Source organism: Felis catus, chromosome B3, assembly GCF_018350175.1.
Source record: "Felis catus isolate Fca126 chromosome B3, F.catus_Fca126_mat1.0, whole genome shotgun sequence".
NCBI classification, from domain to species: Eukaryota; Metazoa; Chordata; class Mammalia; order Carnivora; family Felidae; genus Felis; species Felis catus.
The window spans coordinates 101,258,421-101,402,599 of NC_058373.1; the positions used below are offsets into that span (position 1 = coordinate 101,258,421).

General features: G+C 41.9%; 1 protein-coding gene and 1 non-coding gene across 4 annotated transcripts; one reads left to right on the forward strand and one right to left on the reverse strand.

Moving 5' to 3' along the window:
• Positions 1-25,353: 25,353 nt before the first annotated feature.
• Positions 25,354-99,129, reverse strand: BMP4 (bone morphogenetic protein 4). Of its 3 annotated transcripts, XM_045059931.1 has the most exons (5): positions 99,058-99,129; positions 86,031-86,165; positions 28,954-29,078; positions 27,485-27,864; positions 25,354-26,473 (listed from the first exon to the last, which is right to left on the reverse strand). In XM_045059931.1, exons 4-5 carry the CDS (start codon positions 27,855-27,857, stop codon positions 25,617-25,619), a joined length of 1,230 nt encoding a protein of 409 aa, XP_044915866.1. In that variant the 5' UTR covers positions 27,858-27,864; positions 28,954-29,078; positions 86,031-86,165; positions 99,058-99,129; the 3' UTR covers positions 25,354-25,616. The 3 variants fall into 3 exon arrangements, with proteins under 3 accessions (XP_044915866.1, XP_019688586.1, XP_006932926.1); XM_019833027.2 differs by lacking the exons at positions 86,031-86,165; positions 99,058-99,129 and adding an exon at positions 32,401-32,493 and having other exon boundaries at positions 27,485-27,811; XM_006932864.4 differs by lacking the exons at positions 86,031-86,165; positions 99,058-99,129 and adding an exon at positions 32,191-32,467.
• LOC111561147 lies at positions 69,168-69,300 on the forward strand. Its single transcript, XR_002743508.2, has one exon. It is a non-coding gene; the product is annotated as a small nucleolar RNA SNORA70 (small nucleolar RNA).
• Positions 99,130-144,179: the final 45,050 nt, after the last annotated feature.

Consider the following 144,179-nt stretch of genomic DNA (forward strand, 5'->3'; position numbering starts at 1 on the left):
AGTACAGGTCTAGAGGGAAAATGCATACCCTCTCACATACAAGGCAAAATAACCCTTAGAATCTTACTTTCCTCCTTCAATCATTTTTTAGTCTTGAAAAGTATACGCAAGAAAAAGATGACAAAGGTGCCCCTTATCAGAGTCTCTTCCTGGGCATGAATAAGCTTTTTCTGAGGTATGTGAGAAAAATCTAGAGCGTCTCCATAAAGAAAAGGAAACGGATTCCATGCAGCCATGTGATAAAAAAAAGTTTTACTCATGCCCTTCTCTATATAGATTTATGAGGGTTTCTGCTGACATGAAGTATGTTCTTTACTGAATTCCTCAAGTGAAGCAAAACCACACATATCTGGTTCTAAAGTAACATACTGAGTCACTCGTTTACACAGTAAATGTGAAATAGTCATTTGCAAGCCTCCCACATACCTATAAAGTAGATTGAACCATAACCACTTTCTGGGGGAAAAAAGGGGATTTTTTAAATGCCAAAGAAAATGAAAATTAAAAAATATATAGTTAGTAAAATATTTATTAAAATATATATAGATTAAAACATATGTTTTAATAGCCCGTCTAGAAATCAGCTTACAAACCACCTCAGCAACTACTCGTGAGTAGGAATGTGTCCGCAGAGCGGACACTGGATAGAAATCCTGGTGAATGTATGTGTCTAATGCATGATTCTTGCAGTTTTTGTGGAATGGACACGATGCAGTCATCAGATCCCCCCTTACATCCTAACTAGTGCTCCTCTGAAATTGTTGGCCTCCCTTCTAGTGTTTGGGCCAGTTCTCCTTCTGTTGCCATTGCCTGGAACCAGCCCTCGAAGCCCTAGCAATGCCACCTCTGGCACCCTAGCCTCAGGGTTGTCTTTCCTTTCATTCCTGCTGCGACAAACTGAGTTCTGGCTCTCATTGTCTCTCACAAAGTTTACTGCAATCTTCCCAACTGGTTTTGGGTTCTCAAAGCATCCCCTGCACACAAAAGCCAGATCAATTCTCCCGGAACACTGCTGGGACTGTGGCTGAAAATGACAAATTTAAACTCCTTGGGCTCTCCACCATTTGTTCTCCTCTCCCATCTTGGGTCCCAGGCTTATCACCTACTAGGTCCCCAGGACCTACGCTAGCCTAAGGTCAATTGGGTCCTTGCTATTTCTTAAGCTTACTCTGTCTTTCTCCACTATTATGCCTTTGCTCCTGTTTTTCCCTCCACGTATGATGTCATTCTTTATCCCTGAAAAACCTCACTACCTGCAAAGGGCCAAGACCAGTATCACCTTCTGTGTGATAAATCCTCCACGAAAACCCCAGAACAATCTGTCTTTCTTTTCCATCCCCCATGGTGCTTAATCTATGTCTCTACTCTAACACCTCTACAATACTTTCTGGTATCTGTTTTCTACATGTGTGTCTTAATTCCCATCTCATTCATGTATTCAATGCATACACATCAGGAATTTACCAAATTTAAGGCACCCTGTTAAAAGTTGATGCTGCTGCAGAAAATGAGACGAATATAGTCCTGCCTTCATGAAGTGTTTGTCCAGCAGAAGGAAACTTTTTGGATAAATAATTGCTCAACAATTCACGGAATGAATGGCAATGATGATATGCACTATAACTGAGAGTTTGGGGATACATACTAGGGGCCCTTAACCTCGTGGCGATTATCAGGCAAACCTTCCAGCACAAGTGAGATAGGACAAATTTATAGGAGCTACCCAAACAAGATAATTAGTGAAAAGCATACCAGGCCAAGAAAAGTACCATGTGCCAAGTCCCTACACCATAAGGTACCTAAAGAAGTCCAACAAGTTGTGATCAGAGAAGGAAGTGGAAAGAAAACAGTTGCTTAGAATAAGGTGCAGATGAACAAGGGACCAGATTATAGAAGGGTTTCCAAGCCATTTAAGACTTTTAAACCTATTTCAAAGTACACTGACAACTTATTTAAAGTGAAGGCATGATGTAATCAGATCTGCATTTAAAAAAAAATAAAAGGAAGTTAACTCTGGAGACAGTATAAATAATGAAAGAAGGGACAAGGACAGATGCAGAGAGGCGAGTAAGAGAGGTATTTCAGCCATCTGAAGAACGAGCACTTGGACCAAGATGTTGTCACTGAAATCGAGAAAAATGAACATAGTTAATAAGTATTGGATTAAATCATTTGCAATTGCCTTTTTGTTGCAGTAAAAATGGTTGTTTCTCAGAAAATGTGTATTCAGGAAGCAAGTTAGGCAAGCCTAGGTGCTTCATTGAGATGAAGGAGAAGGAGTCAAGGAGAATGTCTGGTTTTCTGGATTGTACAAATGACACTTACTGAAAGGGAAAAACAGGAGGAGGAGCACATTTGGAGAAATAAGTCATGATTTCCATTTAGGACAATTTTATGAGATGCCCCTGAGTTACCCAAGAATATGCTTGTATGCAGTGATCCGGAATCAAAGGCAAGCTCTGAGATGAAAATTTAGATTTGGAAGTTATCAGCATGGAAGCCAAGAGAGGATAAGTTCACCTAGAGAGAAGGAGAGAGAAACACAGAGATGGAAAGGGGCAGGGGGAGAGAGAGATAGAGAGAGGGAGAGAAATAGAGCCAAGGTTCTACAAGAGTTGTTATGAAGAATCACCTGTGGAATTTCTTTTCTTGAAACACACACACACACACACACACACACACACACACACACACACACACCAAAGGCCCAACAAATCAGAATTTCTGGGGCCTGTGTACGCCTAGCTTAAAATAACTCCACAAGGTCTTCTAATGTACATCCATGATGGAAATAACCAGAAAAGTGATATGAGAAAAGAGAATCTAAGAGGGAGGTCTACAAAAAGCTACCTGTGGACTTGAGAAGAGAAAGGAGAACTGGCAAGAGAGCCTGAAGGGGAACATCCAGAAAATAGAAATCCTGGAGCAGAGAGTGGAAATGAACAGATGGCCACATGTGGAAATGTTCCTGCAGGTGAAATTAAGGTGGGGAGGGCTAAAAAGTGACTATTGAGTTTGTGACACAATGATCTCAGCACAAGCAGATTCCAGGAGCTGGGGGTACAGAATGCAAGGAGGAGAGACAAATGGGAAGTATGAGGTGGGGAAAGAGTGCCAAGAGGCTGGACAGGGAGAAGAGAACTGGGGCAGGAGTCAGAGCGAAGCATAGGTTCAAGGCAGGCACGGGACTTCCATTTGACTATAGGTGCTTCATTGGAACCAGGAATCAATTCCATCTAAGATTTGTCCGCATCCCCACAGTACTCGGCATACTGCTCTTATACAGCAAAAAAAACATCTGAATTCAGAAGCTTGGTAGTGTTCATCTTCTGCAAAATAGAGGGTTTCCTCAAAACACATATACTTCAGATCAACTTGGTTCAATTACTTTCATGTATTTCAAAGACTAAATGTGGCCTTATTACGTGCCGGACACTCTGCTCATCAATGAGGACACACGGAAGATGTGGTCCCTTGTCACACGTTTATAAATGGGCTTGTGCCCAACGAGGCTATACAGGTGCAGAGGAATGGGAAGACAGGGGACTGATTCCTCAAGGGTCTGCACCGTAGAGCCTAAGTTGAGGGTCATTTGATTTTACAGCAAGTACCCAAATCATATGTAACTGTACAGTATGACCAAGTACAAGGTAACTGCACAGACTATATTTTTGTGCTGCCTAAACTCTCCTATAAGAAAGTCTAGGGGAAATCTGGACCTCCACCTCTCCTAAGTTCTGCAGACAGGGTAAGACACTTAAAATGAGGAAGCTACCTCAGGGAACCCCAGCTCACAGCTCTCAGAGCATTAGTGAGTTGTGCAGTCTGCAATGACAGTAGAACTATCTCTTACCACTTTAAAGAGCTAGTTAAAATACTTCTTCTGAGTTGAAGAAGCAGCTGTCCTCTCCCTTCCTTGGGAAGCCTATAGGGGTAAGGGCCAGCACTCCCTGAGAAGTTTTGAAACCAGGTAATTGGGCTACTCTAGGGACCTAATGGTGTCTCTAGGAATCAGTCCCCTGTCTCCCCATTCCTCTGCACCTGTATAGCCTCGCTGGGCACAAGCCCATTTATAAATGTGTGACAAGGGACCACGTCTTCTGTGTGTCCTCAGTGATGAGCAGAGTGTCCGGCATGTAATAAGGCCACATTTAATCTTTGAAATAAATGAAAGTAGTTGAACCAAGGTGATCTGAAGCATACGTGTTCTTAAGGAAACCCTCTAGTTTGCAGAAGATGAACACTACCAAGCTTCTGAATTCAGATGGTTTTCACTATGTGTGAGCAGTATGCTGAGTACTATGGGGATGCGGACAAGTCTTAGATGGAATAGTTCACAGACATCTGGAGAGAGGAAGAGTTAGCTCCTCTCCCCCAAAGAGGGGACATACAGCATCTGATTGGAGTCACCTGGCCACTAGGGCCATTGGAAGACACACACTGGAAGACAAAAATGATTAAGGTCATTGGCACCTTACCTGTTCCTGAGAATATATTCGTATTTCTCCACCAAATCAGTCCCCATTTTTAAAAAATATTTTATTTATTTTTGGGGGGAGAGTGCAAGCAGGGGAGGGGCAGAGAGAGGGGGACAGAGGATCTGAAGCAGGCTCTGGGCTGACAGGCTGACAGCAGTGAGCCCAATGTGGGGCTCAAACTCACGAACCACAAGATTATGACCTGAGCGGAAGTTGATGTTCAACTGACTGAGCCACCCAGGTGCCCCTCAGCCCCCCATTCTTAAAGGCCTCATAATGCCACTAAAAGATGCCGGCCAAAACCCAGTATCAAAGTGAGCACAGAGTTTTCAAGCAGTGCTATAATAAATGATTTATGATTGGCAACTTCTCTAAGAGAGTAAAAAAAAGTAAAATCACAGACTATCCATGAATAAAATTGGAGCATTGGAGGGACAACTTTCATTCACTCTTGCATCCATTCACTACTTTTCCAGAAAGAAAACACAAAGGTACAAGGGACTTAGGAAGTTTGATGGTAAAGAGAAATTGAATGGAAAATGTTGTGGTCATCCCTCTGGGGAATTCACTACTTCAGGGCACAGTTTGATTTCAGAGACACTGGAAGTTAAGACCCTTGCTTTATAAATGAGATCCAGGCAAATCTAAGTGCTTACTTTAAAAACATCCTTTTTTAGTTGTTCAAAAGAGTACAAACTTGGGCTGTCATAAAACGTGCCTGGAAACTATTAATGTATCAATGGTCTTAAATGGAAACATTTCCTGTAAATACACAAGATCCAACATATGTTAACTAAAAGTAGCTTTTTTTCCAGAGGATTTCATACTTTGTAACCATTAAGCAGCTACCATACCTTTGGTAAACTCAAACCCTTCATTTACAAATATCCCTTTACATTAAGAAAAGAACTTAAAAACTCTATCTAAAATCTTTAGATAACGCTAAATAAAAACCACTATTTGGACTTAATTTGTCACAAGTTTTAAAAGCCCCAGCAGGGGCGCCTGGGTGGCTCAGTCGGTTAAGCGTCTGACTTCAGCACAGGTCATGATCTCATGGTTTGTGAGTTTGAGCCCCGCATCAGCTCAGAGCCTGATGTCTGCTTCGGATTCCTTGTCTCCCTCTCGCTCTGTCCCTACCATGCTCACGCTCTCTCTCTCTCTCTCAAAAAAAAAAACAAAAAAAAACTGAATAAACGGTAAACAAAAGCCCCAGCGATTTAGAATATTTTAAGTGAAATGGTTTACCTTCCTCCCATTTTTTAAATTCTCTGTATTGTAAGGTTTTCCTTTCCCAATGAAAATTCTATGAAAACCATATACACAAAAACAATAAATGGGATAAAACAGTAGGTTCTTCAATTTTACAAGGTATAGCCTTGATTAAAATCATATTTCTGTTCCATATACTTTTATCTAATTGAAATCACAGAACTCCACACCTATGTATATAGATTTCTTTGCCAAATCCAACCTTACCTATGGCTGGTATAATTTCATTTCTTTGGTGTTATATTTATGTTTATTCGTTAGATAATTTTTTTCAGGTGTAAGATTTTGAAGTTGGTGTTTACTTTTTGTTTGTCTGCTTGTTTACTAATTTGGGTAGTTTAAATAAAATTTATTTAAGATCATTCATTTCAAATATGTTTTAGTGTCTTAGAAATATTACAAAACAAAAATAAGGCTTTCAATAAGGATTACAGATGAGGTAGGTTTACTTGTTGCATTAGTTTTCTAGGTCTGCAGTTAAAAAGGGCCACCACAGGGATGCCTGGGTGCCTCAGTGGGTTAAGCTCTGACTTCAGCTCAGGTCATGATCTCGTGGTTCATGAGTTCAAGCCCTGTGTCGGGCTCTGTGCTGACAGCTCAAAGCCTGGAGCCTGCTTTGGATTCCATGTCTCCATCTCTCTCTATCCCTCCCCAGCTTGTGTTCTCTCTCTTTCTCTCCCTCTCTCTCTCTCTCTCTTTCTCTCTCTCTCTCTCTCTCAAAAATAAACAGAAAAAAAATTTTTTAAGTAAAACATTAAAAAAGGGCCACCATAGACTGAATGGTTTAAACACAGAAATTTATTTTCTCAGGAATCTGGAGGCTAGAATTTGGAGATTAAGGCTTCGGCAGAACTGTTTACTTCCGAGGCCTCTTTCATGGGTTGTACGTGGCATTCTCTCTGGGTCTCCACATGACCTCTCCTCTATACATAACTCTGCCCAGATTTCCTGTTCTTATAAGGACATCTGTCATATTGGGTTGGCCCATCCTAATGACTTTATTTTAATTTAATTATGTCTTTAAAATTTTCTTGTTTTTGAACGTTTATTTTTGGGACAGAGAGAGACAGAGCATGAACGGGGGAGGGGCAGAGAGAGAGGGAGACACAGAATTGGAAACAGGCTCCAGGCTCTGAGCCATCAGCCCAGAGCCTGACGCGGGGCTCGAACTCACGGACCGCGAGATCATGACCTGGCTGAAGTCGGACGCTTAACTGACTGCGCCACCCAGGCGCCCCTTAATTATGTCTTTAAAGATCCTATCTCCAAATACAGTCTTCTACTTCAACACATACATTTGGAGAGACACAATTCAGCCCATAACACTGGTCTTCAGTGAACATGTACATATCCCTAATTTATTTGGCCACTGTTGGAATAACTCATATTTATTAAAAGGGAAGTTCAAGGTATACTGCAATAATATTCTGCATGCAAGAATTATGCCTATAAATAAAAGGAAGATATTTGAGCAAGCCAACAGTTTACCGAGTCAGATATTGAAATCGAACTGTTTGGTAAATATCTTGGCCCTAAGAAGTATATTTTTGTACAAATATTTTATTTACTTTTTTCTAATTATAAAGATAATACAAAGAAAATGTTTAGTCTTTATGAAAGAGCCAAGATAATAAAAGTCCCCTAAATCAGTAAAAACCACCCAAATTTCATTTCCCAGAGGTTGTCCTTATAACTATATTGCTGAACCCCTGCCATCTCTCCATGCACACACTCACAAAAAGATACATATACTTAAGTTAATATTGGTGGAATTGTCCTACATAGTTGTTTTCAAGATTGTTTTTCTTTTTTATTAAATAATATGCTATTGAAATATCTGTCTATGCCAGTGAATTATAGCTATGACTCATTCTTTTTAATGGCAACATAGAGTTCCACATAGAGTTCCATTATATGAATGGACAACAATGATTCTGACCCATCCTTTATTAATGGATTCTCATGTCTCTAGTTATTTTTTTACCAATTATTTCCAATGTTGTGATAATTTGTGTGCTTGTGTGTGTGTTTATATTTGGTGCACTTGAGATAAATTCCTAGAAGTGGAATTTTATATTTTGATATCTAGTATCAAGCTGCTTTCCAGAGACTGTACAAGTTTATACCCCATGAATAATGTAGAAGTGCTCATCTTCACACATTCTTGCAAATATAGGGCATCATCAATATTTAAATCTTTGCCAAACTGAGAAGTTCAAATGTTATAATTCATATTTGCATCATTTGCATTTCTTTGATGACTACTGAAACTCTCCACCTTTTTTACATTTTACATAAAATATTTTAATTTTTATCATATTGCTTTTTTTAATGTTATTTCTAAACCAGCACAGAAAAATAGGCAATACCAAGATCATACAGTACTTTTGGCATCCGGATATATCCTGCCCACTTATCTATCCTCCCTTTATAGTGAAACTCAACAATTTCATCCACATTATAAATGGTGGTAACCTACCACCTGATACAAGGAAATGAATCAACCCACTGGATTCTCTCTCCTTGCTCTTTTAACCAGGATACCCCCCCCCCCCCGAAATTGCCAGTTGGCAGTGGAGCTGAATGTTAAAGGATCATTTGAGTTGGGTCCTAGTTATCATCAGCGACGACCACATGTAATTTTAAATTAGAAGAGAATGGAGAAGATTCAGTTTTGTAGTACCAACGGAAAGTCTTTAAGAAATTAACAGGAGGACGCCTGGGTGGCTTAGTCGGTTGAGCGGCTGACTCTTGATTTCAGCTCAGATTATGATCTGAAGGTTGTGAGATCGATCCCCGTGTTGGACTCCTGTGCTAAGCATGGAGCCTGTTTGGGATTCTTTCCCTCTGCCCCTCTCCCCCACTTTCACATGCACTCTCTCTCTTTTTCAAAAATTAAAAAAAAATAAGAAATAAAAAATAAAAAGAAATTAACAGCAAATTAAGTAGTAGTTTCAATTTTTTTTTAAATCTTCAAGTAACCAAAAAAGCAGTTGTGAAGAGGTATGTGACTCAATAAAGAGTCCATCTCTGAGTCTTGGTTGGATGGGGGAAGACTAAATAAAAATGGGTAGAGAGAGGAACGGATAAAGTAAATTAACAGCAGGTGTATAATAATGTAGTTTACTTGATGTGGACTAGAGGGCCTTGCAAATTATGGGGTGGGTACAAAAATGTTTCTCTTCTTCCTTATCAATGTAACCAAGGATTGAAAACTTGAATACCTCTAAGGGCTAAATAAACATTGTAAATGTGGGGAAGAGGCAAGTGTCTGTCCCACCTTAAAGACATTGAGATTTAGAATATTCTATACATGATGCTAGTCAAATGATCATGACCATAAACCTAATTCCACCTGTGAATTACTACAGTGACACCTGCTCAAGGCTCTAGTAATACTGAGAGTTAATGTCATCCTGGTCCCAAGATACCATCTGAGCTCACATAAAACTTTCCATATCTTTTGATACTTATCTCACTATTGTGTTCACCCAAAATTCATTTTTACAACCCTAACCCCCAGTATCTCGGAATATGACTGTATTTGGAAATAAGACCTTTAAAGAAGTGGTTGAATGAAAATGAGGACTTTAGGGTAAAGCCTTAACCCAATCTGACTGGCATCCTCATAAGAAGATGATATCTGGACATACAAAGAGACACCAAGGATGTGTGAACACAAAAGAGAGACCATGTGTGGACACGGGAAAAAAGTGGTTATCTACAAACCAAGAAGAGAGGTCCCAGGAGAAACTAAGCCTGCTGATACCTTGATCTTGGACTTCCTGCCTCCAGAACTGAGAGAAAATATGTTACTTTTGTTTAATCCCAAAGAAAATGTGGTATTTGAATCCCAAAGAAAATGTGGTATTTTCTTACGGCAGCCCTCGTAAACTAATACAGGCATTATGTATACACATGTCAGTGCCATCAAATAGATGGAACGTCCTCCAAAGCAAAAGCTCAATCTTATTCAGTATGCCTCCTGCTAAAGACAATGGTGACACATGATAGTTGTTATTCAACAATTATATATTTGAGTGAATGAAGGAGTGAATTTTCTACAAATTGTATCAACTTTCCAACTTGGAAGCTATGTAAGTTTTTTAGTGCATTCCCTATTACAACTAAGAGAGGGATTGTGGAGGTGCCTGGGTGGCTCAGTTGGTTAAGCCTCCAACTTCAGCTCAGGTCATGATCTCACAGTTCATGGGTTCCAGCCCCATGTCAGTCTCTGTGCTGAGAGCTCAGAGCCTGGAGCCTGCTTTGGATTCTGTGTCTCCCTCTCTCTCTGCAGAGACAAAAAGCCCAGGCCACTTCAGGAAGATTTCAACTCAAGTTGATAGCAACCAGCAGCCAAATGGTGCAAGGAGGCAAGTTGGGTTCCTCTTCCCATTCGGAGAGACCAGCTGCTAGGGAAAATGTAACAATAACATTCAGGCCTCCTCTTGTCAGTCCTGACCCCCGACACACCTGGAACAGTGTTTCCTCCCTAATGGGGCAGGAGGCCATGTCCCTTCCCTCCCACTATTGTAGGCAACAAAAGGTCAGCATCCTCCTGGGGCCCATGGGAGGGAATGGTCTGGAGTTTAAGCGCCCCACCATTCCCTACAGATGATGAAGCTGTTTGCATACATCAAGCATGCGGCAGGCCTTGGCCATTGATCTGCACTTGTGCAATTACCTAGACTCTAGGCCATATTTTCCCAATTTGTTGAGAACTATATCATGTGGGAAAGAATTAAAAGGTTTACTAAGGTCAATACAAACATAATTTATTGCTTCCCCTCAGTCAACCAAGCTCATCTACTTAGGTCTGTGACTAGTTAGCTAAGTTGGTTATAGCATTGTCTGCTCAGGGGCAAGGTCAAGGTATCAGTTTACAAAATCGGTTACTTTTCCTCTGTGGCACAGTCACAGAAGACTGCCATAATAATTCAGCATGATTTCGTCCCATGAGGAACCTAGAGACAAAAATCTATGTGGAAAAGCAGTGCAAGTCAAGGACACTGGTGGAAAACTGCCTCAAAGTCCATGAGGGATACAGCAGGTCAGGAACTTCTGAAGGGAACCATTCTCAAGCTTTACGGTCTAGTTCAAATTTCACTTGCTCTATGAAAGCTTATAGTTAAGAAAATTTGTGATAAACTTGAGGAATTCCACATATTGAAGTTATAGTGGTGAGTTGATTAGTCTTCTTTTTAAAAATACAAGTATTAGGGGCGCCTGGGTGGCGCAGTCGGTTAAGCGTCCGACTTCAGCCAGGTCATGATCTCGCGGTCCGTGAGTTCGAGCCCCGCGTCAGGCTCTGGGCTGATGGCTCGGAGCCTGGAGCCTGTTTCCGATTCTGTGTCTCCCTCTCTCTCTGCCCCTCCCCCGTTCATGCTCTGTCTCTCTCTGTCCCAAAAATAAATAAACGTTGAAAAAAAAAATTAAAAAAAAAAATACAAGTATTATTTTATTTAGGCATTCTGTCAGTTAGCTCTGAAGTCTTCAGAATGTTAACTTCACACTTTGTGGTGACTTCACCCAACTCTCCTTTGACCCTAGGGTGTCAGTCGTCAATGCCTGTGGATCTGAATACTGCCAGATCAATGACCTAAGCTTTCACGTGTTGGCCATGCCAGTTTGTTTTTCTGCCCTCAAATACATTCTCTTCTGGTTGCCAGCTCACACTCGACCGATTGTAAAATTCTAAGGTTAAAAACAACTTGTTTTCTACCACAAATTGACTTTCTTCGTCAAATCAAATCCCATCACAGTCTTTTCCTTCCTTGGGCTGATTTCACCCCTAACGCATCCTACCCCATCTTCACAGGCTTCCTAGGTGACCTGGCCTAATTCCCGTTTTGAGACATTCCAGTCATAACGCTCCAAAGCATCCTTTCACTTTGAAAATGATAAATATTAGAGATTAATGCTTCACTCAATATGAAATTGTGCCGCAAGAGGAGTTTCTAGATTCGTGACTTTATAATTGGATGACACAAGACTCTCTGTAACATCTTCATATTTCCCTGGGTTAATGAACAACAACAGTTTTCTATTGAAAATGCAATTTAAAGAAGGGAATAATTTGTACACCTGAGAAAAGTATGAAGAGTTATCAAGTAATTCAAACCACATGTAAGCAGAATTCAAAGTCAGCACAAAATGTTTAATATCTGTGGTCTCCAGCACCTGAGTAACTTTCCTTATTTTGTAGCTTTGCTACTAAATGCGTTTAGCCTAATGAAACACTTCAGAATGAATAAACTGGTACTGCTGAGTTAAGCATCTGTTGCAGGAAAATTACAGTGTAATATTAAGGATATTCTAAGCATCTCCTTTAATTATAAAGAAGGATCATTCTAAAATATTAAAAAAACAATTATTCTAAATTAAATACGATGAATGCACCTTGTCTGCCGAATCATTTTCATTAGAGCACCAGACATGCTGCTCAACAGCCAAGAATTATGCAAAATTTATGTTCCATATACACCCAGGACACAGGTTGATAAGCTATGGAGCTACACATCAGTTAGCAATTTATTCTCATGTTACGTTGTATTTAAATTTACAGTTAATTGATTAAGTAAAAAGTGTTTCTATATCTTATGCCATGTGGGTGAGCCAGTGACATTATAAATATCGTGTGCAATTTATTTTAACTGTGCAACTTTACATTAACCCTGTTTCTTTTCTGCCTCCAGTGTTTAAATACTCTTCATAAAAGAAAGCACAGAAACAATTATCTAGCAAACTAGCTACACTGAAATGATAAATTTCAATTGATAGCACTTGAAACATATTTTTTGTATCATCTTTTCATTGTTTGAAGCCAAGATGAAAATTATGTGAGCAATTCAAATATACATTGCTAGCCACTGTGTTTCTGTAAACTTTGGTAAAAAATTATTCTTGGATTGTAAAGTGCAGTATTTTGCAGAGACTACATTTGCTTACTCTGCACACAATAGAGAAGTGGCATAATGACATGTATGAACTGAAAAATTGGTTCTATTTATTCATCGAGAATGATGGTATTTTACATACAGCAAGCCAGGTCAAATCTCAGTTCTTCAAGTTTGTATGCTGGCAAAATATTCACCGTATTCCAAATAAACCTGACTTGTATGACGAGAAAAGAATTTGCCCAAAACCTTCAAATGAATTAAAATGAGTGTTTAGAATGACAACATTTCTACCCAATCAGCTCTTTAAAAAACAAAACAAAACAAAAAAAAAGGCATCATTTTCCCCAACATATTAACACACTGCCTCTTACACAGTGCTTTTCTCCCATGAATCTGGACAAGTCGTCATAAACATTAATTAATTCTCACTATCCTAATGATGCCCACTCCCAGTGCAAACTAGGAGGCTCAGCTGGGTGGCGTGTCGGACGCTATGGATGCTATAATTACATAACAGTGCTCTGACCAGTGCTCATCCACGGAGCTCACGTACACACCGGGGGATCTTTGTGCCTCAGATCAAATAGCCTTGCAAAACACTCCGGTGGGCACGTTGGCATTCATTCCTCACTGGACTAGGACCCTGTAAATAGGGAACCAGGCTTTTACCCCTTAGCTAATCCTAGCATAGGAAAGTCTTTGCTTTTGAAAGGTTTAAACACGTGTTTGTTAACCATTTAAACCAACAGAACAAAGCTCATAAATCCAAGGTGTAGGAACTAGTGTCTTCCATGTAATTTATGCAAAAGTACCCTGTGTAATGCAAATACTTCATAGTGCACAGTCACCTTCTGCCTCTCAAAGGACTCAGAGCACAGCCAAGTGAGTTCACTGAGAAATGACTTTGGGACCACAGGCTCAGACTTACCTTACAAGGCCGAAGGGATAAGTTTGCCACATTTACTTCAGGATTTTGAAGTCTTGTCTCTTTGACCTGAAATAAAGCATGTACAGAACCGGTTTGCTCTCCTCAGTACAGACAAGCTCCAACCTCTCTCTCTCTCTCTCTCTCTCTCTCTCTCTCTCTCTCTCTCGTTGACTTTTTAACTTTACAGAGAAGAGACTGTGGCAAACATGAAATTTACTATGCTTTACTGTAGGTTCCTGTCTGGCTATGTTTACTGGGTGTGTGCACGTTTTACATCAGTGTAATCAGAGGGCGTATATGTTGCTCCTCTCATTTACTGTTGCTTAATAAACAAGTCCAAGTAGTAACGTAATTTACACTATTGTCATTTTTCACAATCATAGAAAGATCATTTCCAATCTTTGTAGTGTTGATATCAATTTATGGAAAACAATACCGTTTTCCTCTACAGATTATTTCTATGAAGTGTGTTCCCCAAAGTGTCAAAGAATCAGTATAGGGGCTCCTGGGTGGCTCAGTTGGTTAAGCGTCTGACTTTGGCTCAGGTCATGATCTCAAGGTTTGTGAGTTCAAGTCCTGCATTGGGCTCTGTGCTGACAGCTCAGAGCCTGGAGCCTGCTTCGGATTCTATGTCTCCCTCTCTCTCTGCCCCTCCACTGCTCACGCTCTGTCTCTCTCTTGTCTCTCAAAAATAAATAAACATTTAAAAAGAAGAATAAATACAAACAATTTTATAGTTCTGATTGCAAGTTCTTTGGATGCCCCAGATAAATACATACATACATACATACATACATACATACATAAATTCATTTAGAGAAACCTAGGCAATTGATGGGTGTGATTACATAAGCTGTTTAGAATAAATTTGAATTGGAATGTAAACTTTATGTGTATTAATTTGCAATGTAACTCCTAGTGACATTGTGCATTTTTTTTAAGTTTATTTATTTATTTTGAGAAAGAGAGAGGGAGCACGGGGAAGGGCAGAGAGAGGAAGAGAGAGAATCTCAAGCAGGCTGCACGCTCAGCGAGGAGCTTGACACAGGGCTCCATCCCACAACCCTGAGATCATGACCTGAGCTGAAATCATGAATCAGTTCCTGGGGCACATGGGTGGCTCAGTCGGTTGAGCAGCCATCATGGGCTCAGGCCACGATCTCGTGGTTCCTGGGTTCGAGCCCCGCATTGGGCTCTGTGCTGACAGCTCAGAGCCTGGATCCTTCTTCAGATTCTGTGTCTCCCTCTCTCTCTGCCCTGCCCCTACTTGCACTCTGTCTCTCTCTAAAAGAAATAAACATTTTAAAAAATTAAAAAAAAAAATCAGTTGCTTAACTGACCTAGCCACCCAGGCACCCCTGACATCGTGTGCTTTTTCAAGCGATAATTTAGCATTTGTATTTTCTTTTGCACAAAATAGTATATCCAAAAACGTGAAATGTGATTTGTGAAATACTTCCTCTCCCCCTCCTCCCCTCCCCCATCTCTATATTTCTATATCTATATCTCAATTTCTCTGGATAAAATTATATTGCAGTATTTAATATGGCAGATGCTTCATCTCAAGACAGGATGATCTAAGGAAGACAAGAGGGGCCAGGTTCTCAGTCTCGTGGAGATTTCATTGCAGTGAGAAGATGACACATCCACATCCACAGAGAGAGAGAAAATTTCTTATTCAGTGAAGAACACAGCCTGATTCCTGCAGCTGAGCACACTGGAAGGAGAGAGCCGTTCTAGCGCAGGACATCAGAGACAGCCTCACTGAGGAGACACTCGGGCTGGGAACTGAACAACAAGAAGCCCAGCCTTGTGAAGATCTTGCAGCAGAAACTCTTCAACACAGGGAACAGCGGATAGAAAAACACCCAAGGCAGGAATGAAGATATTTGGTGGTTAAACAACAGAAAGAAAACCTGTGTAGCTGGCATCCTGTTAACAAGAAGAAAAGAGGCCTGAAGTGTCCTCAGAGAGATGGGGAAGGGCCCAATTGTGCAAAAGCCTTGTAGCGTTAAGATCTGTGAGACAAAAGGGGGCATTATGGTTAAATAATTTGAAGAAGCGTCACTGGGTTGACCAAAGTTAAGCAGGTTTCTCCCTGTGAGACTTTCAAGGGTTTTACAATGTGAATATTCATTGTAAATTTCAAAGAGGGTAACATAGTTCACAGGGTTTCCCAAATATATTTGGTCACAACATTCTTTTTTCATAAAAAATCTCTTGAGACTGTTGTTTCAAGGAAAATGCTTTGGGGAACACTGGCCAAAAGCAGGAGTTGACTTTCAGGCCAAATCTAGCCTGCTGCCTTATTGCTCTACAGGCCCTGAACTAAGAATAGTTTTTATATTTTTAGTTTTTGTATTTTTAGACTTTTATATTTTTAGCCTGGGTGGCTCAGTCAGTTAAGCCTCTCTCTCTCTGACTCTTGGTTTTGGCTCAGTTCATGATCTCATGGTTTGTGAGTTCAAGCCCCACATCAGGCTCCGCGTTGATAGCATGGAGCCTGCTTGCGATTCTCTCTCTCCCTCTCCCTCTGCTCCTCCCCTGCTCATGCTCTCTCTCAAAATAAACAAACTTAAAAAAAATAATTAAAAATCAAAAGACAAATACTATTTTATAACATGTGAAAATAATACGAAATTCAAATTTGTGTGTTCATGAATAAAGTTTTATTGGCACACAGCCTCATGCATTTGTTTACTATTCTCTGTGGCTGCTTTTGTGCCACACTTGCAGAGCCGAGGAGCTGTGACAGAAACCTGTGGTCAACAAAGCTGAAACACTTACTATCTGGCCCTTTACAGAAAAAGCTTGCCAACCTCTGGTCTAAAGCTCTGAGCTTTGACTATAAATCTTCATTTGGACTTTGGATGATAGCCACAATTTTATATTTTAGAGTAAATATTTATCAAGAAATGTCCTATTCATACTCTGTTGCTTTGCCTTTTATGTTTATTACATTTTGTCATGATTTTTTTTTAAACCTCTACATACCAGGGCATCTGGGTGGCTCAGTTGGTTAAGCGTCTGACTCTTGGTTTCAGCTCAGCTCATGATCTCGTGGTTTTGTGAGTTGGTGCCCCACATTGGGCTCTGCATTGACTCTTCAGAGCCTGCTTGGGATTCTCTCTCTACCTCTCTATCTCTCTGCCCCTCTCCAGCTCACACTGTCTCTCAAAATAAATAAGCTTAAAAATTTTTTTAAATAAAAGAAACCCTCTACATATCAAACCTAGTTTCTTTACCTTTAATGAAGGTCAATTTCTTAAGTAGTCTGAACGTGTGTTTCTTCAATAGGTTGGATAACAGGCAATTCAATTTTCCTATACTTAAAAACATGGTTAACTCTTCATTTTTTTTTTATGTTTATCTTTGAGAGAAAGAGAGACAGTGCATGCACGTGAGTGGGAGAGGGGCAGAGAGAGGGAGAGAAAGTACCGCCAAGCAGGCTTTGCACTGTCAGCCCAGAGCCCCACAAACAGTGAGATCATGACCTGAGCCGATCAAGGGTCAGACACTTAACCAACTGAGCCACCCAGGCGCCCCAACATGGTTAACTCTTTACTATGTTTAGATATTCTAAAGATTGGTGTGACTTACACATCTCTATTAAATCATTTTTGCATGATATGCATTTAACCAAGTAGCATTTCCTAGTAATTCCTGTACCTACACTTACTGCTTCTAATTTGTCAGGTGTTGAGCACTAACAGTATCTTAAACCTATTTCTCAGCTATCTGCTTATTTCATTGATCCCTTTTTCTGTTGATAACCTTAGAAAGGAGCTTCTTATGATCATCATTTTGTAACATATTTTTGTATCTGCTAAGGCCAGTCTACTATTATTACCCTCAAACTTGAGGGAATATCCTTCCCCACTCATTGACCCGTCTGAAGATCTTTCAAGTGCCATAAAAAACGTTCAAGGAGATTTTCGTGTTGCATCAAGTTAACCTCAAGGGCATTTTCCTGTTCATCATAATTTTCCCACTGATGGCCAGGCTTCTACTTATTTGCATAGCTATGCCTTTAAAAACAAACAAACAAACAAACAAACAAAAACAACAACATCCCAGCATTACAATACTGGAATGCAAGCAATTCTATGTAAATGCATGTTTGTCTTCTGAGCAGCTTACTTTTCTGCTTAAATTCTGGGTATTTATATTTAATTATGTATGCACAACCAGAATACATTTTTACATATCTTATTCTAGGGAAAATAGACGCCCCTTCCTAATTCACCCCCATCTGGTTATACTCCCCTCCCTAAAGCCATGCTTCTCTTAAAGAAGCCTGTAAACTCTGTCAATGGGTAGAACCGTGCAGAAAAGACCACAGATAATTTTGTCCTGCTTGCCATTGTCCTTCCTCTAGTATTTCTCTAAATTGGTTGTTCTTAAAGTCACCATGGCTTCTCATACAACATCACTGATCTTAGGGAGATAGGACAAGATTTAGATTCTTCCACAAATGCTCAAACTGCAATAGTTTCGACTCAAAATCACAATTCGGCTTCTAGCGGCAAATGTTTTATATTTTTCCAATCGGCCCTTGTGACTGACAGAGCTTATTAAAAGCCTGGTTTCTTCCCTCAGATCCCTGTGACTAACCTCCCAATTTGGAAATAATAAGCACATTAAAAGAAGCACTGGTAGATCTCATGCTAATTTGAACCTCAGAGGGTCCAATCTTCCAGAACGCTGAAAAGTCCCCTGTATTTATAATGGTGGGTCTCTAAGGTAGAGCATATTTGGTTAAAATAAATTATGAGCTGGTTCTGGAGAATCGTTAAGTGACAATCAAATAAACAATAACCTACACAAAGTGGAGGCCCTCGGAGACTGTGATTTAACTGCCTGTGTGACTTTGAGTAGAACAAGCAGGAGAGCCAAGTGACAAACTTAATACCAAGATAAATTTGTAGCATGCCCAATCAGGCTGTCATCGATATATGGAAAACCTCCTCTTTGCCTTATCTGGTTTTTTTTTTTTTTTCTAATTGAAACTAAAATTTGATGTCTGTAAAAAAGAGGAGGAGGCATGTGAGTGGGGTTGGTTTGTTTGTTTTCCTGGGGTTTCACCTGCAAGTCCACACTAAACTGGCCAAACTAAGCAACGATGCTAAGCAGACCTGTCTTCTCAACAACTATTTGCTAAATCCAACAACTCTTCCATCCGGAAAAACTGCTCAATCTCAAGATAGATAGTGAGCAAAAGAGTCTGAACTTTTGGAGTTTAGGGGAGGGGAAAGGTTGATCAACCCCACTTAGCACACTCCTGAGTTGTGAAAGACTGTGGGAAAACTGACTCTCCCTGTTAACGGTCCCCACCTCCTCCTTTCCAGCGAAATGGAATGCTTTGCTATGCAAATTATGAGTCTGATCCCAGAGGAAGTGAAGGACCCAGGATAGTAAAGGAACTCACCTTTTGGAGTTAAATTAACTCTTTTAAGGAACCATTGAACAAATTACTTCTCCATGCTCTAAAAGTTCTCTTAGTGCCCTAAAACCTCAAAATCACCTGAGATTAGTTTGCTCCTTCAAGGGTCAGGCCTCCTAAAGAATGAGTCCCATTGGAAAAACATCTTTTGTCTGCCCTGGTGAAGGTACACAAAAGAAGCATGTGGAAATCACTCAGCAACTCGACATTTGTGTTTGACCCCAACCAACTGGAATCTGGAGGTTGCAAGTGTCAAGGTCGGTTCTGAGCCCAGTAACCTAACTGAGTAGGTTTCAATTTGGTAATTACTGTATTTCCATCATTCTATGTCCCTTTCCCATCAGCCTCAGCTCCCAATAAAACCAGTGCACTAAGTCAGGGCCAGAAAATGAGGGGCGCACGTTGAGTCCCGTAGGGAATTGCTCAACCAATGACTTCTGAGTATATGAGACAGAGCTCTTTAGTATGTCTTTCATTGTCTGGGTCACAACTGACTTTCTCCAGAGAAGGAACGTATTCCCAAGACGATTAAATCGGAGAGGTACAAGTCCTCTAGTATAAAATTGTCTCAGCCCTAGATGTCATTTTTTTAGGATACTTAAAGCACACAAGGAGCATTCTGTTTAGTACTGGGACCACAATAGTTGAGACTTAATGAAATCAGGAAGAATCTTAATGAAATTTGGAAATGATGCCCATACCTCTGCTATTATAGCCAGGCTGCTTAAAATTACCTGAGGTAACTATGTAAGCTTTATACCCAACCTACTTTCACAAAGGAGGGAAGGTGATCCACATTAACATATATATATATATATATATATATATATATATATATATATATATAATATGTTTGAAATCCTAAATATGTCACGGTTATTAAATTTTCTTTAAGAAAAACAAGACAAAATAAAAGCTATGTGACATGTAAATATATGAACAAAGGCTGAAAAACAACATAGAAAAACATAAATAGTTGTTTTAGGATGATGAGGCTACAAGTCAATTTGCTTTCTTATAAATTTCTTTAAAATATTTAAATACAGACTAGAAACACTAGAAGGAGGAAAGACATCGTTGCCTTTAAGCAACTAGAATGAGATATTACAACTGCACATTAAATACCTGAGTCTGAACTTTCTGGTGGGAAGTTCATGCTTTGGGTTATATAGTGCTCACTGAACCACTTGAAAAGGGTTTATAAGTCAGTTCTCGAAAGATACACCTTTTTCTACTTTGGAATCCTAGATGAATTTAAAGAATATTGGTATATCCATAACCATACCTGTTATTAGCCTTGAAAAACAACACTACATTTTCAAAATAATCAATAGACATCTAAGCCTAACTGAATTCAATAAGAAATTCTTTCCTCTCTCTCCCTCTCTCTCTCTCTCTCTATCTCTCTATCTCAGAACGTGCATATCTCTGGACTCTTCACCTGGGTCCTACCTTGTTTTTTTTTTAATGTTTATTTATTTTTGAGAGAGAGAGACACACAGAGTGTGAGCGGGGGAGGGGCAGAGAGAGAGGTAGACACAGAATCCCAAGCAGGCTCCAGTCTCTGAGCTGTCAGCACAGAGCCCGATGCAGGGCTCAAACTGTGAACCTCGAGATCATGACCTGAGCCAAAGTCAGAGGCTTCACCAACTGAGCCATCCAGGTGCCCCTCACCTGGGTTCTATCTTAATAACAAACTGCTTTGATGACAAGGATTCAAAATTAAATCAGCATAAAGCTTAAGATGAACACAGTTATACATTTTCTCAACTGAATCCTGGCAACTATGTGCAGGATGGGGTCAATGGCTGGTACCAGAAGGACAGAGAAACAATTTCAAGAGTAAAGAATAGAATCCGGTATTTTAAACTTTCGATCAGTATGCTTTGGATCCTCAGGAAAATTATCTGCTGGCCATGGCTTTAGTTAGTAAAACTGAAAAAAAAAAAATACTGCTAAAGTAATAACAATGAAACTATGCAAAAACAGAATCTATTTGCATCCTGGTGAGGGGCTCAAGGACTTGGGGGGGGGATTGTCTTATTTTAAATATTGCTGTTGGAAAACAAGTCATAAGCCGTCAAGAGAGATCCATATCTTTTCTTCAGAAACTGGCAAAAGCGACTGAAAGCCAGGCTTAAGAAATTCTCATTAGTAACATAACTCAGCAAATTATGGTTCCATCTTGTCCTCTTTTCCTCAAATTTCACACAGTAAACATTTCTATAGAAATGAATCCTATAGTGTTATATTTTCTGAATAGTTTGTTCTGAAGAACAAACAACATTTATATTTTCACTCAGGGTTTTCAGAGAAGATTTTGAAGAGACAGAGAAAAAGCGGAGACAATTGGAACTTGCTTCAGTTAATACCTTAAGTGAAGTGACTTATTAACGCTAATTTCAAATGGCTTCCTCAGTGAACAATTATTGTAATTTCTTTTTCTAGAATTGACTAAATGTTGCATACCTTGAGTTTTTTATTTTTCAAATTTTCCAGTATTTTTTTTTTTTAAATATTAGAGCAATTGACAATTTTTCCTAAAACCAGCCACTTTGCCTCACTGGTAACCGCTGCAGTTTTGAATCGTTTATTTATTCTGCCACTAAGTGTTGAAAACATGGGGAAATGGGGCCACTGGGGCCACATTTCTAACCATTCTGAATTGATTTCCAGTTTTCAGGATTGTGCTAGTCTATCTCAGATAATATGCCTGAATAATTCTGCATGAATTCTACTTTGGCAGTCCACCAGCTAGCCTTAAATTCCTCCAGGGAATACTAATAACTTTCTGGTTCTCAGGTAATGTAAGGTCACCAACGTGGCTTTTGTATTATTCTTTTCATTTAAAAATGAGAATGCACGTACATTTTACACAACCTGCTGTGTGTTGAAGACAAAGTACCATTGAGCACAAACAGCTTGGAGACTTGGGCCTCCAGCTTATTTTCCTTGATTCAGCTTTGGGATCACCATTATGAGCCCTGGCCTTTGGGTGGTGGGTGAGGGTTGGGGCACTGTGGGTCCCTGGGAGACCCACAGGCCGAGAGGAGACCCGGCAAGCATTACGGCTTTGGCATCTCGTTTCTCAACGAAATCAGTCAACCCATTCTTGAATACCATAGGCCTTTTCTGTTTTCCTTCCTTGCACTGGGGAGGTAGGGAATAGAGGCAAATCAGCCGGACCCCAGGGTTCTGTACACCCCAAGGAAGCTGAGAGGGCATCTTGGGGGACACACATGCGGGTCCAACCCTGTCAAGTGGGTCGTTCTCACTCACCCACGCCGCCAGTCTGTCACTCCAAGATGCGGACCCACTCTGCGCAAAGCAGAGCGTTGCTTCCTAATTTCTGCTTTCGGCTGCCCACGGAAAATGCCTAAAGATCTCGACCCTTCTTAGGCGCCTCCACCCGGGTGAATTTCTCCCCAGACTCCACCGCTCCGCATGGCCGCTTGACCCCATTTCACATTAAATGTGCCGAGCACACGCCCTTAGGACCTGGGTGCACTAATCAGATCCATCTGTCTTTGCAGGGCTTCACCTGAGCGCCCGGGGCCCCGAGCGCGGCTGAGCCGGACGGGTGGTCGGGTCGGGTGGGGGGACCTGAAACCCACAATCTGGCTAGGAGGCTGAGGGGACGCAGCCCGCGGCGCTTCTCCGGCGCAGCCGCCGAGTGCACCGTCCAGTCTTCGGCGGGGAGGACGCCCCCTGGCGCCCCCGCCGCCGCGGACCGGGGGAGCTCCGGGAGCAGGCGCGGGGCGGAGCCTGTCGGGCGGGATCTTGACGTCCGTCCAAGGCCGGGTGATTATTGGGGGCTGCCAGCGCCGCGGCCGCCCCGAGCCCTCTCAGTGTGGTGCTGCCCGGCGGCAAGGGGGTGGTGGAATGAAGCATGGTCAAGACAGAAAACAAAGTCAGCAGGTCACCTGGCAGGTTCTGAGCGAATTATGCAACGGAGCCGGGGGAATGTGTGATGCGTTCCGGGCCCCTACCCCCTTCCCCCCCCCCTTTTTTTTTTCCTTAAGCTCCTCGGAAGCCCGTTCCAGTTTAAAGGTTGGGCCGGGATCGACGGAGGATCTCTTCTGATGTGGTTACGACTTTGCTGAACTCCTCAAGAGCGATCCTCCCACCCCATCTTTCTTCAAGTAAAGGGAACATTTCTTTGGGAAAAAGAGATGGGGGGGCGGGGTGGCAGGCTTGATCCAAAAGCGAGGCCGAAAATCAGTCTACAACTTCCCTAAAGTACTGGGTCGAGCATTAGGCCAAGATAGAACACTGTACCCTAAATTAAATCATCTCCACACACATTCAATTCCTTATCTCCCTGGGCCTCAGGACTATGACTTCAAAATTCTGCCTTTAAACAGAATTTAAAGAGTTAAAGCTGGCCATAGCTCGTTGTTCTTCATGCTAACATTTGTGGCATTAGGACTATTTTGTTAACTAGGTATATGCAATTCACAGAATTTCACGGTAAATTCCCCAGACCAAATATTTGGCTGAACAAATAAACAACATTATCCATTCCTGAAAATAAGCCAGTAGAAGGGGGGGGCGGGGGTTGGGGGGCAGGGGGGTTGCTAGAAAGTGACCTGAGCCTGGCTGCCACCAGGCTCAGGATTCGCCCTCTGATAATTTGTCCAAGTGCTAGAGATCTGCGGGTTCCTTTCCAATGACACGGACATTTCAGAAAGTTGCTGGAAATCTGGTGAAACAAAACGAGGCCGCCTGAGGGGAACCCATAATGGGCTTCCCCTAAATGATTTATTCGACCTCTATACCATTAATCAAAGGGGCAGCGACCTGGGGGGCTGGAGGAGGGAGGCACATATCCCTCTTTGCAGGGAGTTTTGGAGGAACCTTGGAGTCTTGCTGCCTTTGCCTGGGGCTCTGATCTCCTCTCTCCACCTGCGCTCTCCGGGGAGCTGGGGCTTTGGCAGCCGCTCCACTTCTATTTTTATTGGTTTCCACTAAGCTGCTCCTTTTGGAGGATTGTAGGGCTTCGGTAATTAAAAACAAAAATGAATCCTGCTTCACCCACCCCACCTCCAAGAGCACTGGGAAGAGTTGTGTACATGAATGCAGGGGTGCCCCCCCGCCCCCACCACCACCACGGCCACTGGTGTCTACACCTTCACAAGGGAGAAACGCACTCCTATCAGCCCACCTTACACAGACTATAAAGACAAAGCTTTTGCCCCAAACCTTCCCAGGGAAAAGTACACACATAAGAAATGAACCTACGCAGGCTAAAATTCCAGGGCTTAATTTAGTTGCTGGTGGCAAGTAAGAAAAAGCCAGGGTCTCTTCCTCCGATCCTCTTAGCTTCTATATCCATGTAGTTCTACGCATCCCTTAACTGAGGGGGACTCACACACATTAGCGTTTTCCTTTTTCCCTTTGGCCAAAAATTGAGCTTTCTCCTTGAAGATGCATTACTAGATGCATTACTCTCTGCCCAGCTCTAGAAGGGCGAGCAGACAGCACCGAGAGGTAAGGGAGCTGGAACTGGACTTCATGTTGCATATGGGAGAATGTGTTCACAATGCCTACTTAGCAGTTTTGACCCCTCAGTATCTGATCCCTTTGCCACCCAAGCCCAATCTGTTAGAATTTTAGGCCTTCGTGTGGGGAATAGAAGGACAGGGGGCAAAAGCCAAGAGACATTGGAGGATTCCACCATTGTGGTATATTAAAATACTGGTCACCAAACTTTTCAAAGGTAAGGCACATTTTTTGTTCTATTCAATAAAACACACTTCACCGCCCCCCCACCCCCCCCCAAAGCCTGTCAAAACAAACGCGCACACACACATACACATTAATGTGTGAATGTACAAATTAGTTTTGGTTTGAAAATACATCATCGGTGCCTATAATAAATGGAAACACCCTAGCTATCATAAAACTGCAGTGGGAATCATTCCTTAGAGTTGAGACTCTATCCATCACACTCAGCTGGGACGCACCTCTCACAGGTGAGCAAAAACAGAAGATGTACAAGGAGCCCAAATCTGAGTCTTTAATCTGGCCTACTCCTTTCATCCCACTGTTTCTCCAAGGCATGTGTCATCCAGATGGGAGAGGATGCTGCGTCCTTGTTAACATTAAATAGAAATGGAAAACAATTCATCCTGGCAATTACCATCTCTCTACCATCAGTTTACTTCCTGTCCCTCCAACTTCGCCACCTCTAGTTACCACCCTCTGACTTCCATCCTGCCCCCAGCCCCTCCTTAACAGGGGGGTTGGAGGGGGGCGGGGGTGGCACATAAATCTCTTCCAAAAGAGATGGGGCAGAAGGAAAAGAGAACGGATTAAAGAGAAAAGGAACAGTTTACCTTTAAAATAATGACTCATTTTATTTTTTCTTTTAATATGTAGTTATAAATATATTTTGTCAAAATATATGATCAATATGGTCAAAACATTTGCACGTAAAGTCATAAATAAGGTCAAGGTGAATGTTTAGGTTTTTTTTTTTTTCTTTTTTTTTTTTTTTTTCTTTTTAAAGATAAAAGTCCAGCTATAAGGAAGCAGTCTGTGTAGTGTGTGGGTGAGTGGATGGGAACTTGTGTGTCCCCGAAGACTGCCTGACGTCAGCGGCACCCACATCCCTCTACTACCATCTCTTGATAATTTTTCAGTACCACCTTGTCATACTCATCCAGGTACAGCATGGAGATGGCGCTCAATTCAGTGGGAACACAACAGGCTTTGGGGATACTGGAGTTGACAGAGTTGACCAGGGTCTGCACAATGGCATGGTTGGTGGAATTGAGGTGGTCGGCCAGTGGAAAGGGGCAGTCCCCGTGGCAGTAGAAGGCCTGGTAGCCTGGTGGGGCCACAATCCAATCGTTCCAGCCCACATCGCTGAAGTCCACGTAGAGCGAGTGGCGACGACAGTTCTTATTCTTCTTCCGGGCCCGCTGTGGGTGATGCTTGGGGCTACGTTTGGCCCTCTGGCGTCGGGTCAAGGCGTGTCCTCGGCCATCATGGCCAAAAGTGACCAGGAGGGGCCGGAGCTGGGCCCAATCCCCACTCCCTTGAGGTAACGATCGGCTAATCCTGACATGCTGGCCCTGGTGGGTCCGTGTCTGATGGAGGTGAGTCACCTCAATGGCCAGCCCATAGTTCGGCTGTTTCTCCCGGGTCCAGCGAAGGACCGCAGGGCTCACATCAAAAGTTTCCCACCGTGTCACATTGTGGTGGACCAGTCTCGTGTCCAGTAGTCGTGTGATGAGGTGCCCAGGCACCACTTCTGCCGGAGGCTTCATAACCTCATAAATGTTTATTCGGTGAAAGCCCTGCTCCCAATCGGGGCCCTGGTTCACCTGCTCCCGGAAGAGTCGAAGCTCTGCGGAAGAGACCACCTCGTTCTCTGGGATGCTGCTGAGGTTAAAGAGGAAACGAAAAGCAGAGTTTTCGCTGGTCCCTGGGATGTTCTCCAAATGTTCTAGGCACCGTTGAGGAGGAAAAGAAAAAGGGGAAAGGAAAAAAAAAAAAAAAAAAGCACATTAACTTTTTTGAGATTTAAAAAAGTCAAGAAATAGCTTCAGTCAAGAAGCACTGGGTGATGAGTGGTGAATTCTGCTTCCATAGTGGAAGCCTATTTGGGCAAAGAAGCATACCTTTTCATTTGAAGGAGCAGATACACGGGCAGCTAGCAAACCAGCAAAACTTAGCTAGCATGCAGCGAGCACCAAAGACAGAAAGGATCTCCCAACCTCCTTTATATGTCTAATAATTTCCATGTGTCAACTCTTTACTCCACCACCATCAGACTCCCCTTTTAAAGCTCTCTTGGCTTTGTGTACACAGTTTTCTTTACAAGTGGTTATAAAGAAAAAGGGGGGCCAACAGAGCAGAGGCGGGAGGAAACAGGCACACAACTACCCTCTCTCCCTCTTCTTCCACTTTCGAGTATGTTACTAAACATTTCCCCAGCGATCTTGGAAACACAGAGCATGCCTTGTTGATCATGTTACAGAGGGGAAAATAAATTCCAACACAGTAATGATGCTGGTGGATTAATAACTCAGATTTACTTTGGAAAAGAAACATCCGCTAGGAAACATTCAGATCGGATTACAAGGCCCCTATTGAATAAACCTGACAAACACACAGCTGTAATATTAAATTCAGTAGGTGCTTTGAAAAAAACGGGCAGAAAACCTGGCAGAAAAGACTTTGATATAGCAAAAACACACCGCGGGGGCTAGCCCACGTCTGAGTGGTGTCATTCCCTTGCCCCCGAAACCCCTCCCCTCTGTCTCTAAAAAATAAATTCAGCCACAGCTCTTGGAGGTAAGCAGCTCTGTTCCCGGCCTCCAGGATTTGGGGCTTTGATGTAACCTGAACTCTTGTCCCCAGGGCTTCCACTGTCCCACTAACCAGCCCTACTAGCGCCCCCCCCCCAACCCCCCACCCCCACCCCGCCACCGCCAGACTCTCCTCAGGGACTGACCTTCGTGGTGGAAGCTTCTCACGGTGTTGGCCCTACTGGCGGGGCGCTCAGGGTACTCCAGCCCGACGCTGTGGGTCTGCTCTTCCTCCTCCTCCTCCCCAGACTGGAGCCGGTAAAGATCCCGCATGTAATCTGGGATGACGGCGCTCTTGCTAGGCTGCGGCCGGCGGCGCAGCCCGAACATCTGCAGAAGTGTAGCCTCGAAGTCCCGCAGGAGCTCATGGCTCTGCCCTGAGCGGCGTCCTCCCGCGTGGCCCTGAATCTCGGCGACTTTTTTCTTCCCCGTCTCAGGTATCAAACTAGCATGGCTCGAGCCTCCTAGCAGGACTTGGCATAATAAAACGACCATCAGCATTCGGTTACCAGGAATCATGGTGTCTCTGGGGAGGGGGAGGAGGTGGAAGGTTAAAGAATAAATAAACACCGATAACTGGAGAAATAGAGATGTCTCTGCATATGCATATAAGGCTAGCGATGGAGGGTCAAATGTAAAACAGGTCAGAAAGATCAAGTTTGTGTCTTCTCCCTCACACACCCCCACCATCAGCAGCTGCAGCCATGCACGGCCTGAAAGTAGGAATTGCCCTGTAATTACTTGGTCTAACTTGTTTACAGTCAAATAACCCCAAATCAGATAGCCTCCATCCTGTTAATCTTTTTTTGTCCCAACTGCTATCTGAGCCATGATCTCAGCTTGGTTTCTTCAAGGATAAACAGTTAACATTGAGGGGGTAAGAAAGGGTGGGGGAGGGAGAACTATAATGCCACTGCTCTCCACTTCAGACCTTCAGCCTCTCTCCCTCTTCCTCCACACCCCCCCCCTTCTTCCTCCGCCTTCCTTCCACAACTTCCAGCTGGTTCAGAGCGGGAGGGTGGGCGAAGACACTGGGCGGCAGGGTCCAGAGGCTGAGGCCGAGGTCGTGGTCTGGGAGCTGACCCAGTGACTTGACGGTTTATTTTACTGTGGCTGATGAGTTTGAAATGCCCAGCAAAAAGCATCTGATCGCGCCCGCTACTCACTCCCAGGAAAGCAGGGGGGCGGGGGAGTGGGATGATTCCGAGAGAGACCTCTGTGACTTTTGACAAGCAGCTGGGAACATGCACGGGGGCACTAGGTGCTCCCCAGTTAAGTGTGCGTGCGTGTGTGTCTGTGTGTGTGTGTGTGTGTGTGTGGTTGCCCAGAAGGTACAACCCGGGGCTGAGGACCTTTCATCTCTTTAGCCCCCTCTTGCTCCCCTTTCTTGCAACGCACCCGATCTGAGAGCGCGAGTGGGAGCAAGCAGCACTTTAAACAAAACCGGTACGCTCAGAGCCCCGCGGCTGCCCGGCCAAGAAGAAAGCGACAGCGCTGCCAGAAAGCGGAGTGTGAACTCTGGAAAAAAGGTCCGACGGGAGGGACACAAGGCGAGCAGGGGTGGGGAGGGCAGAGTGAAATCCCAGGAGGGGGGAAGGAAGAGGTGTCTACTCACTGACAGAAAACAAGGCATATAATAACAGTCCATGATTCTTGACAGCCAATCTTGAACAAACTTGCTGGAAAGGCTCAGAGGAGCTGCGGCAGTGCGTTGCTCTGGATGGCACTACGGAATGGCTCCTAAAATGAATATTTGAATATAATGAGACTCTGGCGCAGACAGACTCTGTTTTTCTTCCAGCCCCTCTGAGTCACGTGAACGCAGAGGGCCCGCCCCGCGCACGGAGGAGCCCGCCCTTCCCGCAGCGGGCGGCGAAAGGGCCCGCGCGCCCTCCCCCCGCGGCCCCGCCCCCTCGAGGAGAGGCCAACCCCCGCGCCGGCCGCCAGAGCCGCCTGCGGTCCGGGAGGAGCTCCGGGCGGCGCTCGGAGCAGCCCCCGGCCGGTCCCCGGGAGCAGTACGCGGCGGAGCGAGGTTCTCGCTTCTACCTGCGGCGTTCGGTGCAGCGGGCCGGGCCCTCGCCCCCGACCTGAAGCCGGAGGATCTGGGGCTTACTGTACGGGCTGCGCCTCTTGGCGCGAACTCGGTTCAAGTGGGGCCGGGAGCGGGGGCGGCGTCCCGGCAGCTCAAAGCCTCACCAACCGAGGGGCACTTAAAAAGGAAAGCGCTTCGGGACACACAAACGGGCGCGCGCGCACGCACCCCGCCACTTCCTCCCCGGGGTCTCCGCGAGGCCAGATATTTCTTCCAGCGACAGCCGGTCACCCCCAGGCGAACGCCTGCGAGTGCTCAGAGGAGCCAGGCTGGTGCTGGAGCTCCTAGCCCAAAGCTGCCACCCCTGTCACGCACCGGGCCGGAGGGGGAGGTGTTGGGCGGAGATCGGTGTGGGAAAGTGGGGAGGGAGCGGCCGTGGGGCTATTTTCTGCGCTCCCATTTCGGAGAATCTCCGCACCGCGTCGGCCGGGGGGTCCTCTCCGAGCAAAGCAAATCCCCAAAGAAAGCGGTCGGCGGGCCATTCAAGGCGGAGGGGAGGACTCAAAAGGAGACGTCGCCGCGGAAAGAGCGCATCACAAGTTTCAGGTCTTAATGTCGCTGAGGTTTTACAACTCCCGACCCAGCGCAGAAACGAAATCCCGCTGCGTTCCAAGGAGTCGAGAAAACCGTGAACGGATTTCGGCCTGCGCTCGACCTCTGTGTCTGCGTCTCTCCCTCTCTCTCTCTCTCCAGATTGTCTTATTTTTGAAACCACCACTCCTCCCCCCCCCGCCACTTCCTTCCCCCACCCCCTTCCTCCTTTGCACCAGCTGCAGAGTCGCAGCAAATATTTCTTCAAGAATTCTACCAACCCACAGCTCGAGGAACTACCAGGATGTCCTGCCTAACGGGAGATGCTGCAGGCGTGGGTCGTTCTGCACTGGGGCCTTTTCGAAAATCTGTCCCGGGCGACTCTGCGTCGGCCCCGGCCCGCGCCGGGTCCCGAGCCCCGGACTCCCGCTCCCGTGGCCACTGCACCCGGCCTCCCTTCCCTGCGGCTCTTCCCAGTTCCAGCCTCCAGTCGTTTCAAGAGACGGGAAGCTCAACTTGCCCGCCTCTCTCCCTCAAACTTGGTTTCCTTCTCGGGGGCACTCGCGGGAAGCCTTTGAGGAAGAGTAAGGAATCAAGCTCTTAGCCCTCCCTCCGAGCCCGGGCTGCCCGGCGCCACCCGGCACCGCCGGCCAGGGTGTGGAGGCCGCGGGCGCCGCTGCGCGACGGTCGGCGCCCCAGGAGCGCCGCGCCGCTTCTTGAGCGGCTCTCCGGTTTTCCTGCTCCCGTGCCACCGCAGGGTCTGACTGCGAAAGGGCTGGGAGAGCAAACGGGTTATTTGAGACGCCGGGAACCCTAAAAAAAAAAAAAAAAAAAAGCCCCGTGGGAGGAGCTGTAGAAATGGGAAAAGCAGACGGGGAAGAGCAAGTCCCCGCGGGGCGAAGGGCCGGTGGAAGGGGCGGGCGCCCGGGATCCCCGGACAATCCTCTGCCCCAAGGAATCTCCCAGGGCGGCGGCGGGAGCGCGCGGCGCTAAAACCCGGAGGCTGGACCAAGAGCGGGTTGCGTTTCAATTTCAGATTCCGTAGGATTCGTCGCTAATCACGTTTTCCTCCCCCAATCCGCCCCCCTCATTTTTTGAAATAAAAAGATAAACGTCGAAAAGGATATTCGTCTCCAGAACTTTTTCTTGGGAGTGGGGGGAGGCAGGGATGCAACTCGTGACGATTGTCCTTTACTTCCCCGCGCGAGTCTTCTTCCGACGCCGAAGTTGGCCCAGAGGTGGCCTCAGTTTACTAAGTCTACGTTTGCGGAGGGGGTGGGGGAGCTTAACGTCTCACAAAGCTTTCAGCCCACAAACTGCGATCTTCACAGTCCATCCACCTAAGCGGTGCCCAGGAAGCGTCGGAAGCGTCGGGCCCGACTCCCGCAGGGAGGGGTCCACAAGGACCCAGGAATCCCAGGGCTCTTGCCAGTCGGCTCTGGGCAAGGAGGACCAGCAAGAGCCTGGGTCCGTAGCGCGTCTCGCCAGCGACTCCCCATGGGCCACGACACCGCAGGAAGACGCGTGCCCGGAGCGCGAGGCATCCTGACCATGGTCCCTACAGACCCTACACCAGGAAACGATAGGGGAGAGGCTCCTTGGAGGCTGCAAGTTCATGAAAATAGCTTGTGCAGCAGGCCCGTCGTGCAGCGGCATATCGCGTGCTCTCAAGGGCTCCCGCCGGCTGGGGGCCGGGTCGGGTGACACTCCCCTCGACGCAGCCCCTCTGGCGGCGCGCAAGATCCGGAGGCTGCAGGACCGCGCTCCCCGCGAGAGAACCAGCCCTGGTTAGGTGTTCTTTCTCCACCTCGCGGTCCCCCGGCCCTCTCACACTCTCAGGACCTCGGAGCCGACACTCCTTTCTCTCCCGGCCCTTCCCGTCCGGGGATCGCAAACGCCAGTGCCCTCGCAACGCGTTCGTCTCAGGACCCCTCAGTCTTTCCCAGCGACCCGCAACTAGAGGCTCCTCTTTTTCCCTTCTCTTCTGCTCCGAACCTATCAAAGGTGGAAACGGCCCGGGGCCGCCGGACGGAGAAAGTGGCCTGGGTAGAGACAGCAGAAGACGAGGAAGTGCCTTTCAGCGCCAGCATCCCTACCTCTAGCACCACGGTTGGAGAAAAAATAGGCCACCTTTAGCGGTGGCCACAGGCTGAGCCCCCCCGCCGTTCCCCCCAAGGATGCTCCCCGGCCCCCTCTGCCCGGCTCCCCTCGCCAGGTAGCCTTGCTCACCATAGGTCCCTTCAGTAGCGGGCTTGCCAGCAGCAGCTCCCGGGGACCTCTGAACGGCTGCAGTGAACCTGGGCAAGGACCGAGGACTGGGGCGCTGCAGGCTCGAGACGGCGCGGACGGGAATCCCATCAGGGAGAGAGGCGAGCTACTCAGCCCCGAGCGGCCGCAGCGTCTCAGGCTCTCGTCCCTCGGCTCGGGTGCCACACTCACCTAGCTTCGGGACAGGGCTCCGCTCTCCTTCCCTCCCTCCCTCCTCCTCTGCCCTCGTGCATCTTCTCCTTCCCCCTCTTTCCCTCGCTCCCTTTCTTTCTTTCCTTCCTCCTCCTCTTCCCCGGCAGCCCCTCCCTTCTTCCCTCCGCCCTCGCTCGCCTCCCTTTCTGAGATGGGAGCCCCGCCCACATCCTCCCATCCAGCCGCCGGGCCTCGCCTCGCAGGCCCGGGTCCCGGAAGCCCGGGCTGCGCCGGAGTCCACAGCTGCTGCCCCGGCCCGGACGGTGCTGCCTCCAGCCCGGGGAAGCGGCCGGGGCTCACCTGGGGACCACGTGCAGAGGTACTAGAAAGCATGCACCGACTAGTCGCCGTTCCTTCCAAAAATACCCATGGGAGTCTGGGCTTCCCCGAGTTTAGAGTAACTGCAGCCCAAACTGATGATTAAAACACTGAGTAATCACCATTTACCCCGAGTAATTAGAGATAATGAAACACCTCTAAAATCAGGTTATGGAAAAAGGAGCTGTTGGATTGGCTTAAAGAGTGGCCTTCCATAAACTGTTAAAGGATTTCCAAACTGAGAAACAGGCTGTGCGCAGAACTGTGCGCGCTAAGAGGTACTTCTTTGGCTATTGAAAGGTCACCTTACTTCCAAAACATTTTTTTAAATGCTTCTTGTGGAAAGCCTTGGCGATGACCAAAACAAGATGGCCCCAATAAACAGTCTGGTTTCCCCTCTGCGACCCCAGGCCTAGCACTTTTGAGGACAGAGGTGGTGTGGAGACAGGCTGGGGCCATGTTTTTACAGTTAGAAAAGTCTGCTTATTGTAACATAAGAACCACCACAGCAGTAATTTTTGTTGTTATTGTTGTTTATTTGTGGTGTGCCTAGGAATACTGTTAACCTCAGCAAACTGACCTTCTGAGGAGGTAACAACCACTAAAGCCTTTTTGGCCACAGGGAGACAAGAAAAGATACCCTTTGTTCTGTTTTTAAAGGAAGAAAAAGGGTGAAGAGTTGGCCCTGTCCTTCGAGAAAGTGTTAGTAATTGTATTAGCAGGGAGGTGGAATGTGTGCTCTAAAACCTTCCCAAACAGGAGCTACTTTCACACAGTGTCTCTGATGAAGCAGTGCGGGAGACAGCAGCAGCATCCCTCTGGTGTACAAACGCAGAAGGGGAAGGACAGCCAGGTTCCAGGAACTTGCCCACAGCCCTGCAGTAAATCACAGCCTCTGCTCTGGAGTCCTGAGCTAATACTGCAGGGCGGGGCTGAGGGTCACAGCCCAGAGCTCCAGGTAGCCAGGCAGTGCTGGAGGACTGAGCATTTCCTGTCCTGGATTTTTTTTTACCCTGGGATCCATACTAACTTCGCTGTCTCAGCAAAATATTTAGATCTTTACTTAAACAGGTATTGGTCCTGCGTACCTCACTATAAAAACTTTACATTTACACTGTACCTTCAATATTCAGAAAACAGGCACGACTTCCTATGTGGAACACAGATGACCAAGTGGAATTGCACGAAATCAGGGGAACAGCGATGAGGGCAGGGCCAAGATGTCCTGCCATCTTTTCCAAGTTAGGCCTGTGAGGTCTGTTAGCCCCATAATGCCCCAAACAACAAAACAATCTGTATGACTTTGAGCACTTCCTTTAATTCCCGTGGGTCTCAGTTTCCATACCCCCTCTCAATTTAAAAATGATTGAACTTTTTTATTGAAATTCATTAAACATCCATCTTCTTTCATTTTAAATCACTCCTGAGCCCACTTCTTCTAAGAAGCTCTGATTAAACAGGGCAGGGCAATACTACCACCCTGAAAGATGGCCGACAATATCCCTCCAGCTTCCAGCGTAATCAGAATCACACCCATAAACAATAACAAAATTCAAATTCCATTGAAGAGTTACCTAGTGTCCATGCGGGGGCATTAGGTTCCTTTAGCACACTGCCTAAAGGAAGGACAGAGCAAATGTTCACCATGCCCCCTCAAATAATTAGTATTGTTTAGTATTGTTTTAAATTATTTTTAAAAAATTTTTAACATTTATTCATTTTTGAGAGACAGAGTGTGAGTGACAGAGGGGCAGAGAGAGAGGGAGACACAGAATCCGAAGCAGGCTCCAGGCTCTGAGCTGTCAGCACAGAGCCCGACGTGGGGCTCGAACTCACAGAGTGTGAGATCATGACCTGAGCCGAAGTCAGACGCTTAACTGACTGAGCCACCCAGATGCCCCTTAAATTATGTTTTAACTTTATTTATTTTGAGAGACAGAACACAAGCAAGGGGTGGGCAGAAAGAGAGAGAGAGATTCCCAAGCAGGTTCTGCACTGTCAGCACAGAGTCCTAAGTGGGGTTCGAACTCAAGAACCATAAGATCATGACCTGAGCCAAAACCAAGAGTCAGATGCTTAACCAACTAAACCACCCAGGCGCCCCTGTTTAGCATTGTTTTAATCATCAACGAAATGTGTTCCTTAATATTTAAACTCAAAAACAACATGATATGCTGTGTTTAATAGCAGGGCTTTCGGGTGCCTCTGTGGCTCAGTAGGTTAAGCATCGACTTCAGCTCAGGTCATGATCTCATAGTTAGTGAGCTCAAACCCCACAATAGGTTTCTCGCTGGCAGTGTGCAGCCTGCTTAGATTTCTCTCTCCCTCTCTCTCTCTCTAAGTAAATAAATAAACTTAAAAAAAAAAAACTCTAAAAAAATGCAAGGCTTTATTTTAAGGCATGAGAAAGTGTGTGTGTGTGTGTGTGTGTGTGTGTGTGTGTGTGTGTGTTCACTCAAATGCTTTTGGATAACTGCTATTATCTCATGTGACCAAAGCCTAAATACTAAAATGGCCATTGGCCCACCCATGAGTGTGTGAAACTCACAGTCCAGGAGTTTCTAATTAAGCCAACTGACATACGTTTAGACTCCTATAGGAACCTTTAGATGTGTGATGGAAGAACTCAGCTTCCGTTCTCTCTGGACAACTTTATACCCAGCCCACATTGTATGCAGTGCAAACCATCTATTACCACCTCCCTTTATTCACTCCTCTTTTCCTTTTTACTTCCAATCTCTCGTGCCAAAGAAGAAATCACTCGTTGCTTAGAGAACTAAATCCATCACAGCCTAGTGGTCAGAGTTGGTGAGGGAAATCAGTCCCTATCTGGAGCTTACTTGTGAATCTTGGTGTTTTTATAGAACATAATATAGCTGGGCCAAATGAAACTGTATCTCTTTGAGTCATTTAGATTAGGAGGAGAAATCTATTGTAATTCAAGAGTTGACTATTCCTCTTCTGCTGCTCCTGTTGAATGAAGGGCATTTGTTTGGGTTTTTCCTGGAAAGCATCAAGAAAGAGTAGCTCCACTGCAAGCCCTTAGGACAGTCTTTCTCAAGGTGTGTTCCGAGGACCTTAAACTTCAGAACGAGGCTGGAGGTGCTGATAAAATGCATATCTCCCAGCCTTGCCTGGCTCAGATGTACATCTTTCACAAGGTTTCCTGATAATTCTGAGCACACTAAAGCTTGAGAACTACTGTTGTAAAAGTTATTTCATGTAGGGGTGCCTGGGTGGCTGAGTCAGTTAAGCGTTTGACTTCGGCTCAGGTCACGATCTCACAGTTCATGGGTTCGAGCCCCGCATCGGGCTCTGTGCCAACAGCTGGGAGCCTGGAGCCTGCTTCGGATTCTGTGCCTCCCTCTCTCTCTGCCCCTCCCCCACTCGAGCTCTGTGTCTCTCTCTCTCTCAAAAATAAACAGTAAAAAAAGTTAATGAGAAAAGTTATTTCATGTATATTTTCAAGGCTGATAGATACCATTAAAAGGCTGATACCTGGACATTATTTAACAGGCAAGGAAGATGCTTGGCTTGTGCTTTATAAGCTATTAAATATGGTAATTATGGTTTTCCTATGTCCAGAATACACCAAATAGGTCTTCGTAAGTGAAAAGATTTCTAACCCTGTCGGTGTAGTGGTCCTTACTTCAAGGTCCTTGATTAAGAACCACATCAAGTCATCAAATCTTTGCCAATTAAGTGTCTGCTGAAGCTATGGAGGGATATTTTGAAGGACTCCCCAGTCTTGGTGACTTAAGAAGCAGTAAGATAGATGAATTAGAATTGGAATTGCAAGGGATCTCTGAAACTTTTCTCTTATTAATTCATTCTTTTTTCTCTTATTAATATTTGCCATTTGTTACGTATTTGCTGTCTAGTCCTCACAACAACCCTCATAAAATCCTTGTTACACAGAGGAGAATCTGAAATTTAGACAGGTCTTATAAGTCTCTCAAGGTCACAGAGCTAGTAGGTCGGGGACCCAAAATGCAGACCCTGTCAGTTGGTCTCCACCTCCACATGCAGTTAGCTGGGCTTGCGGAGGGATGGATCCCCATGGCCCAGCTTCTGAGTAAATAAGTCTTGCCCTGGAGGCTTTCCCAAGGCCTAGGCATCAGCAGATGCTGTATCCTTACAGCATGCTGTTACAGAGAATTTCTGGGTATCTTCCCAGTTCTTAGAAGACAGAACAAAATCAAGACCCAGAAGCTTATCTCCTCCTGATCTTATTACATAGCCCACCTTAGGGCAAGACTTTATGTGACCTGCCCTGGGAGGAACAAGTTGTGATCTTGAGAAAGAAATGCTTACCTCTGCTGGGTCTCAATTTCCTCACTGTAAAATGTGAGGACTGACCAAGTTCTTTCTCAGGTCCCAGAATAGAGAAATCATATATCTACTAGTTAAAATCATGGTCAAATGGCTTCACCTCCAGAGTCTTGGGTTTTCTCATTTATAATCTGAGAATAACAATTTCTATTTCTTAATAGTCTTACTATAAGCATTAAATGAGTTCATGTAATAAACTGGCAGGCATAAAGTCTCAGCAAATATTAGCTATTATTTTTCTTCACAAAGGTAATGATTACAGGAGCAAAGTAGGTGAAGAGTCACTCTGGTGCTGAGTTTTATTTACTGTTAGTGATGCACTTTTTAAAGGAAGGGGTTATATCTCACATTTATTTTATAATCATTAAGGGTGGACACATCTCAGGTATTGATTGTATAAATCCTGTTAATGTGAATCAGCACTGCGCTGAGTTAACACTCATTATGGTTTGAATATATAGATCTGACCCATGAACAAATCTCTGCAAAGATGACTAGTGGCTGTCAAAGTGGACAGGCGTTAACTACTGAGAGCAGAGAAATAATAGGCTAGATGACATAGCTGAAACATTTTCCATCTCTAATTTTTCTGATCTCTAACGTCTCTGACTTTTAACAATTTTTCTCTCTACTTCTTGTTGAAATGTAAACCCATTTCCTTTACCCTGGTGTGAAGAAGAAATATAAGCCTCATTGCCAAGTCTTCCTTCTCTGGTTATTTGAGACCGTGGTCAACCCTTGATACACTTCACTCAAAGCTAAATAATACTGGATTCTAATATTTTCTCATGAATAAAACAAACTGTAATACTATTTCAGTTGCCTGTGCCTTAAATTATTGTCTTGCTACTTTCTGGAATACAGTTCTTTTTTAAAATTCCTTCAAAACAGACCATCAAATATGGACAGAGAATTCTAATCAAGACCGCAGAGAGATCAGACAGATGAAAAGACTGCTTTTATGTCTTAACATATTTAACATGTGGATGGCAGACAGGGCAAGGATATTGAAATTTCTCTCTTTCCAAAGAGGATGGCATGGCAAACAATGAAGGATATTTGGCTTGCTGTTTTAAGCTTCCCCTGCTAAAAAGTCATCAACTATACCCACTTCTTCTATAGCAGAGATGCTCTTTAGAAATAAATTATTATGCAATGTATCGAGAAGGTTAAAACTTTGGAAATTTTCTATCTCAGCATGTACATACTCTCTTTCTCTCCCTGTTGTACCTTAACAGCGTGACCTGGATGAAAATGCAGTGTCACTATGGCATGAGTTTTGGAAGCAGGGACATCACACTGTACCAAATGAGTTGTTATGGTTCCCCAACCAGATGTCAATTGGGCAATACCATCTAACATTCTCTCCTCAATTCAAGCTAATAGCTTTCTACCCTTTTGCAAGGAAAGTTTTGTCCAAAGGAATATGTGATTCCAGTATTTTTTCTTGTACAAATAAAACTTGGGTGTGTTTACAAATAGTCTAAATATTGCATGAGGGGGGAATCCTTTTCACCAATATCCCCCTCAAGAATAAATGTATATCATTTGTAACCCTTCAGGGATTATGTATAGATAGAACAAATATTCAAAAATGCTTGTTAATGTTCACTTTGTGAACATTCATCAAGTTGTACCATGAGATTTGTGCACTTTTCTATTCGTGTTATATATCAATAAACGTTTACTGAAAATATCCTTTTGAAATCATTCCTTAACGTCACTTTCTTTGACCATCGTCTGAAGCCCAGAAGAAAGAGACAACGTTTCTTGTCACCTCAGGTAACCAGGGGGTCAGGAAGGGCAAAGCTAAGAGAAGCACCATCTATAGTTCCATGGTGGCCACAGCGCCAAGGAAATGGACTTGTGGCTTCAGGGAATCCACTCTGGGGCCTCCCAAAGAAGAGCAGTTGAAGCAACCAGGGCCTGGCCTCTGGGGAACAGTGCTGCCCAAGATAAGAGGGCAAGATACCTGATGTGCCCCTGCACTCTTCTGAAGCCCAGGGAGGGCCAGAACGGCTGGGCCAGAAAAGAAGCTCCTGAAGGCCTGTGCACTTTGGACTTAGCTCTTCCCCTCCCTGGCTTCTCTGGCTAAGAGGCTCCGACAGGGCATTACAATGCGTCAGTCTTGGGGGGAAGGGGGGAGGGAGGCAGGGACAGAAGTGCACTAAGCCCAAAGAAAAAATAACAGCTCTGAAGAAAGAAATGGGCTCCATCTCCAGATTCTGGGAGTCCTAGGCTTGGGGACTAGGCTGCAGAGACGGGCTGGGGACCGGATAGTAATGCAGAAGACGGGGCTCCGAAGGAGCGCCTCTCGTGATGCCCAGCTCGGATGCAGACATGGCTATTAGGTGCATGTGGCCTTGCGTCCCCAGGGCCAGGCACCGAGATCACGAGACCGCGCAGGCTCCGGTTAAGAAAGCCTGCGGTGAGAGGCTGCGGGAAAGGGACCGGCCTGCGTCTGCGGAGAGCGGAGACGCACCCGGCTCTCACCCGCGGCAGGCAGACGGAGAAGGAGGCGCCGACACCCGGAAATTCCGAGGCACGCTGTCCCTTCGCCGGCTGCAGGTGCGTAGCAGGCCGGGGACGCGAGCCTCGCCAGCCCCGGTGCGTCCTCCCGGGTCAGAAGCAGGCGTGGGCTTCCCCGCGGGCCCTCCAACGAACGTCCGCCGGCGTCCCCGAGGCCCGAGGGCCACGGAGGAGGCGGAGGCTCGGGAGGTTGCGGCCCCTCTCCTCCAGCACTCCCTGCGCGTCGCGGCCCGGGGTGAGCGGCCCAAGGTGCCGGCGCCGGCTGTTGGACGCCAGCCGGCTCGCCTCCCAGGGTCCCTCCGCCGCAGCCTCCTGCCGCGCGGCGGCCTCTGGCTCTGGCCTTGGCCCCTCTGGCTCGGCGGCTGCACCTTCCTACCTGCGAGAGCTCGCCCCGCTCTCAGACTCGTTTTGCAAGATTTGTGCCCCAGGTGCCTAACCTGACCTCCACTTAAATAAACAGCGAGCGCCCCCCGCCACCTGGGCTAGCCACCCGCACAGAATTTCCGTGCACCCGCGAGAGTGACTCCACAGAGCTCCCACTTCTTTCTCCCTCTACCTCGACCTGGAAACTCTGGACTATTCCTGCAGAAGGAGGGGGGCGGGGGGGGGGGAGAATAGAAGGAAGACGGAGAGGGAGGGAGAGGAGGAGGACCGTCCTAACGTGGTTCCCGCGACAAGTTTGCTCCAGCTCTCTGCAGCACCCTCCACCCCCACCCCTTAGATATGTTGGGGCACAGGGTACTAGAGTCCTGCTTCCACTCGCTGAACATTAAATTTGGATAGTATTTGTTAACCTTGCCCCTTGCTCCCCACCCCATGCCCTCCCCTACCGGCTCCGTCTTTAGATAGGTTGTCCAGACCGCAGACTCTGGTTTTTCCCATCAGGTAAGGAAAAGTGAGCTTCCTCAGGGGCCTAGGCTTCTGGGACCTGCCATTTCTACTTGCCAAGCCCAGCAGTGATACCTGCCAGTTTATGCAACACCAGGGAGGGGAGATTAATAAGGCTAGGAAGAGGAGGAGCAGGGATCTGGCATGGAGAAGGCCAGCAAGGAAGAGGCTGCTGGAAGAGGCTTCAGATGGCCTCTGGTGAGGCAGTGGATCATTGCCAAACAACCTGGGGGGCCCTAGCCTTCCCTCAAGAGAGGTAAAAATGAAACATGACAAGGACACTCCTTTATCCAGTACATAGGAATGTCAGGCTGGATTTTGAAGACTTTGCCTCAGAATTCTGATTGCCATTCTGACAATCTTTTCTTCCTTCGTCACTTCCTACCAGTGTTAGGGTGTCTTCACTTTGCACCAGAATGTGCTGTGCCGCTCCTGCATCTGATTACTTCTTTAGCTGGAACCCGAGAAAGTTGGATAGTATGGTTTTATGTCCCACCTTTAGACTGAATTAGGAAGAAAAAAAAAAACACACAACAAAACAGAAATAGAAACTGGAGGACTGAAAAACAAAAGGTCTTAGTGGAATATGAAAGTGAGAGCTAGCATTCTTTGTTGTATTTAAATTAAATGCTAATCTAATTCTAGCAGTAGTTTAAATTAGAGATTCTTAAACCTGCTAAGTGGCATCATTAAGGATCCCTAGATGGATTTTAGGAGATCTGTGAAAACCACAAAATTTAGGCATACAATGATGGAGGTGGATGTAAAAGTGCAGGGAGGAGGCATAATTTTATTGAATTTTTGAAGGGGTTTGGACCCAGGAAGGGTTAAACACCTGCAGAATATGTTGCATGCCATCCCTTTCTTGTCGGAGAACGTCTCCAAGCTTCACACACACACACACACACACCTTGACTCAGTGGTACATAGCTTTCACACTCCGGAGCAAAATGTTCTTAACTGTTCATTGAGATAACAGAAATGTCTGTTTAGAGCCAACACCCATAGGGGAAAGGATCCTGGTGGAAAAATAGAAAAGTAACCTGGATCTCAGGTCCCTGCTCTGCTCCGTGTTAGCTGTACCCTCCACTTACCCACCTAAGACTCCTGAGAGTCTTAGTTTATGGAAGTGCTGGGGTGTATGTGAAACTAATTCACAGATCACAAAACATATGGCTAGTGGCATTTACTTATGAAAATAAATGCTTATGTTCCACATGCTAGTTATAATTAGATGAACAATTATGTAAATAATTATAATTAGGTGAATATTTGCATATTTTCTTCCACCATATACTTACATGGAAAATCAACATACTTTGGATTCCTGACCATTGTTAGGCATGTTCATGTTTCATTATTTCACTTAATCTTTGAAACAATTTATGACTGGTATATTATAGTTATCCCCTCCCCCCTCCCTTCTGCCCCTTTTTTTTCTTTGAAGAAAGAAAGCCAAAAAGAGGTTAAGTCAGTTGCCCAAAGCCACCCAACTAACACCAGATTTCAACTTCAGATGAGATCCCTACTTTAAAGAAGGGATATTAGGAAAAAAAGAAAAGAAAAAAAGCAAATTTTGTTTAGATTTAGGTAAATTTAATTTCTATGGTACTTGTGCATTCTGTGCAAAGTATAAGTTTTTAAATTAGCGCAGCCACTTCCTTTTCATTCCCTCCATGTTTTGGGTTCACCATCAAATCAATGGAAATTTATACACATAGTTCCTTATTAGTGGCACCTATGCTTCAACTAATAAGGCAGCCTTGGAAGAGAAAGAACGCCTCTGCCCTCCACTCCCGTAATCCCTTCCGGTAACCCTCTGTAGGAAGCACTGTCCCCTGTGGCAGCTAACAAATGGCGAAACTCCTCCACACAGTTCAGTGTCTCAGCCAAGTGAGTTAGTAAGAACGTAGATCTTTTTTTGGCTGTACCATCAAGTCATAGAGCTAATGAAAACAGAACGGACTTATTTTGCTGTTCCCTGAGTTACAGGTACACTAAAAGAAGTGCTAGAAGCCCTGGTCCACCAGTATTTCTCCTAAACACTTTCTTACGCCCTTAGCATTTGTACGTGGGTTTGTTCAACAGATAGTTCTCCTATTTTCTTTCTCTTTAGCATAAAACCCATAATACCAAACTCTACACTACTTAGTTTGTGGAAGCTCCAGAGAGCAGGCAGACATCTGTTCTTGATCTTTAATTATGCTTTAATTATGGCTTGAGAACCAGTATCACAGAAAATGAGTTGCTGGAGGGCAAGGCCCGAAAGCAAAAACAAAACAAAACAAAAAATATGGACCATAGTAGGCACCCTGCTCCAAAAAATTATGTATACTGGTATGTTTCTGTAAAGGCCTCAGGTTGCTAGGCTGGAGTAATTGATGAAAACATCTCAGTAACGTGCACTTAAATAAGGGGGAATTGACGAAATGATTTTTCAAAGTGCAGTAGCCCATGTAGTGTGATTTTTAAAAAATAGACTTGATGTCAGAGAGCCTGGTTTTGGGTATAGCTACACCAGTGCATACGAGATGTTTGAACCTGGCTGGATCTGGGATTTCATTTCTGGAGGCTGCCATTTCTTCATGAGTTATTATGGGCTAGGATCTCTACACTTTCAGTTGTCAACAAGCTTTTTCTGTAAAGGACCAGATGGCTAATTATTTACGTTTTGTGGGCCACATACTACCTCTGTATTTCTTCCCCTCCTTCCCTCCCCCCTTATCTTGCTCCCATTTCCTTCTCCTCCTCCTTCCTTTCTCTTTCTTCTCTTCCCTTTTCCTCCTCCCACAACTGTTTACAGATGTACAAACCATTCACGTTAGGTTGTTTGGGCTTCTGTACCAAAGCACTACAAAGTGTGTGGCTTAAACATCAGAAATGTATTGTCTCGCAGTTCTGGAGGCTACAAGTTGACATCATCCGGTCAGCAGAGTTGCTTCCCTCTGGGGACATGAGGAAGAGTTTGGTCCATGGCAATCTTTGGCGACCCTTGGTTTATAGAAACTTCACCCCAGCCTCTACCCTCACGTTCACACGGCGTTCTCCCTGTGTGTCTGCGTCCAAATTTCTCCTCTTTGTCAGGACACCAGTCATACTGGGCTAGGGGCCCATCCTACTCCAGTATGACCTCATCTTAACTAATTATGTCTGAATTGACCCTGTTTCCAAATCAAGGTCACATTCTGAGATGATGGGGGTTAGGTTTCAACATATGAGTTTTAGAGGGACACAATTCAATTCATAGATCATTCTTGGCTCGTGGACCATACAAACATAGGTTGCAAGCAATAGTTTGCTTATCTCCTTAGTAAGGCCCCTGTTCATTAAAAAGTCCTATAATTCTCTATTCTTCATGGCTTTAAATCACAAATTGTCTTATGCTATCCATTTACTTAACATTTTTTTTTTATTGAACATTTACATATGCTAGGCACTGTCCTAGATTCTGGTGCATAGCAATGAAAAAAATGGATTAAAAACCCTTGTCCTGGGTCTTACAATCTAGTAGGGAAGGCAGACCACCAACAAGTAACTATGAACAACTTATAGCATGTTAGATGGAACGAAGTACCAAGAATAAAAATAAAGTGGGAAAGAGATATAGCAATGGGGTTGAATTTTAAGAGTAGTCACGAATGCATCACAGAAAAGGTAATATTTGAGCAGACACCTGAAGGAGACAAGGGACCCGGCCACATGGATATTGGGGGAAATTGTTTCATGAAAAGGAAAAGCACTGTGAATTCTGAGATGGAAGTGGGCCAGGAAACAGCTAAGAGACCAGTATGTTTAAGTGGAGTGAGCCAAGGAGGGGAGGGGCTGGATATTTGGAGATGGGGTCAGAGAGGCAGAGGAGGTAAGAGGTTAAATGGTGTATGGTCTTGTACACCATAGTAAGAGCCAGTGTCAGGACTCGGTTGAGGTGAAGGAGGTACTCAGTGCTCACTATTTAAGGAGGTGCTCACTCTCACAGTGGTGTAAGTACAGGGTGAGTCCCTGAGAGTGAGAACCTCCTTAAATGCTGTGCCCCAGGTGCCTCCCTCACCTCACCCAGCTCTGGCCCTGGAAAGGGCTTTGGCTTTAATTAGGAAGCCTCTGTTGGGTTTTCAGCAGAGGAGTGGAATGACCAGCATTACATTTTATCAGGATCACTTTGGCTGCTGTGTTGAGGGCAAGGATCGAATAAAGGGGGCCAAATAGAGGGCTGTTCGGATAATTTCCAGAGTAAAATGGTGAAAAGGTCCATGCCTGGTGACCCGCCAAGGATTGGACTACCTCGTACAGCTATCAGACACATAACCAGTGGGCCTTGGGTTGTCTTTTCTTTTTGTTCTCACTCAACATTCTTTGGAGGTTACCTACATTCTAGACTGTATGTTAGGTGCTGGGGTTCCAATAATGAACAAGGATGGTCACTGACTCAAAACATTAGTAGTTTCTTTCCTTCTTCCCTTTCTTCCTTCCTTCTTTCCTGCCTTCTTATTTCCCTCTTCCCTCCCTTCTTTAAATATTTTGAAATTGGAAACAAAAACCCTGCCTCAAAGCTTATCTTTTAGGGAATTCACCATACATGCTGAGGTTTTCTGGTCCAGGCCCTCCATTTCTGTTCCATTTGGAGTAGTATATAGATGGTAGTGAGCATCGAGGAAGGATTTAGGAAATCAGTCATTATTTGTTATGATTCGTCATGGGAATACTACATCTCCCTTTCAGTTGTAAGATTGGGGAACTTTTAGGTCCAGAAGGTTTGCTGTCCTCATACTCAACCTTTCATTTTATAAACGAAGAGACTGAGACCCAGAGAGATCAACCCACAATTAGCTACTTACTGGTAGACTATGGCAGACTGTATTTTTCAAAACTAGCTGCAACAATGTCTTCCATCCCACATGCTCTTGAATGTGACATTGACACTCTTCCCATGGAGAAATGAGTGTTCTTCTATTGCTGCTATAACAAATTACCACAAACTTCATGTCTTAAAACAACACAAATCTATTATCTCACATTTCTGGAGATCAGAATTCGAAACTGGATTTTACTAGGTTAAAATCAAAGATCACAGTAGGGCTGTGTTTTTTCTGGATGCCCTAGAGACCATCTATTTCCTTGCCTTTTCCGGCTTCTAGAAGCTGTTGGCGTTCCTTGATGCCTGGCCAGCACCACTCCATCTTCTGCTTTCACATCACCTTTCCTTTTCTGACTCTGAGCCTTCTGCCTCCTTATTATAAGGACACTTGTGATTATACTGGGCCCACCCAGGTGATCTGGATTATCTCCCCATTGCAAAGTCCTTAACTTAATCACATCACAAAGTCCCTTTTGCCAGGTAAGGTAACCTAGTCACAGGTTTGGGGATTAGGACATGGGCCTCTTTAGGGGATTTGTTATTGTGCCTACCACACTGGGTAAGCCCCATGACGAGAGCAAAATTGGGCTGTGGTATTCCAGGACTCAGCCATGAAAGTGATACTGCTTTCAACTGGTTGTCTTGAATCACTTGCTTTTAGAACCCAATTGCCATTGCCATGCTGTTAGGAGACCCAACTAACCCAAGCAGAAAGGCTACATGGAGAGACCACATGTGGGTGTTCTGGCTGGCAGCCAGTATGTGAATGAAGATGCTTCCAGACGATTCCAGTTGCCAGCTGTTGCATTACCCCCAACTTTCAGACATTCCCACCTGAGGCCCCAGACTTCACAAAGGAAAGATACATATCCTCACTATGCCCTGTTCAAATTCCTAATCTACAGAAAATGTGAGAAAAGAACTAATTGTTGTTTTAAGCTACTAAGTTTGGGGATGATTTGGTGTACAGCCATAGGAGACTGATGCAATGGGCTGTGACCAGACCTTCAGTTTCTCAGTCCCAGTGCTTTTGACATCTCAAATATTGCCTCTCAGTCAAGCAAGATCAGTGAGCAAAAATCATTTATTGAGCACCTATTAGGAGAAATGCCTTTTGGGAAATTTAAAAGTCTATAAAACTTGCTCTTCGTCTTCAGAGAATACTCTTTAATTCTGGCGGGAAAGATGTAGAGAAAGCACCTGTCAAGAGTGAAGTTAGGAGGCTGATGCACTAGTCATGGCAAGAGGTGGTAAGATCCTGAACCTTGGACGGGGCACTGGACAAAAGGAAAAAATTAGAGTCTGAGAACTTTTCTGAGGATTAGTTGACAAGAACTTCCAGGTGATGGACATGCAGAAAGAGAAGTAAGGGTAAAGAGGATTCTGTTGTTTCTAGCCATTAATGCAGATGGGAAATCTAAGAGGAAAGACAGGTTTGAGGAGCCTTTATGCTAAATAAATTCAGTGTCTGGTAGGAATTTCCAGGTGGGGGAAGCAGAATGCCCCCATGCCCATGTGTTGCCATGCCAAGCCCCAACCTCCCTAAGGACCTCGCCCTATGTATCACTTCACCTGGCTGTTGATTTGTATCCTTTAATATTCTTTGCAATAAATCAGTAAACTAGTGAGTAAAAAAAAAAAAATCAGTGCCTGGTCATCCATGAGGCTAATCTATGTTTTAGAAAGCATTTTTACCATTAAATAATGCTTAGTTCCCAATGACAGAACATCTAAAGGACCAACGAGGGTCGCTGTAAGAGGTACTACTGTGTAGGCAAGGAGGTAGAATTCCCACCATCCGTTACCATGAGCAAATCTGATCTTCAGTATCATTTCTCATGGGTAGTGCAGTTTTGCATAAACTTGTTGCATTTGTTCATCACAGCAAATCACAGGTTAGGTAGAAAGAGTGGCAGTGTCACCATTTTGCTACTTAGAAAACATTCAGAAGTGGCTGGGCGCCACTCCTTCCCCGTGTGTGCTTCCTCTCCAATGGAGTTTCTCATGTCTCAGGGAAAAGGCAAGTGATTTTGCTTCCATTCTCTGATGAGCCTCAAGGTATGTTCATGTGAACTGCAAAGATACAAGCAAACAAGAATTTGCTAACAGGAGCCTGTCTATTTTATTTCTATAATGGGTCACTTTCACAGTGGGCTACAAAGTTTGCTTCCACATAACTACAAATACAGTATTTCCTACTCTATCTGAGAAACTCAAATCATTATCATGGAATTCTCCATTTTTATCACCGTCCACAACTTCACAACCAATTCCTCCGCACTCCTGCCTATAGAAGCTGCTCTAGGAATTTACCCGAGCCACAGATGAATTCTCTATGTTTTGTTTTATTCTCCATGTGAGCAGAAGTGTTGTGCCATGACTCCACTGAAAGTTAGGGAAGCTATGACAGAGACACCTGGAACATATTAAAATGGTTGAGAAAAAAATCGAAAGACTTTATACTTTTTGTGGTCTCAGATGGGACATACATAAAAAATAGGGATCTCAGGGGCACCTGGGTGGCTCAGTTGGTTAAGCATCCAACTTCAGCCCAGGTCATGATCCCTCTGCTTGTGAGTTTGAGCCATGTGTGGGGCTCTGTACTGGATCCTGCTTCAGATTCTGTTTCCCCTCTCTCTCTGCCCCTCCCCCATTCATGCTCTTTCTTTCTCAAAAATAAATAAAATATTTAAAAAAAATTTTTTTTTAATTTTTTTTTTCTTTCAACGTTTGTATTTATTTTTGGGACAGAGAGAGACAGAGCATGAACGGGGGAGGGGCAGAGAGAGAGGGAGACACAGAATCGGAAACAGGCTCCAGGCTCTGAGCCATCAGCCCAGAGCCCGACGCGGGGCTCGAACTCACGGACCGCGAGATCGTGACCTGGCTGAAGTCTGACGCTTAACCGACTGCGCCACCCAGGCGCCCCTAAAAATTTTTTAAAAATAGGTATATCAATACTCCAATTTAGTTTTATTAAATAACATTTTTTCCTGATTCAAAATGAATACAATTTTATTTGAAATATTTTAGAAAGAATGTGAATGGCACTAAGCAAAAACAAAATTCTTTTGTGAGCTTTTCACCCAGAGAGAACTATTATCAATAGTTTGATGAAAATACTTCCAGATTCTTTGGGTTTTTTTGCAAATATACACTTAAAAGCATTTCTAATGTAATTTTGCTGCACCTACTGATTTGCAAGCTGATTTTTAAAAACTAGCCTTTTTATTGATACATCATGGATATCTTCATATGTCAGATTTTATTCTTGAAGCCAATGTGAGAAGTTTTCTATAGGCTGAATGTATTTATTATATGAATATTTTACCTATGACACATTTATCTTCTCTCTCCTCAAGTGTTTATTAATTCAACAAACATTTACTGTAGACCCACTGTAGGTCAAGCACTGTTGCCAGCATTGGGGATACAAAGGAGAATGAACCAGACAAAATCATGGCCATCTTTGAGCTTACATTCAAAAAGAGAAGGCAAACAATAGTCAAATAAACATGTGATAGATACAATGTTAGGTGGTGTTAGAATAGTATTTCTCCTATTGTTTTAGAAAAACAGAAAGAATTACAAAAGTTTTGCATACAGACTTCAATTGGTCCTGATTTGTATATTTACCACCAAATCTAATTTAATAAAAAGAAACAGCTTACAGTCCTCATCTGTGGTTTGGATTTAAGTGTATTGTAACTGCCACCAGCAGCCTTGGGGACTCATGAATGTTTCAGTTATCTGGTGCTTCATAATAAATAGCCCCCAAACAGAGTGGCTTAAAATAACAACTTATAGTCATCTCTTATGTCCTGTAGATTGACTGGGCTCAGCTGGGCACTTCTTGCCTGGGCTCTTATGCAGTTGCAATCAGATGGGGCCTGGGCTACAGACAGCTGAATGTTCAACTGGGCTGGATGTTCAAGATGGCTTCTTCCCTACGTGTTTGGCACCTCACTGAGATGGCTGAGATCGGTGGGGGCGGGGGTGGGGAGAAGATGTGGAAAGATGTCCCTTTTTTTCCATGCAGCTTCTCAACATGGATAACTTGGGCTTTATCACGGCATGGTGGTCTCATAGTACTTAGACTTCTTATATGGTAGCTGACTTCCACCAGAGTGAGCTTTCAAAGAACCCAAGGCAGGGGCGCCTGGGTGGCTCAGTCGGTTGAGCGGCCGACTTCGGCTCAGGTCATGATCTCGCGGTCGGTGAGTCCTAGCCCCGAGTCCGGCTCTGTGCTGACAGCTCAGAGCCTGGAGCCTGTTTTGGATTCTGTGTCTCCCTCTCTCTGACCCTCCCCCGTTCATGCTCTGCCTCTCTCTGTCTCAAAAATAAATAAACGTTAAAAAAAAAAATTTTTTTTAAAGAAAAAAAAGAACCCAAGGCAGAAGCTATTAGGTTTATTATGACCTAGCCTCGGAAATCACATAAACCACTCATACCATATTCTATTAGTTACATAAAGCCTGCCTAGATTCAGTGAGGGAGGGGTCTATGCAAGGGTGTGAATGCCAAAAGGCAGTGTTCATTGCAGGAGCATCTTTAGAACCTACCTCCAAAGAGATGAGAAAAGTAGCTAAAAGGAAACAAAATGGGCACACCTGGGTGGCTCAGTCGGTTAAGTATCCCTCGATTTCAGCTCAGATCATGATCTCACGGTTCCTGAGTTTGAGTCCCACATCTGGTTCTGTGCTGACCATGTAAAATAAAGCCTGCTTCAGATTCACTCTCTCCCTCTCTCTGTGTCCTCCCCTGCCCACACAGGGAGCAGGCTCCCTCTCTCTCAAGAATAAATAAATAAATTAAATTTTTATTTTAAAAACAACATTATACTACAGGTTACTCCACAGAACTCAGCATACACCAAATGAAGGTCCTTTCTCAAAACAGTCCTGGTACTGGGGTGCCTGGGTGGCTCAGTCAGTTAAGCATCTTGACTCTTGATTTCGGCTCATGTCATGATCTCGTGGTGTGTGGGATCAAGTCCCACATCTGGCTCTGTGCTGATAAAGTGGAGCCTGCTTGGGATTCTCTCTCTCCCTCTTTCTTTGCCTCTCCCCAGCTCTCTCTCAAAATGAATAAACATTAAAACAAACAAACAAACAAAAAAAAAACAGTCCCAGTACCACAAGCTTGCTAATTCTCTGGATCAATTAATGCAGGCAGTAGACAGAAGTGCTGACATAGCCATTTTGTTCAAAAGGTGCAGCTCCTTGATGCATGGGATTGGTAAAACTAAGGGTCCCTTTTGTGGAGAAAAAACGGACTCTACCAAAGGGAGCCAGAAAGTAGCCCCGATTTCCTCTCCAGAAGGACAAAGCACATCTGACTGTCCAACGCTGTCCTGCTCAGTGTATCAAGTATGTTGTCCTCTGGCTACTTTATCAGTTAGGCTGGTGGCAGTCCTGGCTAAGAGCTCCCAGGTACTTGGTTTGGACCAGGTACGAGGCCAGTCTCTATATACGTACTTACTGATGTTTTTTCCGTAAGCGCCCATGAAGTAACCGTTTAGCCCGTTTCACAGAGGACGAAACCAAGGCACAGAAACTCTCAACTACTTGCCCCAGGTCTCGCAGGGAAGTCCCACTCTGGCGCCCACTCTCCTAACCACCGCACTGCACTGCCTCGAGCCAGTCACTCACTTCTCTGTGAGCAGTTTTATCGTGTGTAAACCAGCGTGTAAAACAGAACTGACACCCCTTCCCTCACAGACCTGCGCTAAGAGAGGAGTGTCTGCCTAGCTTTGCCACTTGCGGGCTGCATGACCTTGAACAAATTGTTTAATCTTTCAGAGTCTTGGTTCCTTATTTAATAAAGGAGTGTGTTCTTGTGCGGAGTCCATAAGCTAATGCATATAAAGTACAGCGCCTGGCATAGGGGTCTGATAAATGATATTAATACCATTGGTATTAATATTATTATTGCTTGTGTTGTAGCACAACTTCAAGGTTCTTCGCTTGAACCTAATACCCTCACAAGGCTCCTGCTGAAATTGCTGTTATGTTGTCCGATTTGTACTGTTTCCTTACTTTCCCAGCCAGGAAACAGCTGCACATTTGGGCAGAGGGACATAAAAAGCGTTGGTAGATAGTCACATTGTCACCACAGATGTCCCTGCTTTGGCTGAGGACAGAGGACAGCAGCCAATATTCACAGAGGACTGCAGATGTTCTTCTTTAACTTGGATCAGAGGGACCATTATAGACACAGTGTGGGTACTGCAGACTTTACTGTTCAGAACAGAATATTACAGAATATGCATGCATTCATCCAACGCTTATTGAATACCTACTCTGTGCTGAGTTGCCTTGGAAATACAAAGATGAATGGGACATGCTCCCTGTCCTCTTGGACCTCAAAATACAGACGGGGAGATAAAACCCATGTAATTAACCAGAGTACAGTGTGAGGATTCTAGGTATAGTGGAAATGCAAACGGCAGTTGGTCTCAGAAGGGGAAATTTTGTCAGAGAGGTTTGGAAGGAAACCAGGAAGACTTTTCGGATGAAGCCGTATTTCATCGAGACCTAAACAAAATGAAAGTCCTTCAATAAGCAGAGATGAAGCAGGGCAAAGATCGTTCAAGGCGGAGGAAATGATGTGAAGGCAGGTGAGGAATAAGGTGAGTGAGCTGCCAAAGCAGAGTGGGCGTGTGCATGGGTGTGGCAGGTACTGCTGACTGGCCCACCTCCATCCTCAACCTTGCCCCACCCCCTGCCACCACATGATACCTTCCACCACGTGACATCCTTCTGATCTCTGAGTCATAAGCAAAAGATTGCTGGCTTAGGGTTCTGGGAAGGTATTCAGTTCACCCATAAAATGAGGACAGACTCAACTATGTGCTCTTTTCTTCAACTTTGGCCCTTGCCTCCTCCTTGGAATGTGGCTGAGATGCCTGGAAGTGCATCTTGAGGTCATGAGGAAATAAGCAAAAGTCATGGGACTTTGCTTATGAGGAAATAAGCAAAAGTCAATGGGACGTTGAAGCAGAGACTTATACAGAGCTTGCACCAGCCCTGCACTACAGACCTATTAATTTCTTATGATGTGAGAAAAATAACTTTCCATTTGTTTAAGCCAGCATACGTTGGATGCTCTGTTACTTGCAGCCAAAGGCATTCCTGACTGATAACAGGGGCAATGGTGACTCATAGGATGTAAAGCCAGAAAAATGAGCAGGGTCCATATTTCAAAGTCATAGAGTCCATTTACAGACTGATTGTTCCTTATTTAGGAGGCTGTGAGGAGCCACTGAAGGTTTGTGAATAGTAAGAGTATTTTAAAAACAATTTAAAAAACAATTCTAATAGGTGCTGTACAAAGTAGGACCTCCCCATCATAATTTCTATCACAAACTTTAGAAATATGTATGTATAATTTGATATATACAATGAACACTTTCTCAGTGTAAGTAAAGTATACTTAGGTAAAACTGCTGTATTAGGGGCACCTAAGTGGCTCTGTTGGTTAAGCGTCGGAGTCCTGATTTCCGTTAAGGTCACAATCTCACGGTTTGTGGAATCAAGCCCCGCATCTGGCTCTGCACTGACAGCCCGCATCCTGCTTGGGATTCTCTCTCTCCCTCTCTCTCTGTCCCTCCCCTGCACACACTCACACACACACACTCTCTCTCTCTTTTTCAAAATAAATAAGCATTTTTTAAAAAGGAAAAAAATCTTGCTGCATTATTAATTTGTAACATACAATCTAAAGAAAATTTCATATTGCTTTTTGAAGGCGGCTTCAAAACCAGTCCCCTTAACCTCTTGTGCAACCAGACTGTGGCCCTCCTCGCTCTTTTCTCTTAAAAAATTGAAGAGCCATCACTGTACAAGTAGGAGAGTAACAATAGGCAGTGAAGGGAATGGGAGATGTGGGAAGCATTTTACAGGCAGGATTGACCGGTCTTGGCAACTGGTTAGATGCTAGGAGCAAGAAACAGGGTGAATGAGGGGTGACTCCAAGGTAAGGCCTATATTGCTCAAAGCTTCAGGAGAGAAGTGTGCAGAAGGAGCAGGGTTGAGGGCAGAGTGGTGGGAGATGGTGGTTCCTCGAGCAGTTAACTGTCAGGAAGGGAAACTTTAAGAACTGTCCACATCAGATGGGGCCACAGCAACCTGCAGATAAAAGAGGGACTCTAATTGGAACTCATTACCCATTGCCAATGGACTCATTGCCCATGAGGGTCTTCCTGGGTCAATTCTAGCCTACTCCCCATATATGACGGTTAATCTTCTGTGCCAACTTGATTGGGCCATGAGTTCCCCAGATATTTGAGCAAATAGTTTTCTGTGTTTGTCTGTGAGGCTGTTTCTGGATGAGATTAGTATGTGACTTGGTAGACTGAATAAAGCAGATTGCTCTTCTCGATGTGGGTGGGTCCCATCCGAATCAGTTGAAGGCCCAAATAGAACAAAAAGGCTGATCCTCTCACAAGTAAGAGGGAATTCCTCCTGCCTGAGTGTCTTTGGGTTGGGACATCAGTTTTGTTCCTGATGTTTTGTTCTGGGACTGAAACATTGGCCCTTCTTGGGTCTCAAGTGCGCTGACATTCAGACTGAACTATACTATGGGCTCTCCTGGGTCTCCAGCTTGCTGACCGCAGATCTTGGGACTTCTAACTTTCATAATCATGTGAGCCATAATTGCTTATAATAAATTTCTTTTTATATTGGCTCTGTTTCTCTGGAGAACCTTGACTAATACACCACCCCATCTTTACTTGTTCCATATCCAACCCCCTCTTTGTCCAGCTGGCCCCCAATTGGGTTTCTCTATCTCCACCTTTAGCATCTCTGTCTGCTGATTCTCTGCCCCATGGCTTGTGACATCCCAACTGAACAGACCACTGGAACTGCCTTCAGTCAATCTGTCCCTTCCTGGTTGATCTCCTGGTACCACAACTTAATTTGGGGGATATAGAGATCAGTAAGACACTCTTGAGGACCTCAGAATCCATTTTATAAACATTTATTGAGTGCCCACTATTTCCAGGCTTTGTGTAAATGAATACAAATACGATATGGTTAAGTCTCAGCCCTTATGACGTTTGATAAAACAGAAAGACAGATAAACTTACAATAGCAAAGCAACAGGTGTCAGACGTGTTCTGGAGAAATGTTGGGACTAAGTGGGAAACTGGAAGGATATCTGGAAGACTTCACGATGGAGAGAACTCACTTCAGTGCCAATGAGTGAGAGCCTCCCAGATAGGGAAGACAGCATGTGACAGAGATGGCACCATGCCTATTGCATTCTGCCATCATGCTGCTATGGCTGGCTGCAGTTTGGGGAAAGTATGTGTAATTAAATGGATGAATGAAGCCTACAATGTAATCTACAATTTGCTTAACCTCCCTGAGCCTCCCTTTGCTTCTCTGTAAAACGGAGATTACCTCCTGGGATTGTTACAAGGATTAAATGAGATAATGAATACAAAGTGCTTAACACAATGCCAGGTGCAGGAAGTGCTCAATGGCTCTTGTTATCTAGTAGGTCACAGCCCAGGATTAGACTGGCATTTCACAAAGACCAAAAATAGTGTGCCCCCGTAGACTGTGTGAGACAGGAAGTCCAGATGGGGGCTAACTACAATAGTCTGGGCCAGAGACAACGAAGCCCAAAGTGGACAGTGGTGGTGAGCTGGAAGAAGATGGGTGTATAAATCTTTAGTCAGACTAAATAGCATTTCTTTAAAAAGGAAGAAAAATTTCTCATGTTAAGCTAGCATAATAAATTGTAAGTGAAATGTTGTAAAACAGCATCAGAAAACAGTAAGCTAGGAAAATGCTTAAATGGTTTATGAAATTAGTCATGAAGAATTTGGCATCTCCCTTAATTTTGGAGGGTGGAAAACTTCACTGGATGCACTACGTATAGCACTTTTCCATTGGATTCTATCACGCTGTAGCCATTTGCCAAGGAGGCTCAGCATTTAATCATGTATAACAAGTATTGACTACTAAGTGACTACAAGTATGCGCAAAGCATTAGTAAAATTGTCACACTCTTTTGCACAAGATCTAAACTTGTTCAAAAAGACTGTTCTTGTGCTAAAGAATGAACCTTGGAAAAACTAAAATGAGACATAATTTTTTGATTTGAAGATTTAAAAGCAACTGAATTTACAAATGACTGTAAACTCAACCACTGCTTCTTTACAAATGGTATAACATTCAAAACAAAAGAAGAACTCTAAATTTTCTCACAGAATTTACACAGATCCCCAAACCATCCAATATGGTTCTGTGGTGCTCCGCTGGAATGTTCTGGCAGGAGAAACAAAGACAAACTCTAGAGCCGTCTGTTTCCTTCAGAATGGTTTGTTCTCATGACACACATGAATTCAAATGTTCACCAGGGCTTTCTGAAGTTCACTTAATCTGATGTTGAGTGCTACATTAAACAATGCCTTTTCTTATGAGTTGATTTCAAAGAGAATGAGACGGTGTGGTCTTTGCCAACTTTTAGACATACAGAATGAATAAATAAGCTCTGTGCTGTGGAGAGGGTTTCCTTTTTTCTAAATGAGGGTGAGAGGAAACAGAACCAGACACCCATACCTGGCAAGAAGGATCCCTCCGATGGGCATCAGAGTAGAGGCTCACATATTTGGGGGAACCTTGTGCATTACATTCAAGTTTCCACACCTAGATCCAAATAGACTCCAATCTACTGCCTCAGCTTTCTACCAGTGGCTAGGGAGAGTCTGTGTATTAGTTATAAGCCAAACATGCAGCAATTTCATCCTGTTTTTCATGTACAAGGGGAGAAAAGGCCAGGCAGGATATGAAAAGCCTAGAAAGAGCAGTTGCCAAGAACACCCAGTGCCCCAGTATGCCCCTGGGCTGACCATATATGTTGATGCTATTGTATTCTGAGATCAACCATCAGCAGTGGTGGATGGTTGCCCATCCCTCTTGTGTCACGGGCCTCATAACATTTACCTTCACTCTAAGATCCCCAGGCAGCCGTGTCCTATTCTCACATTTGACATCAAGGGTTGCAAACTTCTGTCATATTTTGAGTGGCTTAAATAGCATTTTTAAATATTTGCATCAACATTTAAAACTGGGAAATTTCACACAAAAATCCTAATTTTTTACTTCTCTTGTCGAATCAGAAGATTCTTACATGGAGATAACCAGCTGGAGGGGCAGTCCCCTTGAGATGTGGTGGCTATAGCTCCTCTGCTTCCAGTGACCCTGAGGCCACAGGTCAGTCTGTTTCTCCTTGCTTTGACACGGCTGTGTCTCTCACAGCAGAGAAACATTTCTCCGTGCTTATATCTCTATCTAAGGTGGGGAGATGAAATACACACACACACACCCCAAACCAGAGTCAGCAGTGTGTTTCTGCAAAAATCCAGGCTCCTTCACGCATTAGATATCTGCACCATTCCTTGTGTGCTTCCGTGTTTGCTGCTCTCAACAGCCTTTCACAAACACAAGCTGTACGTCTCGTCCTGGGTTCTAATTTCCATCCTGCCCCAAACTGGTGGTGTGACCCAGAGCAAGTCACTCCGTGGTTGACCTTAGTTCCTTCCTCTGTTTGGTGAGGCAGGTGGTCTCAACTCTTTGGCTTTGAAATGGAGTTGGAGCTTTGCTGGCCCAGTCAGGACCAATCTCCTTCTCCCTCTGGCCTCTTTTCCATAAAAGCCTCCCAGGGTTAGGCAGGCAGCTCAGTCCCAAGCAGGGGACACCCTAACAGAAGAAGGAGAAAGAGCAGAAGGATGGGAGATGAGAAGAGGAAAAAAAGCAACCTAAGGAGGAACTCAATCCAGAGATGAACGGAGGGATGAGAAGGGGAAAGAGGGTCAAATGTCTCTCATTTAAAACACCCAAGAATTAAATAACATGATCGGAGTCTTTTTATACTTGAAACAAAATTATATTAAAATTTAAAAGTCATAAATATTAACTATAAGAAAATTGGAAAATTCCAAAAACTGAAAAAAGTAAGAAAAAAAACATCAACTATAATCATACCATTTAAGGTCAAGGACTCCTTAATTCTAGGCATATGCTTTTCCTAAGTTTTTTTTTTTTTAATTTTTTTAATGTTTATTTACTTTTGAGAGAGAGTGAGAGACAAAGCATGAGTGGGGGAGGGGCAGAGAGAGAAGGAGACACAGAATTCAAAGCAGGCTCCAGGCTCTAAGCTGTCAGCACAGAGCCGGATGCGGGGCTCAAACTCATGAACCACGAGATCATGACCTGAGTTGAAGTCAGACGCTTAATCGACTGAGCCACCCAGGCACCCCTCTTTCTAACTTTTTTTTTGCACTTTTTATAGTTGATATTATATAAAACCTCATTTAATTTGAAAACAACAAAAATCATAAAGTAAAATAGTCAGAACTATCTTATTAAAGTTAAAACTAGATATGCCAGTTACACTTTTGTTTTACTTATTTATGTTTTTTTAATAGGCAGAACTTCCAGCAAAATGCAAAAAAAAATAAAAAAACTTGAGTAAAACCTTTCATTTTCCATTACCTTTTCAATTTACCAGTGTAGTTTAAGGGTTTTGACATCATTATTCTGACATATGGGCTTTATTATAAAAGGGTTTAAAATAAGGCCGATTTGCAGAGTCTTAATAAAGGAATAACTTTCTGCATTCTGACATTTAGGTCTGAAGAGCATTTTCCTACAATCTTTTTTCTTTTTTTTTAAGTGGGCTTTCCTTTGGCAGGGGTTGGGGCGTCATTTTAGAGGTCAAGCATTCCTTATGTCTATTATTTCATTTCAATCAAGGGCTATAAAGTGTTGGTGATAAAATCCTCTTAAAATTGATGATTCTCCCAGTATTTATGACATAGCCTAGAGACGGTTATAATTCAGTTTTAGATAACCTCTTTTTGATGCACAGAGGAAAGGTAAGAAGATGCGATTAAAAATGTTTATAAAAGTGAAAGAATAACCTCCTTGCTCAGAGAAGCTGGGAAAGAGCCTATCTGTAACTTTTCTTGCCATTAACGGTGCTTGGAGAATGAATGCCCCAGATACAAAGCCCAGGACAGGAGAGGCCGCCTCTGCCCAAGCAAGGGCAGCTGTTTGCAGGTCAGTTTACCTGATTCACAGAAGATCTGCAATCTTATCAGAATGGAGCTCCCTGGCTTATTCTATTTCTGCCTTGTTGATATCCAAGCTGGCCTTTCTTTCTTTTTTTTGCTAACTGAGAATGTCTGAAGCCTGGGGCAAGCCTCTGGGTGTCCTCAAGACTTCCATCCCACGCTTAAAGAGGGAAAGATCTGGGGTGCCTGGGTGGCGCAGTCGGTTAAGCGTCCGACTTCAGCCAGGTCACGATCTCGCGGTCCGTGAGTTCGAACCCCGCGTCGGGCTCTGGGCTGATGGCTCAGAGCTTCCGATTCTGTGTCTCCCTCTCTCTCTGCCCCTCCCCCGTTCATGCTCTGTCCCAAAAAGAAATAAATGTTGAAAAAAAATTTTTTTTAAAAAAGAGGGAAAGATCTCTGGGCTGCAGTAAAAGGATAAGGTGATCTCTCATCCTTGGGAGATGCTCCCCTCGTCTTTTGCCAAAAGAAGGCCTGAGAAACGTGGGCTGCGTTCAAAAGTTTAGGGAGATTCTACCGTACTGAGCCAACGATTAGTATTAGATTTTTAGGCTGGAGAAAGTTTTCGTTGTCATAATTTATCTTGGAGAACAAGAGTTTGTTATTCATTTATCAAGAGCTTAACATTTCCCTCTTAGGAAAAATGCTTTGCGGGATACACTATACCCAGGAAAACACTCACTAACGACATATTTTTGTTTATCAGTTCAAGCTAAAAACCCCTCTTAGAGATAAAAAACCATTTCCAGCACGGAGAGTGGGGGAGGGGTGTCCCATTGGAACTGGCTGTCCCCAGAGTAGAGGATTTAGCCTCCTTTGTATGCGCAGTAATCGCTTGAGCCCTTGCAAGGGGAAGGTTGCCCCTGAGAAGTGTTTTAAAATAAAAGTAAAAAAGATCTCTACCATAGACACTCTGCTTCCAGGAGGAGCCCCGTCTCTACTTTAGAGGAAGCCACTTGAGGCTTAGTATTTGGAAACTCAGAGCAGAGAGCACTGGAGAAAAGGTGACTCAAGAGTTGCACTGAGGATCATTTAAAAATTCTGTTCAGTTACACTCATCAGGAAAAGAAGAAAAAGAGCAGGGGACGAGAAGTAGCAGAAGGAATACCCTTTTTAGTAAATGTGGTCAGAAAGTAAGACACACTGAAAATATTTTCACCTAAATGAAATACCAGTTTAGCTTTTCAAGCCCTTAAATTTCGCTCTAAGTCTCAAATTACAGGCAGGTTGATTCGAGGTTCGGATGATGAAGTCCTGGCTCATCAGTTTCAACCAAAAGATGGCTAACTTTATCCCGAATTCTCTCTTTCAGAATTAGGCGTGCTGAATCCTTTTTGACTGTACTGTGTTTACTCAAATTTTAAATGAAAACCTTTTTGCTAGTGAACCTCACTATGGGTGATTGAAATGTTGGTGGGAGGCAAAAAGCGATGTGCAAAAACATTTGAAAATGAAACACCCCCAGCACATAATCCCCTTCCTCTGCAGTGCAAGGTTTTCAAATAAATGAAAAAAAAAAAAAAAAAAAAAGAAAGAAAAATGCACCAGAGACCTTGCCTAAGAGAAGAAGGTATGTGCATAGGAATCTCCTCCCTGCGAAGTGCTGACATCTGACACCACTTTGAACCCTGCATGCAGCTGGTGTTGGACTCGAATTCTCTCCCACCTTGTTCTTGGCCTCTCACTCATCCCTGTGGCCTAGCGCCCCAGGGCCTGAAGGGCCTCTCCCACCGCAGAGGCTGCAAGCAGGGCAGGGGCCGAGTTGGCATCCTTGCCAGGGTTCCATTAGTGTTCAATGAGGAGCCATCAGAGGGCAGTTTATCAATGACTTCCAAGGAGGCCGCTTACTGACTGGCTGGAGATTTTCTGTCGGTGTGTAACCGGCTTCTGAGAGTTTGCAAATAGTTGCAATTAATTACATCCCAGCCACGGTGCTCTGGGAGAGGTCCTTGCGTGAGGGAATGGCACTAAAGATGTTGTGGCTTCTGTGGTGCGGTAGCTATGGAAGCATAAGGGTGTGGTGAGAGATTAGGCTGCCGCAAGGCCATTGTACGTTGCCAGATAGAATTATCCTTTGATGTACACTGGGGTCTAAATTGTTTTCTTTCCTTTGATACATTTAAAATTAAGATTCGGTGTTAATCTCCAATTAATTCCAAGATCAAGCTTCTATTTTAGCTCCTTCAATGAGTGATATTGGAATGCTTCAAGGGAAGTGAAGCCAGAATAAAATATTTTCCAATTATATTAAATACCTTGTGGGCACGGTTATTAGGCATTGCTGTATTAAGTGTGGGATTTTAAATCAGAATGTTATGATTTAAAATCGGAAATCATTTCAAGTCAGAAATGGGGCACTTAGGATAATAATGTTCCACACTTAAATGGCTACACACACACACACACACACACACACACACACACACACAAAGGGAAGGCTAGACACTTCTATCAAAAGTGAAAGTCGAACTTAATAAGGAAACAGAAAATCATGAGTTGTGAAATTTAAGAGGATTAAACATTAAGTACGAAAACTCTGGATAGAACAGGTAAGATGCCCACCAGCTGGGAATGCGAATGTGGGAGAAAAAAAAGAAGGAACAGTTGGCCAGAGCTGTTTCTAAGCTGCAATCTGCAGAGAAAATCAACCTCACCCCACATGGGGCTCCTTACAGGCCCTGACAGAGGGTTAAAGGACAGCTGACCTGCACTGGATCCAGGCCAAACTGGGAGGTTAGTTGGGACTTAATGAGTCACCTTGTTAGACCTCCCCACGAACTCATCCCAGGTGTCTGCAGCTGAGCCCTGAAAGAGGGCGATTCTTTACGGTAAGGAAATAAAGCTTCTCCTGGTGACTTTTTAGCTACCCTATGGGATAGTAAAGCATGGTCATGATTACCAAATGACGTCTGAGATTTGGCCAGCATTTCTCACAAATGTGTAGGACAGTCATGATTTCCAATACTGTGACCTTTTACCTTCATAAATACAGGAACACTTGTTAGGCCATGGGTCTGAGCTGTAGTTTGGAGGGGGAAACAACCTGTCCCCATGCCCATGGAAACCAACCTGCTAATTCAGTCCTTTGACTCTATTTCAAGAAAAGAGTGAACTTGTAATTTTTGGTCATCATTTTCTGTTTACTGTCATTTGTCCTGGAAGTTGGGCAAAAGCAGGTAATTTCCTGCTTCTCTCTTCCACCCCTAATTAGGGGCCCAAGTCCCAGGTGATAACATCTTGAAGGGTACTTTACCATCATCAGTGGGTGGGGGCCAGGGAGTGGGGTGGGGAGCCCTCATCCTCACCAGCTCTGAGGGGACCTGCACCTGTTTTACTGGTTGCTAAATATTCTGAATATTACCTGGTACAAAGACTTCATTTTATGACGCTCCTGGTCAGCCAGTGAAGACAACTGTGGTTCAGTGACACATGCTGGGTTTGGCATCATCAAAAGATTTGGGTTTGAGTGCCATCTTGGCCAAGATCAAAGAAGATACTAGGTGTGAACACCAGGAGTAAGAGAGTGGGCTCATTTTAGGTGTCACTGTGTATGATGACCCACTCTTAAATATAGTCCTCCTTATGACCTAAATATGGAAGGGAGGCACACTGGAACATCCCAGATAAGGTAACCAGGCTGCAACCAGACTTTTATGCTTGAGTTTCCAAAGCCACTCAGGTCTCATTGGTCTCATTGATTCAGTGCTAAGATGTAGGCCCATCTGGCCTGAAAAAGTATTCACACGTCGTCAGAAAATCATTACTCAAAGTGTAATTCATTTGGGGTGGCCTCTTATTGATTTGTCTGCCAAATGCAGATTCTTAGACTCTGCCCCAAGCCTGATGACTTGGAATTTTGAAAGGTGCAGGGCCCAGGAATTTTGTTTTTAAACACTCCACAAGAGATTTGGATAGACGAATGTAAAGGTAGGAACTACTAGTTCAGTAGCCAAACACTGAAAACCACTCAGCGCTGACATTATATACAACAGAAGCCAGTTTCTGGATCCCCACACGAATGGTTGCTTGCCCAGTGCTCTATCAATGTAGTTTCTGAAACGATTACTAGAAAAGTGTGCATGTGTGTGTGTTTGAGAGTGCGTGTGTGTGACTGTTTAGGAGCACACGTGATTGTTTGAGAGAGGCTGTGTGCGAGCAGTGTACGCTTACGCTGCAGAACACACGCTACTCTCGGGCCAATCCCTCTGGATTCATGGCGGTATCACTAATTGTATCTGGGTTCCATGACTTTTCTCAGGCCTCCAGAGAACAAAGCCAGACTGACTCTTGTCAAAGTTGACGCCTATGAACTTATTGAACTTCTGACTAGGGCGTCACAGTGGAGTGTGTTGAAAAGTTTCCTTTAGCTCACACTAATCTGCACAAGGAGAGCTGAGTTAGTTGTAGTTTTACAAAAAGTGTCCCAGGGATCTCTGAGCTGGATACAGACTGAAATTTGGGAGGCCCAAATCCCTAAAGTTAGCAGGCTTCCCAGTCCATATTTTGTAAAGGATTATTTGTGCCCCCCCCCCCCCCGGCCTCACTAGGCTACTTGTGCTCACAGGTGCTTGCGGTGTGGAACGCCTTTCGTGCAAACACACGGGAGCAGAGCCACAGTCCTGCTTTTGAACAACCAATGGCAGCAAACCCTCATTTTGCTTCTAGCTCTCTGTCTCTTCTGTCCCGAGTGGCCCAGTCTTTGCATTTCAATTCAATTCAGTTTGATTTAGCAAACATTTATTCAGAACCAGTTAAGTCCCAGTACTATCTTAGGTGCTAGTTGTGATTGCAGCTAAGGTGGGAAGGGTCTGGGAGACAGATGAGCAAGACCCTATTCCTGCCCTCAGAGAGTCCCAACCGAGGGCGGCCCATGAGACAGCTACACAAGTAACTCTCTACCACTCAAAATGTAAGGAATGCTAAACTGCTCATTTACCCAAAGCTTAGAAAGAGGGAAAAATAATTCTCTTAGGACATTCAGGAAAGTACAATTGATCAAGGTCTGGAAGGACGCTAAATGTTTTGAGCCTCATTTCTTTGGGTCTCGAACTATCCCAGACATGTTTTTAATTCTGTGATACTGCTGGATATATAAGTATAACTAGAAATGTATTGGCCATGGATTACTATATATATATATATGTGTGTGTGTGTGTGTGTGTGTGTGTGTGTGTGTGTATTCATTTACACAACAGCCCTGTATTAATAATAAACACTGTTACTACCCCCATTTTTTTTTAATTTTTTTTTCAACGTTTATTTATTTTTTGGGACAGAGAGAGAGAGAGCATGAACGGGGGAGGGGCAGAGAGGGAGGGAGACACAGAATCGGAAACAGGCTCCAGGCTCTGAGCCATCAGCCCAGAGCCTGACGCGGGGCTCGAACTCACGGACCGCGAGATCGTGACCTGGCTGAAGTCGGACGCTTAACCGACTGTGACACCCAGGCACCCCCTACCCCCATTTCTGAGATGAGGAAGTTGAGGCAAAGAGAGACAAAGCAACAGACCCCCAAGGCCACATAGCCAGTAGGCAGCAGAAGCAGGTTTTGATCTCAGGCCATCTAACTCCAGTGCTGGCCAGCTTAAACACCATGTGCCAATATACACACATTTATAATTTATGCTACCAACCACTTACCCTTTACCTTTTCTGCCTACATAAATATTTTTCTATCCAGTGTAGCATCCTTCTTATTTTCCCTCAATATTTTTATTGTTTGGTGAGAAGAGTGACTACAGATTTTTAAATGATTCATTTTACTTTTAATCCCAATATTTTGTGGGTAGTCACAGAAGTCCCAACCTGAAGAATGCACGTCTAAACTGAGTTTCTCCTCCATGCTGCTGGTGTATTGTCCCAGGGGCCCACTGAGGAAGAGACAAATGAGAAGGCCCACTGAAGAGGGCAAGGCTATGAATTTTTAAATCTAGACATACATTACTGATGATAGTATAAATGTGTGTCTAAATCGTTCTAAATATGACCGCTGCCCCAACAGCTGCTAAGTCCTCCTTGGGCCTTCTTAATGATTTAAATTTCTGCCCAAGGAAGGCAAAAGCTTCTTGTTCAGATCTTCTCAGAACTTTGTGTTCTTAGACACTCACAATTGCAAAGTTAACAGAAGAGAAGTGAGCACCCACAGTGGGAAGCAGCACATCACGGGTACTGACAGTCTTAGGAATCGGACAAGACGGAGTCAAACAAACCCTGGCTTTGCCATTTGGCAGCTGTGTGCCTGTTCAATCTCTCTGCACCTCATTTTACACCTCTGTGAAATGGAGATGAGAATATCTCCCCGACAAGGATTTTTTTTGTGAGGATTGAAGAAAACAATGTTTACTAAATGCTTCGTATAGTGCCTGCCAATGTAGTAAAGAAACCATAGTTGTAATTTTTGTGATTTGATTAGAACGGGGAGAGCAGAGTCTGAGGTGCTCTGAGGGTCGAAGGGAAGGGATCAAAAGCAAAAAGCTCGGAACTGAGGGCTCCACGGCAACTGTGCCAGGCCCTTTGACGTTGTTTCCACATCTGGCCCAAGAAAATCATTGCATTTGTTAAAGTGGAGGACTTAGGGGAAGAAAAGCTGGGCAGTCGTGCTGGGAACAACAGCACAGGGGCCCCAAATGTTCTCGATACACTGTTCTCCCACCCCAGTGTCCAACCTACACCCACAATGTCCCCTTGCTGAACTTCGTCCCCACTTCTCATAGTGTTCCTTCTCTGAGAGGCCTAAGGGTTTGGCCTCGGCTTCCGCATCACTGGTCGGCCATGCCAGCTTCCCTCACACCGCCCGCAGTCCCGGCTACACACAGATGTGCTATCAGTGTCCTTGGAGACCTCCTCCTTGACCCATGGGTTACTTAGAAGTGTGACTTCTACTCTCTTAGCTTTATGCAGGTTTGCTTTATGGCACAGAATATGATGTATGTTAGTGACTGTTCCACGTGCACTAGAGCAGTAGGCACTGTCGTCAGATGCAGCGATCTATAAAAGTCAACGAGGTCCAGTTGCTGGCTAGTGCTGTCCAGGTCACCTCAATCCTTCTTTATTTTCTGTCTGTTCTATCAACTACGTAGAGAGGGGCTGAAGTCGGCAGTTGTAAGTGCACATTTGTCTATTTCTTTATTTACTTCTGCCGGGTTTTGCCCCATGCATTTCAAACCTTTACAACTAGATGCATACGCATTTAGGACTGTTACGACTTCTTGGAAAATTGACTTCTTTATTTATTGATAATAAAACCCTGATAACGTTTGTGATTCTGCAGTCTATTTTGTCTGAAATTGGTATAGTTACTCCAGCTTTCCTTTAGTTACCCTTTTCGTGTTATACTTTCCTATTTTTTTACTTTCAATCTTAGTCTTTACATTTAAAGTGGGTTTGTTATAGATGGCATGTAATTGGGTCTTGCTATTTCACTCAGTCTAAATCTCTGTCTTTTGGGGCACCTGAGTGGTTCGGTCAGTTAAGCGACCGACTTCGGCTCAGGCCATGATCTCATGGTTTGTGGGTTCAAGCCTTGCATCAGGCTCTGTGCTGACAGCTCAGAGCCTGGAGCCTGCTTCGGATTCTGTGTCTTCTTCTCTTTCTGCCCCTCCCTGCTTACACTCTGTCTTACTCTCTCTCTCTCTCAAAAGTTAAATAAACATTAAAAAAAATTTACATCTCTTTTAACTGGTGTTTAGATATTCACTTTTAAGTGATTGTTGGTATCACAAATTCTACCATCTTGCTAGCTGTTCTCTCTCTTGAGTACTGCTTCTTAGTTTGTATACCCTGCTTTTCTACCTTCTTTGGGTTTAATTGAGCATTTTTATCTCTTATATTGAGATAAAAATATATCTCATTTTTATCTCTTATATTGAGTTATTATTTATACCTTTTTATCTCTTATATTGAGATAAAAATATATCTCATTTTTATCTCTTATATTGAGTTATTATTTATACCTTTTTATCTCTTATATTGAGATAAAAATATATCTCATTTTTATCTCTTATATTGAGTTATTATTTATACCTTTTTTAAAGACTTTTTAAGTCATTGACTAGAATTCTAAAGTACTTTTCAGTGATAAAAAGTTTGATCATTTTGTATTCCCTAAGTTGGGAGAAAGCTATAGTTTTGTTTCTTACTGAAATGGTCTTTGAAGTATTTTAGTTAAAAGAGCTAGAATTTAAATAGAATACTGCAGTATGGAATAGCATTTTCATTTGAATAGAATTTTTAAAAAATGTTTATTTTTTTCGGGGGGAGAGAGCATCTGAAGCAGGCTCTGTACCGACAGCAGCGAGCCCAATATGGGGCTCGAACTCATGAACCATGAGATCATGACCTGAGCCAAAGTCAGATGCTTAACTGACTGAGCCACCCAGGCACCCCTTAAATAGAAATTTAAACATGAATTTCATTTGTAACCAATGAACTAACACACACACACACACACACAAAAAAAGATTAAATCTGGATGAACAAAAATACTGTTCTGTAATTTTATGCAATAAAAATTATACAAAAAGGAAAATACAGTGAAGCTTTAACTTGTTCAACTCAACTCTTCTGAAAAAAGTAGCCAGAAATTATTGCATTGTGTTCATTTGGAAAATCCTGGGGAAATTTTCCCTTCTAGAGAAGCAGTTCTTATTTTGTTTTGGGACCACTACCCCTTTGAGAATTTGATGAACAATACCTAGAAAAACACTTACACTCATCTACACATCAAGTTTTGCATATAATTTTGGGGAATTTACTGAATCCCTTAAGAGTTTCTTGATCCCTGGTGAGGAACACCTGCCCTAGAGTAAGTAGTGAATGTTGTCAACAAGGATTTTGATGTAACCATATATCTTGGTATGTAGGTCAAATAGCAGAAGTATCAGGTTTGACTTGAGCTTCTTGAGTAGGGCAATAGAAACTCTTATTCTCTTAAACTTTTTGTTTAAGCAGCCCCAGATCCAGGTCAGACCCAGGTCTAGCTCTTAAGTTTGTCACCTGCCCAGTCCTATACTTTAATGTGATAACACTGCAGCCTCTACAATAGCAAAGGAAGTTCAGATGGTTAGTCTAAATGCCCACCATACTCAGATTGTGTTTATCTCCTTTCATGCTATGAGACAGAATTGTCCCAGGCACAATTGCTTAAATTGTGACTATAAACACGAAGACAAATTTGTCCATGAGCAAATTTTGACACCAATATCAAAACTATCTTCAGGAGACAGAGAGAGAGAGATGTTTCAAGCAATAATTGCCTATATTTTTAAAAGAATAGTCTCCCAGGTCGCCTGGATGGCTCAAGTCAGTTAAGCCTCTAGCTCCTGATTTCAGCTCAGGTCATGATCTCACAATTCATGGCATGAAGCCCCACGTTGGGCTCCATGCTGAGATTCTGCTTGGGCTTCTCCCTCTCACTCTCTGTCTGTCCCCCCCCCTCCTCAAAATACATATATAAACATTTAAAAAAAGAATAGTCTCCCATTTATACTTAAAAAGTCAGAGTCACAAAGCATTTAATGGCCATGAGTCCCAAAGAATCCACCAACTACTCCTCTCTTATTCTGCCAGGTTCTGAAATCTCGCTCCAACTATGATACCCTCCTGGGTCAGTCAAAACAGAGTTATTTGACTCTTCTCAGTAAAATTTTTTAAAGCAAATAACACCATTAACTTTATCCATTCCTCCACGAATGCATCTCCATTGGCTTGTATTTCATTTTTTCCTTTCATGTATTTATCTCTTTTAGTGATTCAGTAAAATCCATATCTTCAAGATATTTATATCATTTGTAAAGGAATCCCACTTTTTTCCCAATTAACATAAGGCCATATAGAAGTATTGTTAATATGATTGGTCATATTTTTCAATATTGATATGTTTACTTTCCAAATGGTAAAAATAATGGAGTATTTATATTAACCAGATTGAATGGAACCCTTTGGAAACAACCATTAATGAGCTGGTTGATGTGTGGCCTGGAAACTCCCTCTGGCAGCCAAGAAACTCCTTGTGTTCAGAATGGTTATCCCTGCAATTCTGCCTGAGACTCATCAGATGACTTGTCATGCTTATGTCTTCCTTTAGCAAACTGCAATTCTATTATTAAAAAAAAAAATTTAATGTTTATTTATTTTGAGAGAGAGAGAGGCAGAGAATGAGTGGGGGAGGGGCATGGAGAGAGGGAGACCCAGAATCCGAAGCAGGCTCCGGTCCCTGAGCTGTCAGCACAGAGCCAGATGCAGAGCTCAGCTGGAATGAGTGAACCACGAGATCATGACCTGAGCCTAAGTTGGATGTTTAACTGATTGAGCCACCCAGGCACCTCGGAATTCTATTATTTTTAAATCTTCCATATCCAGGGGCACCTGGGTGGCTCAGTCAGTTGAATGTCCCACTCTTGATTTTGGCTTAAGTCATGGTTTATGGGTTCAAGCCCCATGTCAGGCTCCACATGAACAGTGCAGAGCCTGCTTGGGATTCTTTCTCTCCCTCTCTCTCTGCCCCCCCAACTTGTGTGCAATCTCTCTCTAAAAATAAATTAACTTAAAAAAAAAATCTTCCATACCCTTGGACGAAATGTTATACATAAACATTGCCTTTCATCTTGCATAAAGGTGCATGGAAACAAAACAAGTGATATTTATAATGAAAAACCAAAAACACAACCCTCTTTTCCAAATTTCCTAGATAAAAATGAGAAAACTTCACTTCTAGAATATGTTAAAGAAATGCTAAAGGATCTGCAGCCAATTAAGCTAACTGTGCTCTTTCCTCGTGGGGCCTAGTGTGCAATGGCTGCGAACAGCAGCCTCCTCAGTAGTGTATGCAGCCTGTTGGTTGTATGGGTTGCCCTAAGGGACCTTGGAGACAGTTTTTTTCTGGTGGACATTGAGGTTTGGCCTCATGCTTTCTCCAATCTAGGCTCCAGACAGGTATGTAAGGTGCCTTTGGAAAGCCCCAGGGCACAGTGGCCAGGGTCCACATTGGTCAAGTCATCTTGTCCATCTGTACCAAGTTGCAGAACAAGGAGCGTGTGATCGAGGCCCTACGTAGGACCAAGTTCAGTTCCCTGGCCACCAGAAGATCCCCTTTTCCAAGAAGTGGGGCTTTACTAAGTTTAATGCGGATGAATTTGAAGACATGGTGGCTCAAAAACAGCCCATCCCAGACGGCCGTGGGGTCAAATACATCACTAATCATGGCCCCTTGGACAAATGGCGGGCTCTTCACTCATGAGAACTTCAGCACTGCCCTTCCCCATTCATGCCCACCAATAAATCCTGCTTCCTGTCTAAAAAAAAAAAAAGAAATGCTAAAAGAACAAAAAGCATCCTTTTTTGCATGTTTGTATCTTTTCAGTGCTTTTTGAAATAATCAGAATGTCAAGACTTGGGCATTTCTAAAGGTACTCTAACAAGATAGTTTTAATTCCTCTTTATTCTTTGTAATAGTTTATACTCTACAAAAGATAAGCTTCTCTTTCACTATCGACTTTTCTTTTCCGCCTGATAAACAATGATACTTTTTAAGGTGTTCCCAAAGAAGCTAAAATGAACTTAGATCAATTTCAGTCACTTCCTTATTTATACATCATCCTCATTAATGATATCCTCAAAAATACCATCTAACACAGCTCATCTATTCACCTCTGCCTCCTCCTCTGTCTTGAGCATCTTCTCTCTAAACAGTAGACCTTTTTCAATTGCTTGGCAACACTAATAAGACTGTTTTCTCTTTGCACTAAGGAGAAAAAAAATACATTCCTGGTTTGATTCTGTTGTTCTGAATAAAATCAGACCTAGAAAGCAAACAATTAAAAACTGATGCATAATTTTCTCCTTTAGTTCTTCACCCTAAAATGAAGTGTTGCATGAAATTTCTGATGTTACAAGTTTCCCAAGATTATAGTGTTATAGTAAAAGTCTCGATGGAACATCTAATACACTGACTTTCAGGGTAGAGCAGGCCACTCGGGAAAGGTTAGCCACCCTGCCCCAGAGGCAGTAGCCTCTGACAACCATGCAATAATTGCTACTCTGACATCGTAAGTGGCTGGGGTACCCATTGAGAGTCACTTGTCTAATAGTTCTGCCAACAGCTGCAAGTTCAAAGAAAACTATTCTTTCCCTATAGCACCACCACAAAGCCCCTCACTTTTTGCATATTCAAGGATCAGAGTATAAAGGAAAATAGAGACAGGGGAAGAAAGGAGAAAGACATACCTACGAAGACAAAGTTTGAGGTGGGAGCAAGATCAAGATTTTAGCTGAGGTGAAATAATCTTTTGTGGATGAGTGAAGAACAAAGGTCAGAAGGAGAAAATTTGGCCATTTTCTACCCTCTTACAATTTAGGGGTTGGATGGAAGGTTTTTCATCATCATTCTTGACCTGTACATATTCCTCATAAATTAAAAACATATTTGCCATAGAGAAGCTTAAAAATGTTTTTATGTTATCAAATGTATCTATCTTTTCTTCCTTTCATGGCTTCTGGGCTTGTGTCCTATCTAGAAAGGCTGGACTCATTTCATTCATTCCATAATTATAAATAAATTCAACCATATTTTATTCTGGTAGTTTAATTTTTAATATGTCAATATTTGATCAAGCTTTAATTTAGTTTGTGAAAGTTGGAAACCTTATTTTTCTTTTTTTTAATATATATATTTTTAATGTTTATTTTTGAGAGAGACAGAGCAGGAATGGGGGTGGGGCAGAGAGAGAGGGAGACACAGAATCTGAGGCAGGATCCACGCTCTGAGCTGTCAGCACAGAGCCCGACACGGGGCTCAAACTCATGAACCATGAGATCATGACCTGAGTCAAAGTTGGATGCTCAACTGACTGAGCCACCCAGGTGCCCTGAAAACTTACCTTTCTTAATGTAATTTCACTTCAGTGCAAATTCTATGCAATTCATACCTGGATCAACCAATCATTGACTATTTACTAACAACCTACTATGAACCAAGCCAGGGAGAGATCCAAAAGAAATGTAAGACATGGTGGTTAACTTCAAACAAGTTACAACTGTGGTTGGGGGAATGAACTACTGCCCTGAGACAATTCCAGGACCAGACAAGCATATAACTAAGTTACTGAATCCTGAATGCCTAGAATTGGTGTGGGAGCTCAGAGGAAGGAGCGATCTACCTAGGCTGCAGTTGTCAGGGAAGACTTTGTAAGCAAGATGGGGCTAGAGTCATATGTGCATTTCACCAAATGCTAAAACAGAAAGCTATCATCTCTGTGCGTGTGTGTGTGTGCACGCGCATGTGTGTGTGATGTGCGTGCATGTGTGTACAGTGTAGGTGGGCACCCAGTTTTCACAAAACAACTCAGCTGTTGGGAAAATATACTTGCCACAGACTAAATAAGATTTAGGTGCACCTGGCAGATCTGAGTCAGGGTTTTAGAGCTAGAATGAAGTAGCCGTGTGGCAAGGGCAGTGGTGGGAAATGTGTGCCCCAGGGAGGAATGTTTGCCTGGGAGTCCCACCTTCTACCCACTCCCCAAGCGTCTGCTAGATCCTCCAGCCCAGCCTGAAGAGTATCTCTGGGGTTTTGCCTACCATGATTCTGCCAGAGGGTTCTGCCAAGTGTGGGTGGGCATCCCCTTGGGGGCCCTCTCTCTGTCTGTGAGCGACTGTCTGCTGCTTCCCTTCTCCCACTATTTGAAAGAGTCAACCACCCGGCTAAGTCTTAACCAGCCCGACACACCCTCAGGAAAGTGAAGAGCAGTGAGCAACACCTTAGTACACTATTTCCACAAGTCTGTTATGGCCTGGGGGAATAAAAGTTGGTTCAGTCTTTGGAAGAGATGGAAGAGATAAGGATGGGTATATCAATATGTCTATAACAATAGATATACCAGTGTATTTTAAAAGTCTTATGTTTTTACATACCCTTTGATCCAACCACTCCGCTTCCAGGAATTTCCTGTTTGTTTGTTTAACTTTTTGTTAATGTTTATTTATTATTGAGAAGGAACACATGTGAGCATGCATGAGTGGGAAAGGGGTAGAGAGAGAGGGAGACAGAAGATCTGAAGTGGGCTCTGTGCTGACAGCAGAGAGCCTGATGCGGGGCTCAAACTCACGAAACACGAGATTGTGACCTGAGCCAAAGTTTGATGCTTAACTGACTGAGCCACCCAGACGCCTCTCCTATTTATTTACTTAATAAAAACATATTAGTTACTGTATGGCAGGTACTGTTCTAAGTGCTAAAAATTAGCTCATTTAATCTTCATAACAATCTTTTGAAATAGGCATTATTATTTTACAGGTAAGGAAAATGAGACACAGAGAGGTTAAGCTACTTGTCCATGGCCACCAGCTAGTACGTGGCAGAGCCGGCCTTTAAACTCATGCTGTCTGAGTCCTGGGAGTTAACTATATACACTATACTACCTGTGATGGTTAATTTCATGCATGTGTCAACCTGACTGACCACAGGGTGCCCAGATTATACGTTATTTCTGGGTGTGTCCATGAGGGTGTTTCAGGATAAGATTAGCATTCGAATTGGTAGAGACCGAAAACTAGATTGTTTCCACTATGTGGGCAAGTAGGTGGGCATGTACAGTTTGCTGAGGGCCTGACTGGAACAAAAGGCAGAAGAAGGAGGAATTCTCCCCTCCCCCTGCTTCTTCTTTTCTGCCTCACTCATCAAGTTGGGACATTCCATCTTTTTCTGCCTTCGGACTAAGAGGTTCTCCTGGCTCTCAGGCCTTCAGACTCTGACTGAATTGCGCTACTGGCTCTCCTGGGTGTCCAGCTTGCAGATGGTCGCCTGTGGGACTTCTCAGCCTCCACAGTTGGGTTAGCCAATTCCTCATAATAAATCTCCTTGTATACATTATAGATATAAAACCAATAGGAGATACACGGTGGACCCTTGAACAACATGGGTTTGAATTGTGCAGCCACCTACATGCGAACTTTTTTCTATAAATGTAATACAGGACTGTAAACACATATTCTCCTTTTTATGATTTTCTTCATAATATTTTCTTTTCTCTAGCTTACTTTATTGTAAGAATACGGTATATAATACATAACACATACAAAGTATATGTTAATCGACTGTTATGTGACTGGTAAGGCTTTGGGTGGATAGTAGACTATTGGTAGTTAAGTTTTGGGGGGAGTTAAAAGTTATGTACAGATTTTTGACTGTATGGGGGTCAGCACCCCAACCCCCATATTGTTCAAGTGTCAACCGTATATATCTGTCCTGTTGGTTCTGCTTCTCTGGAGAACCCTAATACACTGCCTGAGCGGTCAGCCTGAATGTACACAAGGATTTAGCCATGAGGCTGTTCGTGCAACACAAATTAATGCCTACTGTGGGCCAATCACGGTCCCTCCTTCCTTTCCAAATGGAGGGTAAAAACTCATCCATGAGTCATGAAATACATTTAGTGGATTGGGACCAGAATTTCTTTAATAAAATGATACAGAAAAGAATAGAAATTAGCAGAAAGTGAGTTTTGTTTCACAACGTTTTTTCACTTCTTTGTGTGAGCACAAGCATATATGTGCTGGTGAGTGTTGAATCAGAGTACTGTGTACTCACTGTGAGCTGCAGTAAGAAAGGTTTAAAAGGCAGCAGTCTACCAGGAAAGAAAACATTCAGAGAACTAATTATATGTATGTCGAGTTAGTTTTTTAAAATAATTGCAAAAAGTTGTCTGATAATAAGAGATTATTAAATAGGTTATAATATAGACATATAATAGAATTCTACCTAGAAACTAAAATTATATTGTAGGAAAGCGTTTAGTGACATAGAAATATGTGCAAAATATAGAGATGGGGGGAAAGTCAGATTATAAAATAACATGTAATATACATTTTAAATAAATTATACACACACACACACACACACACACACACATAGACAAATGACTAAAAAGGATAGTTACCAAGATGTTTCTTTTTTGAAGTTTTTTGTTTTTAATTTATTTTGAGAAAGAGAGAGAGAGCAAGCGGGGGAGGGGCAGAGAGGGGAGACAATCTCAAGTAGGCTCTCTCTATATATATGATTATATAAGGATAGTATAAACAAAGAAAATTCTTATAGACAACAAATATAAAGAATTCTAGCAAACAATAAAAATAAAGAATCTTTGTAAACAGTAATAATTAAAAGGACAAACTATCCAATAAAAGAGTGGGCAAAGCATGGAAACAGATCATTCAAACATTTCAAGTGATGCTCAACCCTAGCAGTGATAAGAGAAATGCAAATTAAAACAACAATAAGATAAAAATATCTCTTTTATCAGTTTTGCAAACTGTTAACCCTGCCCTATGAAAACTACTCTAATAAAATTCAATATCTAACAACTTGAAGTTTCAGAATGGAAATAAATGAGTGTCCGCCTTACAAAGGAGTCGGTACACTGTAAATATCAAACTTGCTCAGGGTACTTAATATGTACTTTTATTTCTGCTTCAGATTCCAAGGGCCAGGGATCAGAGAGACTGAAACACTGGCATTGATTAGTAGCCCTACAATGTCATGAAATAAATAATTAAGTGAGATACAAAGGTTTCTCCAAAAAAGTACAAAAACTTCTAATACAGATAAAAAGATAGTGTTTATCAACATAATCAATATTTTTTCAGTGCTCATTCTACACACACATACACACACACTCACACACACGTTAATCTCTAATCTCTTTTTTTTTTTAATTTTTTTTTCAACATTTTTTATTTTATTTTTGGGACAGAGAGAGACAAAGCATGAACAGGCGAGGGGCAGAGAGAGAGGGAGACACAGAATCGGAAACAGGCTCCAGGCTCTGAGCCATCAGCCCAGGGCCCGACGCGGGGCTCGAACTCACGGACCGCGAGATCGTGACCTGGCTGAAGTCGGACGCTTAACCGACTGCGCCACCCAGGCGCCCCTAATCTCTAATCTCTTAATGTGCATTATTTTATTTAATCCCTGCAGCAACTTTATGAGCTTTAGTTACTCCTTTAGCCCCATTTTTACTATTAAGACACCTGAGGCTAGAGCAGGTTAAGTAACCTGCCCCACAGACAGGTAAGTGGAGGAGATAGGATTTGAGCCCAGATCTCAACACCTCCACAGTGTACAATCTCAGCCACTTGGGTAGTTTCCCACATAGAAAACTAGTGGTTGGTTGTGCATGATGCTAATTTAGGATGCTATTTTTGAGGTCAGAGGATTTCAAAGAAAGGTGTGGGGATTATGTGATGGATACAGGTTCTCTTAAGTTTCTAGTGATTGTTTCTTAGCGTATGCATTTATAAAACGGTCATGATTGTTTTTGTTTTTGTTTTTGGGGATGAAAATTTGAATGTCATCAAACACAATATGTCTTGTTCTGGCAAGAATTCTTTGTTAATGTGCACGATAACAAGGAAGACTCTATTGTGGTCTTTTTCTATGCTGACATAATTCAAATAAAAAGACACTGAAATCATTGTCCTGGGTTCTTTCTGCAACTTTATAAAATATGGTTATCATTCTATATTTGGCCCACGAACTTCTTCGTATTATAAATGTAACAAGATAGTCATCAGAATTATGACAATAAGAATAATGACAAAAACAGGGGCACCTGGCTGGTTCAGTTGATGGGGCAGGTGACTCTTGATCTTGGAGTTGTAGGTTTGAGCCCCAGATTAGGTATAGAGATTACTTTAAAAAATCTTTAAAAAAGAATGATAAAAACAATTATATTAATAATAGTAATGCACTAAGGAAAACAACAGTAACTGAGTGTGAGACTCTCTATTGGAGAGATATATTTCAGAATGGAATATGAACTTCAGGTTTTTTCTCATATCATTTTTGGGAGATAAGGCCCATCTGGGCAGGACCCAGTAACTAGAAAATATGAATCACTTCTTTTTGAGAGAGAGAGAGCACAAATGAGTGATGGGCAGAGAGAGAGAGAGAATCCCAGGAGGGACAAAGAGTGAGAGAGAGAGAGAGAGAGAGAGAGAGAGAGAGAGAGAGAAGCAAGGCTCACCCAATGCAGGGCTCGTGCTCTCCCAATGTGAGGCTTGAGCTTACCTGATGTGGGACTCAAACTCACAAACCGTGAGATCATGACCTGCCAAAGTCAAATGCTAAACGGCTGAGCCACCTGGGTGCCCCTGAATCCCTTTTAATTAGACGTAAGACACATGTGGCCATTCTCAATGGTTTCTGACAGGAATGTGATTTAGCACTTGTGTTCTTTAAATATTCCATTTTTGCAGTAGCAGTGGTAAGGGATGAGTGTACTCTACCGTTGACTAGTGTCTTTCACGGACACTCATTTCTTGGGCTGTCTTGCTTGTCCTACCGTCCTTCCCCCTTTGTCCTGATTTCTTCATTGTTTTATCTTATCTACTTTATAAACCAGCATAAAGAACTTGGGGAATAAGACTGAGATAAATACATGAACAAAGAGTCAAACAAACTTTCTCATCCTATAAGGCAGCCTGAATTTTTTCCCCATAGACAAAGAGTTCCAGGTCAAATGGCTTAGCTAATGGCTTATAAGTGGCCTCAAAGTGGGAGTCAGGGATTAAGGCCTCAGGTGCTGACATGATGACAGCAGGCCACATCTTCATATCCCAGAGAATTGAGCCTCATTGTCCCTGTGGTCGTCACTGCCTCCTTCCTTCTCTTCCGACTGTCATTGTCGTCATTTCAATCAAGCCCAGTAGAATGTCGTCACTGAAGAAAAGTGGGGGGAGTGTGAAGCTCGGGGCAGAGCAGAGGACGAATTTAGTTTGTGCTTTGCACAGACAACCCTTTTCAACATAAAATCTCTTTTGTGCTATCTTTTTTATCGGGGCTTCTGAAAGTAATAATGATACTTCAGTTACCTGTCAGGTGATAGCACAGGATATATTTACTTCTAGATTTTAAACACACACATGCACAGAGACATAAGGCAATGTGCCATCACATCTAGCTGGATTTAAAGATTTTCCCAATAATCAGTTCACAACAGGTGATTAAGCAGTTGTTAAATATACTTTAAGTGAATCTGCAAGGGTAAATGAAGCGTTTTAACCAACAATAACATCATAGCAGCTAAGTATGTAAATAAATGAAAACAAAGGAAAATGAAATTAGATAATTACTAAGACAGATTTCTTCCACAATTTCCGTTACTCATTGGGTCCTGCAGGGCGGAGGGAGGACCACAGTTTAAGGCCATCATTGGTGTCCCCGGGGCTGCAGCAGTGGTGGCAATATGACACGGAAAGCCAGCTCAGCCAGGATGTGTTTCCGGTTCACTGTCCTCACCACTGTGCTGGGACAGAAGTGAACAGTACAAATCACCATAAAAAAGGGATGTTTTTATATTCTGGGCTGGTGACCGGCCACACACAGGGGGAGAGCGGCTGGAGCTAAGAAGCTCCTTCAACATCACTGCTGCTTCGACTCTTCTTTTTTTATCTTTGTATCCCTCACCCCGGGCCCCCCCACCCCAGAGTCCTAAGAGCTGGAGATCAAATTCAGTGTTGAGCTAATAGAGAGAGGGAAGGCAAGAGGTTAAACCAAACAGTTAACTGTGTCTCTTCAAAACTGACATTTAATACAGGGTGTAAATCACTAGGGGAGCCTGTTATTCCTTCAGGAATGCAATTACATAGGGTCAAATAAAACATGAAAGAAACCAACAAGTTTTAAAATGTAGTATGTTCTCAAAAGTAGGCAAGAAGGAATGTGAAGCAGTTCAAATATGCTAACACTCCCTGCTGTCCTATAGGAGAGGATTACAAGGAGAGGTTTCTGCTCTTTAATGATTATGTGGTTAAGCACGGGTATGGGAGCACATTGCCCAATCTGGCTGTTCCCCACTGGACCCTGAGCTCCCCAGAGCTCCCTGCATTCATTCAAAGCAGGTGGAGGCTCTGCTGTTCAGCCCATCACCATTACAGTCCCATTACCAGCCCTGCCCTCCACTTAACACTTTTCTAAAGTGTTTATATGGCTGGACAGAATACACTGTGGGTATTTTTTTCTGTTTCACTCATTCATATGAAAACAAAACAAAACAAAACAAAAACAAAAAACAAAAAAACCACCAGGAGAATCCTTATTTCTGTGATTCAAGATAGACAAAAAATAATGTTGGACTTCCGCTAAAGGCTTTCTAATATTTGTGGCTACTTGCAAATTGTGTTAGTGCTAATTTACTCCATGGGGAGGTGGAAGGTGGACTTACGTTTCTATTCTGGGAAGTGTCTGTTAACAGTTTAGTGCATTTCAAACAATTTGATGCCTGAAAAATTGGGGTTGGCTCACCCTCAGTTTAACATCCTCATGAACTAGGGGTGAGCAACTCGCCCAAGTCTACCCATTGCCCTCTTGGCTCTAGCACTGAAAGTCCCATAGCCCAAGAAGCTTCTGGTTCCCCAGCAAATCAGGCTGACTGGCCATCCTATTCCACACACATAGCACATGTTCTCTCTTTGCCTCTGTGCTTCTAGCCCTGTGTGCATCTCAGGTGTGAGTACTGGGCATGTGTGCAAACAGGCACACACGTGAGAGGCAAGTGGAGTCTGCATTAAATAGAATTTGTAATTAGTAATTTCTTTAAAGTCTCGCTTTTATTTTTATTTTTTTTCAACGTTTATTTACTTTTGGGACAGAGAGAGACAGAGCATGAACGGGGGAGGGGCAGAGAGAGAGGGAGACACAGAATCCGAAGCAGGCTCCAGGCTCCGAGCCATCAGCCCAGAGCCCGACGCGGGGCTCGAACTCACGGACCGCGAGATCGTGACCTGGCTGAAGTCAGACGCTTAACCGACTGCACCACCCAGGCGCCCCTAAAGTCTCGCTTTTAAGCATATGCAACAGCATGGTGGAAACTGGGTATAGATTGTGTGAGGGGAGGGGATAGCTGGGAAGGGACACTGCGATCACTACTAAACTAATTATAAAAGAATTCAAACAAAACAGACAGGTCAGCTGGGTTCAGATTCCTGTATAATCACTAACTTTTATAAGCTAGTTCTTACTTCTCCAAGAAAAATACAGTTTCAAATGAGTTGTGACTCAAGCTTGGTTTTCCTTATCTTGCTTACAAAGTGCATCATACTACAAAGCTGACTTCTCAGAGTCTAAATCCAAAGGCTGCAGATTCTATCTGGTTGGTTGAATCTTGGGAGCTTCCTCTCCCCCAGCTCTGCCTTCCCAACCATCCCTCACCCCCAACCAAGCAATGGTGGCCACAGGCTGGTCCTTTTGAATCCTGCCCAGGGACAGGCAGCTATCAAGGTCAAGCTCACTGACTAGCAGGCACCATGGGCTATGTGTCTGAGGTACACAATTTCCTGAGCTCCTTGCCACATTGGCAGTTCTACATGCTCCCAGGTCTTTCCAGAAAGTCCTTGGCAACTCCACAGACTGCATGGCTGCCTCGGCACATAAGATATACCATTCTGACTGTAAGTTGAGTTAAGAAGTCTTGGGGTTCAGCTGGGCTCCTGAGAGCAGCCAAACTGAGAACACCCAAGACGAGAGTAAAATTTAGTTCATCTTACACATGTAGGTCCTATGGCCCTTTCATTGATTCTTCTCCTGACAGTGCAGTTGGAAATCTATGTGTCCCAAGAGAATTCATGTTTATTCTCTCTCTCTCTCTCTCTCTCTCTCTCTCTCTCTCTCTCTCTCTCTCTCTCGCTATTTTCTTGTTCTGTCAAAAGATGCCAAACTGATACATTCACCAGAAATAACACAAAATAAAGCAAGAAGTGATTATAATTAAAGTTTTCTCTTGCGACTTATCACGTAAACCTCTTACCTCAGAGGCTCTCCTTTCCTGTGCTTAGAAAACTTGTCTGTCCAGATCAGACACACTATAAGCATCAGTCTCAAAACTTAGTCAAATGCAAAGAAACTGGTAGTAGACAGGACAAATAATGGCTCACAGACTAATGGACCAGACCTGGAAGAGTAGAATGTGCCTCCCTGCAATTTTCAAATGAGCATGAGGTATGCACTGGGGAACAGGACCTGGGCTTGGAGGCAAACAGATCCAGGTTTGAATTCCAGCCCAGGCACTTATTAGCTATGCGATCTTGGACAAGATACTTCACCACTGTAAATTTCAGTTCCTCATCTGTGCCACGGGGATCAATCTAGTTTTAGTGTGAAGACAGGAAATAATATATGCAAAGCACTCAATACATAGGTGATGCTTAATAAGCAGCTTTCACTACCATGGCGATGGATTTCACAGGAAAAAGTGACCCCCTCCACCAGCCCACAGTGCCCTCCAGGTTTTGACCCCTCGGCTTCGTCCCTAATGGACATCTCTAGGAACTCTGAGCTCTTAATCTCAGCCCTCCACCCACGCTCCCTACCTGGCCTGAGGCAAATCACTTATCTGCCTCAATTACTCTTCATCTGTAAAGAGAAGGATAATAATATTTACCTCCCTCAGAGGAGTGTTGAGAGAATTAATGAATGTTTGCAATGTACTCTGAGATCTACAGATGAAAGGCAGTGTAGAATCACAAAGTATTATTATAAATATTAGTGTTATTTTGACACATCTGCATGCATGCATGTGTGAGCAAATTTGCACCTAGGGCACTGGATGAGAGTATGTGACTTTTAAGTATCCTCCTGTGAGTACCCCTGGCAGCCCATGGATGTTTATGTCTGTGTAATTTATCCATAATAAATTGATTGGTCCCAGAATAAGGATTTGCTCAGAAGGGGAAGCACTGCTTTGGGCAGCTGGTATAAAATCAACCACAGTTTATGGTTAAGTATTTTCTAGAAGCCTTTTTGGCCAGTGCCACTGACTCTGGCCAGTGACTATGGGATCAGCTCCCTAAAAAGCAGCGAAATGTAATTCTCAGACTTCTGTATCCACCAGTTCGGAAAAACCACCTTAAGCCTACAAGTGTTTGTTCCTGAGCTGTGTTCGCTTGCAAAACATGCAGTCATAAAATCAGATTGCAAAGAAACACCTCCGCCAACCCACCTCGCAGCCGCATCCTCTCCCTTCTGCATCAGCAGTGCCAAGCTCCAGCTCTTGCTGCTCCTCTTCTCTTCCCATTAAGGTCCCTGCTTCCTCCCGCTGGTCCCTGCTCCCCACTGGCTGCATTCCCTCCCATTAAGTGGCCTGCGGTAACGTTACAGCATCATCTGCCATAACATCACATCACGTAGCTCCCCAGAGACCACGTCTGTGACCTGTGCTTTTAGAAAGAAAAGTACAGCAAAAGTAAGGACAAGTGGAAGTTGCACGAGGAAGTGAGGAAGTTAAAATTCCCTCGTGCCCCGGGACTGAGCCCTCCGCTGCCATTGCTGCCTGTGTGAGGATGTGGTCTCCTCCTCTGATTCCAGATACAGAGTGAGCCCATACATATGGGCATGAGCAAGACGTACGTCTGGTCTCCACCATAAACCTTTGTAGCCTGGCAAGAAACAGCAAAGCTTATTCCAGACCCAAATTCTCATTCCTGCTACAGCCATCATAAACGCCTGCCGACACCAAAGAAGAACAAGGCTGTAATCCTCATAAAAGAACATTTTTGAGCCCTGGAAACCAAAGAGGGATATGAATGCCAGTTTTTAAACTGACATTCCCTCTGTTCTTGGGCTAGATTGGACGTTGAGGAAGCAGGTGACGGCCTTCGAGTCATGCGTTAGAGGCTGCACCCCGGCCTCCCTGTTATGAACACCTCCCCCCACTGCCTGGGCAGGTGGCCTGAAGTTCCCACAACTTGTGGTTATGATACTGTATCCAGAAGACTGTGTGTAGAATGGAAATATGTGACACGAAAATCAACAGGTTAAATCATTCCAGCAGTGTGCTGGACCCAGCTCACAGTGGCTTGAGAGAGCCAACTCTGTGCATCTATTCCTAATTCTATCCTCACATCATTCCGAGAGCCTGAAATCAGCCAGTGGTGCCTTGAAATCATGCTAATCGGGGCTTTTCTCCCCGCTTTGAGAAAGGTGATGGTGAAAGCTTTACTGCACACCACCAATTAGCACCCACTTTTATCCGTTATCATTTGGTCATAGACAGGTTTATGCCATTGCCAAGGAATGAAGTCCAGTTTGGTTCTGAGTATGGAAAGCACAGGGAGTTGACCAGGGAAGCAGGTGAACTTGCTGTTGCAATTGTCTGGGAGCAGCCAGAGGGTAGTGAGTGCCTTGGGGAGGAGTGAGCGGAATGCCTCCTTGAACGTTTTGCCAAGGTTGGCCTGCCTTGTAGATTTTAGCAGCAAGTAGAGGATGCAGCAAGCATTGCATTCCCTAGGATGCTAGCAGACAAAATCTGGGTTTTAGACCCTTTGTGGCCCTAACAAACTACATAATCTCGGAGCCTCACTTCCTCTAACTATAAAAATCTACTAACTGTACTCCTTTGATGGGATTGGTGAAGGATACAGTGAGATGATATTTGTAAAGTACTTGCCCTTGACAGTAGTTCTACTATTGATAAATTGATGGACATTTCACTGCGCTCTTCTTATTCTGTTTCTCACAGGGTTTGTCATGTTCAGGCAATCTGGACCTGAAACCTTCAACCCCTCTGGCCTCTGAAACTCCATGCTCTCTTGGTTTTCCTTCTTCTTCTCTGATCCTGCCTTTACTCTGATCTTTCTTCTCTAATCCTCCTCAAAACTTAATCCAGGGCCTCCTTCTCTTATTTCTCTGCACAGCCTCATTAGGCAATCTCATCTAGTCCCATGGATTTAAATGTTATCTTCATGCTGATGACTTCCAGACTCCTAGAATTATCCTCTGTCTAGACCAGTGATTCTTCAAGTGGGAACCCTGGACCAGTGGCATCAGCGTCACCTGGGAACTTGTTAGAAATGCAAATTCACAGGCCCCACCCAAACCTTCTTAACCAGAAACTCTGGGGGTGGGTCCAACAATCTGGTTCATCAAGCCCTGCAGGTGTCTCTGATGCTCCCTGAAGTTTGAGAACCATTGGCTCAGGCTAACAGATTTAATAGCCTTATTTACATCTCTACAGAAATATCAAACTTAATACACCCAACACAGACTCCTATTCCCTCGCTAATTCCTCCTCAACTCTGTGCCCCCCTACCATGTCCTCAGAATTGCTCCCCTGAGACAATGGCATTATCATCCACTCATTTGCTAACCTGGAAGTCAAGAAGATCCTTCCTTTCTCCCAGCTTCTTCATCCCACATCTAATCCATTAGCAAATACTATTAATTCTATCTCTGAGTTATACCATAAATGTGCTACTTTTTCCACAGTTCCATCACCACACCACCACCATAACTGGGACCACCATCAACTCTTGCTTGTTGAAGTAAGACCAACGCAACCTTTTCTACCTGCTTCCAACTCTGGCCCCCTTTAACCCATTCTCTCTGTTGCAGCAAGAAAGCCAGATCTTCTTAAAATGGAACTTGGCTCATGTTACTCTCCATCCTAAGATCCGTTTAATGGTTTCCCTTTACACTTAGAAAAAAAATCCAAACTCTGTACTATGGTTTCTAAGGCCCTGCACAACTTGACTCCTATCCATCTCTCTATTACCTCATTGGTGGCCCTCTCTCCCTCCCCTGCTGTGTCCCTCACGGGTTTTCTCTCACTGTCTCTGAATGGGCCAATTCCTTTCTGCCTGGGGGACTGTGTTCTTCTGTCTGGAATTTTTTCTTCTTTACCCTGTGGGCAGATGGCTCCTTCCCATCCTCACAGTTTCAGGTTAAATGTTACCTCCCCTTTGTGTCCTTCCTTACTGCCTATTAAAGTCCCCTCCACGCCCCATCATTCTCTCTCATCACCTTTTTATTTCTTTCCCAGCACATCTGCAGTTTGTTAGTTTTCCATTCAGATATTTACTCTCTTGATGTTGGCTGCGTTTTGTTTTTCTCTGTGCCCCTCACCCCACAACCCTGAATGGGTCACAAGGGAAGGGGGCTTGTCAATGTTCATCACCCTCAGTGTGTGGCATAGTGACTGAGGTAGGGTGGGTAGCGGTTAATGTTGCTGTTATTAACGTGGAAAAGACGGACATCTGCTTTCCCGGGTCTATGGACTCAAATGTTAATCTCATGCAGGAACATCCTCACAGACACACCCAGAGTAATATCTGACTAAATGTTGGGCACCCTGTGGCCTAGTCAAATTGATACATAAAATTAACCATCACACCACACTAGTGATAAAACTCAGAAAGATAAAGATACTTGCACAATAGTGAAACCAGGATTCAAATCCATGTATTTCTCACTCCAAAACTCCATTCCATAGATGTTGCTGCTCAGTTACTATCGTTTTTACCCATGATTCCCAAGCTCACTGTATGCTACAAAGAAGATGCTCTTTCTTCATTTCTTTCTTTGTCCAGAAGTAAATGTTATGATCACAGTTAAACCAAATATATTTTGTAGTACAAGAGCTACTGCTCCAAGAAAACAAGACAAAGCAACAGTGGGGGGAAGGAGAACCAATGACATTTCTGAACTTGGGTCCCTAAACACAGATTGAAGATAAATTATGGTTTCAAGTTAAAGCTCTCAAATGATTCATCACTGTAGCTATGGTCGACATTATCAAAGGTGCTCGATAATTGTTTGCAACAACAGACAAACAAATAAATGGAAATAGGATGTTACTTTGAAATTTTCTACTGAGGCAACAACATGCAACAGAAAGGAAATCCTAGCAGAAAGTGCACACCAAGATGTAAACACTTAAAGAGAGCTAACAACTAATATCTCAACACTGGATATGTTCACCGATAACAGGGATTTAAAAGGGCAGAGACAAGGCCTCCATGAGGGTCTGACTCACTGGGGTTCAGGATCCATCACTTGAAAGTGCCTAAAGTGAGGCTTTGGAGGGGAACCTGGGTGATTGTTGGTTAAGCATCTGTCCCTCGATCTCGACTCAGGTCATGATCTTACAATTTGTGGGTTTGAGCCCTGCATCAGGATCTATGCTGATGATATGGACCTGTTTGGGATTCTGTCTCATTCTCTCTCTCTGCTCCTCCCCCGCTCATGTGTGCTCTCTCTCTCTCAAACTAAATAAACTTAAAAAAATAAAATAAAATAAATAAAGAGGGTCTTTGGAGAAGAGGATTTCCTGGGGCCACTTCTGACTGCAGCTTCCACTGCTTAGCTCTCCTGCCACCAGGGGAGAGATAGAGGACTACCTGCCCCTGATCCCAGTTCTGGTGAGAGGGCTCCAAAGGGAGCATCTGGAGAGCCTATGTGTGTTTTTCCAGGTCGTGAGATAGAAAAAGCAAGAGGCTGGCTAACAGTCAGTGCAATGAAGTACTAACGGCAAGCCAGTGCTGTGAGAGCCCCACAAATGTGTGAAACCCACAGAAGAATGTTGTCCTGGTGTCATTAAAAATGGGGCCCCACCCTGCCTAAATAAGCTCCTGCCAGAGGTCAGAAGAAAGTGGAAAGTTGCAGAAGCCAAGTGACCAGTGAGGCTACAGAGTGACCAGCCAAAGAAGGGACACTGCCCACATCAAAGGAATTGAACTTGAAGAAGCCCTGCAGGGGAGCCTCTGAGGAGCCCACAGAAGAACTTATCAGGTCCAGAGACAGCCAAGTCAGCTGATGACAGCAGCAGCCAAGTAAGAACTCACCAAGTCCCCTATCGTCCTGCTTCCGGCTGGGGCCCCTGCATAGGAAGTGGGGAGAGAAGAAGTGCTAGGCAGGTAACGAAGAAAGGAACAGCATCTCTCTTCACTCTGAAGGGTCAACCTGAAGCCGGATTCAACCTGGAGAAGAGAGGTGATTTAACATTACACAAATGCAGAATTTGATACTTCATAGGACTAGACTAATGGCTGAATTGCAGCCATGATTATGACACAAGTAACTGCAGGATATTTTTTGCCTGGAGTGATCAGTGAGGTAATAGGACCAGCCCAGCTCTGCTAAATAAGTGTTTACCGTCCAGGAGTCGAGCTTGATTAACATACTATTTACAGAACGACGAATATCTGAATAAATAAGCCCAAACCCAACAATTCCCAAAGCTAACCTGCCCATGTGGGGACACAATTCTGAATGCTTGTGCCCTTTCAGACCCCTCTTGTTTGTAGCATCTGCTAATGGAGCTGAGATAAATCCACGAGAAAATCCTAGAGACACGAGGAGGTTATTTTGTTGAGGATTTAGCCAAAAGCTATGATAGCTGAAAAGCTTTTGAATTACAGGAACCCGACAGCTATAAACACAACTCTCTTCTCCAATATTCTAACTCCCTTACCAAAAGATGACCCTAAGTCAGCAATTTGGTCTGTAAATTTCTAGTTCTTTTTCCATGCATTGGCAAAAATATAGGGACATGTAACCATATATATTTTGGTGGGGTTTTTTTTTTTTTTGCTTTTATAACAGATTCACAATATATGTGTTATTCAATACTATTTGTTTTGACTGAACAACATGTTTTACTTTTTAATGGGTGCACATAATACTCATAATACCTCATAATTTGTCCAACCACATTTCTACTGATGGGCATTTAAGGTGTGTTTAAATTGTTATCAAAGTGATAGAGAGGAATTTTTTCTAACATCTCTGTTGCAGGCACCAATATTTTTTTTCAACACAGAATCCTAGAAATGAATTTGTTGGGTCAAAGATCCATTTAAATGTAGACAGATATTGCCAGAAAGATATTAATTTACATTTCTCCATGACTGATGACATTTACTTCCCCCCATACACTTGCTGATGCTGGATATTATCAAGTTACAAGTTTTTTCCAATCCACTGAGTAAAAAAATGACATCACAGTGCTGTTTTTATTTGCATTTCCTTCATAGGGACCAAGGCTCAACATCTCTTTATGTTTGTGGACCATTTGTAGTTTTCTGCTGTTAATGACCTATTCATATTCTTTCCCCATTTTTAATTGGGTTGTTCGTATTTTTTTTTTTTTTTGTATTTGTGAGGTAGTATGTTTTTATTTTGTGGACATTGTTAATTATGTTTGATGAATATTTTTTACCTCAGTCTATTATTTGTGTTTTAACTTTTTAAATGGTGTCTTTGAGGAAAACTATATTTTTACGGGGGGAAAAAAGGTAGTATTTTTTCCTTCATGGATTCTAGATTTTGTGTTTTGCTTAGGGAGACCTTAACCCAGTTGAAATATATCTCCATCTTTCCTTCTAATACTCTTGCAATTTTATTTTTGCAACTTGAAGTTTTGAATCCATTTGGAATTATTGTAGTATGAAGTAGCTATCTATATTTATTTTTCCAAACTGTGCCAACACCATTTATTGACAGTTCATTCTTTCTTCTTTGATTAAAAATAGCATTTTTATTATAAACTAAATTCTAATTCATTTCTTCATCTGTGTGGAGATTTTCTATTCTGTTCAAAAATTCTCTTTATATAGGAGCTAACAGTACTTTAATTACTATAGCTTTATAGAATAATTCGATATTGCATAAGTCAAGTTCCACCTCATTTTTCCTCATCCATTTTTTAAAATCTGATATGTTTGAAAATTACTTTTCAAATTTCATAAAAATTTGAATTTATTAATTTGTGACCGATATGACAGTTTTACAGTGTTAAACTTTCTCTCATCCAGAAACATAATTTCCATCTTCATTTTCTAAGGTCTTCTTTCATGTCTGTGAATAAAGTTTTAAAGTATTATTTATGTAGGTTTTACATATTTCTTGATAGATTTATTCCTGGTGTTTTTTAGTTTTTGTTCCTTTTGCTATTATATTTCCTAATTGTTGATGTAGAGATACTACAAATGTCTCATATATCCAGAGATTTTATTAAAAATTCCTTTAGCTAATTCTCTTTGCTCCTCTCTGGAAACTCATGTTAGTATGACTGACATTTTGACCTCGGAGCCAAAGGTGTGAAATATATTCATGTGTCCTTTAAATATCTGTACGATTTTACATCCAACCAGAGAGAAAGAGCATGTAAAGAATATAGAATTCAATCAGGCAGTAAAGAGTTTAGGTGAACAGAGTTATCAGCAACCTCAATAGGAGGTTGTGGACTTAAATCAGATGGAAGAATTGAGTATTTTGTAACTTGAACCCAAGAGAAATGAATCGTATTTGAAGGGTTTATGCTTAGAGTCCGTGTTGTCATAGCAACAATTAAAGGAGCTAAAGGTGTCTGTTGGTAATGAGGGGAGAATCATGCTAAATCTACAGATCCCAGGTTCCCTTCTCTTAACCTATGCTTACGTGAGATGATAAAACCCAGTTTGTTAGCAGTGGTAAAACTGACCCCTTGGGGTAGTGTGTTTCCAATCTCATGGAAGTTTAGAATTTAATATATTCTAAAGATAATCAAAGTCAAATTACTGACACTTTTGTGGTATATTTAGGATAATTTGGGTAAATTTGGATTTTGAACTGGCATTAGGTTTCTGACAGATTAGCCTTGTGATTTCAATTTGAAATGTGTGCCTGAATAATGGACTTTAAATTTAGAGATTTATTTTGAAATATGAAAGAGAATTTGACAAAATCTACCAACAGTATTGAATGCTAGATAACAATAGCTATAATGCAAGCTACACTTGCAGGTTTAATTTATTAGATTCATAAAAGTTGTATACATATTTAGGAAGGTTTTGCTTATTAAGATAGGCATGTTTCAGGCTTCGGAGAAAATTAAATTTATCAAAGTTACAAGTGCATTTTATTTCCTTTAAGAGAGTGTAAGGTGTAAACAGAACTGTGTTTTAAAGAATTTAATCTATAAAACTTAAGTTACTCAATTGTTATTTTTTTAAAAAAGTGAAGGTGCTTACAAAAAGAAAAACATGATTTGTAAATTGAACTCAAAAGTTAGAACTAAATTTTAAAGCTACTTACCCTAATAAATTGAATACTCATTTTTAAACACACCAGTTGGTTTTTCTGTGCAAAAAAGTTAGTAATGCATGGACATCACAAAATTCATGCTATTTTCTTAAACTTTTAAGTTAGATGATTGTTTCACTGGAAATAATGTTAGTTTTGTTGCTTCTTTCCCTGTATTTATACTTTTTATTCTGTTTTCTTGTTTAAATATCAGCAAACATTAGTGCAGATGGTAACTATGTTTTGTTCTGTCATGGTAATATTTCACCATTAAGTATGAAGCTTTGTTGTCAGTTATACTCATACTTTATCAAAGATATTTCTTCCTATCCTTAGCTTAAAGATTTTTTTCATCATAGATGGGTATTGAATTTTGTCTAACATTTTTTTCAGCTTCTTTTGAAAAGATCATGAGGTTTCTTTTTACTTACATTTAATCTGATAACAGGGACTTACATTAATACATTTCCTAATAGCAAAACTTTCTGGCTTTACTATGATAAATCCCAATTGTCATGATATATTATTGGATTTTATTTGGTAGAATTTTTAGAAAGATTTTTATACTTGTATTTGTAAGTGAAATTGGTCTATAATTTTATCATATATTATTTTTGTTTTACCACGTCTAAAAAACTTTAGTTTTTAGAGCAGTTTTATTTTGACTGGAAGGTATAGAGGTTGAGTGGAAGGTATAGAGATTTCCCATATACCTCCTGTCCTAACACATGCATAACCTTCCCCACTATCAACATACCATACCACATTGGTACATTTGTTGTAATTCATGAACTTCCATTGACATGTTATCACCACTCAAAATCCATAGTTTACATTAGGGTTCACTCTTGACGTTGTATATTCTATGGGTTTGAACAAATGTATAATGACATGTATCTATCATTATGGGATGATACAGAATATGTTCACTGCCCTCAAAATCCTTTGTGCTCCATCTATTCATCCTTTCCCACTTCCCCCACCAGCCCCTAGCAACCAATGGATCTTTTCGTTGTCTCTTTAATTTTGTCTTTTCCAGAATATCATATACTTGGAATCATACAGTATATAGCCTTTTTCAGATTGGTTTCTTTCTTTTTTAGTGTTGAGTAATATTCTAGTGTCTGGGAATGCCACAGTTTGTCCATTCACCCACTGAAGGACATCCTGGCTGCTTCCAAGTTTGGGCAATTATGAAAAAAGCTGCTATACACATCCATGTACAGGTTTTTATGTGGACATAAGTTTTCAATTCACTTGGTTACATACCAAGGAGCACAACTGCTGGCTCATATGCTAAGAGTATGTTTAGTTTTATAAGAAATTGACAAACTGTCTTCCAAAGTAGCTATACGATGTTGCAACCCCATCAGCAATAAATGAGAGTTCCCATTGCTCCACATTCTCATCAGCATTTGGTGTTGACTGTGCTTTGGATTTTGGACATTCTAACTATGTATGTGGTATCTCATTATTGTCTCAATTTGCAATTCCCTAATGACACATGATGTGAAACATCTTTTCATATACCGATTTGCCATCTGTATGTCTTCTTTGGTGTGCTCTGTTTAGGTCTTTGACTCATTTTTTAAATCGAGTTGCTTATTTTCTCATTGATGAGTTTTATGAGTTCTTTATATATTTTGGATAATCATCCTTTTTCAGATGTGTCTTTAGCAAATATTTTCTCCTAGCCTGTGTGGCTTGTCTTCTCATTCTGTTGACACTGTATTTCTCAGAGCATAGGTTTTTAATTTCAGCAAAGTCAACTTTTTAATTATTTCTTCACAGATGATTTCCTTGGTCTTTTATCTAAAAGGTCTTTGCCATACCCGAAGTTATCTAGATTTTCTCCAAGATTATCTTCTAGGAGTTTTACAGTTTTGTGTTTTACATTTAGGTCCATAATCCATTTTGAGTTGATTCTCATGAAGGGTATGAGGTATGTGTCTACATTTTTTTTATTGCTTGTGGACATCCAGCACTATCTGTGGAAAAGACTCTCTGCTCCACTGTATTGCCTTCACTCCTTTGTCAAAGATCAGCTGACTACATGTATGTGGACCTATTCTGGTCTCTTTCTTCCGTTCCATTGGTCTATTTTTCAGTTCTTTCACCAATACCACACTGTCTTGATTACTATAGATTTATATTAAGTTTTGAAGTCAGGTAATATTAGTCCTCTTGGTTCTTCTTTAATATTTGGTTGGCTATTCTGAGTTTTTTGCCTCTCTCTCCACATAAACTTTCAGATCAGTTTGTTGATATCCATAAAATAACGTGCTGAGATTTCAGTTGGGATTGCATTAATCTACATAGATCAAATAAGGAAAAACTGACATCTGACAATATTGAGTCTTCTTATTCATGAATATGAAATTTCTCCCCATTTATTTAGTTTTTTGATCTCTTTATTCAGAGTTATGTAGTTTTCTTCAAAAAAGTTTTGTACAAGTACATCTTGTAAGATGTGGTAAGATTTATATCTGAGTATTTTGTTTTGGGGGGGCTAATATGATAATACATTTTTAATTCCAAATTCCACTTATTCATTGTTAGTAGATAGGAAAGTGATTGACTTATATATTAACCTGTATCCTACAAGTCTTCTATAATCCCTTATTAGTTCTAGGAGTTTTTAGGTAGGTTCTTTTGAATTTTCTATATAGAAGATCATGTCATCTGCAAACAAAAACAGTTTACAGTTTCCTTCCCTATCTGTATACCTTTTATTTCCTTTCCTTATGTTATTGCATCAGCTAGGAATTCCAGCACAATGTTGAAAAGCAGTGAAAGGAGGGCACATCCTTGCCTTCTTCCTGATCTTAATGGGAAAGCTTTGAATTTTGTACCATTAAGTATGATGTTAGCTGTAGTTTTTTGTGGTCGTTTTGTTTTGTTTGTTTTTTTTGGTAGACATTCCTCATTAAGTTGAACAAGTTCCCCTCTATTCCTACTTTGCTGAGAGTTTTTATCATGGGTGGGTGTTGGATTTTGTGAAATGCTTCTGCATCTCTTGATATGATCATATGATTTTTCTTTTAGTCTGTTGATGTGATAGATTACATTAATTGATTTTTGATTGTTGAACCAACCTTGCATACCTGAAATCCCACTTCATTGTGATGTATATTTAATTTTACACATTCTTGGACTTGACATGCTAATATTTTGTTGAGGATTTTTGTATTTGTGTTCAGAAGAGACACTGCTCTGCAATTTTCTTGTAATGTCTTCATCTGGTTTTGGTATTAGGGCAATGCCAGCCTCATAGAATGAGTTAGGAAATATTCCCTCTTGCTACTATTTTTTGGAAGAAATTGCACAGAATTGTTATAATTTCATCTGTAAATGGTAGAATTCACCAGTGAACTCATCTAGGCTGGGCTGGGTACTTTCTCTTTCAGAAGGTTATTATCGATTCAATTTCTTTAATATATACAGAATTATCCAGATTATATATTTCTTCTTGAGTTTAGCAGATTGTGTCTTTCAAGGAATGAGTCCATTTCATCTAGGTTATTAAGTTTATGGGTGTAGAGTTGTTCATCATATTCCTTTATTATCCTTTTAATGTCCATGGTATCTATAATGATGTCCTGTCTTTCATTTCTGATATTAGTAACTTATGTTTTCTCCCTTTTCTTCTTAGTTAACTGGCTAGAGGTTTATTTATTTTATTGGTCTTTCCAAAGAACCAGCTTTTGATTTTGTTGATTTTCTCTGACTTCTTTTTAATTTCATTGATTTCTGCTCAAATTTTTATGATTTTTTTCCCTTTTGCTTACTTAGGGTTTAATTTGCTCTTCTTTTTTTCTAGTTGCCTAAGGTGGAAACTTAAATTTTTAATTGTAGATCTTTCTGGTTTCTAATATGTGCATCCAATGCTATAAATTTCCCTGTAAGCACTGTTTTCACTATCTTCCACAAATTTTGACAAGTTGTATTTTCATTTTAATTCTGTTAAAAATATTATTTTTAATTTTTTTAATGTTTATTTTTTGAGGCAGAGAGAGAGAGAGAGAGAGAGAGAGAGTGAGCAGGGGAGGGGCAGAGAGAGAGAGAGGGAGACACAGAATCCGAAGCAAGCTCCAGTCTCCGAGCTGTCAGCACAGAGCCCGATGTGGGGCTTGAACTCACAAGCTGTGAGATCATGACCTGAGTCACAGTCAGACGCTTAACTGACTGAGCCACCCAGGCACCCTTGTTAAAAATATTTTTACATTTTCCTTGGGATTTACTCTTTGACTCATGTGTTACTTGGAAGTGTGCTGTTTAATCTCCAAATATTTTACATTTTTCAGCTATATTTCTATTATTGATTTCTAGTTTAATTTCATAGAGTCTAAAAGTAGACATCGTATGATTTCTATTCTTCATACTTGTTAAGTTGTTATTTTTGGCTCCAAATTGTGGTCTCTATGGTGAATGTTCCATATGAGCTCGAAAAGAATGTTTAATCTGATGTCATTGGATGAAGTAGTCTATAGGTGTCAATTATATCCAGTTGATTAATGGTGCTGTTGAGCTCAACTCTGTCCTTACTGATTTTCTGCTCTCTAGATCTGTCCACTTCTGATAGAAAAGTGTTAAAGTTTCCAACTATAAGAGTGGATTCATCTACTTCTCCTTGCATTTCTATCAATTTTTGCCTCATGTATTTTGATGCTGTACTTTTAGGCACATACACATTAAAGATGGTTATGTCTTATTGGAGTATTGACCTCTTTATTATTATATAATGCTTCTCTTTAGCCCTGATAATTTTCCTGGCTCTGAAGTCTGCCCTGTCCAAAATTAATATAGTTACTCCTATTTTCTGATTATATCTTTCTCCATTACTTTATTTTTAATAGACACATGTCTTTATATTTAAAGTGGGTGTAGGGGTGCCTGGGTGGTTCAGTTGGTTCAGTGTCTGACCCTTGATTTCGGCTCAGGTCATGATCTCATGGTTTGTGAGATAGAGCCCCACGTCAGGCTCTGTGCTGGTAGTGGGGAGCCTGCTTGGGATTCTCTCTCTCCTCTCTCTCTGCCTCTTCCTCCTTCCCCAAATAAATAAACATTAAAAAAAAATAAAGTGGGTTTATTATAGACAACATATACTTGGGTCGTGTTTTTTTTTTTTTTTAATCTACTTTGACAATCTGTCTTTTTTTACAAGAGGTTATTTTTCGGTAATCTCTACACCCAACATAGAGCTTGAACTCTGAGATCAAGAGTCTCACACTCCACTGACTGAGCCAGCCAGGAGTCCCAGTCTCTGTCTTAATTGATGTATTTAGACCATTGACATTTAAAGTGATTATTGATATAGTCGGGTTAATATATACCATATTTGTTGCTATTTTCAATGTGTTGCCCTTGTTTTTTTATTCTTATCTTTGTCTTCCACACTCTTTCTACCTTTCCTGATTTTCACTAAAAACCATTTTATTCTTTTATTAGCCCATTTCAGATACTCTACCTCCTTCAGTCAATTTTATAATTTATAATTACCTAGAAAATGATACATCCCATCAAAATTTCAAGTTCGTTTATATATTTTTTGTGTAGATAGAATTTCCAAATAATTCTTTCCTTTCTGCCATTTTGTTGCCTTTCTCACTCCAAATATATTTGGTGTTCTCTCTCTGTTAAACTTGGAATAGCAAAAGTTTTTGTCTATTTCATAAGTCTTTTCATTTTGTGTCCTCCTGATTTTATTACTGAAATCTTTTTGCGGTTTTTATAGTTTAAAAGTATTTCTACTTTCATCTCTGTTATGCTGTTCTTAAATTTCATTCATTCATTCATTCACTCACTCACTCATTCATTTATATCTTTCTCACTTTTGTAAGTTGACTGCTTTAAGCAAGACTATTTCATTTAAGACTATCTATTCCAATGATGATACATTCCTGCCCCCACCAATAATAGGAGTCCAATATCATTATTCTGCCACCAGGTGGCTGGCTAGTGATACTGATATGGTGACATAGCAGGGCTCAGGGTTGACATCTGCTATTGGTGCACTGGGTACTCTTCAGTGGTAGGGGCCAGATCCCATACATAACTTCCATCCCTACCACCATACTTTCCATGAACTCATTGAGTAATCACTGGAGCGACCAAGGAAAGTGGCTGCTGATTGACATCCATGGAGCAGGTCATCTGGTCCATCCTTTGGCCATCTGATTATTGAGAAAGTCCTCAGTCCTTGGTTAGCATTCATAACTATTCACAAATATTGTCATACTCTGGGTCAAAGTCAGGGCAATGGGAGTGGCTCACCAGGTGCAGGTGATAAAAGGGTGCATTGTTTGCAGAGAATTTAAAAATAATAATAAAGCCAACTATAAATTAGTCTTCTTTTTATTAGCAGCATGTGCTGGCAATCCTAAACAATGTCAGTGATACAATACTCCTCCCTCAAAAAATCTTTTGTTGATTTATGTTCTAAAAATTGCTTGCACCTGGGGTAGACCACTCCAAACACCTGCCCTTGGTATGTCAGAAGTTTCCATCCACTTACCCTGCCCCTAGACCTTCATATTGTCAATCCTCCAATATTATTTTTTTTCTAGTCTCTGCCTACACAATCATTAGCCCCTGACTATCAGTTTAGACTCAGAACACAGGACATCTCTGTTTCCAGGAAATGTGAACAAAAAGATGTACCATTTACAATTCTGCCCATAGGGAGAATTTCTCTTCATCCTTGTCAGTTGTCATCATTGTCAAATCATCATTATCTTCATACACAATTGAGATTAATAAGTACAGAAGTCTGCATATAGTGCAGAATCATCATCCATAAATCAGGTTTCATGTTTTGTTTCCTTATTTAAGTGGCCTTAGGGTGCTCTTCCTACCCATAAGGCTACATCAATGGGTTGAAGGAGATATGGTTATGCATCAAGGGTTGGAACACTCAGAATGGGCACCATATGCTCACACAGCTTACTGTTACCTTTAGACCTGCTAGAGCTCAGTCTCACAGGTCCCACTTACCCTATTGAAGAAATGCTGCTAGGCACACTTAATCTTATGGCTTGATAGATAACACCCAATTCATGATAGGCAGTTGATAGCAAACTAGATAGAGCCCACATCTAGGACAGCAACTGATTGGACTTCCTAATTAATTTTTCAAGAATCCAATAACATTCTCCAAAAAGATTTGTTGTAATCACAGGTCATGGGATAGAAGAAGTCACCACTCCTGCATCTTTCAAGTTTGTAATGAAGTCAAATAATCTTTGCAATATCTCCAAGAGTGAGTATTACTTTTGATTTACTGTTCATTCATGTTCTTGAAGTTATTTGCAAAAAACTGTTCATAATAGTCCTTTACTATCCTTTTATCTCTCTCTCTCTCTCTCTTTTGGGGGGGGGCGGGGAGAGAGAAGAGAACATGAGCAGGGGAGGGGCAGAGGGAGAGGAAAATAGAGAATCTGAAGCAGGCTCCACGCCCAGCACAGAGCCGACTCTGGGCTCCCTCTCACGACCATGAGATCATGACCTGTGCCAAAATCAAGAGTTGGAAGCTTAGCCAACTGAGCCACTCAGGTGCCCCTACTATTCTTTTAACACTTCTAGGATCTGTAATGATGAACTCTCTTTCACTCACACAACAGGGGCTTGTGTTTGCTTTCTTTTTCCCCATTGCCCTAACCATATTTTATCAATCTTACTAATCTTTTCAAAGAACAATTTTTTTTACTTTACTTCTTCTATTGTCTGTCCATTTTCTGTATCACTGATTTCATTTTTCTACTTAATTTTGGTTAAGATTCCTCTTATTTTTTCTGTTATCTTAGGGTGGAAGTGTGGATTCTTGACTTTAAACCTTTCCTAATATAAACACTTAAAAGTATAAATTTCCCTCTGTGTACTGCTTTAACTGTTTCCTTTTAATTTGAAATATCTTCGTTACCATTCAGTTTAAAACATCTTCTAATTTCCACTGTGATTTATTTGTTTTGATTCATAAATTATTTAGAAGTATATTGTCTAATCCAAGAACTTGAGAATTTTTTAGACAGTTTTTTGCTATTGCGTTATAATTTAATTCTGTTGTTTTTAGAAAATATATTCTGAATAATCTTCTAAGCTCTATAACTTATGACACTTGTTTTAGGTCCCGAGAGTACAAGCTTAATCTTACTATTTGTAGCACAATAGGGTGTGGTACAAAGTAGGCACTCCATAAATATTTGATGAATAAACAAATGAATGAAGAGTAGCCACATTCAAACAGAATAAAGTGATGCACAAATTACAGAGGTCAAAAGAGAGTAGTGAAATCTCTACTCTAGTAGTGAAATGATGGGGCAGCAGCATTTAACTTTTCTACAGATGAGAATGCAAAGTCCTTTTTCTGTTACAGTTGGATCTTGAGAAAGCACAGAAAGAATGTGAGAAATCCTGTAGCCAAAAGATGAGAACCAAGGATAAAGTCTTAAGAAACAAACAGCAAATGCTGGGGATAGAAAGAAAATAAGCCAAAGGGATCAGAATCTAAAGTGAGACTTCACCTCTCCAGGTAGTCAAGATTTGACTAGTTTATTAATTGTTATTTGTGGACTACCAATGATTTTAGAAAGCCTCATCAGGATTATGTGTATTTTAACAACTGACATATGGCCTAAGATACCTCTAAGTAAACCTATGTATTGGTTCTTTTGTTTCTAAACCAATGACTGTTGCCTTCAATGTCTTGAATGAAGTATCCCATAAAATACAATCACCAGCTAGGTGTCCTAGTAGATGCTCCAGACATTTCAGTCCACCAGAGCCCCATCCACACAGAATGATTATGTACAGCTGGGACACTCCCTGATTTAATGATTTAGATTGGTCAGTCTTACAAATAGTAGAGAAACAATCTCTCATATGGGAGCACCAGCTGGTCTTGTTACAGCATAGAATTTCTTTACCCAGAAGGAGTTTAAACAAGAAAGAAATAAAGCATTTCATGATTAACTCCTTCCCCCAGGAAAACTGCTTTCTGAAAGCACATGTTTTGGAGTTTCTTACCTATACCATTTCATCCAATTGAAAATTAGAAGAAAATTGGACAAATTTTCATAGAATGCTTTTTTTTAGTGTAACTTTTTCTGTGTGGATACAACAGAACTATGTCATTGGTTTCCATTCTTATCTTTAGTAGTTTAATTTTTCTACTTAATTTTGGTTAAGATTCCTTTTAATCCCATAGTGATGGTTGTTCAGATTGTTGCCAGTGTTTTGCTATTGTAATAAATACTACAGTGACTACTTTTCTTATTACGCTCTTAGGATATTTACCCTTTAAAATAAATGTTAAAAAGTGGAATTTCATTTCTGTAGCCTGACTAGTTAGCAAAATTCCAAGCAGAGTAAATATTATGATGAGTTCTTTGACACCATTCAAAGAAAAAATTTTCTGGTTTTGTAAATTTTCTAACTTCTTATTTAAATATCTTTAAAAATAGGGGCACCCGGGTGGCTCAGTCGGTTAAGCGTCCGACTTCAGCTCAGGTCATGATCTCTCAGTCAGTGAGTTCGGGTCCTGCATCGGGCTCTGTGCTGACAGCTCAGAGCCTGGAGCCTGTTTCTGATTCTGTGTCTCCCTCTCTCTCTGCTCCTCCCTCACTCATGCTCTGTCTCTGTCTCTCAAAGATGAATAAATGTTAAAAAAAAATTTTTTTTAATAAAGAAATTTCTTTAAAAATAAAAAAGCAACTTCTTAAAAGAAAAAAAAAAAAAAGAACTCTAGGCCGAGGTTTGCAGCAGCTAGAAGCTTCTGGGGCAACTCTATTGACCACTGTGTCTAAAACTCACCTCTGCAGTTTGGAAGACAATAACTTAGGACCCAAAAGGCTTCCAAGTCCCCACAAGGCTTTCTTTTTCACCTGGAAGAATGGAAAATACAGAATTCGGTAAGAGACATCTGTTTCCTCTATTTGGCTTTCCTTGGATTAAGATACTGCATTTTCTAATTGTTTTTCTCCCATTCAAGACCTGCCTTTCCTTGAGAGGCAGAGCAGGGAGAGGTCTTTTTTCAGTCTTTGCTTCTGAGGCTTGGCGAGCCAGTGTCCTTGCTGCATCTGGAGGTCACCTTTGCTGCAAGCTGTTCATGTATTTGACATGCTTAATCTCATCAATTAGACCTGAAGAGGCCTTCAGGCCTTCAACGATCCTGAAGAGGTGTTCAGACTCTTCTGGAGTTAGGCATATATCAATATGGGGGACTATTACACCACAGACCAAATGATTTAGTATACATACACAACCTTTTAAGGTTAACTGCATGTTACACAAAATATTTTGTGAGAATATATGTTGACTGTATTCCCCTAACATCAGACTGTAAAATGTTAAATAAGGGGAAAAAAGTGCTATTTTGGAATAATTATTGTTACTTTTTGGAGTGTGGTTGGGAAGTGAAGTAGAAAAATAAGAAAATATGTTAGCTTACCAAGCACCCAAATAAATAGTATTTTCATGTTCTTTAGGTATTTAAGTTAATATTAATATATAAAAATTATATTTTGATACATTTTCTTACTTGTCATCAAGCTTCAAAATTTTCATGAAAATTCAGATTTATAAGAAAAAGTTAATTTCAGACGACATTATGGAAGGATTCATAATAGCTCCTTGCCCATGACTGCATACAGTCAATTAATCTCCCTGGATCTTGGGTTCCTCATCAATAAATGTTGAACTAAACAGTTTCTAAATAACCCTCTCACCCTAAATTCCATGATTCTATGTATTTGGAATGAAATGATTCATTGCTCTATAAGTCACATATCTCTCTGAGGAATGCAAGGAGTTAACAAAAAAATCTCAAGATATAAATACGGGGGCGCCTGGGTGGCGCAGTCGGTTAAGCGTCCGACTTCAGCCAGGTCACGATCTTGCGGTCCGTGAGTTCGAGCCCCCGCGTCGGGCTCTGGGCTGATGGCTCAGAGCCTGGAGCCTGTTTCCGATTCTGTGTCTCCCTCTCTCTCTGCCCCTCGCCCGTTCATGCTCTGTCTCTCTCTGTCCCAAAAATAAATAAATGTTGAAAAAAAATTAAAAAAAAAAGATATAAATATGGACTTTTTGTGAACTGCCAATAATCTATTATTTACTTGAAAATACCATACAAATAGTTTATTGATGTAGTCCTTTCTACAAGAGTTTCAATTTAAGAGGAAACCACACACACACACACACACACACACACACACACACACACACACAAAGAGGAAATCACTATTCTAGCTCTATGTATGTAGTATGGCAGGGTTGGGAGAAAACTTTCAAAAATCTTCCTCAACATTGAAAAGAGTAAGGACAAGCTTGGAAGACTGGAAAAATCTGGACTTTGAATCACAGATGAAAAAAACTTCAGTTTAATCAAGTATGAGGTCATGTTTCATGTGGTCTATTTATTTTCTTCTGCTGCTTTGTAATGCAGTTGTAGATGCTGAATTTTAATGAAACTCTTCATTGATTGATTGGTGATAATGCTAATCAATTTTGAACATTACATCTAATTGTTTTATGACCCAGTTTGACTATTTCAGACCCAGAATAAAGGCAGCAGAATGGTGAAAGAACACCAGATAAAGCCAGGGAGACCTGGATTACAGGCTATACTCTATGACCTTGGACAAATGGATTAACCTTCTGGGTCTCAGTTTCCTCTTTTATAAAATGAGAATATTGAATTGCTTAGGTCTCTTCCTCCTTTAAGACTCTATGGTTCTATGAAAGAGCTGGCCAACAGTTCTTCTCATCGCCTATCAAGATTCTAATTCATCCCTGATTCTAATTCTAATAGAATTGATTTACAATCAGAATTTCTTGCTTTCACAATAATAATGACAATAATGACAACAAACCATCACTCTTTTACCCCTTCTGCCTCGTGAGTGTCTCATTCTCAAATATAGGATCCAACTCTAGAAATGGGAAGAAAGGCTCACAGATAGAAAGAAAGGATAGAGAATTTGAAAAAGCTCAAGCACAGATTTTCACCCCAAGGGATAAGGAAATGGAATAGGCATATTAATGTAGATTCTTTACTGTAGATGGCATTAGCCTAACTCAAACAAATGCAGGCAAATTAAGGGAATTTATTAACTCTCATAAATAGAAGGTTTGGAAGATTCATCTGGCATCAGGTACACCTGGATTAAGGTTCATAAATGGCAATATCAGGACTCTGTCTCACCCCCTTCTTTGACAGGGTGTTCTACAACAGGTTCTTTCCAGATCACCAACAAGATGGCAGCTGAAAGCTGAAGACTCTAAATCTATATAAGCTTAATAACCAAGAAAGAGAAACATGTTTTGTTTTGTTTCCCAAATAACCCCAGGAGAAAGTGCCAGAAATGAATAATCTGTTGATCTGACTTGATCACATACTCATCTCTGTACCAATCAGTGTGGCCTATGGGATGGGTTCCCTGATTTATGGGTACAGTGTAGGTGATGTTTCCACTTCTGTAGCTGAAGAAGGGAGTGTACCCAGGCCTATGAAACACACATGGAATGGGCTGCTCATAGGAAAGATGGGTTTTGTATTCTAAACAAGTGGGGAAATCATGATAGAAAGATCACAGATGGAAGGTCACTAAAATAGATTTCATTGGACATTGCAAACCAAGGGTAGAAGGTAGTTACCTTGATGAGTTCTGATAAAAATGATTCTGAGCTATGTGAAGTCTCACTAACGACGAGTGTGAAGACTGATCAGCAATGTCTGCGGTGGACATTGTGCCACTGAGCCAACAGAGGTACACAAACCTCACACTTGCTATCCCTTCCTAGTGTGAACTCATCATTCATTTCCTACCAAGTATGGTCAATTCAACCACCAGCTCTTTAGAATATCACAAGGATAGGCCCTTCTTTTGAAAATTCCCATTTGTTCATGCTTATAAAGCTATTGAGATCCTTAGAGATGGGAACCCCTCCCATGTTGGAAATTTTGACATTTTATTTGAAGTTATGCAAACCTTTAGGACACAAAGAATGATCCTAGCTAGCAATGGTTCTTAACAAAGAATGTACATCAGAATCACCTAGGTAGTTATTTTTAAATTTTTTTTAATGTTTATTTTTATTTTTGAGAAAGAGAGACAGAGCATGAGGAAGGGACGGGCAGAGAGAGAGAAGGAGACACAGGATCTGAAGCAGGCTCCAGGTTCTGAGCTGCCAGCACAGAGCCCAAAGCAGGGCTCGAACTCATGAACCATGAGATCGTGACCTGAGCCAAAGTCGGTCACTCAACTGACTGAGCCACCCAGGCACCTCTAGGTAGTTATTTTTAAATATATATGACTGGCCTCTAACCCCAAACTTTCTGATCCAGTAAAGCTTGGTAAGATCCTAGAATAGTGAAACAGAACTATTATCTGTGAAAGTTATACATGCTCATAGTAAAAACAAACAAAACAGGACAGAGAGGTACAACATGAAAAGTAGAAACTCCCTTCCCAAAGAAGGATTTAGGTGGGGAAGGGGGGAAAAGGAAATTTTCCTTTGTCTTACATAACTGTCTATATTGTTTGAAATGCTTTTTTATAACACGCCTGAATCAGTTTTGTATTTTACAATGAGCATGATAATCTAAAACACTTATTTCTATCAGAAACTACAATGTCCCTGCCAGCCAAATTGTCATCACTGAGGCTATTCTATTTGCAGGTAACAAAAATGGCATAAAATACTATTAAAAGTTCTCTTGGAGGGGCACCTGGGTGGCTCAGTCAGTTGAGTGTCCGATTTTGGCTCAGGTCACAATCTCATGGTTCATAGGTTCAAGCCCTGCGTCAGGCTCTGTGCTGACAGCTGAGAACCTGGAGCCTGCTTCAAATTCTGTGTCTCCTTCTCTCTCTCTGCCCCTCTCCCACCCATGCTCTGTCTCTCAAAGATAAATAAATGTAAAAAAAAAAAAGTTCTTTTTGAGACAACATGCTTTTCTTACTCCCCTGAAGTTAACCCTGTGGACAGTTTATATATTCTTTCAGAAGCTTCCTATACATATAAGTATATATATATATATATATATATATATATATATATATATATATCACAAAGGAGGCACAAACCCAAAGTGTGTGTGTGTGTGTGTGTGCGCGCGCATGTGCGTGTGTGTGTGTGTGTGTGTGTGTGTATACCTCCTTTTATTATGGTAAATGATGGAATTATATTATACCTCCTTTTATTATGGTAATTGATGGAATTATACTATTATGCATATCCTGTTCTACAATTTGCTTTATTTCCTTAATTATTTGGGCCTCTTTCCCATAGGATCTACCTATATTTTCATAAAATCTACCTCCTTTTAGTGACTTCATAATATTCCAAGATTTTTCCCATTTACTAATAATGCTCAGCCCACATTCTTTTAAATATTTATCTGGCCGCTGTGCAAGTACAGCTATGGAATATATTCTTACTTAAGTCACATTAGTATATATATATATATATATATATATATATATATATATATATTTAAAATTTTTGATGAACACTATTGAATTGCCCTCCAAAAAATTACACCAACTTACAGACCCACCTACACTGTACAGCAATATCTGTCTTCCCTATTCTCAGATGTCAAGTATATTTCAAAGAAAGCTTCCCAGGTCACCTTGAAACATAATCCTGATCAAGAACCACTGTGCTTGAAGGCTGTCACCTAAAAAAAAAACCTGTTATTTGTTTTTAGAATTGTTTTATATCTTAAGATACCTCTTAGAATAAGAAGTCATATGTAGAAAGACTAAATTCTAGGACTCATATCCATTTGGATCTCTTTATATCCTATAACTGGTATTGAATGCTAGGGGCCTGTGAGACTTTGGATGAAGTCTCCTGCATTAGCATTTCTGGCCATGGAAGCCACCCAGAGATGCAATTTAGTGGCTGCAAGATGAAGCTTTTCTGTCTGGACTTTTCTCTGGCCTGGGAGCCATAGTGTGATTCTGACTGCTCAGAGATGGCTTAGGCAAGGCTGAGCACATCCAGAGGAACAAAGCATTTAGAACTTTCTTTAAAAAAAAAAAAAAAAAAAAAAAAGCTTTTTTTGTGGGCGAGGAGGGGCACCTGGGTGGCTCAGTTGGTTGAACGACCGACTTCGGCTCAGGTCATGATCTCGCGGTCCATGAGCTCGAGCTCCACGTCGGGCTCTGTGCTGACAGCTTGGAGCCTGGAGCCTGCTTCAGATTCCATGTCTCCCTCTCTGTCTGCCCCTCCCTCACTCATGCTCTGTCTTGCTCTGTCTCACTCTCTCAAAAATAAATAAATGTTAAAAAAAAATTTTAAGTAGCTTTTTTTTAACATTTATTTATTTTTGAGAGACGGAGCAAGACAGAATGTGAGTGGGGGAGGGGCAGAAAGAGAGAGGGAGACACAGAATCCAGAGCAGGCTCCGGGCTCCGAGCTGTAAGCCCGGAGCCCAATGCAGGGCTTGAACCCATGAATTGCGAGATCATGACCTGAGCCAAAGTCAGATGCTTTATTGACTGAGCCCCCCAGGCACCCTGAGAACTTTCTTGAATAGAGATTTCCACAAGAATAAAGTATAACCGCAGGTATTTTAGACCCACACTCATACACACACAACATTTTGTGATGAGAAACAATGTTGTATATTCTTAACTTTGAGGAGATTTAGCAATTGGCCAGGAAAAGTGTGAACTTTCTCAAGTTTGTGTTAGGGTACCTGAATTACATTTATGGCATTGAATAGGCGAATTCCTAACCTATGGGACTAAATAAAGTACCCAGATAATCTAAAACGATTATTTCAGTCAATAACTACAATGTCCATCCCAATCAAACTGTCTTCACTGAGGTTGTTTTAGTCGCTAGTGACAAAAGAACAATTTAAGCTAGCTTAATACACAAACAAAACAAGATGTGGGCACATTAGTATTAGGATACAGGGTTGCTCACAAACACGGAAGGCAGGGATTGTGAAAGGGACTAGACACATGACTGAAGAAGCCCCATGTTTCCCAGTCAGTACTTGCCTCTACCTCATACTTCTCCCTCCACTTAGCCTTTTTTATCTCCTCTGTTCTCTCTGCAGGGCAACACTCCATGCCTTTGCCAACCCGTGTGGGCAGATGGATATTTCACTGCTCTTGAACTTCCATCAGCTCCATTTCAATAACATGCTGGGTCTCCCCGGGCTATCTCAGAATCTGATTTTCAAATTTTTGAGAGAATCCAACTGGCCCATTCAACCTTGGCCAGAGCAGGTGGGTTCATGTAACAGTACACTAGCAGCTAAAGTTTATCGGGTGCTAACTACACTTTATCAGCATTACCTTTATAGAGCCTTTGGGGCCCTCCTTTATCAGGACACTGGTACAGTTTTCAGAAAAAGAGGGTTAATTGCGAGTTGTGCAGATGTCCTAAAAGATGTCCATGACTCAAATCTTTCTCTCAGAGCATGAGAAAATTATATGCAGAGAGAAAGACACCCACATAAAAAGCTAACTTGAGCCTTGTACTCAGTTCAATAATGCCGCAATGGGAATAAGGACAGGACTTAAAGAGTCCCAAATACCTAAGTTCTAATTCTAACTCCAACAAGTTTATGAACTGTGTGGCTTGGACAAGTTCCTTTACCTCTCTGCTCAATTCCCTTTTCTTTCTGTGAAAGCGGGATAATAGTACATATCGCATGCCACAGTGTGCACAGAGTGATTGAGTTCCGCTACCTCTGAAGCCCCTAAACATCAGCAAGTAGTTATGAATGCTTCCTCTGTAACAAGGAAATGTCCAAAAGAGATGGGCCCCAACAGGAAGGGAAAGATGGAGAAGTAAGGAGTCTGCTTGCCCTGGTGAGCATTATCATTATATATAATATCACTATATAATAATAAGAGCTAATAGTTCTCAATTATTGTGTATACTGTGGGGGAGGTGCTTTACATATATTTATGTATATTAGCTGAGTTACTATTATTGCCCCATTTGGAGGCACAGAGAGCCTAAGTAACTTGTCCTAGGTCACACAGCTAGTAAGCTGCAGAAGTAGGATGTGAGGATAGACAGTCTGGCTCCAGAGCTCACATCTTAGTCACTACTCTGCACTGCCTTCAGGCCAACTGTATCATAGTCTATCCTGCCATGTGTCCCTGAACTAGAGAGGTGTTTGTGGATATACCGGCACAGAGAGAAGACAGTGTGCCTTCCAGTTTTCAAACTTGCTAGAATCCCCCCCCCTTGTTTATTCCACATGCCCCCTTTAATGAGGTTACCTCATCAGAATTAATGGATTGTTATTCTTCTTGATCCATGGTGTAAATTGTAAACTCTGAGATAGTTTGCCTACCACACTTAGTTTAAGATTTGGAAGGTTTACTTGCAAAAGCTCTTAGAAGCACCCATGAATAAACAAGAGTGAAAAGTTAAACCAAGGATAGACATTTTTGTTTGCACTTTTTTTCAAATCTATCCAAACAACTGGATTCAAAAGCTTTCTCTGACACCATAGGCAAATACTTCTTCCCCAGGCACAGACAGCCTGTCAGAGACAACACAGGCCCACTGCTGTGATACTTGGAGAAATTTATAAATGATGCAAAACTTCATATTTCTGCCAGGTTCTGCCTTAAAAGAGTCCCAAAGAGCACAACATCGATGAGTGGTAGTGAAAGCTGATGACTTCTAAGAGAATCAGAGGACATACATGGGGCAGACGCCATTGGTCAGCTGGCCTAACTCCCATTCTCAAAACCCACCTCCTTTGGCATCCTCCATTATAAAGGCTAGAAAAGTCTAATATTTGCCTTCCTGCTCTGCTGCAGCTAGGGTTGGCTATGTGAAACAGTTTGAGTTCCAATGAGGGATAAGCAGAATTCTCCAGGGGTTTCTGACAAATCTTTGCTTTCCTGATATAAAGGACAGATGTCACTGGCCCCACTTCTTCTGTCCACTGCCTTCTGTTTCTTCTTCTTCTTCTTCTTCTTCTTCTTCTTCTTCTTCTTTAATGTTTATTTATTTATTTTGAGAGAGAGAGAGAGAGAGAGAGAGAGAGAGAGAGAGAGAGAGCGCACATGCACGTGAATGAAGGAAGGGCAGAGAGAGAAGGAGACAGAAAATCCCACGTAGGCTCCACCCTGTCAGTGCAGAGCCCAACAATGGGGCTCAATCCCATGAACCATGAGATCATGACCTGAACTGAAATCAGGAGTCAGGTGCCTAACCGACTGAGCTACCAAGGTGCCCCCATTTTTTGCCTTTAATTCTACACCTATCCATATATCTTTTAGAAATCTCCCAGAAGTTGGGTTAAAGACCATTGCTTAATCAAATCACTAAAATGACTCATAGGGCACTGATAATCAAAATGAGTTCTCTTTATAGTTTATCTCCTAATGATAATACTTATATTTTTATTTTTTTTTAATTTTTTTTTAACGTTTATTTTTTTTTTTGAGACAGAGACAGAGCATGAACGGGGGAGGGTCAGAGAGAGAGAGGGAGACACAGAATCCGAAACAGGCTCCAGGCTCTGAGCAGTCAGCACAGAGCCCGACGCGGGGCTCAAACTCACGGACCGCGAGATCGCAACCTAAGCCGAAGTCGGACGCTCAACCGACTGAGCCACCCAGGTGCCCCGATAATACTTATTTTAATGTAACACGAGTATCCCATTGTTAATGGTAGGGTGGTATCATGCATTATAACCAAACTTACTGTTAGTCTAATACACACATGAAGTCCAAAAGAGCGTACAAAACCATTTTTTACTCTAGGCCTTAGTTGTGTATTTCAATTTTACAGATTTCGTGGTTGAGAGAAATGGCTGTGGTCATTTGTTCTACTTCACCCTTCTGCAGCTCTCAAAAAGATCCTCCTAAACAGGCCCTAAAGGTCACCCATGTGAGCACCCCCTCCTGGACACTAGGAAACCAACCTCTCACTCCCTGAACACCCTCTTCTCTTCCCCTACACCTAGAGATGGGTGGAGAGATTCATGGGAGCCAAATGAACCCCATTAATTAATATCATTGAGTACATAACAGGCAGTCAAATGTTCATTAAAAGAATAAATTAAAAAGGAGTATCTACCATAGAGTATGGGTTTCTAGAGAGGTTTTCCAGAGAATGTGGTCTGTCTTAGTCACTTTGGGCTGCTACAACAAAATACCACAAACCGGGGGCTTATAAACAACAGAAATTTATTTCTCTCAGTCCGGAGACTGAGAAGTCCAAGATCGTGGTGCTAGCAGATTTGGTGTTTGGTAAGAGTCGATCTGGTGTCTGGTAAGAGTCCACTTCTTCACGGATGGCTGTCTTCTCACTGTGCCCCACATGGCAAAAGGGACAAGGGATCTCTCTGGGGCCTCTTTTATAAGGGCACTAATCCCATTCATGAAGGCTCCTCCTTCATGACCTGATCACCTCCCAAAAGGGATCCCTCCCAAAGGGGATCCCTCCCTAATTTAGGTACTTCCTAATACCATCCCCTTGGGGGTTAGGATTTTAACATTTGAATTTTGAGAGGACACAAACATTCATTCCAAGCATGGTCTAAACAGTCTTGGACATCATTTGTGACTTAGCCAAGTGGAGAGGCGATAGGGAGAGCAAGCCAGAAAGAATCCACAGCATGAAGCGAGGTGTTTTACATGAATACAAGAGTGGTGCACTGGGAGAAGTAGAAGTAATTTCGTGCTGCAAAAGTATGGGGTGCGAAGCAGAGAAGTTGGCAGAGATTGAATCAGCATGGCTGTTGGCGATGCAGAAATGTTTGAAGGGTTTTTAAGAAAGAAATTGTGGTTGCTTTGGATTTCACAAAAATCACTTTGGGGACAGTTAGGGGGGTGGATTCAAGACAAGAGACTGGATTCAAGGGAGGGAGGCTCATTTTGAGTTCCTGGAAAATAAGAGGCCATAAGGTTCAAACTAGTTAATCCATTCCCAAATATACTAAAGCACAAGTTTCAACATTTCAAAGCACTCCACTGTGTTGAATTCAAGTCAACCATGTGCGGAGCTGTGTACCAGCCAGGCAGTGAAAAGCAAGGCTGACCCGAAGGGCCCCCAGTCTCTCTGAAAGGGAGGTGGCAACAAAGACTAGGGAGCGGGATGGGGAAGAACCTAACTGTGAGCAAGCAAGTGCCTGGTGTTGGGGGCACCTGGCACTTTCACCACTTCTCATCCCTTACAGCTCTGACGATTCCGAAGACCAGAAGGTGAGAGCCACAACCAAGAACATACAGTGACCAGCCGGGAATAGTCTCTGGCTCCTAGACCCAATTTGGGGCCCTAAATTCCAGATGACAAAACCTGCTGCATAAAAATAGTTCAATTAAACTCTAAAATAAAATGATCCCTTGTTCTTAAAAACAAAACAAGCACAGTTTTTCAGCAAAATGTCATGAACCTGCATGAAACTGTAATTTGGGAAGTTGTAAAAATATGGCTGTGCCACCCCGCCAGCCAACGCCTGTCACGTGACCATAGAAATCGGGCTCCGCCCTGGGGCTCCACCTTGCCTGGTCCGTGTGAGGCTGTGTGAGGGTGAAACCGGGGTGGGAGGTCAGCTACACAAGATGGTCCATTTAACAGCTGATCTGCTGGGACCAGTGCCTAAGAAGTTAATTTCTAGCTTTGAGATGGTTTCTGGTAATTGTAGGTAATTTAAAATATAATTTCAATTTAGTTGGGAAAAAAAAAACTCTGTTTGCAGTGTTTGTGCTCATCACTCTAATTTAAGGTCTAGAATGTGGGATGAACTGCGCTTCAGTACACGCCCATTTTGCATCTTCCTGATTTTACCACCAGTGATTATAAAAACAGCCTCAGCAAACCTCAGTCTGCATTGCAAGACAGATGCGGCAAAGCTCAGATATAAAGTTTCACATTGCTGGAAGGTTAACTGTTGTGCATGTTAATGATTATCAGACAGATGAAGAAAACCACAAGGCTCCAAAATGCAAAAGCCCCTCAAAAAAATCCAACTTGCCCATGTTTATAATAAGGCCACTTTATTATTACTTTTTTTCAAAGAAGGATGACTATGGCTGAGCTCAGTGTGGTCTGCATATGCAAGCTTAATGGAGGAATAATGACACGAGGCTGCTTGTGAGCGGGCCAAGAGAGCTTCTCTCCGGGCCATGTGTTAACAAAGTGCTCCACGCTGAGCCCCAGCATCTACAATTTTGCAGAGTTCAGAGACTTCCTACCAGAGTGAGATCGAGTATTTTAAACGTACAGGTTTATTTTAAGTGAAGGAGAAACTTAAGGATGTACTGTGTGCGGTTTTATAGAGATTTTTGAAAACTTGTCCAAAATGTGAATGGGAGGGCGACTCAATGGCAGGCACCCTGGTAATTATTTAGAACCCAAAGCACTATCATGAGCCAAATCAGCCACTGTTGCTCACCTAGCACACATGCAGCCAAATGATTAAGAAAATAGCTGAAATGAGCTCTTGATCCGACAACCTCACACACAGTCTTCCATTTACCAGCTTGCAAAACTCTCTGGAATAAAGTTTAGGGCAGAAAGAGTACTGCTTTGTGATGACAATGACACTGTGTTAATATTGGCACTGGAAACCACACTCTGAGTCTGAAAACTGAGGGTCAGGGGTCAGAATTTGCTAGTTGCCGGTATCTAAAACCTGCCTTCAAAAACAAACTCAAGCTAACGTCACCAAGTAATCGCCAAGCAATGCCACTTAGATCATGAAGATGCCTGGAAAGCTTTCAAATGGAGCTTAGAAGTTTAACGATTAGGCAAACAAAATGTGTTCCACAGTAGCAGAACCAAATTAATCTGGCTTTGCCAATAATGATTCAGACAAACAAACAAAAATAACCTTTAAAAAAAAAACGGACAATTAAAAATTATTACATGTACCCAATGAAAAAAAACCCTCAAATATTACCAAATATTTGAGGTCTCCAACCTCAAACTTCTGTAGCCCTCAGTCTCCTTCCCTTGCTATCAGTTTTTGTGCGTGTGTGCTATAATCTATGCATATCTAAGTATGTGGATGTATGTCACATACACACAGTGGTGGCTCAAAATTTCTACATAGTAGGGGCTGAGGGGCTGTAATCTGACTGGATGTGGGTAAACTGCATAAAACTACATTTGCCTAGTATTTGACATAAGTAAGGACATACAAATGTGAGCACCAATAGAAATGAGTACAGCAATGAATTATAAACCATTGAAAAACTGAGAATTCATCAGTCCACACTAATAACAAGTACATAGCAAATAATAAATAAGTGGGAGAGGGGTCTTGGGCTACAGTGAATGAAGAAGTACTGGAGATGTAGGAACATTTTGCAACCATGATAATAAAGATTGGATCAGACAGGAGTCATCCATGGATGCTCATCTGGGAGGGAATTCTGATGAGGACCAGGATATTTGTATCATCTTAAAGTGCCTCCCTGGGGACTGCTCATTAACTATAAAGGGCGGGGGGGAGCAGTTATTTTATAATGGAGAATTTGGACAACACCTTGACCAAGTCATCGAAATTAACATTACTGGTGAGAACAGACACTGTATCCTGAAGGACATAATACCAACTATGCAGTACTCTGGCCTGGAGTGCACGACTTCAATCTAATCATAAGGAAACATCGGGGAAACCCAAAATGAGGAATATTCTATTTTTAAGTTTTCTTTTTATCTATCTATCTATCTATCTATCTGTCTCTATTTATTTTGAGAGAGAGAGCACACGAACATAAGTTGGAAGGGGCAGAGAGGGAGACACAGAGAATCTCAAGCAGGCTTCACACTGTCAGTGTAGAGCCCACCGTGGGGCACGAACTCACAAACTGTGAGATCATGACCTGAGTCGAAATCAAGAGTCAGAGGCTTAACTGACTGAGCCACCCAGGTGCCCCAGGAATATCCTATTTTTAAAATGTGGGGGCAGGAGTAAAAGAGGAGAGAGGTGGTGGTGAGGATTATATTCTTCAAAAATGCCAATGCTGTAAAAGACAAAGACTATGAAAATGTTCCAGATTAAAGGAGGCCAAAGAGATATGACAGCCAAAGGCAATGCCAGAGCCTACATTTGATTCTGTGCCAGAAGGGGAAAAAAGGTATTGTGAAAAAGATTATTAAACCAACCAACAGAATTAAAATTCAAATAGTAGGGGAGATAAAAAGCCAGTTGTAGGGTCGGTACCAGTGCTTCTGTCAAACAACAGCCCCATCAGCATGACCCTCAGTCTGGGAGTTCTGAGTCCTTAAAGAGCACTTGAAGCTTCTGCCCACAAAGCTTCTGCTTTGTCCAGGCAACCAGGAGGTGACAAAGCTTCAAGGAATGAGAGGCTGTTTCTGGGGCAGGAACGAGGGGCCACTTTAAGTTTTGCTTCAGGAATTGGAATTTTATACTATATCAGTGATGCAGGCTCAAGATTGAGAATCTCATAGAAACTGCATCACGAATTCCTTTCTGGCCCCCTCAGGTCAGCTTGTGCTAAGCTCACTGAAAACTTCATCTTCACTTAAGTTCATTTAAAATTCATACAAACTCCATTTAAGTAAAGAATAGTGTGTGGCAAGTGTAGGTGCCTACTAATTGCTTGGGAAATAAATAAAAATGAATGAATGAAGGGTGCTTGGGTGGCTCAGTCGGTTGAGCGTCAGACTTGGGCTCAGGTCATGATCTTGCTCTGCGTGAGTTCGAGCCCCACGTTGGGCTCCGTGTTGACAGCTCAGAGCCTGGAGCCTACTTAGGATTCTATGTCTCCTTCTCTCTCTGTCCTTCCCCCACTCGTGCTCTGTTTCTCTCTGTCTCTTAAAAATAAACATTAAAAATTTTTTTAAAAATGAATGAATGAGTGAATGAATGCGCAAATAAACAATGAAGACATTTGAGTAATGCTCTGATAATGAAGACTGTTAGTATGACTTATGTTGGAAAAAAACAAAAAGAAAGTATATATTTTTTTCCTTAGCTCTCTTTGAGCTGTGCTTAGGTAATGTCATTTCCCTGTATTTGCTCCCAAATGTAAATGCTTCTGTATTTGAACCAATATTAAGTGTGGCAATATAAAACAGAGTAAAAAGGAGAAAAACTCCTTTAAGGGACACATGGAAACACAATGTGCTCATTGCCAGCCTTCTCATAAGGGAGATGAGAATGGAAAATTAAACATATAACATAAGAAAACTATAATGATTTTACATTCAAATGAAACCTTGAGATAAATATGCGTGTGAGGAGTGAAGGTAATGATTAGGTAAGAAAATAAAGGTTTGAGCAAAGCAGAATCTGTAATTCATCTTGACAGAGAAAAGGAAGCTGAATCAAAATGCATCAGGACCTTGAATGCAGAAGGAAGCCAAGATGTGCACACAGGGCTGCTGGTGCCAGGTAAGCACCCATGGCCAGGTTCTGCTTGGCTCTAGAGTGGTGAGAGTTGATATTCTCTAGCCGAGTGATATTAGAAAATTTGGAAATTTGTTCCAAAAGCAAGAAAATGTCAAGGAGAGGAGGTAATGTTTCTCAACAAAACAAAACAACAACAAAACAGAGGCATAGAAGTGTCTATGAGCCTAAAGAAAATCATCCTACAGTGTTTATTGACCATACTGGACACCTAGGAACCTTTCCCATATTTCTACGTCTACTTCGACTTCTAATACAGCACTTTGATTTTGCACTGGAGAAATGATCCTTCCCCCCACTGAATGCATTACATTGGGGCTGTCAGCCAAGTTGTGTATTTCAGACACCTGGCCTTATAGTAGTAGAGATAAATAGATTTATCCATTGAATGAATGAATGAGCAAGCCCAACCATCCTTTAGCCAGGTAATAAGACACCTTTCTCCCTGAGATTGGGTCTTAAGTCTATGACATTTGTCATAGACTAAAACAATTCCAGAAGTCAGTTCATCCTTACAGAGATGTTCTAATAAGACTATCCGTTTTTGTTTCCTAGATCCTGGGAGTTCTCTCCCATGATTCCTGTCCTTTAGAAGCCAGGTGCTTAAGCTTTCTGTTTTATTCTAAGAACTTCCACATATCCTTCCAATAAATGCTCCCTCTGCTTAAGTTATTCGAAGCTCATTTCTGCTGCTTATGAACAAAGAACCATGACAGACACACATTTCCCAGCTTGTCCCCTATGGAGTACACCAATTATTATCCCCAAATATGGTCTTGGTAATAAGAAGGTTAGAGGAAGTTTATGAATTTTTCTTCCTGCTTTTGTTTCCATGTGTCTAGTTGATTTCACCAAATACACTTAACACACAGGAACTTGAGGAGCTGAAATAAAAAATTTCAGTTCTTGGCATTCCCCACAGGAACTCTTTATTATTATATCTAAAAGTATCTATTGTTCAATAGATTTTAGTCAGAGTTATGTGTATTTATGTTAAGAAACCACTTATTTCTAGATTAATTTCAAAGGGTATATTTGCAATTTACCAATTTGTAAAGTCCCACCTACTACAAATTTCCTCCTGATTTTCACATCCGCTCAGGAATAGCTTGAAGCAAGAACAGGGTACCACTTTTGCTGCTAAAGTTTCAACTTTCCAAGTTTGCCTAGCTGTGTAAAGAACAAATTTAAACAAATCCTAGCATTATCCATTTTCAAAAATACAACTTAAATATCCGGTTTTATTTAGCAGCCTAGTTACTTTTTATTGAATTGAAAAGACTAGAGAAAATGGTTATTGCTATCTTGTTTTCAAGTAATTATTTTTTAAGTAATTAAAAAACCCACTGATAAGTTTTTATTGTCTTGGCCCTGATTTTACTGCCTACTACAGTACTGAGCACTTAACAGATGTTTAAGAAATAGTGGTTAAATCCATAAACAAATGCTTTGTTTTTAATTGTGGGGCAATTTTGGTTTGATTCATCACCAAGATTTGGTTAAAGAGAATCTATTCCATAGCCATTTTTTTTTTAATTTTTTTTCAACGTTTATTTATTTTTGGGACAGAGAGAGACAGAGCATGAACGGGGGAGGGGCAGAGAGAGAGGGAGACACAGAATCAGAAACAGGCTCCAGGCTCTGAGCCATCAGCCCAGAGCCTGACGCGGGGCTCGAACTCACGGACCGCGAGATCGTGACTTGGCTGAAGTCGGACGCTTAACCGACTGCGCCACCCAGGCGCCCCTACATAGCCATTTTTAAGTTAGTGGACACAAATGGTCACAGCAACTGGCGATTTTTGATGGTTCCACCAACTTTGCAAAAGTTTGAGGGTCCTAAAATGGTCTGATTATAGAATGAAAGCCTATAGTGCTGCCTGGGATGATCCTGTGGTAAGATTAATACTCCAGAGGTCCCCCTCTCCAGCCACCTCACCTGTGCTCTCGATATCAAGCTGTAGGGCTAGGCTTTATCTGAAACCACATCCTTTACTGGACCCTTCGCTTCCCCTATCCTGTTTCTCTTATTACCTTACAGATTCTTCCTAAAGAGAAACCAAATCCATATCTCAGGCTCTGCTTCTAGTGAATCCAACCAAAGACAACATGCTACTATCCAAATAGAAGTATTATATGACAATACCTATTTGAAATTTTACCAATGTGTGGATGACTGCAAAGGGTATATCATCATTGTATAGAATCAGCACAGGTAAATGACAACTGTAATTTATTGAGGGCCTTCTTTGAAGACATGATCTCCTTCAGTTCTTCTCATAATTTTCTTAGATAGGTATTACCACTCATACTTCCAAAATAGAAAGGTTAAGAATCAACAACATCAAACAGCCCATCCAAAGTCAGATAACCAGTACATGACAGTTTATTTTTAATATTTCCCCAGAGGTCTCATAGATTGATCAAAATACTCTGAAAGAAAATGTCCATGGCCCTCTAACTTTCCATTCTTCAGAAGTTGTGGGATAAAGCCCAAGTGGTCACTTCAGAAATGACTGCTATGTTTTAAACCTTACTCATGAGATCCAAAGCAGATTTTTTTTCTTAAAAAAAAAAAAATCTAGTCTTATCACATTGACTCCTTTGTTAACTATAAACAATAAACCAAACAACTTTTCCATAGCCAAACGGAGAGGGTGATGGTTGTTAAAACAGCATTTTAGTTTTAGAATTTGAAAATGAGAGCAGGTAAAGAGCATATGACCCACTCTCAACCAGAAATACCAAAAAGCCTTTGTTAGGGAACCAGATGAAGCAATTATAAGCATCTTCACAGACTTCCCTTGAAAAGTTTATGTGCTCTGTCATCAGTGGGGTTATCTCAACCTTTTCTGGGTCTACTTTTATGTTCAGCCTGGCTTACCTCTTAGGATAATAATCTCCTGAGTTCCGTTCCCATCAAGAAAAGCAACACTACATGAATGCAACCCTAAAAATGCAAAGACACATACGGTTCAGTCCTCAAATAGGTCATACTTTAAAAAAGTCAGTCTGAAAGTTCAAAAATAATTATAAAAGAAATTCATATGCTAAGTGAAGTAAGCCAGACACAGAAGGACAAATGCTATACGGTTCCGTTTGCATGAAGTACCTAGAAGAATCAAATTCATGGAGACAGAAAGTAGAATAGTGGTTACTAGGAGGTGGATGGGGAGGAGGGGGAAAAGAAAGGTATTTAATGAGTCAAGTTTCAGTTTGGGAGGATTAAAAAGTTCTGGAAGCAACCGTGGAGAAGGCCGCACAATGCAAATATACTTAATGCCACTAAACAGTAAACTTTAAAAAAGTTAATATGGTAAATTTTATCTTATGTATATTTCACCACAATTATTTTTTAAAAAAGAAATTCTCACTCTTCCCATATTTTCTTTAATTCTCTCCCCAGCTTTCTCAAAATCCACACTCACCAACATCACTCTCTTCCAAATCTACCTCCAGGCTTCTTAAAACTGTACCCTGGCCTTTATCTTTTATCTCCCTTCTCCCCTCCTTTTTCTCATGAATCCACATCATTTAAGCACACGAGAGATAGAACCTCATCTTGGGGTGGGGGAGGGAAAAATCATGAGCCAGCAAGGTCCTCTGCAGTGAGCAGAATGGAAAAGGCTAGATGTAATCATCCATAGTAATTTTAATTCCATCACACACACTTTATTTTATGCTTAATCTTTTCTCCAACTTCAAGTGCTTCTAATCACCTGAGATTTGATGAACAAATCTGTACTTTCCGCTGACATCATTATTTCACAGTCTTCAGATCATTCCTCAGCCCCATGTTTACTGTGGGTTTATACACTGGGTAGAGATTTTAGAGCAAGGAGTTCTCAACTTTGGCTACAAGCTAGAATCACCTGGGAAGCTGAGGGTCTTGAGGCCTAGGCCACAGCCCCCAAAAGCTAAATCAGTGACAGCCAGGGGTAGGGACCCAGGCAACTGTATTCTTTTTTAAATTCCCAATGATCAGCTAAGTGTAGCAACCAATGGTTCAGAGGGGTTTCTCAAACGTTAAAGAATATAACAATTACATAGAGATCTTGTTAAAAGATCTGGTTGTGATTCAGGAGGTCTGCAGGAAGCCCCAGCATGCTGCATTTCTAACAAATAGAGCAAGGCAATACTGAATCAGCTGTTTTGGACCCCACCTTGAGTAGCAAGGCTTTAGGCAACAAGAGCCTTTCAAGTTTCCATTCTTTTTTGTTTGTTTAATGTTTATTTCAGAGAGAGCGTGCAAACAGAGGAGGGGAAGAGAAAAAGAAGACAGAGGATCCAAAGTGGGCTCTACACTGACAACAGAGAGACCGATATGGGGCTCAAACCCACGAACCGTGAGCGAGAGGTGAACACTCAACCGACTGAGCCACCCAGGTGCCCCTCAGGTTTCCATTCTCAGCAGGACACTCATTATATACACAGCTAGCAAAGGAGAAGTCACAGCTGGGCCTCCCAGCAGCTCTGGCCTGGAAGAGGGGCTGGGGACAGCTGTGGGGGCACAAGACCTACAGTTGCACCTCCACCGCGGGTGCCCAGGGCCCTGCCCTTGGGCGGCCTCTGCTCCCCAGCTTCTGCTTCTAGGCTGGTCTAGGTACCAGCCCACTCAGCCCCTGAAGTTAGAACCTCAGGATCTTTAACAAGTCACTCAATTCCCTAAGCCTCAGTGTCCTTATGTGTTAAAATGGGAATAAGAGTGTCAACTATTTGACTATATGAAGCTATACGAGGATTAAGTGAGATAATCATGTGCAGCAACCAGTACGCTTGCCATCACATAGGCCTGTCTTTTTTTCTGCCCCTGCTGCCAACAAAGAGCCAAGTTACTACTTCTCTCTCTCCCTTTTGTGTCTGTACATCTGATGTATACAAAGCATCAATTGTAGCCCCTGTCCCTGGAGGCCTGGGACCAACTGTGGATCTTGGTTCTGAATAGGAGGGGAAAAGCACCCAGAGATACACATTTTCATGCAGGCGGCATAGCCCAAATACGGGAAGATTTCTGCTCTTCGAGTACTGTTTTGGTCTTTGTTGTTGTTGTTGTTTTATTATTAATTTTGTGTTCAGAAATGCTACCCCCAAAGGGACAAAGATAATCTCGCCAAACCTCAGAACCTGGTAAGGAGATACTAGCTGACACTGAGTGCTCCTGACATACTAAGCACGGTTCCAAGTACTTTCTGTGGCTTAATTCATTTATCTTCACCACAACACATGACCTGGGTGTTATTATCCCCATTTGGCCAACAAGGAAACTAAGGCCTCAAGAGGTTAAACCATGGCCTCATCCCATAGCTAGTAAGTAGCAGAGCCAGGGTTCAAGCTCCAGAGGCCTTCTCTAGAGTCTGACCAGACCAATGGTGGTGCAACGTCTATATCAACATATATCTACCTTGTTTTTGGCATAGATGCCTGACAAATGGCATTTTCAGATGTGACATTCTCATGCACATGCCATGGAGATATATACAATATGTCCAGCCTTCTGGCAGGAAACTAAAAGGATACTAAAAAATAAACTTGAAATGCTCCCAGTCTATGCCAAAATGCAAGCCATTCACAAACTTCAGTATTATTATTTGCAATGTATCATATTTTAAAATGGCTGCTCTCTTGTATATACGTGTCACAGTGACTTATTTTGATTGCCTAGCTTCTGAAGCTCCTTCCTATCTTTGGAAAGGGCCTACCATGCTGCTTCCCGACTTCCCAGATTCTTGCTATCAGCCTGGGTATGGACATGTGCCCCAGACTTTACCCAGCCAGACAGTCCTGTCTGGAACTTGAATACAAAGAAGTAAGGAGAGCAGAGAATTCATCTGGAGCCAGAGGAGAGGGCAGCACAGCCAGTGGCACCAGTGTCAGTAACAGGCAGCAGCTATGGATTACATCTCAGACTGTTGCTGGGCATGATATTGGCCAAGGCTCCCACGGCAATGCTGCCCGATTAGTTTCCCAGGCCTGCTATAACAAAGTACCACATGCTTGGGTGCTTGAAATGACAGAAATATATTCTTTCACAGTTCTAGAGGCCAGAAGTCTGAAATCAAAGCACTGGCAAGGCCATGTTCTCTCTGCAAGCTCTAGGGAAGGATCCTTCCTGGTCTCTTCGAGCTTTCAGTGGTTGTGGGCAATCCGTGGTGTTCCTTGGCTGGTAGCAGGATTGCCCCAATCTCCATCTCCATCTTCACATAGCCTTACCTGTGTCTCCTCCTATGTCTCTGCGTGTAAAGCTCTCATTCCTTTCTCTTACAAAAATGCCAGGCACTGGTTAGGGGCCACCTTCAACCAATATGATCATATTTTAGTATGACTATATCTAAAACCCTATTTCCAAACAAGCTCACCTTCAGTTACTGGGGGTGAGGACTTCAACATACCTTTCTGGGGGACACAATTCAACTCACAACATCTACATTCTTGCTAATTTCCTGGGCCTGATCTCTGGCCATCCCAGTGATCTTGCGGTCCATCTAATGTTTTTCAGCTTAAATTGGCAGAATTAATTTTGCTGCTTGCAACTTTAAACCCTGACCTGTCTTATCTCTGCCTCTATTTCCTTGATTTTCCATAGGAGAATTTCCATTGAGAGGTCACTAGGGATGAGCAGAATAGTGACTTAATTATGGAAAAGGCCAATCTGCTTCAAGATTCCTGGTCTACTCTCTGGATCAAGCACACCAAGGAGAAGATTGACCAGGGCCATGTTAAAGGAAGGGCTCAGACTGAGTAGTCCCAACCTCATGACTGAAATGCATGTAGAACCTACTGATTTCCTAAACTATGAGTTTGTTCTCAGGCTGGATCTCACTTTGGAGCAGAATTTGACTAATCTTTGCCTCTGGCCAACGGATGGTGTGAGGCCTGTTTTGGTGGCAAAGGACCACACTGCTTGCAACAGATCCCATAGATGTTGCCCCAGTCTGTATAATTTTCATCAAGTCATGACAGCAGCACCAAAGGGGCTAAGTGGCATTTCAATTGTGTTTGGTCTAAAGTTTCTAAAACCTCATCAATGCTATTAAAAACAATAACATTATGCCAGAAAGAGTCGCAGAGGAAACAAAACATTATGGGGTTCTAAGAAACATGGTAATCAAAGACAGCTGAGCCTAAAAAGACAAATCCATGTCGATGAATTCAAGGAAATAAAAATACATTTAAAATGTTTGAGTAAATCAACTTCACAAATGGCCATTAGGAGAAGAGTAGCAATACTAGTTTTTGCCCTGCTTTGCTTCCTTTTTTTGACCTGTCCCTTGCCAACTTCATGGAATTATGGTAGGACTAGGGACCACATAAGTTTGGAACTGCCTGAAACTATCTTTGCCATTATTTGCAGAGAGTCTGTTTGAGAATGAAGCCAATCCAAGAAAGAATCCAAGAGATACATACAAAGTTATTATTTCATTTGAGTCCCACAATCCAGCTGTATCTAAAAATACCCATTAAACTTCCAAGTTATTTGAACCAATAAATCCCTTTTTTGTTTGTTCAAGCTAGTTTTAATTGGAGATCTAACCTTACAAACAAATGACAATGTGCTATCAAGTGCACATATCTGCTTTGACCTAATTTCCCTGGATTGCTGTTGGCCAGGGAATGTTGTATTGAACGGACCACATATTTCATCTGGGATGGTGGTTTCTGAATTTCTGTCATCTGGCATGCTACTGAGAACATGTGCACACACAAACACACACATAAGCTAATAGAGAAGTGCCTTCATAAAGCAATCTTCTGACAAATGCATATCACTGAATTATGATTATACCTAGGGCATGGCCAACTAGACCAACTAACCTGAGTAAAGAAGTCTATTCTATCTGACACAAGCCCTGTCCATCACTATCTTACCACATCAAATGAACAAAATGAGAATGTGCTTCCCTGAGTTTCAGCATTGCCTTGTTTCCTAACAAAGCTGTGCCATTTCACACCTAACATATTCACAGATGATATATGGGTAGTTTGGTTCCCAAACAGGCTAAGCCCCTATACTTCCTTTGCTATACCTCCCAATTCAATTTCTCCAAAACCCATGGAACTGGCCTGAACAGTCTCATCATTCACACATTTACTCAACAAATCAGTATGGGGCACTATGTGCTAACCCCAGGTGTAAGTGCCTGGAATAAGGAATAAACTTCTGCTCTTGTTGAAGCTTCCATTCTAGTGAGGGAAGACGGACAACAGAAACATTTTAAAGTAGATATATGTCAGGTGGTGATAAATGTTATGGTGAAAGATTAAAGGTAAAAAGGATAGGAGTGCAGGGCAGGTGTAGTGAAACAGTGAGCCTTGTGGTCATCTGTGGAAAGAGCATACCAAGCCAAAGGAACACACGTGGAAAGGTACTAATGTGGGAACAGGTAGGAAGCCAGTGTGGCTGAAGTGAACAGAATGAGGGTCAGTGTGGTAGGAGATAAGGTAAGTGAAGTATTAGTGGGGAAGGTGTTGATGGAGAAAATTTAGAGGCTTCACAGGCCATCATAAAAACTTTGGATTTTATTACATGCCAGATAAGAAACCCATAGGTGGTTGTGAGCAAAAGAGTCACATAATCTGACTTAAAAGTTTTAAAGACAATTCTGTCTCCTGTGTTGAGACTATAACTGGTGGTAAGAATAGAAGCAAGGAGACCAACCGGGAAGACCATGAAAATAGGAGCAGAAATCTGAGAAGTGATTGATTTCTGGATATATTTTGAAGATAGAACCACCAATATAATGGGCTGTAAGCAGAAGTTTTCACAAAAGTCTGCATAGGTTTTGGTCTGAGCACCTAGAGAGACACAGATGCCAGTTACTTGAGTGGCTCCATGAGAGGCACAGAGTTAGATATGGGGGAAGAATCAGAAGTGTGGTTTTAGACATCTTAAGTTTGAGACAGATGCCTTTCAGATACACATATAGAATAGTTAGCTGTATAAATCTGAGGGTAAGGGTAAGGGGAAATTTCTGAGCCAGAGACAAATATTTGTAAGTCATCAGAGTCTAGATGAATTTAGTCACGAGGCTTTAAATCACCCAGGAAGTGGGTCCATATGGAAGGGAATAAATCTGAGGACTGAAGTCTTGAGCCGCCCAATGCTTAGAGGCTGAGGAGATGAGGAGAAAGCAACCAGCAAAGGAAAATGAGATGAGCAGCTAGTAAGGTAGGATGAAAGCAGAAAGGTATCCTGGAATCTAAATGGGAAAAAAAAAATTCAAGAAAGAAAGAGTGATTCATTGGATCAAATGCCGAGATAGGTCATGTAGAATTGGGACTAATAATTGATGATTGAATGTAGCTACACAGAAGTCACTAGAGTGGGTTCCAAAAAGGATCAAGAGAGAATAAATTGTAAACAGTGAGTAGAGACAGAAGTGTTTTGAGGATTTCACTGCATACAGCAATAGAGAAATGGAGCAGTAGTTGGGAGAAAGGGGGGAATAAAAGAGAATTTTCATGTAAACCAGACAGCATCTCAGTATGTTTTAATGCTATGGAGACGATCCACTACAGGGGCAGGAATTGAGGATGCTGGTGGGGGAGAGGGGACAATTGCTGGAGCAGTGTTCTTGAGCAGGCAAGAGGACAGGAGGTCCACTGCACAAACACAGGAATCAGCCGCAGATTAACATACAGACCATTCATGCACTGTAACACGAGTGGAAGCAGAGGATAAAGGCAAAGATGCAGCAGGTGGGTAGATGAGGAAGTAGGATTTTGTATAAAGCCTCTCTGCTTCTATTTTCTCCAGAAAATAGAAGGCATGTTCATCAGCTGTGAGTGAGGATGAGGAGAAAGGTTTGGATGGCCTGAAGGAAAATGAAAAGATGTGAAACAGTTGCCCAGGAAAGTAGGGGAAAGACTGGACTAGGGCAATGCAACTGGACACCTGGGCAGCACTAAGGGCCTGTGTGAGGTCAGGGGTCATCCTCCTGCTGTGCGTTTCTCACATCGTCGTCATGAGGAAGGTGATGTCCATAGGTGTTCCGAGTAAAGAAGAGAGAGGGGAGAAAAGCAAAGTGCAGTGTTTTTAAAGTGAGCTAAGTCGTTAAGATTTAAGCTATAGAAGCAAACACAGCTCAAAGGTGACGTGACTGAAAGCTCAAAGACAATTAGGTATAATTTGAACATTCTTAGAAATAAAATTAGAGACCTTTAGAACTTAAAATGAAAATAACCCTAGTGGTGTTCTTTTCTGAATCCTTCATTTCACACTGGAAAACCAAGGCCCTGGAACATTAAATGACTTGCCCAAGACCACACAGCTGGTTAGTGACAGAGACCAGTCTAGATGCCAATCCTCTCCATCTTTATCTACTAGTCTTTCCTCTTCATTTACTGGCAGGGCACGGTGAAATTACAGGCTGGTCCCTCTTCTCATTGCACATCCAGGCCTTACTTTATCTTAATATTTCCAAGCCCTGTTTCATCACCCCCATCTTATATAATAAAGCCCCCTTGGCTATCTCTCAGAGTCACCCAGCCCCCACGCTGCCTCAGCCAAGTGTGCACTTCACTGCAGTTTTCAAACCAGTGCATTTAGCTGGTCAAGAGCACAGTCTCAGAAAACCATGCATTGGCATTCACCTGGGAGGAAAAAAAGGGGAATCATAGGATGAGCCTCACTGAAATCCTGCAGCTGATCTCCTCAGACTCACCAGATCCACCATGGTTTTCAGGTGCCAGTGATAAGGTTATGGCATTCTCCTAGTCCTGCTTCTCTTCTGTCCAGGTAGGTGCTCGAGAGACCTCTGAAGCTACGAACTGTATGCGTTCATTGGACCAACAAACATCAAGCTACTGCATTAAGAAGAAAGTGGATCTGAACCAACAAGCTTGGGGATAGCCTGCAGATTGCGTCCCATGTGAATACCATTTGAACACAACTGGTTAAAGTTCTTCCAATGATGGCTTTTGTTATCTATAAAATTAAGACTAAACCGGAGATCAAGGAATTTCAACTGGAAGCTATATCCTGTCTCCAGTCTCCCATCTTGGTGTAATTTAAGTGAGTTACAGGCCCCTTTAAATTCACTTATTTAAAACAGATACTCATCCAAAGAGGCACTCTATAAACATTTGGCACGTCTTGATGAGCACTTCAATTGCCCTTCAAAGGCAGTGGAAACAACCTCAAAACCAATTACTTATGCTCTCCTCCAAGAAGTTCATTAATTGGAACGAGGGCTCTGCCTCTGGCTGAGTGTGTCCTCTCCAGTCTTTAATGTCTCACAATTGTCCCTTCTGGGGAACAGTAGTATGGTTCTAGGCACTTCTTTTTAAATTCAGAAATTACTTAAATATAGAGGTAAAGGGTATTGATTGGTACCAGGAGTTAACATATGTTACAAAGGGATAGGTTATTAAATCTGTCCTCCCTTCTCCTGATTAAAACACACAATTAAAAAATGGAAAGAAACCCACACACTTTGGTATCTCTACATGCTGGATGAAAGATTAAGAATAAAGTCCCCTAAATAAATCAAACCTTACAGTGCTCACTTGCATATGCCTATCCACATCACTCCTCCCCATATCTGCTTATCCTCAGTATTCCAATTGTTCTCATTCAGACCCCTGACCAATCAGCCAAGCGGTTTGCAACTGCTCATAAATCGGTATATGTTCTTCCTTTGGCCACTTCTCCTCCTACACAAAGTGGACGATGTGCTGCACTGCCCAAAGGTGTGTTAACTGGGAGAATTTCCCCTCGTATGGCCATGTAGCAAACCAACACATCGACAACCAAGCTTGGTCTTTTGCCTCTTTTGTCAGCTGGTCATAAAAGACTATGTATGTGACCACACAGGTAAGATGAGGGCGGAAACTATGCAATAGCAGTAGATGACATGGGAGTGTGGGCCCCTTGCTCATGCAGTCTAGTTGTGTCCTATGGTCCTGCTCATGCCCATTCCCAGATGTACCACCTTTTACCTTATAACGGATTGCTGCTGGGATGTCTTAACTTATGACTTGGTGGGTCTGTTAGAACCCAGGTAATGGTGGACACTTCTGGCCACTCAAAGTTCCATGAGTAGGTGCTCTCTCTCTACCAGAATCCAAAAGCATAACAGGACCTAATTTTCAATTAATATATCATTTTCCATGGTAGGTGGCATGACATTGCTTCAGAAACCCTAGGTGTTTACATTGTGATTCTCCTACTAGGACTTGCCATACACTCCACACAACATCACTCCTTACTGCAGATAATAGCACAGGGTCTGTCCGATCATGTGGCCAAATAGGCAGGACCGTTTACACCACAGCTTGGATATGCTACATATCCATTTATTGCATTAAGCCCCATTCTAAGCTGGAAACCTTTCATGTCACCTTGTTCCCCAGTCATAGAATATGCTACTTCTAGAATGTAAAGAGCCTGCTAAGCATTCTGCTTCCTTATTAGTGGTAGGATGTGAAAAACACAATAATTTGTCAAGATCAATGGATTCCTGAAAACTCTACTGACATACCAGGTCCCTGAATATTCATGAAGTTTATCTCTTACCCTTTACAGTATATGTGCCACACCAAGTGCTTCAATGTATTTGCCACTTCATAATCATCCAGTCTTATTAACACAATGTCAATGATACCATGGAATAACCTATGGAATATCTAGAGAGTCCAGGGCTCTTCAGACTATATTATGACAGATGACACAGCCATGGGACAAGACAGTAAGTGTATATACTATCGTTAGCCCTATGTGAATGCAAACTACTTCTGGTCCTCCTTCCTGATGAAGATGAAACAAACATATCTGCCAGATCAGTGGCTGAATGCCAGGTACTTGAGGCCGTGTTAATCTGTTCTAGCAAAGATACCACATCTGGCACAGCAGCTGTAATAGAGACTACCACTTGGTTGAGCTGGTGATAGTTTACCTTTATCTTCCAGGATCGGTCTGGCTTTGTAGGGGCCAGACTGGGAAACTAAAGAAAGAAGATATGTAAAGACCATGACCCCTGCATCCTTTAGATCTTTAAGACTGGCACTAATCTCTACAATTCCCTCTGGTATGCAATATTGTTTCTACTTACTGCCTTGGCTGGGAGCAGGGGTTTCAGAGGCTTCCACCTGGTCTTTCCCCACTGCGATAGTTCTTATCAGAGGTCAAGGGACCAATATGGGGTTTGGTCAACTACCATGTAAGTCCATTCCAACTATGCATTGAAGGTTTGGGGAAGTGGCTACCTGGTGAGTCCATGGTCCCAGGGGATCCCCTGTGAGTCAAAGGTGGGCCAGGGTCCCACTGATCACCTGGTCTCCATATGTCATCTCTCTAAAAGAGGGATAATGATGACTTTCAGGTCCCAGTTGTTAATTTCAGTTTAAATCCTATGCTCAACAGTCCTCCAATGTCCATAAACTGCCCTTTCCTCATTGTATGGTTACTCAATGAAATAGCCATAGGTCTCTTTGGAGAAGGACTGTAGGAATCATTACCATATACCCTTCTGCCTGTGAATTTCAGGTCTGCACACTGACTCAGATATGGAAACTGGGAGAAGAAGCATGACTTTATAAATTTTACATTTTTTTAATGTAGCATTTTTAATTAGCTTTCTGATAAAATTTACAGATAAAGTTCACCCATTCTCAGTGTACCATTCACTGAGTTATAATAAATGTAGTTATATAACTATCACTGAGATGAAAATATGGAACATTTCCATCATCCCAAAAAGTTCCCTTGTGCTCTTTGTAGTCAATTCTCCCTTCCTCATTCCCAGCTCCTGGCAGCCTCTCCTCTGCTTTTGGTTACTTGTAGCTTTGCCTTTTCTAGAATGCCACAGAAGTGCAATCATATAGTATGTAATGTTTTGTGTCTTTTTCTTAACATAATGATTCCATGTTGTTGCATGTATCAGTACCTCATTCTTTTTCATTGCGGAGTAGTGGTCTGTTATATGGATATACCACAACATGTTTACCAATTCGTCAGTTGGTAGGCATTTGGGTTGTTTCCAATCTGGGGTTATTATGAATATACTTTCTATGATTGTTTGCATGCAGGTCTTTGTATAGACAGATGTCTTTATTTCTGTTTGGTAAAAATACTCACCAATGGGGTTACTGAGTTTATAGTTAGTATATGTTTAACTGTATAAGAAACTGCCAACTGTTTTCAAAGTGGTTGTACCATTTTACTTTTCTCACCAGCAGCTACATGACAGTTACTGTTGCACCATATCCCTGACTTCCTATGGTTAATCTTTGCTAAATTTCAAATACTTTTTTTTTTCAACGTTTATTTATTTTTGGGACAGAGAGAGACAGAGCATGAACGGGGGAGGGGCAGAGAGAGAGGGAGACACAGAATCGGAAGCAGGCTCCAGGCTCTGAGCCATCAGCCCAGAGCCTGATGCGGGGCTCGAACTCACGGACCGCGAGATCGTGACCTGGCTGAAGTCGGACGCTTAACCGACTGCGCCACCCAGGCGCCCCAAAATTTCAAATACTTTAACCATGTATAGTGGCTATGCATTAATGCTCCTAACATGTTTCCCTAATGGCTAATGATGTTGAGCACATTTTTATTGCTAATTTGCCATTTAAATATGTTCTTTGTTCAAGTGTCTTTTCAAATCTCTTGTCCATTTAATAGACTGCATTTTTTCAATTCTTACTGAGTTGTAAGAGTACTTTATACATTTTGGTTACAAGTCATTTATCAGATATGTGTTTTGCAAATATTTTCTCCCAGTCTGGCTTTCTTTACACTTTCTCAACACTATTTTTTTTATTTTTTTAACGTTTATTTATTATTGAGAAACAGAGAAACACAGAGCGTGAGCAGGGGAGGGGTAGAGAGAGGGGAAGACACAGAATCCGAAGCAGGCTCCAGGATCTGAGCTGTCAGCACAGAGCCTGATGCGGGGCTCGAACTCACAAACTGCGAGATCATGACCTGAGCCAAAGTAGGTCGCCTAAACACTGAGCCACACCCAGGCGCCCCTCAACAGTATTTTTTTGAAGAGCAAGAGCTTTTAATTGAGAAAGTCAATAATATTGTTTTTCTTTTATGGGTTCAAGCTTTTTGTGTTTTATCTAAAAAATCTCTGCCTAATTCAAGATCACACAGATATTCTTCTATGGTTTTTTTTCTCTAGAAGCTTGATAGTTTTTGATTCTATGTTTAGATCTATAATCCATTTCAAGTAAATTTTCGTATATGATATAAGGGTCAAGTTTCATTTTCATTTTCTTATGACCATTCAATTGTTTGAGCACCATTTCTTAAAAGGATTGTGACTTTTTATTGAGGCGGCTACCCTCAACTTTCTGATTCTCTACCTCTTATTTATTTTAATTGTATAAATTAAGCAACACACTTTTAAACTGCCCAATTATCTTTAAGGGATGCTGTGTCTTCTCATCAATTCCATAGTTCTCTATGGGTCAGTTTCCTTTGGCAGACACTTGTTATGATAATTATACTCACCTGCTTCTGACACTCTCTGTATCACAGAGAGTGCTCCCATACTGATAAGCTCTCCTACGTCCAACTTTTGGTTCCACTCCCCCTGCCTCCCACGACCACCACTTTGATCCAACATCCTCAGGATCCACTCCCAGGAACTCTCCTGACTCCTGGACTGATCAATGCATGTCAATTGGTTCCTATAGTTGTTCCCTTCCTTAGCAAGCCCAGCACTTTCCTGGCTGGACTGGACTGTGACCTAATCATAGTTATAGTCTAGTAGCCAGGAGTAGAGTTAGTTATATCCTGAGAAGGATATATGTCTTTTAATGCAAAGACCTCTGCCTCAGTTTCAAGCAATGGGATGGTTCTAGGCTTAACAGGAGAGAGTGGGCCACTTTTTCAGGCCCAAAGGGTTCAAGGCAACCTCAGTTTTTAAGATTCTCAAGTGTGTCAACCCAGAATCCCATTCGTTCCCAGGCAGAGCACTGCCCTTGGTATAAAAGATTTGCCAAGGTTGAAAATTCAACCTTCTGTGGAACTCTGTTGTCCTGAAAATTAAGTTTTGACCTCAACACTCAGATTTTTCTATCCTCTGGCTGCAAGAGATGAACCTCTTCACATTCTACTGAAAAGGTCCTCTGACTTTTGCACTTCCATTGATGCCCCCTCAGCCTTTCATTGTTTTTTTTCCAGGGCATTGATAGCCCACAGCAAGAGACATACAATTCCACTGCTATTATAATTACTATATCCTCCAAACCTCTTAAACAATTAAGACATCACACTACCATTGCTGTCCTTTTTATCAGTGTTTCATCTCTGTTTACCACCAATAATTTTATTGCAACAGGATGCCAGGAGCTATGTATACTGCACCTACCACCAACGAATGGGTCTCCTCATTATGAGCCAGCCAGTGGTCATCTCATGCCCAAAAATCCATTTTAGAGTTTTCTTCCTAAAGCCATTCCTGATACTAAATGTCATACATCAGATTCCCTTGAAAATGGATTCTGAGATACAGATTTTTATGCAGGAGGTCTACTGTAGAATACTCTCAATGACAATATCTCGAGGAGAGTGAGGACTAGACAGAGAAAGAACTTGTACCTCAAGGGCCTCAGCAAACACTGCAGGAGTGCTCTGAGCTGGGACAGCCCTTCAGAGATACCCCAGACTGAGGCCAGGATTCTGGACACTGTACTCCCCTTACCAACCAGTTGTTGGATGCAGGCTGCCCCTACTTGGGGTGTAACTTTCAGTGAAGCAACTGTGCATTAATTTGCTGGGCCTGCCAAAACAAAATACCAGACTAGGTGGCTTGAACAACATAAATTCATTTTCTCATATTCTGGAAACCAGAAGTCCCAGATCAAAGCATGGCATGGTTGCTTTCTCCTGAGGTCTCTCTCCTTGGCTTCCAGATGGCTGTCTTCTTGCTGCCTCTTCACAACACCCTCAGGATCCAGGACCAAGCAATTCTTCTGTCCCTCTGTGTATGCACGCCTGTGGTGTCTCTCTATATGTCCTAATCTCTTTTGATAAAGAAGTCAGATTGCATTAGAGCCCACCCTAAGGGTCTCATTTTAACATCGTTGCCTCTTATAACAGTCCCATCTCAAAATACAGTCACATTCTGAGGTTGGGGGGCAGGGGGAGGTTAAGGTTTCAACATCTGCATTTTGGGGAGACAGAATTCAGTCTATGACAAGCTCCTTTCAGTCAAGGACAACTTCTGGAGACAGATTCAGCTCTGAGCCATCATTGGTCAACACTGCTGGCACCTGGGGGAATTAGTGTCTTCATCTTTAAGAGAAGGTCTGGGGGGAGCACCGCAGTGTCCACTATAGTGATGGTAATAATAGCTCTAATAAGAAATATAAACACAACTAGCTAACACTCTTTGGGCATTATATTGTGCCAGGCCCAGGAATATTTCTTCATATGTCTTATCCTATTTAATCCTAACCTAGGAAAATGCTCTCTCTTCCCTGAAATCTCTGTAGTAACAAACAACAGCTTCAAAATCCCTAGCACATAGTACTCTCTATATAGCGAGTCTCACTTTTTAATATCCTAGTGTATATCTCTTGCCCCTTCCTGATTTATAGTTATTAAAGAAATAGCTGTTGAATTTAATTCATCATTTTACTAGAGAGAAGGTACCTTTATGTTAGGCTTTGTATTCCTCTACAATATATAGACATAACTGGTTTCATTACTCCATTTCAGCCATTTTGGTAGGCAGAGAATTATTTACTTGAGTGAACTGTCAAGATAATAGAGTTGAAAAATAATGACAGATAAGGCTGGGTCAAGGTGCTTTGCATAGTTCTGGAGGTATCAAGTCATGCTAGGAGGAATATTGTTCAGTTAATTAACATAGCAGAGTCATATCAGAACCATCTGGACTTGAACATGTATTATAGTGGTCCTAAGAACTCCCTGTGGCAGCCTTTGGTCCAGCTCTGTATTCTCTAGTGGTATCTATTCATTCTTCAGATTTTCACTGAACATCTATTATGTGCCAGACACTGTAGTTAGCTTTGTAGTAGACAAAATATGCACGACCTCTGTCCTCATGCAGTTTGCAGTCATTTTACCAGCAAGTAGGATCCATACAGGTGTCCTGTTGGTCTCAAAGTTTCAACTAAAATATCAAATTGGAGAAGATGAAGACAAATCTAAAACATCTAATTAGAAATTCAGCTGATTCTCATGTTTTTGTCTATTCTAATATACTAAGTTCTAAGAACCCTGGAAGGTCTTAGTGGTCAATTTCTTCCACCATTCATTTCAGAACATGGCTAGGCATCTACACCATACAGATGACCTTTTGTTCTTGAGGGTGGAAAGACTTGGGGATGGTGGCTAAGTTAACAAGCTACTTCCAGATAGTTTAAACTCAATCAACACCTAGTGGAAGTGATTATGTCTGACAATCTAGATGTTACAAACATCAAGCCAGAAGAGAAGCTGGTAGTGAAACAGAAGTATTCTGAGGTATTTTCAGAAAGTATACACCACAGTCAATAACAATGAGAACAATGATCAGCAAAAAAAAAAAAAAAAAAAAAAAAAAGTCATAATAATTGAGCTATGTACTAACACAAAAAACATCTCATTATTTTATCTAATCCTCACAATAACTCTATGTGTGAAGTAGGTGTCATTTTCTCATGTTTATAAATAAGGAAAGGTAAGGTGTAGAAATATTAAATAATCTTCCCAATTCATAAAGTAAAAGTGCTATGCTGGGCACTTAAACACAAATTCATCTGACTCTAAAGCTGGGTTCTTCCCCATGGTATCATTATCACTCCCCAAATTATGGTGTTCTCCCCATGACATAATCCTTCAATATTACTACCAATTCTTGGTTATCTCCAAGAGAAAACAAATGAACTACCAAATGATTCCCAAATCCCAATGGCTTATATAGTAAAAGTTTATTTCTTACTCATGAAAATTTTCATAAGGATATTTCTTGATGGGCATCTCTCCTGAGCAGCTAACCCCCAGGTGATGCCTCAAGTGTCCAATCTACTTTAACCTTGTGAAGTCACCATGAAAAGAAAAAAAAAATGTGAGCAAGGCACATAGAATGCTTAACCACCCTAGTCTGGTGGCCATAACTTGTCACCTAAGCACATTAAAATTCAAAGGAGCTAAAAAAAGAGTTCTCAGGTAGATAGCTGCAACTTAGCCAAAACTCTACATTGTTCTACATTGCAGAAGGACATCCCATGCCTTTGGGTGGGCAGGTAGCTCTTTCTGTCACAGCTGGTGTCAGCTAGTTTGGGCTTCTGAAAAGCTTATAAAAAGCAAGATTTCTCAAATAGTTTTTTGTACCGGAAACTTTTGCTATACTTAATTATGATACAAATCAATATGTTGTCCCATGCATTTGATTGGATGAATTAACCAACCTATATTGGGTTGAATGGGTCCCCCTCCCCCAATAACAAGGTATGTCTACCTGGAAATTGTGAATGTGACCTTATTTGATAAAGGGTCTTCACAAATGTAATTGAGTTAAGAATCTTGAGATGAGATCATCCTGGATTAACTGGGTAGACCCTAAATCCAATGACACCTGTTATTATAAGATACATATAAGAAAAGAAGGCCACATGAAAATGGGAGCAGAAATTGGAGTGATGCCACAATAAGCCAAGGAGTGCCTGGAGCCACTATAAGCTAGAAGAGGCAAAAAAAAAAAAAAAAAAAAAAAAAAAGAAGAATTCTCTCCTAAAGCCTTCAAGAAAAAAACATGGCCTTGCTGACATCTTGATTTTGGACTTCTGGCCTCCAGAGAATAAATCTCTGTTGTTTTAAGCTATCAAGTCTGTGGTCATTTGTTATGGCAACTCTAGGAAATTAATACACAGCCTAAAGACATGTAATTAACTGAACTGTGTCCCCTCTAATTCATATGTTGAAGCCCTAATTGAATAGGACTAGCACCCCTTTAAGAAGAGGAAGAGACACCAGGGATACATGTGCTCAAAAAAAATGTCATATGGTGAAACAGCAAGAAGACAGCCATCTTCAAGCCAAGGAGAGAGACCTCAGGAGAAAGCAAACCCACTGACACCTTGATCTTAGACTCTCAACCTCCAGAACTGTAAGAAATAAATTTCTGTTGTTTAAGCTACCCAATCTGTGATATTTTATTATGGTAGCTTTAGTGGATCAACAGAAGGTGTGACAGACTTTCTACAGGTAGGACTACTAATGAAAGAGCCAGGAGACCCAGGGCGTTAGCATTTGATTGAATACTTCTAATTTGATAAGCAAACAAACATAGTCATAAGCCAAAAGCATGTGTGGTATAGGTTTCTTACCTATGACAAATGTTTCACATCGTGCCTAGTGCAAGGTAAACACCATTTCCTCAATTCTAAGACAAACTTTTAATTGTTTCACTTCTGCTACAGGACAGATACAACCAGTAAACATATTTGTCATTAAAATCTATCCTTAAATGGTGGTTCTTCTTACAACTGATGGTATCTTGGAATCAAGGAAATCAAGTGTATACAATCAGGAGTACCGATTGTGCTGACCTCTCCCGACTCCAGCTGGCAGCCTGAAACCAACCCCAGTAGGAATATTTACACCATGGAAATTCGCTATTACCAACATGCCAGTGGCCTGGGCACTAACTATTATTATTCCTACCATAGCAGTGAGGAAAGAGGGAGGCTCGGTAAACTACTCTCGCTAATGCCACGTAGCAGATCTCAGATTGCAGCCAGGGTTTATCCAGTTCCCACAGCACAGGCTCTCCATGCCTGTCCAAGGCTGTCACCCACTTGACTGGTATTTAACATAAACCACATCTGCAGTGGTGATTCTGGAACTTCTTAAGCCCTATAATAGGTAGGTTTCCTTTGTCCAATTACTTCAGTTTTGCAGACTGTACTGGTGTTCTACCACCTGGCACACGTGACAAAAAGTAAAGCCATTACTATATAAAATGGAAATGAATTTGCCAAAATATATGGGCAATGATCGTCATATCATTAAAACTAATACATGTCATAAAATGTTATTGAGATATTTTATGATAGTGCCATAGGTTTATCACTATTAAAACTTGATAACTTAACCCAAGAAACTTGTTTAAAATTATACAATACATACACTACACAATCATCTGTAATGCGCCCTTGAAGTGAGATACTTCGCATGGCGGTCCTACAAACTTCAGATTATGGTTGTTATTCAGGAATGTGTAAACTAAGAGCTGGGGAGGGAGTTCTCGATCCTTTTTCTGGTGGTGGGGGCAGGATGTAGTCTAACTTTATTTCTACTTCCAAAGAACAGCAAGTTTACAAGTGTAAGCAGGGCAGGAATTTGGCCCCACTTAAAATGCCTACAACTACCGATTTTGACTAAGCTAAGAAAAAAAGCTGCTTTGAGGAGATTTCAAAAACAAACAAACAAACAAACAAAAAACCATAAGACCAGAAAATAGACTGCATGTATTTTTCTTACAGCTCACAAATATTCATAGTTTCCTGAGTACTAGACAAAGAAAAGAACAACGAAAAAAGATTCCTTTTCCCTATTCCTTAAAGCCAGTGGGATAAATAGTTCCCAGCCACTCATTCACTTTCATGAATGTCAGAAAAGGCAGTTGGGTCTTTAAAAACAAAAGAGCAAGAAAGAAAAAGCAAAATTTGAGATCCTGTGAGTGTCCCCTCATGAAAGGTCTGCAGATTCTAGATTGTTTTCAAATCTCTGATGATGGAGCAGAAGCAAAGCACTATATCCCTTTTCCTTATTTTTTTTTTTAAATAATTTACTCAGACTAGTAAGTGGGATAAATGGGGTAAAATACTGCTTGTCACCATACAATGGACTAAAAGTAATGTCAGAAACAGGACAGAGAGCTTAGGGTCATCAGCACTTCTGGCTAATTACCCATCTTTTTCCCCACTCTACATTCTTAAAGGTTTCTTGAAATGAAAACAAAGGAATCCAACCAAAACCAACATTTTGATGAGTAAAGTGTAAATGAATGAGAAACAGATGGGCTTGGTTTTCCCAGGGGTCTATAAATGAAGGGCAAGGTGCTTGGGGGCAAAATGCATGTGGGGTTTCTCTGGCAAATCTTTCGCACTGTTAACAAACCCAAAATGCAGCCAAAGTTCTCGAACTGGCATATCCACACATTGGCAGGACTCAATATGAAAGGATCTTGGTGCCAAAGGAGCAGGCTTTGGAGACCCCCAGGACATTGTTCAGCACCTCACAAATCATATTTTATAGGTGCCAAAGGCAGCTGCAAATCTCACATGTGAGGCCAGAAGTTTTCATTCAAGAACCCAGCAATTTTGGCTTTGATCAGAAACCACAGATTGGTGTAAACATTTCCCTTGCCACGTTTTATGATATTTACACTTTACATGGATCCTCTTGGTTCTGATGATAACAAAGTGCTCTTGTAGGCGTCTTTGTGGAGCAATCCCCACCTCAGCCTTCAGGTGGAGAAACAGCCTAAGGGCAGGGAGAATGACGCAGCAAAGGTCAGTCCTAAGTCAGAAGGGGTGAGCTCTCTGTGCATCCAGGCCAAGCCTCTTTCTCTCTCTTTGGGATTAGAATGTCTCCCCACTGTCTTCCAATCATGTATATATCAAGTTACAGCTCAGAAAGAATGCATTTTCAGTTTTTCATGGGGAGGGGGGAGTGAAGGCCCCAAACCACAGATTATTTGAAAACCATCCAAGCTGACTTTGAGATTTTTGAAAATAATTTATTTGGCAATTCCAAGAGCCAGATTGGCCATTTGGCCAAGGTAACATGCCCTTCAGTGCAAAGACTACAATTAATGGGCCACATCATTCTCTGCTCTCAAGCAACAGAAGCGGCCAGCTGCTGGAGAACGCTGTGCGGTCTTCCAGTGTAAACGCCACTGATATCATCACCATCAGAAGGTCATAAAACTGATTGATTATAAACACAGCTCTCATTTGTTTACAGCTTACATTTTTGGGTATGGAGTAATTAGCACATTAGCCATCTCTCGGGGTGAGGGCTCACAGGTGCTGGGAGAGAGGCTTCCAAGCCAGGAGGGGGTCACAAAGCCTGTCCTTTACGAGAAACGGAGTGGGGAATGCTGATTCTGCTGCGTGAGGGGTAGGTGATAACACCCACGTGGAGTCACGTGTGTAGGAGGACATTCGACCCCCGCGGTAATTTCCTCCAACATAAGGTAAGGTTGGAAAAATCCAAGACGCGTCAGCAATGTGCGGGAGATGTCCTCTGTGAGGAGCTTGCAGCTGCCGAAGCCTTTTAAGATTCCTTTTCTTTCAGGCCAACAAAGGCAGATAAAGATCACCCTTGCTAGTGGTGACTGGTACTTAGTTTCTTTTAGTTATAGTTAAAATAACTCTTTTGGTCTTATAAAGATGTTGCTTCTCACTTGCTTAGGGAAAGCAGCTGGCTCGGCTGCCTTCCCTGGACGTAATTCCTGTCCCCGATCCTGCCCTTTCCAACCTTTCTCTGAGCCTTCCACCATTAGGGCAGGTTTTATTTGAACAGCTGGAGCTATCAAATCAGTGCAGGGTTGTCTAATTAGTCACTCAGGCCACTTAGGTAAGTGAGTTTTCCATATCAGCTTCAGTGGGAACTTCAGAGAGTCTAAGAAGCTTCCTAAATGATTAAAGGGGTATATTTCTTAAAGGATATATGCAGATGTTCACAATTTGGGTTGTTAGATTGATCAGAGGACAAGCCTTTCCAAAAAAAAAAAAGTACTGTTTTACCCTGTGTGAAATCTTTCACCCAGCATGAGATTCTTTTCTATATCTTATATGGTGAATGGTTAACAGGTCAGGGCTCTGGAACCGGTAATGGAATATTAAATTTATATGGCTCATCATGGGCCACACTCATAGGCAGCAATTTGAATTCCATTTTCCATTCATAATATTATTTTAATAATTAACAATCATATTGCTTTTTACAGTTTTCAAAGTTCCTTCACTTATATGATCTCTTTTGATCTTTATAGAAATGACATGAGGTTAGGCAACATCATGATATCTGCATTTCATAGATTAGGAACCAGGCTCAGAAAGATTAACTGACCTATCCCAGCTCACAAAACTACTAAGTGGTAAATCTTCTCATTTGAAATTCATTTTCCTTGCCTCGTATCACACTATTTCTGGGAGTTTTAAAATGAGAATATTCCTTTGAAGCCCTTAGTTTTGTCTGTTTTCCAAACTTTAGTCACTAGAAAAAAGGGTTGGCAGCTAGTTTCTTTGTGGTGCACAGAAGTAGCTGCAAATAATGATCAAGTGATTCTTAGGTATTTCAACTATCTGTAAATATCCAGTTAAAACACTGCAGACATATTCTGAAAGCTCAAATAGGAACTTGTACTTGCTTCACTGAGTTAAGGCCCAAATTATTTTGCACTGCAATGTTTCCATTACATGTTGCTTTTCCCCTGATTTTTTAAAAGATCTTTTCAATACTTTATTGACATTTCGTTGACCTTAGTTGTAGTAACTGCTTGGGAGTTTGTACTGAAATTTTGATATTCATGAAACCTTAAGGACAAATAAATGTCAGATTGATTAATCAGTATTCCCAGATATGTTTGTTCTCTTCTCATAAGAAAACACTAAGAATTAAAGAACAGGATTTTGGGGGCGCCTGGGGGGCTCAGTCGGTTAAGCGTCCGACTTCAGCTCAGGTAATGATCTCGCGGTCCGTGAGTTCAAGCCCCGCATTGGGCTCTGTGCTGCCCGCTCAGAGCCTGGAGCCTGTTTCGGATTCTGTGTCTCTCTCTCTCTGACCCTCCCCCGTTCATGCTCTGTCTCTCTCTGTCTCAAAAATAAATAAATGTTAAAAAAAAAATTTTTTTTAATAAAATAAAGAACAGGATTTTGGATGGCTTCTCCATTGGGACTATTTCCATAGCAAGCAAATGAAGTAAAGATGGGTTTTGATTAATTCAATCATTCATCTTATTGAGTTTCTATCACATGCTGGGCACTGTGCTAAATTCTAGGTATATTAGAGTGAACAAGAGAAATAAGGTCCTATTGTCTTAGAGATTCCAGCCTCATAGGGAACCTTCCTTGGGGGACCCTTGTTTACCTGCCAAGTCTGTGGGTTAGATGCCCCTTTGCTTCTATAATACCATAAGCACTTCTTCATGTTATCACACTGAGTAATAACTAACCATTAACTTGATACCACTACCTCTCTTATTCTTGCTTGTGTCCCTAGTCTCTAACACTCTGACTGACATCTACTAGGTTCAACAAACATTTGAATAAATAAATGAATCTTATTTCATGCTGGGTTAAAAACCCAAGTCAAATCAGAAAAAAAGTACTTTAGCTATATTGCCTAGTAGAATGCCTTTAGTAGAAATGTCTCCTTGTCAAAATTAACTTTCAGTATTTGACAGGACACATAAAACAGACTTTGTAGCTGGGAAAAAGTAGGTACCATTGCAACTTATTGATCTGCCTTTTCCTTTAATTTCTCTTCATCTCCATTTATCTTTCTCTTCTTCTTAGGATCTCTCTACTTCTTCAATCATTATTGTCTTTACCTACCCTTCACCCACTGCCTACTTTCCAAGACAGTAACTTTACCTTTTGGCCTTCACATGTCTAATTATTCCCATCTTTCATTATCTTTTTAACTTCTTATCACATTTCATTCTAACTTTAGAGTTCATTCTCAACAACTACTGCTAGAGAAGTTCCATTCTTCTTTTATCTAAAAATGTCTGCCAAAGAGATCACAGATAATCCCATGATATAATATTAGGCAGAACTCAAATGAACCCAAGTCTTTGCTGTTAACTTATTTGATAAAAACACAATGTGCGTACTTTAGTTAGCAAGTCCTATGAATTCAGAACATGAAGTGTGGCTTAGGTTTGGGACAGGCAGGCTACACAAACAGGTGCAAGGAGAATCCCTGCTCCAGGTCTGAGCTTCACTCTGTAGACCAGATCAGTTTTGTCGTGATGTCTAGAGGTGATAAGAACAAGGGAGGTCAGATTTGTGACCTAATATGTGATCTATTCTGGAGAATGTTCCATGTGTACTTGAGAAGAATGTATTTTCTGTTGCTTTAGAATGAAATGTTCTGAATATATCTGTTAAGTCCATCCAATCCACTATGTCATCCAAAGCCATTGTTTCTTTGTTGATTTCCTACTTAGAGAATCTGTCCATTGCTATAAGTGGGGTGTTGAAGTCCCCTACTATTATGGTATTATTATCAATGAATTCCTTTATGTTTGTGATTAATTTATTTATATATTTGGGTGCTATCAAGTTGGGGGCATAAATATTTACAATTGTTCATGCTTCTTGGTGGATAGACCCCTTAATTATGATATAATGCCCTTCTTTATCTCTTGTTACTGTCTTTGTTTTAAAATCTAGTTTGCCTGATAAAAGTATGGCTACTTTGGCCTTCTTTTGATGTCCATTAGCATATTTCAGACTACAATGCTATGAAACTTGAAATCAACCACAAGAAAAAATTTGGAAAGACCATGAACACTTGGAGATTAAAGAACATCCTACCAAATAATTTATGGATTAACCAAGAAACAAGAGAGGAAATTAAAAAGTACATGGAAGCCAATGAAAATGAAAACATAACAGTCCAAAACCTCTGGGATGCAACAAAGGTAGTCATAAGAGGGAAGTATATAGCAATCCAGGCCTTCCTAAAGAAGGAAGAAATGTCTCAAATACACCTAAAGGGCCTGGAAAAAGAACACCAAATAAAGCCAAAACCAGCAAAAGAAGGGAAATAATAAAGATTAGAGCAGAAATAAATGATATTAAAATAATAATAATAATAATAATAATAATAATAATAAAACAGATCAATAAAATCAGGAGCTGGTTCTTTGCAAGAATTAACAAAATTGATAAGCCCCTAGCCAGACTGATGAAGTGAAAAAGGAAAGGACCCAAATAAATAAAATCATAAATGAAGGAGGAGAGATCACAACCAACACTGCAGAAATACAAACAATAATAAGAGAATATTATGAGTGATTATATGCCAACGAATTGGGCAATCTGGAAGAAACAAATTCCTAGAAACATATAAACTACCAAAACTTAAAACAGATCCATAACCAGTAAAGAAATCAAATCAGTAATCAAAAATCTCCCAACAAACAAGTGCAGGGCTGCATGGCTTCCCAGGAGAATTCTACCAAACATTTAAAGAAGAGTCAATACCTATTCTTTTGAAGCTGTTCTAAAAAGTAGAAATGGAAGGAAAACTTCTAAACTCATTCTATGAGGCTAGCATTATCCTGATTCCAAAACCAAAGACTCCACTAAAAAAGAGAATTATAGACCAATCTCCCTGATGAACATGGATGCAAAAATTCTCAGTAAGATACTAGCAAACCAAATCCAACAATACATTAAAAGAATTTTTCACCACGATCAAATGAGACTTATTCCTGGGCTGTAGGCCTGGTTCAGTATCTGCAAATCAATCAATGTGATACATCACATTAATAAAAGAAAGGATAAGAACCACATAATGCTTTCAATACATGCAGAAAAAGCATCTGACAAAATATAGCATCCTTTCTTGATAAAAATCCTTAAGAAAGTAGGGGATAGAAGGAACATACCTCAACCTCATAAAGGCCATATATGAAAGACCCACTGCTAATATCCTCAATGGGGAAAAACAGAGAACTTTCCCCCAAAGGTCAGGAACATTACAGGGATGTCCACTGTCACCACTGTTGCTCAACATCGCATTGGAAGTCCCAGCCTCAGCAATCAGACAACACAAAGAAATAAAAGACATCCAAATCAGCAAGGAGGAAGTCAAACTTTCACTCTTCACAGACAACATGATACTCTATGGAAAACTCAAAAGACTCCACCAAAAAACTACTAGAGCTGATACATGAATTCAACAAAGTCTCAGGATATAAAATCAATGTACAGAAATTAGTTGCATTTCTAGACACCAAAAATAAAGCAGCAGAAAGAGAAATCGGGGAAGAGATCCCACTTACAATTGCACCAAAAAAAAAAAAAACCCATAAAATACATAGGAATAAACCTAACCAAAGAGGTAAAATATCAGTATGTTGAAAAGTATAGAAAGCTTATGAAAGAAATTTAAGAAGAGAAAAAGAAATGGAAAAACATTCCATGATCATGGATTGAAAAAACAAATATTTTTAAAATGTCAATACTACCCAAAGCAATCTACACATTCAACACAATCCCTATCAAAATAACACCAGCATTCTATACAGAAGCTAGAACAGACAATTCTAAAATTTGTATGGAACCAGAAAAGACCCTGAATATCCAAAACAATCCTGAAAAAGAAAACCAAAGCTGGAGGCATCACAATTCTGGACTTCAAGTTGTATTACAAAGCTATTATCACCAAGACAATATGGTACTGGCACAAAAACAGACACTTAGATAAATGGAACACAATAGATAACCCAGAAGTGGACCCACAAATGCATGCCCAACTAATCTTTGACAAAGCAGGAATGAAAATCCAGTGGAAAAAATAGTCTTTTCAGCAAAAGGTGTTGGGAAGACTGGACAGCAACATGCAGAAAAGTGAACATAGACCACTTTATTACACCATACACAAATGTAAACTCAAAATGGATGAAAGACCTAAACATCAGACATGAAAGCATCAAAATCCTAGAGAATAAAACAGGCAACAACCTCTTTGACCTTGGCCACAGCAACTTCTTACTAGACATGTCTCCTGAGTCAAGGGAAACAAAAGCAAAGATGAGCTATTGGGACCTCATCAAGATAAAAAGCTTCTTCACAATGAAGGAAGTAAGCAACAAAACTAAAATACAACCTATGGAATGGGATAAGATATTTGCAAATGACATACTGAATAAAGGGCTAGTATCCAAAATTTACAAGGAATTTATCAAACTTAACACCCCAAAAAACAAATAATCCAGTGAAGAAATGGGCAAAAGACGTGAACAGACACTTTTCCAAAGAAGATATCCAGATGGCTAACAGACACATGAAAAGATGCTCAACATCACTCATCATCAGGAATATACAAATCAAAACCACAATGAGATACCACCTCACACTTGTCAGTATTGAGAAAATTAACAACATAAGAAACAAAAGATGTTGGCGAGGATGTGGAGAAAGGGGAACACTTTTGCACTGCTGGTGGGAATGAAAACTGGTGCAGCCACTCTGGAAAACAGTATGGAGGTTCCTCAAAAAATTAAAAATACAGCTATCCTATAACACAGAAATTGCACTACTAGGTATTTATTCAAGGGATACAGGTATGCTGTTTCAAAGGGGCACATGCAACCCAATGTTTATAGCAGTCCATTGGCTGATGAATGGATAAAGAAGATGTGTGTGTGTGTGTGTGTGTGTGTGTGCATGCACACACACACACACAATGGAATATCACTAGGTGATCAAAAAGAATGTGCATGCATACGCACACACACATACACAATAGAATATTACTAGGTGATCAAAAAGAATAAAATCCTGCCATTCGCAACAACATGCATGAAACTAGAATGTATTTTGCTAAGTGAAATAAGTCAGTCAGAGAAAGATAAATATCATATGATTCCACTCCTGTGGAATTTGAGAAACTCAACAGATGAATATAGGGCAAGGGAAAGAAAAAGAAGATAAAAACAGAGAGGGACGCAAACTAAAAGAGAGAACAAACTGAGGGCTGCTGGAGGGGTGCTGGGTGGGAGCATGGGCTAAATGCATGATGGGCATTAAGGAGGACACTTGTTGGGATAAGCACTGGGTGTTATATGTAAGTGATGAATCACTAAATTCTATTCCTGAAACCATTACTACATTATATGTTAACTAACTTGGATTTAAATAAAATTTTTAAAAAATTTAAAACAAAAACACCAAGGAAGGTCAGCTCATTCTAGTCAAACCTACAGGTTCAAATGCCAATTACTTTCCTTGTAATGAAAATTATAAATTCTCAACACAGTGGATTCTCAATTTTTCTAATTAGTCCATTTCATTTGTTTTTGTATATAGGTAGATATACATGAAAAGCTAAATCATAATCTGCTTACTTGCTCAGCACAGAATTAGAGCAAGAGAAATTGTATGGACATAAGAAGTATCTATCCCTTTCTCTTGAAAATTCCAGGTGTGCCTGGGTGGCTCAGTCAGTTAAGTGTCCGACTTAGGCTCAGGTCATGATTTCACAGCTGGTGGGTTCAAGCCCCATGTCGGGCTCTGTGTTGATAGCTCAGAACCTGGAGCCTGCTTTGGATTCTGTGTCTCCGTCTCTCTCCCTCTCTGCCCCTTCCCCACTCACACTCTGTCTCTCCATCTCTTAAAAATAAATAAACATTAAAAAAATAAAAATTAATTAATTAAAAAAAAAGAAAATTCTGGAGTACACTATTGAATAGAATTGGTAAAACAAAAACATCTGTTAACTCCCTGGCTAATGTTCCCTTCCTTTCCTTCAAAACTGAGCTCCTCAAAAAATAGCCATGTATCTTTTGCCTATTTTCTTACTTCTCATTCACTCTTTGGCCAGCTGACATGAGCTTCGGTCTATGGTACTCTATTAA

Bases quoted from the DNA above. Each gene is read 5' to 3' on its own strand.
- BMP4 (XM_019833027.2), bottom strand. From the start codon at position 32,462: ATGCACGAGGGCAGAGGAGGAGGGAGGGAGGGAAGGAGAGCGGAGCCC. The intron at 29,079-32,400 runs GTGAGTGTGGCA...TATTCATTTTAG, and splicing joins GAGCCCTGTCCCGAAGCTAG to GAGCCATTCCGTAGTGCCAT. The intron at 27,812-28,953 runs GTGAGTAGACAC...TATTATGCCAAG, and splicing joins ATATGCCTTGTTTTCTGTCA to TCCTGCTAGGAGGCTCGAGC.